This window comes from Petromyzon marinus, unplaced genomic scaffold, assembly GCF_048934315.1.
Source record: "Petromyzon marinus isolate PM22_M1 ecotype Great Lakes invasive population unplaced genomic scaffold, UKy_Petmar_22M1.pri1.0 PM_Scaffold_23, whole genome shotgun sequence".
NCBI lineage: Eukaryota > Metazoa > Chordata > Hyperoartia > Petromyzontiformes > Petromyzontidae > Petromyzon > Petromyzon marinus.
The window spans coordinates 152,733-296,911 of NW_027423202.1; the positions used below are offsets into that span (position 1 = coordinate 152,733).

The 144,179-nt window shown below is 45.5% G+C and overlaps 2 protein-coding genes and 1 long non-coding RNA gene across 3 annotated transcripts; 1 reads left to right on the plus strand and 2 right to left on the minus strand.

Annotated features, from left to right (window-relative positions):
* Window positions 1-4,779: 4,779 nt before the first annotated feature.
* Window positions 4,780-37,559, plus strand: LOC142922954 (uncharacterized). The gene is made up of 3 exons (XM_076063895.1): window positions 4,780-7,345; window positions 19,421-19,661; window positions 33,533-37,559. The coding sequence occupies exons 1-2, from the start codon at window positions 6,490-6,492 to the stop codon at window positions 19,438-19,440; spliced, it is 876 nt and encodes a 291-aa protein (XP_075920010.1). The 5' UTR covers window positions 4,780-6,489; the 3' UTR covers window positions 19,441-19,661; window positions 33,533-37,559.
* LOC142922955 (uncharacterized) lies at window positions 18,980-21,585 on the minus strand. Its single transcript, XR_012940443.1, has 2 exons — window positions 21,518-21,585; window positions 18,980-19,610 (listed from the first exon to the last, which is right to left on the minus strand). It is a non-coding gene; the product is annotated as an uncharacterized LOC142922955 (long non-coding RNA).
* Window positions 37,560-62,901: 25,342 nt separating the features above from the next.
* LOC142922961 (interferon-induced very large GTPase 1-like) lies at window positions 62,902-73,838 on the minus strand. The gene has a single exon (XM_076063901.1). It carries the CDS (start codon window positions 71,691-71,693, stop codon window positions 66,705-66,707), a length of 4,989 nt encoding a protein of 1,662 aa, XP_075920016.1. The 5' UTR covers window positions 71,694-73,838; the 3' UTR covers window positions 62,902-66,704.
* Between the last annotated feature and the right edge of the window lie 70,341 nt (window positions 73,839-144,179).

Genomic DNA, 144,179 nt, shown 5'->3' on the forward strand with positions numbered 1-144,179 from the left:
TTCAAATTTAGCAATCATTGGAAAGATGTTCTAAATCATACCAAACATTAAACAAATTTTCAATGATACAGTATCTTTATCCAAGTAGTGACATACCAAACTTTCACAGCAGCTTATTTCCCGTCAAAACAACGTTTGTAAACTCCCCTCCCCCAAGTGTTAGGTGCTCTATCAGTACTTTATGCTAATTCCTTTGTCAAAGCATTTGGTTTCCTCCCACACAGCTTAAAGGACGCGACCTGGCTTGACTTTCTTAATTCCTACGCTGTCTTCGTGACAGCACAGTCCCTTCACCTGATGAAGGCCACTTGTGTTGTGGCTGAAACGTCGTGATTTTTGTTGTTTAATTTTTTCGTACGTGACTTTACCGAATAGAACCAAAGAGTATGGATCCTTGCAGTCACGAAAGCTTCAAATCTAGGATAGCGTGGTGGATTCCTCTTGGCGACATCCATACCGGAAATCTTAAAATTTGATTCGATTGAGCGTGATCAGGATAGCAGAGAATAAATTCCACACACCTGTGAAGATGTGGCGCAGCCTGAGTGAGGCCGAGTAAATCATGCACCTGGCGCAGCCTGAGTGAGGCCTGACTGATCATGCACCTGGCGTAGCCTGAGTGAGGCCTAGTTAATCGTGCACGTGGCGCAGCCTGAGTGAGGCCTCGCTGATCGTGCACCTGGTGCAGCCTGATTGAGGCCGAGTTAATCATACACGTGGTGCAGCCTGAGGCCTAATTAATCGTGCACATGGCGCAGCCTGAGTGAGGCCTAGTAAATTGTGCACGTGAAACTGCCTGAGTGAGGCCTAGCTAATCGTGCACCTTGTCGCAGCCTGAGTGAGGCCTAGTAAATCATACACAAGGCGCAGCCAGCGTGAGGCTTAGTGGGTCATACACGTGGCACGGCCTGAGTGAGGCCTGGTTGTGCACATGACACTGCCTGGGTGAGGCCTGGCGGGTCGTGCACCTGGCGCAGCCTGAGAGAGGCCTGGTTAATCATGCACAAGGCGCAGCCTGAGTGAGGCCTGGTTGACAGTGCACCTGGTGCAGCCTGAGTGAGGCCTAGTAAATCGTGCACCTGGCGCAGCCTGAGTGAGGCCTAGTTAAAAGTGCGACGGACCCCAAGCTGTGTTCCTGCCAAGGCAACATTGCGACGGACCCCAAGCTGTGTTCCTGGAAAACTTCACGGAGATCATCAATACGGCCAAGGGTCGTGAATGAAGAGTCCCCTGTGTGGGCTTCAGTGGGGCCGTCTGGTCGGGCAGCAGAGACATGAGAGGCCAAGAAACGACATTCCAGTCGTGGGCTGAGCTCAAGGAGGGCTAGCTCAAGCACCATCCTGCGGCGGGGAAAGGAGGTGGTGCAAGCGGTTCAGCCGGACCCACAACAGCCAAAAATCTGCTTTCCCTGTCTGGGGGGGGGGGGGGGCGCTGTTCAACCTTAGCACATGGGCGAGAAGCCATGCATGTGTGACGAGTGCGGCAAGACGTTTTTCTCGCGCTTGGCCTACAAGTATATATTTTTTTATTTTCCGCTTGTGTGTTAATCTGTGTTTACCCCGGATATTTTAGAGATGGCAATTCTCCTGTTGTGTATCCTACTGCTGTCCCTCCCGGCCATATCTAGTGCCACACTCAACTCTACAAACAGCTACCCTCGTTACTTTGCATCCATGCTTGTTGCTCGATTTGCCACTACACCTGCTAATGAAACAGCTCATAGACACTTCTACACTCCATCATTGTATCCTTTTAAACCCTATCTTTGACCCATTACTTCACCAGCACTCCTTCCAAACTTTATTCTGCTCTTATAAATAACACCATCTGCGAGCTACTGCTATTCGTCTAAGGTTCGCCGCTCTTCATCCTTTCACAGAAAATACTTGTGGAAACTATTAATTCTACTTTTCTTATTTCTGGGTGGTATTGAGCTTCATCCTGGCCCAATTGAAAATAACTCGTATAATTCTGTAGATTTTTCTGGCAGGAAAGTTGTTGGTGTTCTACATGTCAACATCAGAGAGCTTGTGATTAAATTAAGTCAACTAAAACTAGAAGTGGCAAATCTTGACCCGGACATTTTTTGCCTAACAGAAAAAATGTTCACTACTGCCGTCAATGACTTGCAGATTGCGATTGACAACTACAACCTTTTTCGGCTTGACTGAGGATCTAAAGGAGGTAGAATTGCCATCTATGTTCGTAATACTATTGCATGTTCACTAGCTCACTCCTTGTTTAAAAAAAATGTTGCTTTGAAGGTCTGGCTCTCAAAATAACTCTCCCAAATGATCAACAGATTTTGATAGTGTGCTGCTATCGACCGCCTAGTGGGAAGGATATTGAAGCTGCATCTCTACTGAGAGAGCTTTTTGGAATTGGCTAAACCCGCCAGTCGTGGCCACAAATTTTGCAGATGAATTTAATCTTTTTCGATTAATAAATGTCCCCACAAGACCCAACCTAAAAAATCCGGGACAGTCATCTCTGCTTGACGTCCTATTGACAAATGCCCCTCACAATTTCACACTGACTGGTGTTCTGGGTAATAACCTTAGTGATCACTCCTTAATTTTTGGGGTGAGATCATCAGCAAGACCCAAAGCCCCCCCTTAATTGGTTGAGAAGCACTCTATGAGACACTTCAGCACTCAGGCATGTACTAATAATGTGCTTCACTCGGATATTGACAAGGTCTGTGATATCCCCAACTTGACTACGGCTTGGGAGACCTTCAGGTACATGTTTCTCCAAATTCTTAACAAACATGCTCCGTTGGTTAGATTTAAAACTAAAGGCAACCGCCCACCATGGTTTGATCCTTTCATTACAAAGCTCATGAAAACTAGGGACAAGGCTTCGGCATGTGCTCAGAAAAGTAATTTGGTCAATGACTGGCTAGAACACAGGATTTTAAGGAATAGATGCGTTAAAAAAAATACGGCATACAAAAATGCCTACTTTTCCTCTACTCTCCTGGAATCACATGGAAATGCCAGGAATTTCTGTAAAACAATCAAATGTATCGAAAAGGCATCCAAAACAGACAATCTGCCCGCTGAGCTTAACCGAAATGGGGATATTTTTTCAGATCCCAAAAAAATAGTTGACAATTTTAACCTTCATTTTTCTGAAGCTGGTAATCTTTTTGATAATGTATTGGGAGTTATCCCTGCTCATGCAAATTCCTACACCTCTGTCCAAACATTAAACGAATTTAGTTTCCAGCCAATCCACGAAAGTAATGTTCTGAAACAACTGTCCTACCTCAAAGGGTCCTTCTCTACCGGAGCAGATAGTATTCCCGTCTTTGCTCTAACTGTTGGTCACCTAATATACAAACCTATAGCCCATATTTTCAACCTGTCCATCAAAGGAGCATTAGTTCCTCTAGAATGGAAACATTCCTATGTCCGTCCACTTAACAAAGGGGGCCCTAAAGATGATCCAAATAACTACCGACCTATCTCAATTTTGTCCCCGTTGATGAAAATTTTTGAAAAATGATTGACCTACCAAATTAGCAATTTCCTGTCCACCAACAATCTACTACATATAAAACAATCTGGGTTCCAAAAAAAATACAGTACCACATCTGCTGCATTAGACTCTCTGAATCACATTTACAGTAGCCTTGATAATACTCAGTACTGTGCCTGTCTTTTTCTAGACCTGTCCAAAGCTTTTGATACAGCAGACCACAACACCCTGCTTTGTAAACTAAGTTGCCTCGGTTTTTCCGAAAACGCAGTAAAATGGTTACAAAATTACCCCTTTTCTCGCACCCAAACTGTATTCACAGATGGTTGGAGGTCAAAGAGTGTTAAGATAAAAAAGGGGTTCCACAGGGTTCCATCCTCGGCCCCCTTTTGTTCTCTCTTTATGTCAATAACTTGGGCACTGACCTGGATTATTCCAGGGTAAATATTTTTGCAGATGACACGATACTGATTACTGCTGGCCGCTCTCCAGATGACGTGATTGCTAAGCTACAGGGTGATTTCATCAAAATACAACATCAGCTAGTTGCTCTTAAACTAGTCCTGAATACCTCCAAAACCAAGGTGCTATGCTTCTCACCAGGACTAAAGCAGGAAGTTATTTTTTCCCAATTACATTCCTTAAATAATTATCAAATGGAGCAAGTCAAGATCTATAAGTACTGTATTTTGGGGTCATCCTGGATTCAAAACTGAATATTGAAGATCACATTGATTATATTAGTAAAAAGACCAAAATAAAATTTGGTTTTCTGTATCAACACAAGCACTGCTTCCCCCCAATGTTCCGTTTGGGTTTGATAAAGCTACCATACTGCCTGTACTTGACTACTGTGACATCGTGTATAAATCATCCCAAAGTACTGTACTGAAGAAGCTTGATTCCATCTATCACTCGGTTTTAAGATTTACATTGAACTGCCCATATAGGACTCACCACTGTGATCTCTACATTGGATCAAACTTAACATATCTTAATGTTTGACGGCTTGTGCACCAGATCTTATTTATTCATGATGTACTTACAAAAAAATCTGCCGACTACCTGCTGGATCTCCTCTCTGTTTCAAAGAACAAATTTGACCTCAGGTCTTCGCTCATTTACCAGCTTCACATTCCCAATTGCCGTAAAAAACTGGAGGAAGGGCCTTTGCTATTCATGCCCCCAGGGGCTGGAATGCTATTGCCAATTAACTGCAACTTGAATCGCTACCAATGAGATCTTCTCTCAAAACTGCTCTAGAGGAGTTGTACACCCCTAGCTGCCACTGCTATTCATTGGTGTAAAATAAAATGTTTCGCTCCGGATGACGCTGCAAAGTATTATCTGTATTTTGATTTAGCGTGCTGATCTTAAAGGTGCATTGAAAATTTTGATACTCCGACTGATGTTTCTGTTGTTCATGCAGCCAGCTATGGCTCTAGGATTTGGTGTTACATGTTATTTATGTAGTTTATTGTAAAAATTCGGTCACAGTCCCTGTGATCACTCTTACGTTGCAATTATGGCTTTATTTTTTTTATAGATTTCGAATAGTTTTTTGGTTCGGACATGTTTGTTTGTTGTAGTACGGAGTTAGACTGATGGCCTTAATCTAAGTTTTCTTTTGGTTGTTATTGTTGTTGTTTGACTTATATCCCACTGGGATTTTTTGCACACAACATTGGTGTACGGTGCTTTTTTCAGGAATATTTTGCTATTTTTTCATGGATTTTCTGTTTGCACAGTCACATAGTCACTTTAAGATGTTTTCTTGTTCGTGTTTTTGTTTGTTGTAGTTGCACCCGATTTAAGAGCCGAATGGCTCACAGGGCTATACCAAAATAAATAAACTGAAAACTGACTTCACGACATATATCAGGAAATCGATTCCGGTGTATTGATTCCTCTTGGCGAGATCCATACCCACAATGTCAATATTAAATTTCGTTTTAAAGCTTTCATGACTGCAGGATTCATCTTCTTGGTTCTTTCGGTAAATACACCTAGAATGGAAATAAAATAATAATAAAAATAAAACGTAATAACATTCTCACGACGTTTTGGCCACAACACAAGTAGCCTTCCTCAGGTGAAGAAACAGAACTGTCGGGAAGACAGCGCTTCAGTGAACACTGCCAAGCTTGGCAGCATCTTTTAAGCTGGGTGGGAGGAGCAGAGCGCCTTGACGAAGGAGTTTACATATCAACAGAAGAATTTAGCATTGAAGTAGCTGTGTTAATGTGTTGGATTAGCAGGATGTTAAAGTCAGAAATTAGCATGTAACTGGAAGATTAGCATAATATTAGTGTGAGGGATTAGCATGTAACTATGTCTGAAAAAGTGGCGGTTTCTTTTTTCTTTTCAACGTTAGCACCACGGAAAGCGACGAGCTTTGTTCAGACGGACGAGTCCATCTATGCTCGGAACGGAGGAGAAAGAGAAACAGCCACGATGCGCTGCTCTGTCCTGTGTTGTATTACAACTGTAGAGGAGTAAAATGGGGACGTGACGTCATGTGTGCCGTCTAGTGCGATGACATCACGGAACGTGGCGTCATGCGCGCTGGGCGGCTCGATGACGTCATGTCTCCTCTAGTATTTAAAGGGGCCCCGTGACGAAAGCGGGGTCACTGTGGGAACGGGTAGAGTGAGAAGGGTGGAGAGGGAACCAGGGGTAGAGAGGGATCGACGAAGAGTCAGGAGTGAAGCCGGTGGTAGCCGTAGGAGGTGCTGCTCTTCCCGGTCGGTGGGGTTGGCAAGTGCCCCCATCCGACTCGAGGGAGAGAGACTGGAGCTAGCCGGGCTGGACCAGGACTTAGTGTAGGACCCCTAACCCCTGGGAAGTTGTCACACCCTTTGTGTTATTGTAATATACTTAATAAACCTTTGGCGAAAGCCCTTACCTTCAAGCCGTCTCCGAGTCGTCGTCAGTTGCTCCTCAACAACTGGTTTCAGAAGTGGGATCCTCAACAACTGGTGTCAGAGTGTCTGCGCTGCCGCCACCATGTCAACATCGGGAGCGGCGCGCAAGAACCCACTGACGGGACGATCGGAGGATGAAGACGGCGTGGAGGAGGTTTCGGCAGTGACCCCGGAGTCCGGGGCCCCGGTGACGGCCTCCGAGAAGAAGAATGGGACGGAGCAGGAGGAGAAGGCGTCCGGGGGTGCCAGCGCTCCGCCGCCGGGCGTGGGGAGCGCGTTCGCGGGGCAGCTGGAGCTGCTCACGCAGGCGATGGCGCAGCTCGGCGCCCGAATCAACATGGAGAAGGCGTCCGGGGGTGCCAGCGGGCCACCGCCAGGGGCGGGGAGCGCGTTCGCGGAGCTGCTGGAGCCGCTCACACGGGCGATGGAGCAGCTCTGCGCACAAGGCAACGTGGTGAAGGCGTCTGGGAGTGCCAGCACGCCGCCGCCAGGCGCGGGGAGCGCATTTGCGAGGCAGCTGGAGCTGCTCGCGTGGCCGATGGCACAGCTCTGCGCCCAGATCTGCGCCCAGATCGAGGAGGTGGAGGCAAAGGTGCGCGCGCTCGACACGCATTTTGGATGGGAGCGGCGGATTCCCGCCAACCTGCTTCCCGCTAATTTCAAGATTGGCGCCATGTTCCCGACGGGGGCGCCGCGGGAGGCGGCCGCCATTTTGGCTGCGACGCCGCTGGCGGCGGCCATGTTGGTTGGGGCACGGCAGGCGGCCGCCATTTTGGCTGCGACGCCACAAGCGTCCGCCATTGTTGATGCGACGCCGCATGTCGGCGCCATGGGCGCTGCGGCGCCGCTCTCCACCGTGGGTGCCGCCAAGCACGCGAGGTCTGCCGGCGGTGACGCCGCAGCTCTGCACCACGCTGCGCCCGCCGGAGGGGGCCCAGGTACGGCCGCGGCTCCGCCCCTCGCTGTGCCTGCGGGTTTTGCCGTGCGCGCCGGCTGCTCCGCGGCCCCTCTCCGCAGCCGCGCCTGGGGTGTGGGCCGCCGACGCTGCCGCGGCTCTGCACCTCGCAGTGCAGCGCATTGCCGTGCCGACGCCACGGCTGCGCATCTCGCCGCGGGGTGGGCAGCAGGAGCCGCCGCTCGGGCCGGCGCGCACCTGGGGCCTCCAGCCCTCATCGCCAAATTGTCGGTTTATGTGTTGTCGGGGCTGCCCAAGTGTCGGTTGTGTTACGTTTGGGCTGCCAAATTGTCGTTACCGAGTGATGTGGGCTTCGTAAATTTGACTTTATTGTTGTTGGGCTGCCCTGGTGTTGTGTTTGGTTCTGGGGGCGGTCCGTCTTCGTAGCCACTTCCATGGGGTTGTCAGTTGTAACCACTACCGAAAACAGTCGCTTATGCACGCGCCCGCCGAACAGCACACCCGTAAACAGCCACGTAGGCACGCGCACGCTAAGCGCTCCGCCCCGATGTAAACAACCATGCGTGCGCGCGACCACCAAGCACTCTTTACTCTCGTATCCGCCGCAAACAGCCGCGTATGCGCACGAGCGCAAAACAGTACTGTATACACTCGTACCGGTATGCGAACACCAAACACTCCGTCTCCCTCCTCGCACTCACAGCGACGACGACACAGCTTTATCCTCTATTAGCGGTTTTATTCCCCGCGAGTATCCCGCTAACTACGAGTGTCTGTGCGAGTCAGCAGGCCCTCCTAACCTATTCCTCGAGGAGCCCAGATTCAGCTTATCCTGCCTATAGCTTCGCTTTCTACCCTCTATTTAATAGCCCAAACTTACCTCTCCTCTACTTACGATTGCTTCCACTCTGCTGCACTGAACGCTGTAGAAAGGCGATACTGTGAGTCGTCTCCGGAGAGGGTTGAGTCTAGCTGCGCTGGGCTCGTCGCACGGACGTCTCGAACGGCTGACCCTCCTGCCCCGTGGACCGCGATGATTTTGCAGAAGAAGACTTTTTTTACTGTCCCCCTCACCTCCTTTTTATCCTACCTATCACCAAACATATTGCACGGACCCTACACATCATCGCTCGTGCCTTTTCATATTCGAGTCTATTAGCTTACCTATAACAAAAGGCACTCCGATGCTTTCGCACCTATGCTGCCCGGCCAAATCAGAGGTCGCGTTATTTGTATCTCATTGTCATCGAGTCCATAATGCCATTCATAATAAAGGCGCACTGTGGTTCTCACACCCCAGCTGGCCCTGTCCATTCAGATGTTGGATATTCTTATCCCTTTGTTATCTAGATCCCTGATCCTAACAAAGGAATTCCGTCCTGTGACCTTATCTAGCACAAAAGGCATTCAGATGCTTCCGCCCCGCGTCGTCCTGCTCATTCAAAGGCCTGAATGCTCCTATCCTGTTGTCATTTGGATCCGTGAGCCCACCTATAATCAGGGGCATTCAGTTCCCATTTCCATCTATAGTAACAGGCATCTCGTGGTTCACACGCCCCGTGGTGTCTTTACGGCCTCCGCCGCGACTACGTGATTTTAATATCAGGTCACGGTGCCGCGGTTCGTGTCAGCTACGGGGGGAGATATCGCCCAAATTCCCGACCATTGGAAACCATGAAACTTAATCCAATTAGGGGCTTCTGGAAAAAACCTATCGGCCAGGTGATCTCCCCTTCCGGCTCTACGTGGGGTGTGTGTGCATTCGTGCGGGGGTTTGGGGGTGCGAGGCGCAGTGCGCCGCGTCGGCGTTGTCACCCCCCGGGGATGGTGTCGCGGCGGTGGGCACGGTCCCCGACAGAGCTACTCCGCCGTGGTGGCACCGCACAGCCCCCCGAGGTGCCTGTCCCCGTACCGGGTTGACTAGAGCACCTCGCCTGGGTAGCCCCTACGAGGTAGCGCCGCAGGGTCCGCGGGACGGCCCTCGTGGCTGGTCTTGGCGTTGGCGGCCCCGTCTCTCGGGGTTCCGGCGGCGGTCTCCTCCTCCACTCCAGTGGCTCTCTCCGGTCCTGGGTACCTGCGGGCTGGGAGACAAACTCGGGGGAGGTGGGGTTCAGGGGTCGTCGTCCCCGTCTCCCCTGGCTTGGGTCGGGACCCTCTGGGGCCCGGGGCCCCGTGGGGCCCATATACAGCACGAGGCCCCCGCGTATGGGGGGTGTGTGGACCCTGGGGTTTCGGGGTCCTTGAACGGTGGGGTTCTCCCTCGCTGGGGTCGCCCTCCATGGTTTCAGTCGCCGGACATTGACTACCATCTCCCGGCCCCTCTCTCCCCCTTGAATCAGTACCGTCCAGGGGGAGATCTGTCGACCCAATATCCAGGGTCCCCGAGCGCTCCGCTCCTGCCGCTGGTGTGCGGTCTCGCCTTGCGGGTAGGCCCGGACCCTAGCTTCTCATAGGATCTCCATCAGGTGCTCCATGGGGTGGCTCCCTTCCTCCCGTTGCGGCGGAGGGACACCGAACAGCAGATCTGTAGACAGGCCAGACTCGCGACCAAACATCATTAGGAACAGGGTCTGTCCCGTGGATGTGTGTACCGTGGTGGCATAGGCGAACAGAGCATAGTTGAGGTGTTCGTCCCAGTCCTGTTGATTCGCGGCCGCCATGCGTATAAGGTTCCCGGCTAGGGTCTGGTTCATCCTCTCTACCATCCCATTTGCCTGGGGGTGATTCGCCGTAGTTTGGTCCTTCTGGATCCCGAACTCCCGGCACAGCGCCTGGAATAGCTCTGCCTCGAACTCACTACCTTGGTCAGTAATGACTCATTCGGGGATCCCGTGCTTAAGTACGTAGTGTTCTACGAACGCTCGGGCCACTACGAGGGCTGTCTTATCGGGGATGGCCACCGCTACAGGATAGCGTGTGAAGTACTCCACCGCTACGAGAATATACCGGTTGCCCCGGTGGGATCGCGGAAATGATCCCTGCAGGTCGATCCCAACTGGCTGGTTCATCCAGCTGACGCGGAACGGTCTCAGGAGTACCTGACACGCCCTGCACCCAGGCGGCCACGTCTTGAGCCAACTTGGGCCAGAGATACTGGTGACGCAGGGTTTCCCTAGTGCACCGTTCCCCGTCATGGCCCCCGAGCGGGTGGTCGTGTACCAGCCTCAGCAGCTGGGGTCGTACCTGGGTGGGAACGCAGATGCATCCCGGCTGGCCGGCTTCGGTTAGTTCCCATACTACCCCGTTCTGCACACACAACCAGGCATACAAACCACTCCAGGGTCCCGGTAGGGCGTTCTTCTTCCCCCGAAAGGCCGTCTCCACCGCTGCCAGATCTGGATCCCGCAGCTGGGTCCGTCTCAGCTGCTCGTCGTCCAGGCCCGGGAAGGCGCAGCCGACGTCCTCCTGGATCCGATCGGGTGGGGTTGGGCGACCCGTCGGGCCCCGAGGTGTCGGCTCCATGCCTGTCGAGTGGTCCCCCGGGTCCCTGGTTCCCCCTGCCGGGGTCTCTGTTGTGCATACAGCACTGTCTCTCACAGGGGGGGGGGGGGGGGGGCGGGGTTAGTCTCGGTGAGCTCCGGGGGGCCCACCACCTGCCGGCAATGGCCCCCCGTGAAGCACGGGCAGACTTCCTCCACCCTTTTCTCGGCGCACACCGCGGGCCGCCTTGACAAGGCGTCCGCGTTTGCGTGCATACGCCCAGCTCGGTACTCTATTTGCAGGTTGTACTCCAGCAGCTGCGCCAGCCATCGGGCCATCTGCCCCCACGGTTCCTTGAATGTAAGGAGAAACTGCAGGGCATAATGGTCGGTGCACACCCGACATTTCCTGCCGTACAAATACGGTCGGAACTGTTTACACGCGAAGATCACGGCATACAGTTCTTGACAGGTCACGCAATAATTCAGCTCGGCTCCACTCAGGGTCCGACTGGCGTATGCAATGACCCGCTCCGTCCCACCCTGTACCTGTGACAGCACCGCGCCCAGCCCACTGCTGCAGGCGTCGGTGTCCAAGATAAAATCCGTGGTGAAATCGGGGAAAGCTAGGGTGGGGGTGTGGGTGAGGTGGTCTTTGAGGGTGGTGAAGGCCGTTTGGCAGGCCTCCGTCCATCGATAGGGGTTCTTAGGGGAGGTGAGTTGGGTGAGGGGGCGTGCAGTCTCGCTGAATCCCTTTACAACTCGACGATAATAGGTGGCGAGTCCCAAGAATGACCTGATCTCCATCAGATTCCTGGGCCTTGGCCATTCCACTATGGCGCGCACCTTTTCCAGATCGGTGCACACCCCCGCCTCGCTGACTCGGTGTCCGAGGTACCCTACCTTCCGCTGCGCAATGTAACACTTACGCGGCTTGAGCTTGAGATGGGCTGTTAGCAGTCGCTGTTACACCTCTCGCAACCTGGACCAGTGCTCGGACAGAGATCTGCTGAACACTATCACGTCGTCCAGGTAAATCAGGCACTGTTCCCACTGTAAACCCCGCATTACCAACTCCATCAACCGCTGGAACGACGCGGGCGCGTTAGTGAGTCCGAGCGGAAGCAGTCGAAACTCGAACAGCCCCATCGGGGTGGTAAATGCGGTTTTCGGCCGATCCTCCTCTGCCATCTCCACCTGCCAGTACCCGGACGCCAGATCGAGGGTGGAAAAATACCGTGCTCCTGCGAGGCTGTCAAAGGTGTCGTCGATGCGCGGTATGGGGAAGGCGTCGCCGAGGGTGACTGCGTTAAACTTTCGTTAATCAACGCAGAACCGGGTCGACCCGTCCTTTTTCGTCACTAGCACCACCGGGGCAGACCACGGGCTCATCGAGGGCTGGATTATGTTATCATCTAGCATATCCGCGACTGCCTCCTTGATCTGGGTCCGTTCAGGCGCGCCCACCCAGTATGCGGGGATTTTGATAGGTCGGGCTGCACCTGTGTCAATTGTGTGCTTAACAAGGTCTGTCCGACCTACATCCGAATCGTGCTCACTGAACACGTCGGCGTACTCCTGCAACAACCCGCGCAGCTGATCGGCCTCCCCCTTGGGTAAGTCCGCCCAAGGCACATGTAACGCGTCATGCAAGGGGGTGATCTCGGCTCGGGGAATCGGACCGACCCGCCAGGCCAGAACCTGGTTGTCCTCGGGGCGGCCAGGGTCTTCCGCCCAGAGTGCGAACACCGAGTCGTTAGAGTGGCGCATGTGCAGGGGGTGTATGGTGCCTACTGTGGTGCACCGTCGTCGCATCGCCGGGGTACTGTGTGGGTTAAACACCCAGCGTGGCTGACCCGACGACTCCGTACCGCTCTGCCAACTCCGGGTGAGGAGTTAGCATTACTTTGCCCGATGGTCGGTTTGTGGGGTCGGTGGAGGGTGTTGCCACTGGCACCAGCATCTCGGCAAATGGCCCGATTGTGACGGCCGACACCAGCATAGCGGCCACGGGTGTGAAGCGAGGGCGATTTGGCTTGGGTCCCAGGAACGGGATCCGCTCCCCACTGCCCTCCATGGTGGTGCATCGCTGGCGGGGCTGCACGTTGAGCCCCAGTTTCTCCAGGAGGTCCGTACCTGTAATACACTCGTGGCACAACACACTCGAGACGTAGAATTCCTGTGTGCACACCTGGTTTCCGAGACGGACCTCGAGGGAGATCCTTCCCAGCAACCCCATCCCGGCTCCGCTCGCTGTGTGCAGCACGCGATCTGGGGCCTGCAGGCGGCTCACGTCAACCCCGTGCACGCTGCAGTGCGCGGCGCTCACGAGTGAGGCTACGGCCCCCGTGTCCAGTAGGATCCGGGTGCGCTGCCCATTCACCTGTCCTTCCACCAACGACGTGGCCCCCGTGATTCCCGCCACCAGCTCCCGCAGCCAGTCGCCCGTGCTCACCATGTCCCTGGGTGTTGTGGTCGGAATCTGCATGGTGTCACTCGCTCACCATTATTATTATAATTGTCGTTCTGCAAAGGGACCGTGTTGACTGCACCCCTAGGTGGTCCACTCTCTAGGGGGCGTTGGCGTTTATCCGTGGCGCGTTTCTAGCGCGGGCGATCTGAGGACAGTCCCTTACGAGGTGCCCTTGACAGTCGCACAGGTAATATGCTCGGGGAAGGGCGGCGGCCCCGTAGGAGCCTCCCCGCCCGCTCCCTATTTCCCCTCCCGTTTACCGCTGCCCAGACTCCGCCTCTAGTCGGGCTACCCTCCCGGCCAGCCCTCCCACCTCGGTCTGAACCGTCTCCACTGTAGTCTGCAGCACAGTCATGTGTGCCCGTACTTGGGTTACCTTGTTGTCCACTTGGGTTATTCTCTCACCCACTTGGGTTACCTTGTTGTCCACTTGGATTATTCTTTCACCTACTTAGGTTACCTTGTTGAGATGCTTACAGTTCATGTCTGGCTGCCACCACGCCGTGCAAGTTAAGGATCGCTGGATTTTCTCTGCGGCCAGCTCCTCAATCACCTCAGTCGTGTACCCTGGGCGTGCGATCTTTGTTAGCTCGCGCACATCCTCGGCATAATCGCGCAGGTCCTCGCCGGGTTGGCGATGGCGTGCCTCTAAGGCCGCTTTTGCCTCCTCATTGCGCGTACCGAAACGCAGATCAAGTCGGCGAATCAGCTCCTCTAGCTGTGTCTGCGCGCTTGTGGGTAGGGCTTCCAAAAAATCGGCTGCCCGCCCATCCAGATTCATATTAAGTTGACGTAACGCCTGCGCGTCCGTCCACCGAGGATGTTGCGGGCAAACGCTTTCCACGAAGGGGTACCCCGGCCTGTGAATATATGCCTTATTTTCGCGTGGGGTAACGCGGGGGTTAGTACTGCTTCTGACGCCAAACTTTGGGGGCAAATGTCCCAAGCCATCACCGAATTGTCGGGGCCGTTGGCTCCCGACTCCCCCGCCACATTGATCCCACTACCCCTCGGCTGCTCTGTGGGGTTTGGGCTAGCGACCTCCACTACCCCGCCCTCCTGTGCTGCTGACCACGTCTGCATGTTTTAACCGATGGGTAGGGCGCGTCGCTTTACACTAGCGGTGCGCTGCGAGGCGGTGTACCGCGAGGAGCGCGTTCGCCCGTAAAAACTCACTCCCGCCCGTGAACAGACTTGCGCGGTGCGTGTCTCCCTCCCACCCCCGCTGCACGTGCACCGGTAATAACAAACGCGCCTCTACCCCCTGCCCATCCCAGTACACCAATCGCACGCGAGGGGGTTGGGGTCGACGGATGGGCGGGCGGGACGTTTGCCGTGCGCGCGCCGCCGATTGAGGAGGGTCGGCTGGCTTTGAGTTAAAGAGCCTGTTCGAACAGTCGCGCGAATACGTGCGCGCTCGGCGCTTTAGCTCGCTGCTTCTCGATTAGCAATCGCGCAGGCACGCGACCACAACACCGTCGCACAGGCACACGAGCGCTAAACACCACCGTGAACAGCCGCATAGGCACGCGCACGCTAAGCGCTCCACCCCAATGTAAACAACCTGTGGGTGCGCGCGACCACCAAGCACTCTTCACTCTCGTTTCCGCCGCAAACAGCCGCGTATGCGCACGAGCGCAAAACAGTACTGTACACACTCATACCGGTATGCGAACACCAAACACTCCGTCTCCCTCCTCGCACTCACAGCGACCACGACACATCTTTATCCTCTATTAGCGGTTTTATTCCTCGCGAGTATCCCGCTAACTACGAGTGTCTGTGCGAGTCAGCAGGCCCTCCTAACCTATAACTCGAGGAGCCCAGATTCAGCTTATCTTGCCTATAGCTCCGCTTTCTACCCTCTATTCAATAGCCCAAACTTACCTCTCCTCTATTTACGATTGCTTCCACTCTGTTGCGCTGAACGCTGTAGAAAGGCGATACTGTAAGTCGTCTCCGGAGAGGGTTGAGTCTAGCTGCGCTTGGCTCGTCGCACGGACGTCTCGAACGGCTGACCCTCCTGCCCCGTGGACCGTGATGATTTTGCAGAAGAAGGCTTTTTTTACTGTCCCCCTCACCTCCTTTTTATCCTACCTGTCACCAAACATATTGCACGGACCCTACACATCATCGCCCGTGCCTTTTCATATTCGAGTCTATTAGCTTACTGATAACAAAAGGCACTCTGATGCTTTCGAAACCTATGCTGCCCGGGCCAATCGGAGGTCACGTTATTTTTATCTCATTGTCATCGAGTCCCTAATCCCATTCATAATAAAGGCGCACTGTGGTTCTCACACCCCAGGTGGCCCAGTCCATTCAGATGTTGGATATTCTTACCCCTTTATTATCTAGATCCCTGATCCTAACAAAGGCATTCTGTCCTGTGACCTTATCTAGCACAAAAGGCATTCAGATGCTTCCGCCCCTCGTCGCCCTTCTCATTCAAAGGCCTGAATGCTCCTATCCTGTTGTCATTTGGATCCGTGAGCTCACCTATAATCAGGGGCATTCAGTTCCTAATTCCATCTATAACAACAGGCATCTCGTGGTTCACACGTCCCGTGCCGCGTGTGTAATTTCGTCCGTGGTGGCTTTACGGCCTACGCCGCGACTACGTGATTTTAATATCAGGTCACGGCGCTGCGGTTCGTGTCAGCTACGGGAGGAGATCGGCCAAATTTCCGGCCGTAGGAAACCATGAAACTTAATCCCATTAGGGACTTCTGGAAAAAAACCTATCGGCCAGGTGATCTCCCCTTCCGGTGTTCGTGCGGGGGGGGGGGGGGGAGGGGTGGGTGCGGTAAAGTGCGCTACGTCGGCGTTGTCACACCCCAGGGGTGGTGTCGCGGTGGTGGGCACGGTCCCCAACGGAGCTACTCCGCCGTGGTGGCACCACATAATTCCTGCAGTCACGAAAGCTTCGAATCTAATTTCACCCACATCATCACCAACATCATCACCCACATCATAATCTTCATCTACATCATCATCGACATCATCACCAACATCATTATTATCCACATCATAATCATAATTTACATCATCATCGACATCAGTATCATCCACATCATCATGACCACCCACATCATCTTCAGCCACATCAGCATCCTCCACATAAACCTCATCCACATAACCATCATCCACATCACCATGACCAACCACCATCGTCTTCGGCCACATCACGATGTGTTTATCTTTGTGTCTGTGTTTTTCTATTCCTCGTGACCGTGTCCCTGTCACTGTTTCTGTGTCTCAGTGTTTCTATGTTTTTGTGTTTACGTATCTCTGTTTTTCTGTATGTCTCTTTGCCACTGTGACTGTGTTTCTGTGTCTCTGTGTGTTTTTGTGTCTTCATGATTCTGTGTCGCTGTGTTTATTTCTGTGTCTGTGTCTCTCTCTTGCACTGAGTGTTCTGCACTCTTTTAATGTCAGGGAAGCCGTCCCCTCCTTATCTAATGACGTCATTAACCAATGAACTGGTCACTTTTTTGCAATGACCCTTCTCCATGTCATCAATAATAGCGTAGCATGTGAGGCTTTGACTGAATTAAAATATGCAATAGGCACAATAGGCGACGTTTTGGGAAATGGTCTTCCTTTCTTCTTCATACCACATTCACAGAGAAGCCAGGAGAGAGGCAGATTGGATGCTAAGAGCTGCAGGCATGCATTGGTTTACACCATGGGCCTGGGGCCCGATGAGAATCACATTTCACACGAGTTTCAACGTTCAGGTTCTCATCAGCGGCAGAGTCAGGCTCGATTGAGCCTGATGAAGGTGAATCTGCTGCTGATGAGACAATGAAAGTCAAAACCGGTCCAGAGTATTGCTGGAACTGAACAAATGGTTCAAGCAAGCCTGACTCTTGATGAGACACTGAATGTTAAAACCGGTCCAGAGTTTTACTTGTAAGAACAAATGGTTAAAGTGAGCCAGAGAGGCCCTCTGATGCTTTGTCTTCATCGGCCTTGATAGCAAGCCGAGTGTTACAGAGTATCAGAGGAGGTGGGAGTGTGCGTATTTGCTTTTTCGGAGTTGGTGGGATGCTAAGTTTACCAAACTAAAGTGAGCATCCAACGCCCTGCATGAACATAAAGGGCCGGTTGACTCTGCCCACGTATGTATGTTGAACTTCTTTCGCAGCATACGTAGCCAACCTTACTACTCGGAGGTCCACGTGTGTACATTAAAGCCATCACCATCTTAACCACACGTTCAGGGTGGTGCATGAGGTCTCGAGGCTTCATTTTCGCATTGTGTAGATGATAGAGGTTATTGGGAGACACCTGGGGCCTAAAGGTGCGGTAGAGGGAATGGACACTGTTTGACCAGAGGAAAAAATGCACCAAGTAGTGTGTGTAAACACAACATAGCGGTAGACAAGTCGAGAGGCTGAGTTGATTGATTGCAAGGGCCCTTAATCAGACCATACCGAAAGTGACTCATCGGGGCCACTGCGCATCAGTGTCCACACCGAGTGGAACCGTTCTATGCATGACAAGGAGGCACAAGTCCCACCGTGGGTTTCAAGGGGGAGTCGGTGAAGCCAAGACCCAGACCCCTCCCCGTCCCCTCCCCCGCTATGAACTTCGAGTTGCATGACATACAGACGAGTTTGAGACGATGTTACGAATATTGTATTTTTATTACGTCTATTAAACCAACAATGATACTTGTATAACTATGAATAAAATTAATCTTAACTGTTAACAGGTGGCCTTGGTACTTGCCCTTTTTGGCTTCATCTGTGATATCACCAGGCCACCTCAGCTCTCAAATGCTGGTTCAGCTATGCCCTTCCATGTCCTGGAAACCGTGGCGAGGTCATCCTCTGAGGACTGCCCGGATGAAAACCAGGATGGCAGGGCCCAGCGTAGGGCTAACTACACTAATGGGCTAGTCCCATGTGTGTGGTGTGTGTAGTGTGTATGTGTGTACAGTCAGTTCTGCTATAAAGCATGTTTTCATCACGCAAATATTGTATTAAGGAACACATTATTTTTATAACGCGGATGAGAATTGGATGAACGCGATTGAGTGAATAGAACTATGCCGTGCGAGTTGGAATAAGCGGTTGTATGGCTGCCTCGGCATAAGATCACGCAAGGCGAATCTAGATGCTACCCATGCACCTTGGTCATTGTTCAGCCTGCATACGCATCTCGCGTGTTATCGTGGACTGTGTTTTACTCTATACAGTATTGCTGTATTCGTCTCGCTTTATCATGCAACTTTGTAGTGCAATATTAATGAATTAACCATGTTTCTTCTAATATTATGTGTTTATCATGTTGTTAGTAACTTTATTTGTTAATATACATTTTTTAAACATTATAAAGTACGTTTTATGGGTGTAAAAGGGGTAACTTTTGATGCTATGGAAACAAATTAAGCCTTTAACATGTTTTTCCTATACTTGCCTAATGACCAAATTATAGTCGACCCTTCTGCATCGCGACTTTCCCCATTGCGGTTTCAATATATTGCGGGGTCGTTATAAGAAATAAAATGGGAATTTTTGGGGAGTTTTTGGGAGTTTTGCGAAAGCCACCGATGACACGCAAAGGTCAGCAGACAACACAAAAAGTTTAGGGACTCATAAATCCATTAAATATATGTACAGTACTGTATAATATTAATCTATTGTATCTTTCAACACCATAAATATACACTTTATTTTTTAAAGTTACATTTTGTAAAAAGTTAAGTTTGCTAAAAGAACGCAAAAGCCAGCAGACGACACGCAAAGGCTGAACATGTAGAGATAATTTAAAAAGTTTAGTAACTGGAGGTGCTTGCTTCGCTCACCAAGGGGACCAAAACATTTAACTTGTTTTTTTCAGATCGCGGGGCCTGCACCTCTAACCCCCGCGATGTGGAAGGGTCGACTCTACTTGTTAAATTACCAGCTTACTTAATGACCGTATTCATGGAACCAATTACCGTCGTTAAGAGGGGTTTTATTCTATATGTGTAGGGGTAAAAAAACTCAGGAGATGGGATCTGATATTGATGCTAGCACCGGAAGTTGCTCATGTATTCGCTTAGGCGAGCGTGTGTGTATACGGTGTGTGGAATGTGTACGCGCCCAGGATGAGCATTACGGTCGCATGCGGTGCATTTCTTAAAGCCACGGAAGAATGAGCATATGGCCCTGTATGCTCGAACCAGACGTGACTTCTTCTTCTCTTTCTGCAGGGGTTCACCCCACTCTCTAGTCTCCTCCTTGGCGGATGCCTCCGAGTGGATTGATGTGTCCACAACAGGGACACACTGACTCGGCACTTCCTCATCCCTCGGCACTTCCTCATCCCTCGGAATTTCCTCATCCCTCAGCCAGCTGTGCGCCAGTGCCTCTGCTGGTGTCATCCGCAGAGCTGGATCCCATCTGTTGAGGCACACAGAAATATGTGGCACACGTGGCAAGGGTGATAATGATGTAAGTATTTACGTGAACTTTTTTCTCTTACTGTGTCCATTAACTTACGTGTGTATGTTCAACTTATTTCGCACCATACATAGCCAACCGTGCCAATTGCAGGTACGGGTGAAGGACAACAAACTACATTCAATCATGAGTTTAAAAAAACGTAGTTTTCAATCTATATTTAAAAGTTAATTGCCCCAGTGGTGTTGTGGTTAATTTGTGGTTCATTTGTGGTAAGCACTTTGTGTGTATTGAGTGTGATGTATTCGTTTAGCAAGTGTAATCCAATGCAGCTCCGTGAACACTGGACGGACATGGTTGGATCTTGCAAAGAATATTGTACATGCTGCAGCTTCCTAATGCTTTTTGCAGACGTCCCGTAGACTAGTGAGTTGCAATAATCTAACGTATACGCCACGATGTTGGCTATGTCATGACTCAATAGTGGCTGATTGTGTCATAGAGCCCTGATTAAAAAAAAATTGCAGGACCTGACTATATAAAAAAGGGAGAAGCATAAATCCTCCACTATTGGTGATGACTGGCAGATGAACCTTCTGTTCTCCCCACTGTGCCACCTTGATGTATTTTTCCCCCTGGTGGTCCGCTCATTGTGAACATCGCTCCACTACCCTCAATTGTTGTTGGAGGGTCAATGCTTACAACTGTCCAGTAGCCTCAAGGTACGTGTAGCCTGGCGTTGCCCAGTGGCATCCTTCACCGAGCCCCCTCCACATACATGATATACATATATCGATATATGTTCCTTTTAAGGGCTTTCATGTAAGAGTATGTGAGTCTATTGGTTTCTATAAGTGTATAGACCATGTGAGTGTATGAGTCTGGGTCTTTATATGTGTATGGACCACGTCAGTGCATGTGAGTCTATTTGTCTATGTATTTGTAAATGTATGGCTGATGTAAGTGTATGCAAGTTTGTGGGTCTCTATGTAAGTGTGTGGACATTAAGGGCCTTCATGATGGTGGGCAATCTCAGGTAAAGCTATGTGGCCTGAAGTCAGAGCCATTCCCTGTTTACCTTGGGGTGCGAACGGGATGTCCTCTGCCTCCCACATTATTTAACATCTTTTTCGACCACGTAGTCTGTGGATATTGGTATGGACCATGTGAGTGTATGACAGTATATGGGTCTCTCTTTACGTGTGTAGTGTTATAACGCGGGCTGCTGACGGGGAAGCGGCAGAGGCAGCAGGGGGCAGTACACACATCAGCAGAGGGAGATCTAAAGGGAAGCCCAGGAAGAAATCGATCTGGAAGCCTGAGAACCTGCTAGTAGGTTCGAGAAAGAGGGCGTGGCAAGGGCGGGGCGAGGCCACGCCAGGGGAATAAAAGGGGGCCCGGGACGGGAACTCGCGGCTGTTGCTGGAAGTGGATCCCCTCGCCGTGTCACCGTTCGTCACCTTCGTCGGTTCCGTCTCCGACCACCTTAGACGCCGCAAGCTAGACAGCCTGCAGACTGTTCCAGCTAGGTAGTACCTTCAAGAACATGGATGTGTGACTAGTGCGTAGGCACGCGGGGCACATGTGGTTTCCTGACGTGTGGAATAAGGAAGGTCCCTTAAGAACCCTGTCTCCGACTGAGTCACTACACGTGCATCGGCCATGTAAGTACGTGAGTCTGTGGGTCTCTATGCAAGTGCATGTTTTTACATGCAAGACTATGGACAATGGTGTTTAATGGGAGATATGGCTTGGAAGATGAAGAATGATCAGAATAGAGGGTGGAGCTAGTGATCAAAGAGGAGCTTTCGCCAGTGATGTTAAACTATTAAACTCTTTTCTTTTTACCAGGTGACTGAATGGGAAAACCTCTCGGTGGTATGGTGGGAGCGGGGGGGTGTTCTTACTCCAGGCAGCGGCTAATGAAGTCATGGAACTCCGAGTCCTGGCTCCCGAGTGCCAAGTAGAGGGGGTGACTGCCTGGGACCCTGCTTTGTCCGGACATCAAAGGCATCCCCGAACCATCTGCGGGAACGATGCAGACCAGTTAAAACATCACAACAAACCACAGCACCCTTGTACACCCACAGCGTAGAAACAAAATCTTTTAGTGCTCTGACATAGATCAGTGGAAGTGCTTTGACCGCATGTTGCAGAAGTTCATGGTTCAAATTCTGCAAGCCGCCCTGGTTATTACTTCAGTATTAACCATATGATGCTTTGCGCTGTTTGATTTAAAATGGGACATTACAGACCTTGTGAAGTAATAAAATTACCGTGCTGGCGTTATGCCCGCTACTGTGAAATGACTGCAGTTGGTGTCTGTGAAACACAGCAGGCACCTTCCTTTGTGATAGCTTTGCATTCTAAGAATGATAGCGCAAATACCAAGTGCAATCAATATTTATTAACTATGATAAATCCTTGAGGTAAACAAAGAAGAGCTATTTTAACTGTGATTGAATCTCTTTCAAGCAAAACATTATTTTTTACCAGGTAAAGCCCACTGAACTATTGCCTCTTCTTCAGAGGCGACCAGGCAAAGGGGAGAAGATATGTTCCCGCAATGTACAGCAGCCAGGGTGGGGATCCACGCGACGACCTTCTACATTGCAGGTGAGGGAGGAAACGTCTCCTCGCCTCTGCAGCTTCCCAAAAACGTCCGATCTGATTGCTAAACGTGGTTTTGAGCATTGCCCTTCACATTACAGATGATTCTACTAAAATAATGATTACTAGTCACAACTGGCATCTCTTTAATCGCTTGCACTTCATGGTACTTTCATTTGCTTGCCTGTGTCAGGTGGTGGAGAGCCTTAATGACACAAATTTGGGCAGATCACCATGAGGTCTAACCCTTCCCCAAAAAAGCATTATGAATTATATTGACTGCAAAAAAACGTGTGGAAGTAGTTAACTATACAAAGTAATGCCCCACTAAACTCTTAACAGACCCAGCTCCGCCTCAAACTTAATGCGGTTCCCCCGCTCGCCCCTTCACTCACCAAAGTACTTGTTTCTCCCAGGCGCGCCATCAATCAAATTCTGAGGAGGCATCCCGAGGGTCTACACACAATTTACAAAGAGACAATGATCACCCATACAGTATTGACACACTTGGGTGGCATGTTTTGTCTATGAGCACCTACTGATGATGGCACAGCACCCAAGGCCACACCGCAGTAGCTATTTTACAAATCACTCTAGGTATTGATTTAATGCTTAGTCGATATTTGAGAGGCCAAGGACTGGTCCAACATTCAACACCACATGGTCAGGGCGCTAACCACTCAGCTACCACTCCCGATGGTTCTCGCATGCAGGCACACGGCAGTGTTATTGGCATGGCCCAGCAAAACCGCGTACGCAGCACGTTGCAGAAGTTCACCGATCAATCCCAGTGACTGCCCTGGTCTTTCCTGCTGTATTAAACCACAAAATACTATGCACCATCTGCCTCATTCACAGCGGAGGTTATGGGTCCCGTGGCTTCATTTGAAATTGCTTATATGGTTGTGACAATTGTCTTCATTACAAGCAGTTGAGATGAAACAACAATAATTTGCGCGATAAATGCTTGTTCATCTGACAATTCAAATTGTTTACAGGTGGTTTTAGGGTTACATTTGGCCAATCCGTGGCCTCACGCAATAATCTATCACGAGTCATAACACCAGCTCTAAAAATCTATGCGTTCTGCTCATGGTTACCTTGACGGGTCTACGCCTGAGTAATTGCTTCTGTCACGCGGTTGTATGCAACTCAGTAGCTTGTGTGTGGACAACCCTGCAACCAGTCGCGAGCACTTGTATGCCTCTTTCTCACAGAAGAGACGACTTAAGTGGTCTGCTCAGGGAATTGTAAGGAACTATTTCCTGTCGCATGTTCTATTGGTCATACCAATTTTGAATATTATGTTAATACCCTTGATGTGGAAATACTCGCTGAGAAGTGAACGTGGTTAGAAGCAATGACTGAGTTGGGCGATTTCAAGAGCAAATTGGTCGTGAAATTGATGCCAATAACGGAATTGTCAGTGTTACTGCTGTGTGGGCAATACCTCCATATAACACGGGAGCTGGTCGAGTTTGTTGATGGCCGGAAAGAGGATGCGTCCGGTAGCCAACTCGGCCACTGTACAACCCAGTCCCCACATGTCAACCGGGAAAGATGACATGTGGCCCAGGTACGCCTCTGGGGCAAGGTACGCGTGGGAACAAAAATTCTGTGAACCTGTGAATTACAAAAGACAAACATCACCAATATAGCCTTTAACAGCAACACACAGGCACAAAAAACAAGTATAAAAACACATGTACTCACCTATAGGTCTAGACACATGCACACACACAGGCGCAGAGATGCAAACACGTGTATATACACACACCCACACAAAACGTCCCCATATAGCCTTTAACAAATTTCTATGGAATTTTCTTTTAGCGAGAACCTAATGAAGGCCTGAACAACACACACGAGGATGGGTGGCCAGCACCACGCTCATCCACCTTTGTCTCCTAAAGTGGTGGTGCCTAGGCACCGCACATGGTACTCATTTATGGCTGAGTCGACCTAGGGGAGGCCCAGGACTGGTTCAGATATTCATGAACGCGTATTTTACTCCAGTCACCAGGATTGTAGTGCTGTCGACTAACCCCAACACTACGGCTCCTCACTGCATAAACAAAGAAAAGTTCCCCCATGTAGCCTTAGACATTGTTGGGGTAAGTGCAATTAGTGCCAACCTATGAAGTCTGGAACGACACTTGAAGGGGGTGGGTGGCCTGCACCGTGCCTGGCCGCCTTTGTCTCCTGAGTGGCATTGTATACACACCACACCAGGTACTCATTTGAGACTGAGTCTGCCTAGGGGAGGCCCATGACCGGTTCAGAAAACCGCCACTCGAACCTGGGTCGCCAGTTTCGTAGTGCAGTGTGCTAACCACTACACTACTGCTCCTCAAACTGCATAAACACACATTCTCACACTCAGCCACACACTCACGACTCACGTTGGCGTCCCACCAAAATGCTGTTTTCAAAACTGGAACGACACTTGAAGGGGGTGGGTGGCCTGCACCGTGCATGGCCGCCTTTGTCTCCTGAGTGGCATTGTATACACACCACACCAGGTACTCATTTGAGACTGAGTCTGCCTAGGGGAGGCCCATGACCGGTTCAGAAAACCGCCACTCGAACCTGGGTCGCCAGTTTCGTAGTGCAGTGTGCTAACCACTACACTACTGCTCCTCAAACTGCATAAACACACATTCTCACACTCAGCCACACACTCACGACTCACGTTGGCGTCCCACCAAAAAGCTGTTTTCAAAACTCATCATCCGGATGGTCCCTGCCCCAGGCTCTTTAATCGACATGTTCCTCTAGACGATGGGCAGCAGAAGATATTCACATTCAGAGGTTATGATAATAATGTCAACTTGTAATACGCCAATGCCATGCAGTATTCACTCTATCTGGAAGAGCGAGAACCACTCTGAGGCACGAGGAGAGGCCACAGATGATGTTTCACACCATTGGTGTGATCCACCAACCTGCGGCTCTACAGTGCTGAATTACAGGCATGCACAACTATTCAGCCTGCAAAACATTGATCATGTAGCAAAATTACCATAATATTAAAAGGGGAATTGGAGATGACATGCTTTTGCCAAGGTTATTCAAAGTGACTCAAGAGAATGTTTTCTGACGGCTGCCAATGGGGTGCCAATTCAAATGTATTTAGATGAAATGATGCCAATCGATAATCTCATGTAGAGCACTCTTGGATACCCGGCGTAAAAGAGGGCGCTCTTATCATACCTGAATAACGATTGTTACAAGAGGGCCGAACGGAGCTTGCAGCTGTGAGTTTGAGTTAGGCAGAAGCATGCACATGCATGAAGTTGGTAACGTATTCTCATGCGCATGAGCAGCATGAAAACAGGTGGGCAGCTGTCAGGTTAAAGCACAGCTGCTTATTTGCAAAGCCTCCTTTTACTTGCACTGGTTTGTGTCTCCATGATTTGGGCAATGCTTTGTTTCGACGTGTCTGGTTTTCTCTTGTGCGAGTCCCTAATAGCAAAAAACCTTTAAACTTAAGTTTCACCCATACATAACCCTCTGTACAACAGTTATGACCCGCAGCTATTGACAGTTGGACAGAGTGGCTGCATTAACGCTTTGATCAATGGGTCTAGGTTTTATGAAGATGAGCCCCAAACGGGAACTCAAATTAATGCTGCACTTGCACTGAACGTGGTCTCCACTCACCGGCTTGATGTCCCCATGCACGATTCCCTTTGCATGGAGTTGAATGAGGAATTTGAGAATGGACTTGGTGAACAGTTTCACCATTGTCATCTCCATGTGCTGGGGTGCCGTGCAATCAACGGCACTTAACAGACGTCTTCTGTTAAAGAGACAACAACACAAAGTCAGTGCCATCCTGTAAAGGGCTGAGTCAACAATAACAATGATCAACAATTATTATACTCGTTTATCATATGGAAGCCTCACTAAATGTAAACACTTTCTCCAGAGGGTCCCGCCAAGTTCTCCTGTCGGGGTGACATTGTTCCTATGTGTAATCCCAACTGAGTCATTTTAAGGTATTTTCTCAGAATTGGAAAATTTGTCGGATGCCAGTTAAATTGTGTGCGAGTGTTTTGCTATTGGAGGAATCCGGAGAATGCAGAGGAATTCCATGCAGAACAAGGGGAGAACAAACTCCACACAGACACTTATCCGAGTCAGCAATCGAACCCAACCTCTTGGTATGATGCACGAGTGTTACCACTGCCGCCACACTGCCGGTTGTTGGCGTGGCTGTAGAAAAATTAGCAAGTCTGGAGGAGAAAATGGAGTGGAGCAGCCAGCTTTGCATGTCTCTGTTGAGCTGCTCAGACAGCGGGGTACGTACTTCGGTATGAGCTGCATGACGAGGCAGTTGTGACCCCTGAAGGTGAAAAAGTCGAGGATTCTGACAACGTTGACATCATCATTAGCCCAGCCCTGAAGTTGGCGCAAGATGTGGTACTCCATCCACTGGCTGTGGTCTTCCTCGGCACTGCACAGCGGAAATCCACAGCTTCATATTAATTACAAGAAGTGACCCTGGCAACACGCAGTATGTCGCTCGCTCTAAAAGACAGTTGTCCTTCATCACACCTGCGATTAATACAGTGGGCTACGTACGGCGCGAAAGAAGTTAAACATAAATCCAGAGAAAACCCGCACATATGAGCACCATAACACTACCCACATAAAGATGGAATTGATTTACTGTCCTGCCTTCTCCATGCAAGCCATTGTGAAGTCTTACCTGAATGACTGTCTCCACATCTTCACAGCCACTCGGGTGTTGGTCTTGTGGTCACGGCATTTGAAGATCTGGCTGTAAGGTCCGACCACCTTCTTCAGCACCTCATACCGGAAATTGAGGTGCTCATGCTCGACCTGCGGAGCAATCACATCAACTAAGTATACTGATCCAGTCACTGCTCATTCAGTCACTGAGTATGGATGCAATATTTTGTGTGGCATGTGTAAGAGTGATTGTGTGAATGTGTCAGGTATGTTGGCCGGATGTTCTGCAGATGATCATGGTGTTTGCCAGTGTGCAGACTTTGTATGTTCTCCACGTGTTACGTGCCCTGAGGAGAGTCGTACCGAGACATAATGGTTGTAGACATCATCGTAGCCATGGTTCTGGGTGCCAAAGCCTTTGTTATGGACGCCGAAATACCAGACGTTATTCACGGTGAGGACCTCGCTTCTCTCGGTGGGGGTCAGGAAATCCCCAAAGAGCTTCAAGATTTCTGCAAACATGAGAACAATGATGATTAACACTGTACTATTGTTATAATATTGTTTTGTTAAATACGTTTTCGTTTCTTTAATTTGTTCATTAAGCAATGTAGTGGGTTTTTTTTCCATTGGATTGTTAACCAATTCCGTATTCCTATAACATGTGAAGAACAGACTAATGACAAATTTGGTATCACCACCTATGTAACCGCGCTTTTGACATGAAGACTTGTTTAACATCCAAACGATCGCAGGACACCCATGAAACATAACCTGGCTGCTTATTGGGCCCTTCCTGCTGAAATGATTATAAAATGTATGATGCTTGTTTACCCAAGAAAGCTCCACTGAGTGCCTGAACTGCATATAATCACCAACACTATATTTTTTTGCATTGGGATGTTTTACTAATTTTCCTTCGCTGTGGGAGGAAACTGAAGAGCCTGGAGGAATCCCATGTAGAGCAGGGGGAGATTATCCCGACTCCAAAGAGAAATGCACGAGGAGTGTTCCTGCTGTGCCACCCTGCCTCGCAACATTTTTATTCCAAAACCATTCACATGCTTGATTTTGTTTTCAACTATGGCCACCATGACGTCCCCCACCATGACGTCCCCCACCATGACTTCTCTAATCATATCTATCACCTCGTGGGGTTTTACTACTGGCGATGGCAACGCCGTCCGATGTGGGCAGCGCACTCCATTGCACGTCGCTCCTGGAGCCCACCTTCTCTTCAGCCTTGGCCATCTACACACACAGACAAAGATGCAGGTCTCCCGGTATAACCTTTAGCAATCTGTTGAGGAAAGTGCAGTAAGTGAGCAATGAGCCAAAATCGCTGAGGGCCTGGGTTCCACAGTGAGGAAGGCCAGGCTTTGGAAATATGGGGCGAAGTTGCTATGTGGTCCAGCCATTGGGAACTCCCAGTGGCAGTTGTCCCTGTGCATTAGTCTACCAGTGGACTAGTAGTCTACCAGTGGAATATTAGTCTACCAGTGGACCATGAGTCGACCAGTAGACTATTAGTCTGGATGCAGGAAGTTGTGGGTACGATGCCGACCCTGTGTGACTGATAGTGAGCGTGAAAGTATTAAGTGATTATGAGAGAGTGAGAGTTTGTAAGTATAAGAGTGAGTGGGAGAGTGCGTGAGTTTTAGAGTTAGTGAGATAGTGAGATAAAGTGTGAAAGTGCATGAGTTTGAGAGTGAGATAGTGTGAAGGTGAGTATCAGAGTTAGTGAGTGAGCATGAGTTATTGATAATAAATGTGAGTGAGTTTGAGAGTTAGTGAGTGTGAGATTCAGTGTGTGAGGGGGTGTGAGTGTGAGAGTGAGTGTGAAAGTTAGTTTGAGATTGATGTTGTGAGAGTGCATGGTAAAGTGAGAGAGTTAGTGTCAGAGTGAATGTGTGTGAACGTGGGTGAGAGAGTTACAGTGAGTGTGATAGTAAGTGAGTGTGTGCGAGTGAGACAGATTGAGTGAGTGAGAATGAGAGAATGAGTGTGAGTGAGTGTGAATGAATGTGAAAATGAGTGGGGGAGTTAATGAGAGTGAGTGGGAGCATGATAAAGTGAGCAATAGAGTGAGTGTGAGTTAGTGAGTGTGAAAGTTAATGCTTGTAAGAGTTATTGAGCGGGAGAGTAAGAGTGTGAGAGTGAGTTAGAGTGAGAGAATGAGTTGGAGAGTGCGAGAGTGTCTCTGAGTGAGATTCAGTGAGAGACAGTGTAAGTGAGATAGTGTGAATGAGTTTGAGAGTTAGTGTGAAAGTGAATGTGAGAGAGTGTGAGCAGGAGAGTAAAAGTGCGTGTGAGAGTGCATGTGAGTGAGCGAGTGAGACAATGAGTATGAGCAAGATAGTGAATGTGATCATGAGAGTGAATGCTTGTGAGTTATTGAGTGGGAGCGTAAGAGAGTGAGTGTGATAGTGAGTTACTGTGAGAGTGAGTGGGAGAGTGAGAGAGTGCATGTGAGAGAGAATGAGTACGTTAGTGAATGTGAGAGTATGTGAGAGTGATACAGTGAGTGTGAGACAGAGGTTGAGAGTGAAACAGCGAGTCGGACAGTGTGTGAGTGAGCGTGAGTCTCACCGTGCCCCCTCCTCCTCGTCTCCACTCCCCGTAAAGAATCGCAACAAGAGCTCGGCAACTTGCGCTGCTACTGCTGCTACCTTCTCTGCACGTCTCACTACACGGAAGTCACGTGTGCAGTGACGTCACTCACCTCCACGGCTATGGCCACGCCCCTATCTCTCCTCCCCACTCAACGAGTGGCCACATGACCGCCCAACGGTTCGTGCCGTGAGTGTAAGACTTGAGTGAGAAAGTTTGTGAATGTGAGTGTTAGAGTTAGTGTGAGAGTGAGTTTGAGTGAGAGAGTGTGAGAGTTAGTGAGTGTTTTAGTGAAAGAGTGTTAGTGAGAGAGACAGTGAATGTTAGAGTGCCTTTAAGAGTGTGTGAGTGAGTTAGTGAGTGGGTGAGTGTGAGATGGAGTCTCACCGTGCCTCCTCCTCGTTTCCAATCCCCGTAAAGAATAGTAACAGGAGCTCAGCTCTTTGTGCTGCTACTGCTGCTACCTTCTCTGCACGTCTCACTACACGGAAGTCACGTGTGCAGTGACGTCACTCTCCTCTACGCCCCTCTGTTTCCGGTGCGTCAGACGCTCAGACCCCTCCCACTCAACGAGTGGCCACGTGACCCCCCAACGATTCGTTGCGTGACTGGTGAGTTAGACTTGAGTGAAAAAGTTTGTGAATGTGTCAGAGTGAGTGGGACAGTATGAGTGAGTGAGTGTAAAAGTTAGTGAGTGTTATAGTGAAAGAGTGTACATGAGAGAGTGAGAGATTGAGAGTGAGTGTGATGCTGAGTGTGAAAGTGAGTGAGAGTTTGAGTGAGACAGTGAGTGTGAGTAGATAGGGAGTGTGAGAACGAGAGTGAGTATGCAAGTGAGTGGGAGAGATAATGTGAGAGAGAAAGTGTGAGAATGCATGAGATTGAGATAGTGTGAAGGTGAGTATCAGAGTTAGTGAGTGAGCATGAGTGATTGAGACTAAATGGGAGTCAGTTTGAGAGTTAGTGTGAGATCAGTGTGTGAGGGGATGTGAGTGTGAGAGTGAGTGTGAAAGTGTGAGATTGATGTTGTGAGAGTGCATGGGAGAGTGAGAGAGTTGGTGTCAGAGTGAATGTGTGTGAACGTGAGTGAGAGAGTTACAGTGAGTGTGATAGTAAGTGAGTGCGAATGAGACAGATTGATTGAGTGAGAATGAAAGAGTGAGTGTGAGTGAGTGTGAATGAATGTGAGAATAAGTGAGTGGGGGATTTAATGAGAGTGAGTGGGAGAGTAATAAAGCGAGTGAGAGAGTGAGTGCGAGTTAGTGAGTGTGAGAGTGAGTGCGAGTTAGTGAGTGTGAAAGTGAATGCATGTAAGAGTTATTGAGCGGGAGAGTAAGAGTGTGAGAGTGAGTTAGAGCGAGAGAATGAGTTGGAGAGTGCGAAAGTGGCTGTGAGTGAGATTCAGTGAGAGACAGTGTAAGTGAGATAGTGTGAATGAGTTTAAGAGTTAGTGTCGAAGTGAATGTGAGAGAGAGTGAGCAGGAGAGCAAAAGTGTGTGTGAGAGTGCATGTGAGTGAGCGAGTGAGACAATGAGTATGAGTAAGATAGTGAATGTGAGCGTGAGATTGAATGCTTGTGAGTTATTGAGCGGGAACGTAAGAGAGTGAGTGTGATAGTGAGTTAGTGCGATAGTGAGAGTGCATGTGAGAATGAGTAAATTAGTGAATGTGACAGTATGTGAGAGTGATACAGTGTGAGACAGAGTTTGAGAGTGAAACAGCGAGTCTGAAAGTGTGTGAGTGAGCGTGAGTCTCACTGTGCACCCTCCTCCTCGTCTGCACTCCCCGTAAAGAATAGCAACAAGAGCTCGGCTCTTTGTGCTGCTAGTGCTGCTACCTTCTCTGCACGTCTCACTACACTGGAGTCACGTGTGCAGTGACGTCACTCACCTCCACGGCTATGGCCACGCCCCTCTGTCTCTGTTGCGTCAGACCCTCAGACCCCTCCCACTCAACGAGTGGCCACGTTTCCCCCCAACCATTCGTGGTGTAAGTGGTGAGTGAGACTTGAGTGAAAAAGTTTGTGAATGTGATTGTCAGAGTGAGTGGGAGAGTGAGTATCAGTGAGAGTGAGTGTGTGTAAGAGTTAGTGAGTGTTATATTGAACAGTGTGCGTGAGAGATCGAGAGTGAGTGTGATGTTGAGTGTGAAAGTGAATCAGAGATTGAGTGAGACAGTAAGTGTGAGTAGATAGTGAGTGTGAGAATGAGAGTGAGACAGTGAGTATGCGAGTGAGTGGGAGAGATAATGTGAGTGTGAGAGTGAGTGAAAGAGTGATTTAGAGAGAGATTTAGTATGCGAGTGAATGTGATGGTGAGGGTGAAAGTGGGAGAGATAATGTGAGGGACAGAGTGAGACAGTGAACGTGAGAATGAAATGTAGAGTGTGAAAGTGCGTGTGACAGAGTTGGAAATTGCATAAAGTTGAAAAGAATGGGGGGTTGAGATGAGGGACAACCAGGAGAGTTCCGTTCACGAGTTCTGTGTGGAGGGTTTGGGAATCTGTAGTGCAGTGACGTGAGGTGAGGTCAATGGCTGGTGAGGCACTGGCTAGTGTCAGGGCCTGATTCAGACACTGAGGGGGGCATGGCCTTACGGAGGGGGCGTGGCCTCACTGAGCGGGCGTGTCCTAACTGAGGGGGGCGTGTTAGATACGTCCCCGTCACTGAGGCAGATGTGATAGCTGCCTCCCCTGGTGCTTTTTCATTGCAGTTTCATGACGAGACCAGCGAGCCTAGATATCTTCATACATATACGTGAAATAAGTTACATGAAGGCGAGAACATGAAATGAAGGGGTCTACAACCATTACATTGGTGACATACTGAGATTGTAACAGGCACGCGCTTATTGTCTGAGCTCAATCCAGTTACTGAGGGGTTGCGCAATCAGAGGGGAGGCTGAGCTCGTCGCTGCCTCACCTCTCTTCTCTTCTTGTATTTGCAGTGGAGCTTCGCAAATTTGGAGATTTTTTTATTTACTAGATTATTCTTTTTTTTTACTTTTCAAAACCGCTATTTACATTGGATTATGACAGGTGAGGCTCTGCCTCCCTGCCTTCCCTGACCGCACGTCCCTGCTGTAGAGAGGGTTTGGGGCATCTGTCTTGGGGGTTCCGTGTGGGGGGTTTGGGGGTTCTGTATTGGGGGTTTGGGGGTTTTGTGTGTGGGGTTTGGGGGTTTTGTGTGCGAGTTTGAGGTTCCACTCACAAGGGAACAGGGTGTGATGATACAAACTCTCACATGGAGACTAATAGACTCATAAAGAGACTCACAGACTCGCATAGTTCCCATAGAGGTTCACAACTGTGTGGTGGACACTCTAGTCAGTGGTTCTGCTATGGCACGCCAAAATGTCGACCAATCTCCACTGTGAAGGTGGCAGTGGGTGGCTCTGCCACGAGGTGTGCCGCCGATTAGAGCTACTGCCAACCCTCGCATTCACAGCATAAATTCAATCCTGGAGAGGTGCTTAAGTGGGCTTGGCGATTGTCACGTTTCTTTTTCGGAGATCTCGGTGTTGCACTGAAGACGAACTTCAACACAGACACAGCTCCTCTCTAGGAGCTAGCTGTACCCATAACATGTAGCTCTGTCAACTGCAAAACCAGGGAGAATAGTCATACACACGCATGTATCCTGCAACACTTTCCAACATGTGAGTCACTAAATCCAACCTTTCACACCGAGTAATTCATGTCCCTCCCGCTCACAGCATGCCAGTCCCCCCTTCCAACCACAAAGGCCCCCCTGGAGACAGGGAAAATTCTGTTCGTGATCACCTAAAAAGGTCGATAGGGGACAGGGTGGGTGGCCAGCACCACGCTCAGCCGCCTTTTTCTCGACAGGGCTGATGCTTTACACACCACACCAGGTACTAATTTAAGAATGAGTCAACCTAGGGAAGGCACAGGTCCGGCTCAGATATCGGAGTATCAGGTCGCCGGGTTTGTAGCGCAGCGCGCTAACCACTGCACCACCATCTTCCCCCCACCGCTTCCAACAGGCACCGACATGCTGATGATGGGGGTGAACGGACCCCGCATGCCATGAAGCACACGGGCAACGTCATCTACAACGTCACCTACACGGTGACGGAGATGGGCAACTCCATCATCATCGTCAAGTGGGGCGATGATTGCATCCCCGGCAGCCTCTTCCGCATCACCGTGTCGGGAAGCTACGGCTAGGGTTCACCATGACAACAATGATACGGTGATGATGATAGTGTGACTACGGTATGGCGATGATGGTACTGTAACAAAGATACGGCAATGATTATACCATGGCAATGATAAAGCGATGGTGATAGCATGATGACAATACGGCGATGATGATACTGTGACAATATGGCGATAAGGTAATAACGTTGATGATACCGTGACGACGATATGGCGATGATACTGTGAAAACAATACAGAGCTGATCATAGCGCCATGACAATATGGTGATGATGTTACCGTGATGACGATCCAGCTATGATGTACCGTGATGACGAGATGGCGATGACACCGTGACAATTATATGGCAATGATACCATGACAATGGAATGGTAATGATGATGAAACCGTGACGACGATACCGTGATGATGAAAACCGTAACAATACAGCAATGATGATATCATGATGACGATACGGCGATGATGATACCATGACAAAGATACGGCAATGATGATACCATGATAACGATAAGCAGTGAAACCGTGACAACAATACGGCGATGATACCGTGACAACGATACGGCGATGATGATACCGTGACAGTGATACGGCAATGATATCATGATAACGATACAGCAGTGATACCGTGACAACAATTTCGGCGATGATGATACCATGATAACGATACAGCAGTGATACCATGACAATGATACGGCGATGATGAGAGTGATGTTTTATATATGCCTTTTCCAATAATTTATATTAAGAGTGATATTGCCTATTTTTAATGTAATAGATTTCCTTATATATAGATTCAGCGAGTTCCAAACAAAAAAAAATAATGCAGTGACAGATACCTGTGAACTCCTCTCTTGAGGCAACAAAAGGCCAAAATGAAACCCCCCTCTCACGCTAGAATGATTACACTTAGGGGCATTTGAGAGCATCTGTGTCCACAGGCCATGAGATTGTTCAGGCCTTGATGTGACATAGGAAATTACTTCAATAAATTAGAACAGACAGACACACACACGTACACCGGCCAAATGGTCACTCACAAGGACAATTGTTCCATCGTTAGAGAAAACCGACCAATCACAGGCCGAGGAGCAAAATCAAAGGAGTTCCGGTCCCTTGTGAGAAGACGAGCCGAGGCAAAACATTTCGACTACAACAAAAAAGCCAAGCCATACAAATCAGTCTTGCAATGACAAGCTCCGGGGTATGGTCCTCGAAATCAACCATGGGTGTCGAGTCTTGCAGAGGAGAGGGGCGATGTGTTGCTAAGTGTTGAGTTCGGCGCTGACAGAGTATCTCTGACAGTTTTATTCTACATTCATTCTCATGTTATGAGTCGATTGCAGAGTCAAGGACTGCGAGAAGTTGTATTGTCCTAAGCTATAAGAGTTGTGAGAAGCTAAGAGGTGTGCAAATACATTTGATGAGTTTTGGAGAGTGAGTGAGGAGCAGTGACAAGCAGCTCAAAGCAGAAGCCCTCCTGGATAAAGAGGGGGGGCACACGGGTGGTTGCGCAAGCCAGCTGTTATTCACAGGACCAGCAGAGCAGCGGCTAACCACTAACCACGAGTGTGCTGACTCGGACCCCAGAAACACAGCAGAGATAGTATGTGGACAACTCAAACCATACTGCCAATAGTGGAGCCAGGATTTTCAGGTAGGGGGAAACAATCCAGCACTGAAAAATGATAGGCGTTGTTAGTAACGACTTGTCCCTTACTTTTTATTCGACGTGTGTGCGGCGATGGCGCAGCCATCGATCGAGGGTCGAATTAGAACCTGTGTGATCAGCATCACACTCGCTGAAGGTGAATGCCTTCAGGGAAGTCGTGTACTGTATACGCAACTGCGCACAATTCTGAGTCAATTATAACTTCTTTGCCGTTATTGCCAATTATGGACTCAAACTATTGCCCTATCATCTCAGAGCCCCTGCACGCAATAATATGCTACACAATGCTATTGGGGGTGGCAAAATGTCGATTTATTACTAATAAACCCCAATGATCCGATCGAAAATAGGGATTTCGATTGGATCATTGGGGGGCACGGGCCACCACACCCCCATCCCCCCCCACTGGCTCCGCCAGTGCATAGTGCCCACTATAATTATTAGACCTCATGGTGACTGCCCTCCAACACACATACAATGCGCATTTCGGTACGAAAAAGATTGTTCCAAGAGCTTTTTTTGCTTCTAAAAGGGTTACCATTCCAAGGCGGTGAGTTAATTAGCTGGTCATGAAAAGCATTGTCCTGTCCCTTGAGTTGCATGAACACGGTCATTTAGAAGTATTTGTCATTCGTTTTATTTTCATCACTTAATTTTACAAATTAATTTATTGATGTCACACTAAACATTTATAAGCATCTACGTCATGAATCTACACACTCGCATGAATATTATTTTTTGAGATATTTCTTTTAATTTCAAAATCATTGCAATGAATTCATTGATGTCCACTAACCATTTGATAAGCATCTATTAGCCAAACCTAAACACGCGCATGTACACTATTGTTTCGGGATATTAATTTGAATTGCATAATCTTACCAATTGGGCACATGTTTCTTGAGCATGGTTCCGTATGAATATTGTCATTTTTAAGGACTTTTCTATCGTTGTGTATTGTCGCGCTACTACGAGGAGTTAGCCTGTTGTTTTGTTGCTCAGTTTAACAACCTAACCATTGGGGTTTCATTTACGGATATATGAGTAGTGGTAATTCCGATCATTAGTGTGTTCGCATATTAGAGAGTTTTTAAAAAAAATATATATTCAAGTTGCTTAACACAGAAGAGTCTGAGTGGTTCCTTCCTAAGTTCATGCATCATTATCTTAATTATAAGGACTATATCCTGCGGCGAGATCTGAATCCTGAGACCGGACATAATTACACTAAAATCATAACCAGTAAATGTTTAAGCGAGAATCATAATCAGGAAAAGTGCAAGCGAGAATCATTGCATTATCACGATTGGCAATACACCCCTCGACAACAAAGCTAAGCATCACACACACCGTCACACATACACGATACGCCACTAGATGACGAATCCGAGCATCACATCACACACACACATCAATCATTAATAACCATAGACACAGAATACACCCCTAGATCACGAAGCCAAGCCAATAATAATAATACACATAACCACACGCACACATATTGATCCTTATACAAACTAACACACACATTAATAATACTCCGATACAAGCACACACACATAGATGATATGCATACATTTCCACGTAATATTTTACACACATTTAGCCACACATACGATTGATCACATTACACTTACACTCAAATAATTTGACACACACGTTTGATTATTTTATTAATTTTGCCTAATTTTCACAATTACATACATTGGGATAATTGTATACATTGGCATAATTAAATACTTAACATGTTTCATTTAATTATTTTTCATAATTGAGTTTTTTTGGGTTAGATCGCGTAAATATATGTGTCGTTAAAACCCGCCACCACCCGACACAGCCAACTCGTAAGGGTTGTCACGTAAACAGGACATGCCTCTTTGCCACCAGAACAGCCACAGGTGTGTTGGAGAGCCAAGACACAACATTTACAATCTGAGTACGACGTTTCGCCAGTAATTACAACTAGCTTCATCAGGCGACAGCCAGATTTGTGGAGAAGTCTTACTGTTTCGTTCCCTATATAGAGGCGTAGATGTGTTGACCACCCTTCTGTGCTCTTGCACAATGTGGGGAAGGGTGATTACTGAGGCAACGTACATTATGCATGTGCATTATGCGAGGCCTTTGAACTTGTCCTTCCTGTCTATTGTGTTTATTAAAATAGCCCTACCAACGATACTCCCGATTGAAGTACGCTGCCCTTTGTTTTGTTTTTACAAACATCTGGCAAGTTTATCAGTATTCTGAGAAGTGAAATTAAACATGTTAAAGAAGCGCTGCAAATGAACGGTTAAAATGGCTATTTGCGAAAAAGTAATACTACTGTACAGCCCATGGCCAATCCACTGCTGCATGAAGGCCTCCCCAGCATTGGGGTTGTTTAACCACATGCCACCACGGGTGCTCGGTGCGGGTCGGTAAAGGTAGCGGGCAACAAGCCCTGACATCGCTCGCCATTGTTTATTGTTGTGGCCATGGCCAGGAATTGAACTCATGTGTGCCCGGTTCGTAGAGCAGTGTGGTGCCTAGCCATCTTTGCCACTGCTGCTGCACTCTTTGGCTGTTTACTTAATTACTCACATTCGTGAATAATGACTTTATTCCATTCATAAAGTGCGCTCTTGCTACCGTGTGCATTTAGTCGTACAGTACACTCGGTAGTAAACACGTGTCTGTATGTACGGTCAGTTTCTTTCACACCGTACGTAGCCAACTGCTAATCAGAGTTGCGGGGTAAAGACAACAAACTAAACAGAAACATCTGGTCTAAAGAAATTAGTTTTTAATTTATCTTTAAAAGTGTATAGCTGCAGTGGCTTTCTAATACAGGAATGAAGAGCGTTCCCAGACATCCGCAGCTCGTCTAAAAGTGCCGCATGATACAGTGACCGTCTTTAAATTTTGATTTAAAGCTTTCGTGACTGCAGTAATTCATATTCTTAGCTCTTTCGGTAAAGTCACGTTGAAGGGAAATAATAAAATAAGAAATATATATATAAAACAATAAAAAATTATCACGACGTTTCGACCATAACACAAACGGTCGTCATCAGGCGTGTCGGTTTGGATTAATTTATTTATTTTTAAACGGTGTATTTTTTTTTTTATAAAAAACGTCAGCGCCACGTGCAGCGATTTGGCAGTTTATTTAGAAGGACTAGTCCATCTATGTTCTGAAAAAAGGAGGGGGGAGACGAAAAATTAATGTATGCTGTCTGAAAGCCACTGTAAGTGTGAACAATCAATTAAGACCTGAAATGGTTTATCAAATCTTTCCAATGATTGCTAAGCCAGAATCCATCTTCTTGGTTGAAATTGTCTCTGTGCTTGTATATGTGGATAGCCTCATGAACGAATCTCTCATGGTAGCCAGATGGCTTACAAAGAACCTCTGTCTTGGAAAAGTCAATGTCATGTGAGCCTACTGAATTATAACAATGATCTGCCACGGCCGAGGTGTTGGTCCTACCGTGTTTAAGGGCTGCTTTGTGTCCACAAATGCGGTCCGAGACATGGCGTTTGGTTTCTCCAATGTAACTACTACCACAGAGGCAACTTAGTTTGTAGACACCAGGGTAATGTATGTCCGGAATCACATCTTTTACAGACGGAACCAGATCACGGATTTTATGTAATGTGTTGAAACGGACCTGGATCTTGTGTTTATTCAAGATTTTGGAGATCTTTTTTGTGATCCCCGCAATGTAGGGTAAAGTGATGGTTTTGAAAGGCTCTTCAAGAGGGTCCTTCTTCATGGTTTGAGTGATAGCTTTGCGTATTGTGTAGTTGGAATAACCATTAGCCTTAAGAGTTTGGTGTACGTGCTTGAGTTCACTGCTTATGTGTTCCTGGTCGGATATGCATTGGGCTCTATGATGAGAGAATTCTTCTGTGATGGATGGTGGTGGGAATCCGGTTTCAGATAAGCATCCGTATGGGTAGCTTTCCTGTAGACACAGAGACTCATTGAACCATCAGGTCTCTTTTTTATTAGGACATCCAAAAAAGGTAGCTTGCCATCTTTTTCGACTTCCATGGTAAATATGATGGCTGGGTGTATGGAATTGATTTGGTCGAAGAATTGGTCTAGAGCAGGCCGGCCATGTGGCCAGATGACAAAAGTGTCATCCACGTACCTCTTCCATAAGGTTGGGCACAGAGTGGCAGTCTGGATGGCGTCAGTCTCAAATTTCTCCATGAAAATGTTAGCTATAACCGGAGATAGGGGGGAGCCCATTGGGGTGCCCTCAGTTTGTTTGTAGAAATTTCCATTCCAAGTGAAGTATGTATTGGTTAAACAGTGTCTCACCAGGAGGGGTACCTCAGTGTCTAGTCCTTGATGAACCAAGTCTTCAATGATTGCGATGGTGTTAGGCACAGGAACCTTGGTGAATAAGGAAACTACATCAAAACTGACAAGCAGGTCGTCTGGGGACAGGGAAATACCCTTGATTGTCGATACCAGGTGAGTAGAATTTTGTACCGGAGAGGTGGTTTTTCCAGTGAAAGGACGCAGGATTTCAGACAAAAAACGAGCCAGTTTGTAGGTGGGGGTGTTGATAGTAGAGACGATGGGACGAAGGGGTGTATCTAAGTGACCGTCTTTGTTCGATAGTTAGCCAAAACTGCTGAAAGGACCGCATTTTTTTTATCGTTTATGCTCAGCTAGGTATTGTGGTACATTTGTGGCAAGCACCTTGTGTGTAATGAGTGCGACATTCTAGTGTATTCGTTGGGAAACCGGACGCCAATTCTGCTCTGCGAGCACTGGACGGACATGGCACAATCTTGTAAAGAATGTTGTACATGCTGCAACTTGGTAATGCATTTACCAGACGTCCCGTAGGTGATGGAATAGTGATCTGTTCTCAACCCTGCAAGGTGACCCCTGTAATAGTGAAGGCATTACACTTGATCTGCAGTTGCACTGTGCCAGTAGATGTATCATTAACTATGCAATGGGTTTTCAATCCGTTTCCATAAAAATGCAGGATTTGCCATTAAATAACTTTTCTTGGATTTAAGGTACTAAGGTGTTGCTCTTGTGCAGTCTTCTGCAATAGTCATTGCATCGAGATTAAGGCATGGCTCTCTCAATAGCTGTAGCGATGGAGTAATGATCTTCCACATTTTAGGTTTGCTAAATCTAATGACTGATAAAACAGTATATAATAAAATGACCCCTGAGTGTGGGACAATCATTGAAAGTTGAACTGCAAAACTCTGGAGTGTTAATTTAATTAATGCAGTCCCACCATCATCCTGCACAGAAATCCTCTCATCAAAATGCTCAGACATCGGGCTAAGAAAGTGTCAAATGGTGACAGTCGAGGAATTGAAATTAACCATGTTAACGAAGCTCTGCAATTGAACGGTTACAATGATACACAAATCAACAGGGCACTGAATGGCAAATCAAATTAAAAACATGCCCGTTGAAACTGACCAAGTAATTAAAACTATTAAAATACCGTACATTGCAGGAGTAATTGATAAACTAGCCAGATGGTTGTAGAAAAAAAAGCATCTGAATCATATTTAGCATAATATATATAATATGTAAATTAATATCTTGTACAACAGATGTATTACCGATGCTGTCAACAGAAGGTGTGTACCGGATTAATTTGCACGTCTGGCAAATACTATGTTGGACAAAAAGGACAAATGATCAGCACGAGAGTACAAGATCACCAAAAAAATATTAAATACTCCCAAATACAACTGTCGGCAGTGGCAGAACACGCCTACCAAGAAGAAGAAGCGAGGAGAGAGATGTGAATTTGGTCGACGAAGACGTGGAGTGGAGAATACACGCACGGTAAAGACATCAATATCATCCACATTATCATCATACTCTTTGATTCTTTCGATAAAGTCACATGGAAATAAATAAATTATTCCTACGTGACTTTACTGAAAGAAACAAGTCATGAAAGTTTAGAATCTAATTTCATCCACATCATCTACATCATCAAAATCATCACCCACATCATAATCATCATCTACATCATCATCGACATCACCACCAACATCATTATTATCCACATCATAATCATCTACATCATCATCAGTATCATCCACATCATCATGACCACCCACATCATCTTCAGCCACATCAGCATCATCCACGTAACCATCATCCACATCACCATGACCAACCACCATCGTCTTTTTGCCACATCACCATCGTCTTCGGCCACATCACCATCGTCCGCATCATCAGCATCGTCCACATCATGATCTACATCATGCACATGATAATGATCATCATCATCTGCATCCACATCATCATCAGGGGGCTTTAGAGTGGACGCGTCCCGGCCAGAAGGGGCGATGACTGATGGCCAAGAACGGCGAGGGGAGTGGCGACCAAGCGAACGGAGCGCGTCTGGGATGCGTGGATTGTTACATCGCGGGCTTGTGGAAGGGGGCGACGGCTTCGGGGAAGCCCTCATCCAGGCAGTGGATTCATTACGCGTGACCCCCCGGCGAGGGATGGTCAAACAGCCACCAAAACATTGTGGTGAGACATTCATCTAGCAGTAGATTGAACAAGCCATGTGGATGTTCATGCATGGGGTGCTTAATGTAAGTGTCCGTGTCACATCAGCAATTGCAACCATATTCTTACAAACATCTGACCATCTTGTTAAACAGGTTTTGCATTATCACCATAGTACTGTGTTGCATATATGACACATTGAATCAAATTACAAAGTATTTGAATGCTATAAATTTCCAAATGAAAAGCCACTTCGTTGAGCTATCATTTGTGGCCAGGTCGCTTTGAAAAATAACTCTTTAGCTCGGTGTGCCTTACCTGGTACGAATCTTGACTTAAAGCTTTCATGACTGCAGGAATTCATATTCTTTGGGTCTTTCAGAAAAGCCACGTAGATAGAAAAAATAAAAAAAAAACTAATAACAATATCACGACGTTTCGATCGCAACAGGTAAAATTCTAAACCCTCACAATGGCCACCCCACACAGCTCCGTAGTACCTCTCCCACATTGGCATTAACTACCCCGCCCATATTATTGGTTCTTTCGGTAAAGTCACGTTGAAGGGAAACAATAAAATAAATACAAAACAATAAAATTATCAGGACGTTTCGACTGCAACACAAGCAGTCATCATCAGGTGTGAAAACCAACGGCAAGAACATTTGATGATGACTGTGTTGCAGTGGAAACGTCGTGAGAATTTTATTGTTTTATATATGTTTTATATATATTTTATTATTTTATTGTTTCCCTTCAACGTGACTTTACCGAAAGAACCAATTCACTGCAGTCACGAAAGCTTTAAATCAAAATTTATCCCGCCCATCTCTAAACCATTTGTAAACAGTTCTGTGATTGGTGTAGCCCTACTGCAGGTGACGGAGACCTCCCCTACATTAACAGCTACCCCGCCCATCACTAAACCTTTACAAACAGCTCTGTGATTGGTGTAGATCTGAAGTTGACGGAGACCTCCCCTACATTAACATTAGCTACCCCGCCCATCTCTGAACCTTTACAAACAGCTCTGTGATTGGTGTAGAGCTGCAGTTGACGGGAGACCTCCCCATCATTAACATTAGTTACCCCGCCCATCTCTAAACCTTTACAAACAGCTCTGTGATTGGTGTAGAGCTGCAGTTGACGGGAGACCTCCCCCACATTAACATTAGCTACCCCGCCCATCTCTAAACCTTTACAAACAGCTCTGTGATTGGTGTAGAGCTGCAGTTGACGAGAGACCTGCCCAACATTAACATTAGCTACCCCGCCCATCTCTAAACCTTTACAAACAGCTCTGTGATTGGTGTAGAGCTGCAGTTGACGAGAGACCTCCCCTACATTAACATTAGCTACCCCGCCCATCTCTAAACCTTTACAAACAGCTCTGTGATTGGTGTAGAGCTGCAGTTGACGGGAGACCTCCCCTACATTAACATTAGCTACCCCGCCCATCTCTAAACCTTTACAAACAGCTCTGTGATTGGTGTAGAGCTGCTGTTGACGAGAGACCTCCCCTACATTAACATTAGCTACCCCGCCCATCTCTAAACCTTTACAAACAGCTCTGTGATTGGTGTAGAGCTGCAGTTGACGAGAGACCTCCCCAACATTAACATTAGCTACCCCGCCCATCTATAAACTATTTGTAAACAGCTCTGTGATTGGTGTAGAGCTGCAGTTGATGGGAGACCTCCCCCACATTAACATTAGCTACCCCGCCCATCTCCAAACCATTTGTAAACAGCTCTGTGGTTGGTGTAGACGTACTGGAGGTGTCGGAGACCTCTCCATTAGCTACCCCGCCCATCTCTAAACTTTTACAAACAGCCTGCCTCGGCAGATTCCCCCCTCTTTTTTTCATATGAAGACGATTGCTTGTGTTGCGATCGAAACGTCGTGATATTGTTATTATTTTGATTATTTTTTTCTATCTACGTGGCTTTACCGATAGACCCAAAGAATATGAATTACCTGGTACAATACAAAATAGTTGATAATGCAGCAACTGTAGGCGCAGCCCTGCAATTGCTTGCTCACTCCACTGCTGGTGGGACGACCTACTTAGAGTAGAGAGCGCTCCTCTAGAGGCTATCTTGTCAAAATCTTACACCGTGGCCAGATCGTCTTAAACTGTTTAAACATTTATTTATATTTTACCAGACAAGGCCCACTGGGCTATATAGCTCTTTCTTCGAAGCGACTTGGCCACAAATGATAGCTCAGCAAAGTGGCTGACTGCGTGGAAAGGTATAGCAGCCAAATACTCTAAACGCATGTTTCTACATGTGGAGGGGGAACTGGAGGATCCGGAGAAAAATTCACATGACCACGGTGAGAGGGAGACATGCAAACTTCAAATATACAGCAGGCTTCATGAAGTTTGGGATCAATCCCACGACCTCCTGTACACCAGGCAAGGTAGTTAACATCTCGGCACACCAGTGTGGGGTAAGAGGCGGGAGTACCCCACACTTTACTCCACTGCACCTGGCACATTGCTGGGTGGTCAGAGGCGGTGGAGGGGGGAGATGTAATAAACGTGCCCCATTGTTTCAACTGCCGCTGTCAGTGAGTTACCTCTTATTATTATTACTAATCCCAGCCTACTCACTAGTTATGTACACTGTAATGCTCTGTGTGTAAAGTTCAAGGTTTTCAGGAGTTTGTAACTGAAATGTGCATTCATCTGTTAATTGGAGAAACATTTCCCTGGATTAAGAATATTTTATATAATCTTATTATTAAGCAGCACTGTAGTATTCGATTGTGATATTTCATATACAGTACCTGTTATTTTCAACCACTTTATACTTTAACATAAATGCATTAGAGTATTATGTATTTATTATTGTTATTATCATGTTTATTCATCCAGGAGATCCTGTCAAAGTATCAAGACTCGTGTCAGGAGGGTCCTGCCAAGTAAGGGGCGATGTTGCTGTTGTGTGATCCCGGGTGAGTGTTCTGCAGCTGATTTTTCAGTATTGAAATGATGTTTGACCCATACTATTTACACTCACACACTCACTCTTACTCACGTAAACACTCTCACTTACTTGCACACTCAATAACACACTCACTGAGCATACTCACTAACATACTCATTAGCACATCGCTAACGCACTCACTAGCGCACTCGCACTCACTTGCACACTCACACTGCATAACTGGCAGTTTTGCCTGGATGTTTCAAACTCAACACACACTCAGACTCACAAACACACGAACACATACACGCAAATACCAACACACGCAAAAAGACGAAGACAAACACACATGAACCAGACTCACACAAACAAAAACAAGCACTAAATCTTGATTTAAAGCTTTCGTGACTACAGGAATTTATATTCTTGGGTCTTTCGGTAAAGAAAATATTAGTTTTTCTTTGAACCTATCTACGTGAATTTACCGATAGACCCAAGAATATAAAACAAGTACTCACTGACACAAACACACGAAGAAAAAGACTCCCATATAGCCCTAACATGTTTTGGGGCAAGTGCTGTTCATGAGCAGCACCAATGAGGGCCGGCACGGTGCAGAAGGAGGTGTGTGGGTAACACCAAGCCCGGCCGCCTTTGTCTTCCCCAGGACGATGTTTACATTTTGCACCAGGTCCTCATTCGAGATTATTGTTGGCCTAGGGGATGCCCAGGACCGGTTTAAATATTCAACACTTTTATCGATCATGAGCAGGAATAAAACTCCTACTTACTGTGCAAAACAGAGGGAGATCATACGAGCTCCACTCACTCACTCTATAGAACAGGGGGAGATCAGACAAATTGACTCACTATAACACTTCATACCATGGGGAGAACATACACACTCCACTCACTCTGCAAAACAGTGGGAGATCATTCAAACTCCACTCACTCACACTACAGACCAGGGGAGATCATACAAGCTATACTCAAACTCTCACTTTATAGAATATGGGGAAGTCATACAAACTTCACTCACTCAATCACATTCTGCATTACTGGGGGAAAACTTCCAAACGCCACTCACACTACAGAACAGGGAGACATACTAACTCCACTCACTCTCACTGTTGAACAAGGGGAGATCATACACACTGCACTCACTGCAGAACAGGGGGAGAACATGCAAACTCCACTCACTCACACTCCAGAGACATCATACAAACTCCACTCACTCAGGCTTTTCTGAACAGGGATGAAATGTACAAACTCCACTCACTCTCTAGAACAAGGGGAGTTCATGAAAACTCCACTCACTAACTCTTTACCTGGGGGAGAACATACAAACTCCACTCACTCACATTCTGCAGAACAAGGGGAAAACATACAAACTCCACTCACTCATACAAATTCCATTCTCACTATATTCTTGGTTCTTTCGGTAAAGTCACGTAGAAGGGAAACAATAAAATAATCAAAAAATAAAACAATAAAATTCTCACGACGTTTCGACTGCAACACAAGCAATCATCATCAGGTGTGAAAACCACAACAAGAAAATTTGAAAAAAGTGGCGGTTATTTTTAACTTTAGCACCACGGAGAGAGATTTGACAGTTTGTTTAGATGGACAAGTCCATCTATGTTCAGAAAAGAGGACGGGGGAGACGAAAAATAATGGATGCGGTCTGAAAGCCACCTTAAACGTGATCAATCAATTAAGACCCGAAATGGTTTATCAGATCCTTCCAATGATTGCTAAGCCAGAATCCATCTTCTCGGTTCAAATTGTCTCTGTGTTTGTATATGTGGATAGCGGTTTAAACACGTAGGCTTTTGCGACCAATATTATTCATAATTCCGGGAGCAAGCGAGGGCTTTACCATTCTGGCGAATTGCCCGATGATGCTGGATGTAATTACCATCGAAACGTCGTACTCAAACTGTAAATGTTGTGGATTCACTCTTCAACACACCGGTGGGCTAAAGTAGTGAACTATTTGTCTTTTGTCAACGTGACACTTTTTTGCTGATTGGCCATGTCGGGTGGTGGAGGGTTACGACACATATATAACGCGATCTAACCCAAAAACCTTTATTATGAATATGTGGATAGCCTCATGAACGAATCTCTCATGGTAGCCAGATGGTTTGCAAAGAACCTCTGTCTTGGAGACGTCAATGTCATGTGAACCTACTGAATTATAACAGTGATCTGCCACGGCCGAGGTGTTGGTCCTACCGTGTTTCAGGTCTGCTTTGTGTTCACGAATGCGGTCCGAGACATGTCGTTTGGTTTTTCCAATGTAACTACTACCACAGAGGCAACTTAGTTTGTAGACGCCAGGGTACTGTATGTCCGGAATCACATATTTTACAGATGGAACCAGATCACAGATTTTAAGTAATGTGTTGAATCGGACCTGGATCTTGTGTTTGTTCAAGATTTTGGAGATCTTTTTTGTGATCCCCGCAATGTAGGGTAAAGTGATAGTTTTAAAAGGCTCCTCAAGAGGGTCCTTCTTCATGGTTGGAGTGATAGCTTTGCGTATTGTGTAGTTGGAATAACCATTAGCCTTAAGAGTTTGGTGTACGTGCTTGAGTTCACTGGCTATATGTTCCTGGTCGGATATGCATTGGGCTCTATGATACAGAGTCTTGATGAGGGAATTCTTCTGGGATGGATAGTGGTGGGAATCCGGTTTCAGGTAAGCATCCGTATGGGTAGCTTTCCTGTAGACCAGGGGTCTCAAACTCAACTTACCTGGGGGCTGCTGGAGGTAGAGTCTGGGCGGGGCTGGGCCGCATCAAGTATTAAAAAAAAGTACAACTGATCCAATCTTCTCAATCTTTATTAATAACGGTTCAGAACGTGAACGGTTCTTCAGAACATAGGCTTCTCTTACCTACTCCTTGCTGCCAGAGACCTGGCAGCGCTTCCTCTTCTTACACAGCTGAGCCACATTTGGCTTGAGGGAGGAAGCAATTGAGACCCTCAGTATTGCTTGAAGATGCTCATCAATAACTTTGGACCTGTACTTTGACTTATTAAAGTTCATGGTGAAGAAGAGCTTTTCACACAGATATGTGCTCCCAAAAAGGCACATGGTCCGCTTGAACATCCTGGAAAGCTCAGGGAAGGTGGGGGGCAATTCTCTCAAAAATTGTCCAAGCTTGTCTGCTTTTGCACTCACCTCCCTGAACTTGGCCTTGAGTTCAGAATTGCAATGCAGGTCAATTAACTCCATTTGAAGCACAGGAGGGGCATCTTGCACATCGAAGGAGAAGGGGTCTGCAAAAATTTGAAAAGTGGCTCTGTGTGTCTTGAAGTCTGCAAACCTGTGATCAAATTCCTCCTGTAGCTTTACAATGGCATCAGCATACTTCTCACCACTGAATGGTGTGCCCGCATCCATGAGTGCCTTGCCTGCTGGGAAATGGCAGAGGTTTGTCTGAGAGAGCTGGGCTTTCCATAACACAAGTTTTGTGGAGAATGCTCTGACTTTGTTGTCATAGGCAGCACTGACAAGCTGCCCCTGGCCTTGTAACTTCTTGTTCAGTACATTCAGCTCCTGTGTGATGTCAACAAGAAAAGCTAAGTCCATGAGCCATTTGGGATCACTTAGCACAGGAACAGCCATCCCATCCTTCTCCATGAAGGCTTTCACTTCTGCTCTCAACTCAAAAAACCTCTTCAAGACGTTTCCCCTGCTGAGCCAACGTACCTCGGTGAAGTAGAGCACATCCTCATATGCTGACTCTATTTCCTCTAAAAAGGCGCGAAACTGCTGATGCTTTAAGCCCCTGGATCTGATATGGTTGATGCATTTCACAATGACAGACATCACATTGTCAAACTTCATGCATTTGCTGCAAAGGGCCTGCTGATGGATAATGCAGTGCAGAGCAATGGCCTCCTCCACACCCTCCTCTTCCAGTTTTCTTTGAACAATTGCCACCAGTCCATTTCTCCTCCCTGTCATCGATGGCGCTCCGTCGGTTGTTATTCCAGGAGACCTCTTCCATGGTAAACCGGCATCCACAATGGCATCACACAGCTGGCGGAATATCACCTGAGTGGTGGTCTGGCCATGCATTGGATTCACTGTGAGCAACTCCTCTGTCACTTCAAAATTGTCGTCAACAACACGGACATACATTGCGAGCTGCGCAGTGTCAGTGATGTCTGTGCTCTCATCAAGAGCGACTGAGTATGCACGGAAATGTTTGGCTTTCTCACGCAGTTGATCGTATATGTTACCTGACAGGTCAGAAATGCGCTCTGCCACTGTGTTGGCTGAAAGGCTGATGTTGCTAAACTGACCCTTCTTTTCCGGGCAGACTATACTTTCAGCCTATAACATGCACGTTTTGATGAACTCGCTGTCTTTGAATGGCTTTCCTGCCTTAGCAATCATCTCACTCACCACGTAGCTAGCTTCGACTGCTGCATCACTGTCTTTGCTTGCTTTCTTGAAAAAATCATGTTTCCTCAGTAGACATGTTTTAAGATTGGCGACCTGGTCCTTTCATCTCCCTGGTATTTTGCATACTCCTCAGTATGTCTAGTTAAGTAATGACATCTGATGTTGTATTCCTTGTGCACCACAACTTTCTCTGTGCATATAAGACACGTCGGGGTGCCCTTGTTCTCAACAAAAACATATTCCGTCTCCCACTTTTCCTGAAATTGTCTGTGCTCTTCGCCAACCTTTCTCTTCACGGCAGACTTTGAGAAAGACATGACTGGGGCTGGGTGACAAAAAAAACCCAAAACACATTTAATAATAATAGAAAAAAAGTTAATAAAAAACGACCATAATTTCCGGACTATAAGCCGCTACTTTTTTACACGCTTTGAACACTGCGGCTTAAACAATGATGCGGCTAATTTATGTTTTTTTTACACAAGCTTCATGCAGCCAAAACATTTACCGTCACTTCAGACCAATTAAATTACCGAACAGGCCACAGTGGACCAATCAAATGCACTCACACTAAATTCTTCAGATCAGTTCCTGGTTGGCTACTGTTCAGAAAAAAACATTTACAGTATGTATTTGTGTATGTTACCGGTACTATTTAATTAAAAGTAAAAAAAAAAACATCTTTCTGTGTAAATATCCCATTTCCTAAATCCTCTGTACCTTGCACTGGGTGACAGGATATATTTTCCTTCCACTTGGTGTCACTCCGGAATCACGTTTCAACCAAGTGACTAACGTTGCTAATTCGCGTTGGCTAACTTGTCAACAAACACCGGAAGCTGTCACGAGCCTGAACTATGGTAAAAATTAAAAATAAAATAAAATTTTTTATGTCAATTAGGGAGCCACAAAATATCGTTCTGCGGGCCGCAATTGATCCGCGGGCCGCGAGTTTGAGACCCCTGCTGTAGACAGAGTGGCTCATTGAACCATCAGGTCTCTTTTTTATTAGGACATACAAAAAAGGTAGCTTGCCATCTTTTTCGACTTCCATGGTAAATCTGATGGCTGGGTGTATGGAATTGATGTGGTCGAAGAATTGGTCTAGAGCAGGCCGGCCAAGTGTCATCCACGTACCTCTTCCATAAGGTTGTGCGCAGAGTGGCAGTCTGGATGGCGTCAGTCTCAAATTTCTCCGAAAGAACCAAGAATATGAATCCCTGCAGTCACGAAAGCTTTAAATCCATTCTCACTGTAGAACAACAGAAAATTATACAAACTGCACTCACTCTAATTCTTTATAACACGGTTAGAACATACAAACTCTGCAGGGATCCATACTCTTTGGTTCTTTCGGTAAAGTCACGTAGGTATAAAACAACAATGTTTGTTTTATACCTACGTGCAGTACCGAAAGAACCAAAGAGTCTGCTCATTCACTCTCACTACAGAACAAGGGGAGATCATACAAACTTCACTCACTAACTCTTTATACCAGAGGGAGAACGTACAAACTTAACTCACACACTCTTACTACAGAACAGGGGGAAATCATACAAACTCCACTCAATCATATTCTGCAGAATGGGGAGAGAACATGTAAATCCACGAACTCACACTACAGAAAAGGGAGGCATCATACAAACTCCACTCACGCTATTCGGAATGGGGGGGGGGGGATGTACAAAATCCACTCACTCACACTTTGCAGAACAGGGGGAGAACATATAAACGCCACTCACTCACACTACGTAACAAGGGGAGAGCATAAAAACTCCACTTATTCACTGACACTGGAGAACAGGCTAAGAACATACAAACTGAACTCACTCACTGTAGAACAAGGGGTGATCATGCAAACGCCACTCACTATAACACTTTATAACGGGGGGAGATCATACAAACCCCGCTCACTCACTGTAGAACAACGGAAAATTATACAAACTGCACTCACTCGAAATCTTTATAACACGATTAGAACATACAAACTCCGCTCATTCACTCTCACTACAGAACAAGGGGAGATCATACAAACTTCACTTACTAACTCTTTATACCAATGGGAGAACATACAAACTCCACTAACTCACACTGCAGAACAGGGGTAGAACATGCATACTCCACTCACTCTTACTCTTAAGAACAGGGAGAGATCATGTAAACTCCACTCACTCGCTCACTCACACTACAAGCAAGGGGAGATCATACAAATTCCACTCACTCTTATCATATGCTGCAGAAGGGGAGAGAACATGCAAGCTCCAATCACTCACACGACAGAACAAGGAGACATCATAGAAACTCCACTCACTCACGCTACATAACAGGGGAGAACATACACACTCCACTCACAGAACATGGGGAGATCATGCAAACTCCACTCACTATAAAACTTAATAACAGGGGGAGATCATACAAACTCCACTCATTTTCACTGTAGAACAAGGGAAAATCATACAAACCACACTCACTCTAACTCTTTATAACATGGAGAGAACATGCAAACTCTGCTCATTCACTCTCACTACAGAACAGGGGGAAATAATTCAAACTCCACTCAATCTCACTGGAGAACAAGGGAAGAACATACGAACTACACTCACTAAGTTGAACAAGTGGAGATCATGCAAACTCCACTCACTTACTCTTTATAACAGGGGGAGAACATACATACTCCACTCACTATAACACTTTATAACGGGGGGAGATCATACAAACTCCACTCACTTTCACTGTGGAACAACCGAAAATCATACAAAATACACTCACTCTAACTCTTAAAAACATGGAGAGAACATACAAACTCTCACTACAGAACAAGGGGAGAACATGCAAACTCCACTCACTCACACTACGTAACAGGGGGAAATAATACAAACTCCACTCACTCACTCTGTAGAACAAGGGGAGATCATGCAAACTCCACTCACTCAATCATATTCTGCAGAATGGGGAGATAACATGTAAATCTACGAACTCACACTACAGAACAGGGAGGCATCATACAAACTACACTCACGCTATTCGGAACGGGGGTGAATTGTCCAAAATCCACTCACAGTTTGCAGAACAAGGGGAGATCATGTAAACTCCACTCACTGTAGAACAAAGGAAGATCATACAAACTTCACTTACTCACTGACACTGGAGAACATGGAGAGAACATACAACAAACTCCGTTCATTCACTCTCACTCCGTAATAGGGGGAAATCATACAAACTTCACTCAATCTCACTGAAGAACAGGGGAAGAACATACAGACTCCACTCACTCACACTGCAGAACAGGGTGAAATAATACAAACGCCCCTCACTTTATATAACATGGGGAAAACATACCAACCCACTCGCTCACATTCTGCATAACATGCGGAGAACATACAAACTCCACTCACCCTGTAGAACAAGGGGGGATCATGCAAACTCCACTAACTAACCCTTTATAACATCGGGAGAATGCACATACTCCACTCACTCACTCTTACTCTTTAGAACGGGGAGATTATATACACTCCACTCACTCACTCTGTAAAACAAGTGATGATCATACAAATTTCACTCACTCGCACACTACGGAACAGGCGGAGATCATACAGTTTCCACTCACATTCTGCAGAACAGCGGGGAACATACAAACTCCACTCACTAAATCATATTCTGCACTACTGGGGTAAAACTTGCAAACTCCACTAACACTACAGAACAGGGAGACATCATACAAACTCCACTCACTTACTCTCACTGTAGAACAAGGGGAGATCATACAAACTACACTCACTGTATAACACGGGGACAATATATGAACTCCACTATTACTATGTGGAACAGGGGGAGATCATACAAACTAACTTACACACTCTTACTACAGAACAGGCGGAAATCATACAAACTCCACTCACACTTTACAGAACAGGGGGAGAACATATAAACTCCACTCACTCACACTACATAACAAGGGGAGAGCATACAAACTCCGCTTACTCACTGACACTGGAGAACAGGGGAAGAACATAAAAACTGCACTCACTCTGTAGAACAAGGGGAGATCATGCAAACTCCACTCACTATACCACTTTATAACAGGGGGAGAACATACCAACTCCACTCGCTCAAATTCTGCAGAACATGGAGAGATCACCCAAACGCCACTCACTCTTTATAACAGGAGGAGAACATACATACTCCACCCACTCACCATGGGACTTCCTTTGCCAGTACCAAAATATGAAAATAGGTTTTTCCATTTTTTTCTAGCAACAAAACAGGGGTTAAGTTGTTAAACACCGAAGCAAAAGGTTTATGTTTGGTGTTTAACAAGCTATTATCATATTTTGGTACTGGCAAAGGAGGTCCCATGATGTAGCTGCTCCCCCGAGCTCTCATTGTCCTGAGTGCATTGGGGGAACACCTATTCTTATAGAATCGGATTGTGAGAGTGAATGTACTGGCTGTCTTTACATTCTAAAGAATGTGTGGTGTACTGTGTGTGTATACGCTGGTGTGAACTGTGCATACATTGTGTAAACGCTCATATACAGTGTGCTGTGTGTACACTGTATACAGGTGTGTTTCGCTTAACGAGCGTTCTCTTGACGATATTTCCCTACAACGAGCAATTTGAGTGTAACCCAATTTGTTCACAAAATTTGCAAATGTTCGCGTCGCGAGCGGAGGAGATTCTCAAGGATCCTGATCCTGCATACCGATCGATCAAATGCGTCCCGCGGCGGCAGGGGGTGCTATGGTGCAATAGAAACGACTGCGATAGAATCGCCGATCTTGTCGATGTTAGTTTGACACATCGTAGTCGGCTTTCGCGACTGATATTCATAACTAGCAGTAACCCGCGGAAGTTCCTTGAGAATGTCATGATGAGGATCAGATCGCTACTTATCAGTAAACGCTTACAATTTAACACGCATACACATTTAGACAAAGATCCCCTGCCTCGCCTTAACTGTTAGCGAGTAGCACCTATGAAGGCCGGCACTACAAACGAGGGTGGGTGGTCAGCACCACGCCTGACCGCCTTTGTTTCGCCAGTGGCGATGTTTACACACCGCATCAGGTACTTATTTAAGGTTGAGTCGACCTTGGGGAGGCCCAAGATCGGTTTAGATCATCGTCACTGGTGGTGGCCGTGTGCGGGAAGGGAACTCAGCTCGGCAGGTTTTTAACGCACTATATCGCTAATCGCTACAGCGCCACGCCTGACGCAAAATAAAACAAAGATCCCCCGTATAGCCTGTAATAGACTATTGGGGCAAGTGCAGTTAGCGAACACCGGATGAAGGCCGGCACGGCACACGACATGGTGGGTGGCCTGCACCACGCCTGACCGCCTTTGTCTACCTTGTGGTGATGTTTCCACACCACACTCGGTACTCATTTTAGGCTGAGTCGACCTCGGGGAGGCCCAGGACTGGTTTAGATAATCGTCACTTCGGTTGCGCATGAGTGGGAATCGAACTCGGGTCGCCAGGTTCGTAGCGCAACGTAGGGCTAACCGCTACACTACCGTATCCACAACATACACGCACGTGCGTACACACACACTCTTAACAAACACACTCCCAACACACACACTCCCAACACACACACACTCACTCACAACACACACACTCAACACACACACTCTCAAAACACGCACTCTCAACACACGCACTCCCAAAACACGCACTCTCAACACACACTCTCAACACACACACTCAACTCACACACTCTCAGCACACACTCTCAACACACACACTCCCAAAACACACTCTCAACACACACTCTCAACACACTCTCCTAACACGCACTCTCAACACACGCACTCTCAACACACACACTCTCAACACACGCACTCTCAACACACACACACTCTCAACACACACTTTCAACACGCACACACACTCTCCGTGGTGATTTTAAGACTCATTACAGCTGGCGAAGGATTGCTCCACCAAACCAAATAGTTCGGCAGTTCATTTCGCCAATGCAAGTAGGGTTCATTTTGTGCAATGAGTGTGTCAACTTACGATCAGTTGAACCAATGAACGATCCTCAGGAACAGAACCCGTGCGTAAAGCGGGGAATGACTGTAAAGTGTTATGACGGTGAGCTGCAAATAATGTTGCATTTTGCAGCACAGGATGATTAATTATTGCATGGACAGGGTGTCTCACCTGTGCGATGGTGCTAATTTAAATTATCTTCTGGAGTCCCATTGCACACGCTGATTTGTTGCAGTGCGTGGCGTCACCGCGAACAACCCAGTCAACCAGAGGGCAGAGTGTTACAGGAACAATGCCCCCAAGCGTATTATGAGATATGATTAAGATTTTTGGGTCAGATCATGTACATATAAATGTGTCGTAACCCGCCACCACCAACCAATAAGATTTGTCACGTAAACAAAACGTGCCAATTAGTTTCTATGTCAGGCCATCGGTGTGTGGCAGAGTAAATCTCCAACATTTACAACATGTTGATTTGAAGCTTTCGTGACTGCAGGAATCCATACTTTTTGGTTATTTCGGTAAAGTCACGTAGGTATAAAATAAAAAAAATGGTGTTTCGATCGCAACAACAAGCAATCGTCTTCAGGTGAGAGAGAGAGAAACAAGCTGCTGTGACGAGATATTATATAGGTCCGAGAGGGGGAAGGAGGGGGGTTACCGCAATGGGAAAATGCGGAAGAGAGAGAGGTGATCCTATTGCCACGCAAGCAATCGTCTTAGGTGAGAGGGAGAAAAAGCAGCTGAGACATCAAATTTAGCAAACTTAGGAATGCGATGCAACTCAGAGAGTCGGCTAACACAACAGTTAACACTTTACCTGGTTGATCACGTCCTCCCAATAATACATATCTTAGTTGGGTTGGTTCTGTTGATTTGTAAGCGAATGTGGTTCGTAGTATAGTTTGCATATTTACTTATTTTTGATAGCGTGGCGCCATGCAGCACTTCTTTTATAGCTGCCTGCTTTGTTATTGACGTTGCTTTTACGTCCAGGCTGAAGCCTGGTTTTTTGTAGTTTACACAGCGCCTTAACCAATGAATGTAATGGTGGGGATAGGGTAAATGAAATATATGATGGGAAGTATTGGGCAAATCTTTGATGCGTGAATTTGGTGAAATCCAAATTATTGACAGTAAATTATGATACTCTTTGTTTTTTTCGGTAAAGTCACGTAGAAATAAGACGTAAAATAACATAATACTATACTAATACTATACAACGTTTCGATTGCAACACAATCAATCTTCATCAGGTACAGAAAAGCTAAATTTAAGAGAGAGAGGAAACACATAACCGCAGATATATATACAGACACCCAAATAGAGGGAATTAACAGATACACAAGGGGATACAAAGACGGAGGAGCACACTAAATCAAAGAGGGTTTAGCAAAATTTAGAAACTATATAAAGCAACACAGACGGTTGGTCAAAACACAATTAACGCATGGTCTGGTTGAATATGTTATTTCAAAGATTGCTAAATTATAAGTTAAGTGTGAAATCCAAGAGAGTGCTGGAAAACAGACTGCATACACATATATCGACATCCAAGCATCACGGGTTAGCACAGAGACATATGGGGAGACACGCACACAAATCTAGTAAATTATGAATTGATTGAATGAATGGGGGAATGAGTGATAGCCATGTCATGATAATTTTGTCAAGAGAATCTGCAGAGACCCATCGCGGCTCTCAGGCCACGCGGTGTTCCCAGCCCACAGCGAGGAGGCGGTGGAGGTTCAGCCGCCCAAGATGTCTTTCTCTAGCGTACAGTACTATATACATGTATAGTATTGTATACGCTATATTCTTTCTTTTTATTTCATTCTATACATTTACCATACAATATGTATTTAACACGAGAAAATATTAATCAGTTTACATTCAAAATGCTTAATGTTTAATGTCTGGGTTTATCCCATGAAAGGAAATGAGAGGGGTGTCATTTTACGAACCATGAACCAATCCCGAGTGTTCCCATTGTCGTTGAGTTTGCCTATCGCGGATTTACCGATAGCAGATATTTTTTAAGAACATAAGCTCTGCGATAGACAAGGCTTTGCTGTTCGCGGTGTTGCCACCAAGCCATAACTCTGGGTACAAAGGTCAAAGTTCCTGCCTGATTAAACAAAAATGGGAGTCTATAATGTAGACTGTAGCCTGGTTCTTAACCTGAGTGAGTGGTATTGGCGAGTACCTATGATGACTGACACAACACACCAGGGGTTGGGTGGCTAGCACCACGCCTGGCAGCCTTTGTCTTCCCAATAATAATGTTTACGCACCACAACAGGTCGTCATTTGAGGCTAAGTTGACCAAGAGGAGGTCCAGGGCTGGCTCATTAAGGAGCTGCATCTCTCGGTTGACTTTACCTGGTACAATAAAAATAGTTTAGTTCATGGATTTATGATGCCATAAATCCAAGAGAAAGATAACTAAGGAGATGGAGCGATTAAATCAGTTCGTGTAGAGCTGCTTGGTGGATTATTACAATGCAAGTGTTGTGAGAGTTGGCCCCAAATCAAATAGGTCTACATCCGGCAGCAAATTAAGCATGTCCGATTATTAATTAAACTAAGAGCATACACTGATTTTTAATTTATGAAGAGTCTACAGCAGGGGTGGGCAAATTTTTTGACTTGCGGGCCACAATGAGTTCTAAAATTTGACAGAGGGGCCGGGCCACTCCCGGTCAAAGTGCGCCATCTAATGGGGAAATGGGGGCATTACAGGAGAAAGGTAAAATTTAATTTAATAATAACAATATTTGGACAAGTTCGACGGGCCGGATTAAAAAGCCCAATGGGCCGTATACGGCCCGGGGGCCGTACTTTGCTCATGCCTGCTCTACAGACATGAAATGCCTCAATCGTGGCATGATGTCTCAATCTTCCCTCTATTTAAACGTTGCAACAGAATGTTAAACTAGTATTGCATGCGCGGTTATATTCTTCACGAAGATGACTGGAAAAGAAAAAAATGAATAAATAGATGCCAACCAACAAGTTGAAATGTTGTATACAACACAGTTAACAGGTTCACAATGGGTGTCTACCACGTTTACTGTACTGAAATACATGGAAGGCTTCGCAATTAGGACTGAACTAGGCTGAGTTGTTCGTGAGGGCAACAAGTAAAATACATTTGGCGATGAAGGGGAAAACTGCCAAGTAAAATATTACACGAGACTGTAAAGGGTCGTCATTTATTGTTGATGTAAAACACCAATAAACTCAACGAGCTTCCCCCATTTTTGTTTTATCAGCCAGGAACTTTGACCTTTGTACCCAGAGTTATGGGTTGGTGGAAACACCGCGAACAGCAAAGCATTGCCTGTCGCGGAGGTTACGTTCTTTAAAAATATACCTGCTATCGGTAAATCCGCGATAGGCAAAGTCAACGACAATGGGAACACTCGCAATTGGTTCATGGTTCGTAAAACGACACCCCTCTCATTTCCTTTCATGGGATCAACCCAGACATTAAACATTAAGTATTTTGAATGTAAACTCTGATTAATATTTTCTCGTGTTAAATACATATTGTATGGTAAATGTATAGAATGAAATAAAAAGGAATATAGCGTCTGTACACTAGAGAAAGAAAAATCGTGGGCGGCTGAACCTCCACCGCCTCCTCGCTGTGGGCTGGGAACACCGCGTGGCCTGAGAGCCGCGATGGGTCTCTGCAGATTCTCATGACAAAATTCTCATGACATGGCTATCACTCATTCCCACATTCATTCATTTAATTCATCATAATTTACTGTCAATTATTTGGATTTTACCAAATTCACGCATCAAAGATTTGCCCAATGCTTCCCATCATATATTGAATTTACCTTATTTCCATAATTGCATTCATTGGTTAAGGCGCCGTATAGACTATGTAAAAGCAGGCTTGAGCCTGGACGTAAAAGCAATGTCAATAACAGAGCAGGCAGTTATAAACTAAGTGCTGCATGGCCCCATGCTATCAAAAATAAGTAAATATGCAAACTATACCACGAACCACATTCGTTTACAAATCGACAGAACCAACCCAACTAAGATATGTATCATTGGGAGGACGTGATCAACCAGGTAAAGTGTTAACTTTTGTGTTAGCCGACTCTCTGAGTTGAATTGCATTTCTAAGTTTGCTAAATTTGATGTCTCAGCTTCTTTTTCTCCCTCTCACCTAAGACGATTGGATCACCTCACTCTCTTCCGCACGTTCCCTCTTTGGATTTCACCCCCACCCTCTTGCCCGTTGCGGCAACCCCCCTCCCTCCGCCTCTTGGACCTATATAATATCTCGTCACAGCAGCTTGTTTCTCTCTCACCTGAAGACGATTGCTTGCTGTTGCGATCGAAAGGTCGTGATTTATTTTATTTTATACCTACGTGACTTTACCGAAAGAACCAAAGAGTATTTACAACATGAGTAATCGTGTCACCTTCTGCGTTGGAGAGTGGTCCATACTTCTGTGTTATCCCGACTCGACTACTGCAACGCCTTACTGGTTGAGATACCGAGCAAAGTACTTGGCAGACTCCAGCTTGTTCAGAATGCAGCTGCGCAAGTGCTTACACGTGAGCACATCACACCAGTCCTCTTATTTCTTCATTGGCTACCAGTCAAATTCCAAGTAGATTTTAATATATTGCTATTAACCTATATGGCTTTAAAAGACTCACCCCACATTACTTGCAGGAACTAATGAATGTATATATTCCATTAATATCCTGAAGATCTTCTGATCTCCAACTGCTTGGCACTCCCAGGTCTGGGTTGCGCTCTTTTGGTGATCGGGCTTTTGTTATCATGGCACCCAAATTATGGAAAACTTTGCCACTTGAAGTCTGGAAATCAGAGTTGGTTGAAATATTTAAGTCTGCTTTGAAAACCCATCTCTTTAAAGTGGCCTTCCCTCTTTCGTTTGGTCGGTTGCCCTGGTTCTGTTTTTGTTTCCTGATCCTAGTATGGAATGCACATTATGCATTGAATTATTATTATTTATAGCATTGTCGATTCCTCTTGGCGAGATCCATACCGGCAATGTTAATATTCGATTTGATTGAGCATGATCAGGATAGCAGAGTATAAATTCCACACACGTATTAAGACTTCACTCCATATATCAGGAAATCGATTCCGGTTTATAGCCCGTCTGTTATTGTTTCTTCTTGGCGAGATCCATATCCACAATGTTAAAATTCGATTCCAATACGGCAAATAGAAGTCGAAGAGAATCGATTCTGCCTACCTTTAGTGACGTCATTATATATTATAGCAGTGAAGTGAATCGATTCTGGTTAATAGCGTGGTCGTTGTCCATTCCTCTTTGGGAAATCGATACCCACATTTTTAATATTTGATACGATTGAGTGTGATCGGGATATCAGAGAATTGATTGCACACACCTGTGATGACGTCAGTACATATATCAGGGAATCGATTCCGTTTTTTTAGCATGGTTGTTATCGATTCCCAGTACTGTGGGCGCACCATTCGCAGGACAAAGGGTGAGGGGTGGATGCGATGCCAGTTTGGCAGGAAAAGGGATGGTCTCAGATGGGCTGGACCATAGTGATGGACACTTGCTATTGGGACCGGGTCAGAAATGGTGGAGGACGTGGAAAAGTACCGACTAGATATAGCCGGTCTCACTTCCACACACAGCATTGGCACTGGAACAAACTTCTTGATCGGGGTGGCCTCCTATTCCGGAGTGACCACTGGTGAGAGGACCCGAGCGGGTGTAAGGATACTCACAAGCCCCCAGCTGGGTGCTGTTCAGTTGGAGTTTGCCCGAGTGGATGAGAGTGTCCCCTCAATGAGACTTCGGGTCTCAGAAAGGAAAACTCTGATTGTTGTCTGTGCTTATGCGCCAAGCAGCGGTTCATAGTATTCGGCCTTTTTGGAGATGGTGGGTGCACTGCTAGACAGAGTGCCGTCTACCGGTTCCACAGTCTTACTGGGCGACTTCAATGCTCACGTGGGAAATTATGGCGATACCTGGAGAGGCATGATTGTGAGGAATGCCCCCCCTGATCTGAACCCGAATGGTGAGATGTTATTGGAATTCTGCTCTAGTCGAGTGTGAAGCAGCTGAGATGAGGATCAGTACCTCCAAATCTGGGTCATGGTTCACTCACGGGATACGGTGGACTTTTCTCCCCAGGGAAGGGGGGAACAGCTGCCCTCAGTGGAGAAGTTGAGTGATGGTGAGTGGGAGCGTGATATTGGCAGGCGGATTGGTGTGGCGCCCGCTGTGTTGCGGGCACTGTACCATTTTGTGGTAGTGAAGTGGTTTACAGGTCGATCTACATTCCCACTCTAACCTATGGTCATGAGTAAGTAAGTAAGAAGTAAGTAAGAGCATTTGATATTGTGCAGTCTTATGAGTCCAGTCCATCACGAATGTGCATTGATCACACATTGAAGTAGGCTCTCTGAAACAACACTGTTTTGAGTCTGTTGCAGAACTGGCTCAGACTCAGCGATGGATCCGGAACATGATCCTTGGGTAATTGGTTTCTCACCAGGGTTGCCAGGTTCACTCTCCGTGATTGGGTAAGGAGCTCGGTGATCGGGTAAGGAGCTCGGTAATCTGGGAGAGCCTCAGAGTCAAGCTGCTGCTCCTCCGGATTAACAGGAGCCAGTTGAGGTGGTTCGGGCACCTGGTTAGGATGCCCTCCGATAGACTCCCTATCGGAGTCCCGCCAGCATGTCCCCGGACACGCTGGCGGGACTGTCGAGCTAGAGTACGTGTCTAGTAGTATATAGTAATGTAGTGTATTGTGTAGCGTCTAGTATAGTAGTGTATAATAGTGTATTGTATTGCATATAAGTGTAGTGTATAGCAGTGTGTAGTGTAGTGTATAGCAGTGTATAGTGTAGAGTACAGTGTAGTGTATAGTGGTGCATGATAGTGTAGTGTATAGTAGTGCTGGAGTCCATTGCCAGGGAAAAGGAGGTCTGGACTACCCTACGCAACATGCTGCCGCCATGACCCTCACCAGGACTAGCGGATTGAGAAACGAACGAACGAATACAAATTGACCCTGCTTATGCCTCCAATGAGTCGTTAATACTCGGCAGGGGATAAATACCATCAAAAGTCACCTGATTTAGGTGGCTAAGAACTAAGCAAAACCTCAGTGAACCATCGGGCTTCTTCACAACAACCACCAGTGGGCCTTAGTGGCTGGTAGAGGGAGAGGTAAAATCTACTCCTTGAAGAATTGTTCTAATAAATACACAATCCTTGATTTAGACTTACAAGTAATGCGGATTCTTAAACCTGATGCTGTGGATTATTTAAAAAGCAAGGCAATTGAGCTCGAAGAACTATGCAAATAGAATACAACTCTCTTTGGAACCTTTTTTTTCCAAAACAGAACCCAACGTTCCCCACATTCCTTGGCATATCTTCACTATTTTGATCGTAAATTTTGATTTAAAGCTTTCGTGACTGCAGTAATTCATATTCTTAGTTTTTTCGGTAAAGTCACGTTGAACGTGACTTTACCGAAAAAACTAAGAATATTTTGATCGTCTCATTTTTTACATTTTTTCAATTGTCCCTTGGTGTGTTTTGTATTTCGTGTTTGTCTTGTTCACCACTTTGAAATGCTGCTTTCATTAAAACACAAAATATGTTAATATTTGTATGCTTATAAATGTATTGATTAAAACCGATAGTTATGGCCCCAATAAAACATTGAATTGTGACTTTGAAAACATATTATGTTAAACTTATATGTTTTGTATCTATTTGCACAACCACTATATCATGTTCATGCTCCGAAACATACAAACAGGTATTAATTCATAAAATAACTGACCTCTTCAGCATTATACAATCAAGATTAGCTAAACAAAAAAAATGCGACATCCAAACAATCCTTAGTTCATTGGTTGTTGCAATACCAACCATATTATTGAAATCAGATTCTTATTGCCACAAAATATAAGATGCACAGATGGCAAATATCATATGGCAGATAGCAAAGCACTATGCCAACACTCCACTTCGTAAATATGACGTAAAGATGTACATATATATTCCTGTATTGTATTCAGATAGTATCATCTTACTCTATGTATATATAAAGTTGCATGCGATCGAAAATAACTCAAATTCCAGAACACCTCCCAATTGCTCACGCACCTTATCTACAATGACCAAATTGACAATAGATGTAATTAACTTAAAGTTGTTAATGAAGTAAAATATGAAGCTTCGTGTAAAATAATTATATCAAAAGTCAACAATTTATGTTGTCTTTGGAAGCGGTTGGCAGTTGTAGAACTTGATCTTTCCACTCGTCCACCCTTCTGAAGCATTTGTCAGCAATGATGCCACTTTTATTAGTTGCTTTTATGAATCCATCTCTGTCGTCTTGTTCATCGCCTTCCATGTCCCTTCAAAGTGACGTCTTCCTGCCGCCTGTATTGCCAACAATGCCCAGAGGATGAATCTGTTGTTCTACTTATTTATCTCAGCCTATTCGTTGATATTTAATAGAACTCTGCATTTGTCGTTTTCTTGATCCAGCTTCCACTCATTTACATTTGAAAGTTGTTTGCTTTTGTCCATTGATATTGATCGTGTTACACTTAATATGCAGTTTTTTCCATCTTCATGCTATGCAAATTGTGGTGTTAAAAATAATGTAGACTTTGCAATAACTGACAATGGATCTGGAAGAGAGGAAGATGAGTAGGCAGCGTGGACAATATTTGCTCCTATGCTTATCTGAAAATCACCTAAAACATTATAATGTTCAAGTCATACAGCCTATTGACTTCGATGCATCAAACCTAGAAATGTTATTAATTGTATGCAAAACTGTTACTATTTCTTCACATTTACCAACCTGTATGATTATATGTCCACGTATGAAAATGTTGGTATCGTCATTATCATAAGTTACTGGACGTTTGGCTTAAAAATGCAATAGCACTGCTATAAATACTCATTTTTATATATATATAAAACAGATTTTTCGTGACAATGGCCCTTTTTCATAGCACATAAACAGAGGCCAGAGATATAGAGTGGATAAGAGTTGAAGATTACGAATGTGAGTATTGTTTACTTAACTTGTAATGTCGTAGGTGTGGCCAGTGATGTATCAACCGATTCCACCTTTATCAGTCTCTTGTGATCTACATGTATGCCTTTGATATTTACGTCTAAGGCACGATGTTGATCATTGGCCACCCTCTCTTAACTTCGACTGTGCCCTAGAAAATGTGGTTAAAAAGTTCCTCTGGGCTTCGACAGATATTTCACAGTATGCTGCCAACCTTACTGTGACTTGGATACTTTGTATCATGACATAATTATTCGAATAAAAGTTCCAAAATCAATAGGGTCACAATGCACATCTCTCCAATATCTTTACCTCAACATGAACATTAAACAAATATTTTTTCACATCCCATTAGCGACACGACATTTTGGAAGCACATCATTTCAGCAACATTGATATTGGAGGGAGTCATTGGCTGTCTGTTTGTGTTACTCAGTTTAACACGGAGGTTTTCGCGACCAATATCATCCATAAATAGAGGTTTTTGGGTTAGAGCGTGTAAGTGTGTGTTACTGTTTGCAAATAAGTTGCTAAATAGTTATGTTGCTGATTGTATTGACTGGTTCCATTTGATGAGTTTCCTAACAGTCTCAAGAGCTTTCTTCTGTTTCTGTCGAGAAAAAATAGTTTTTCAGTTCTGACAGGATTGTTTAGTGGATGATTGATCATTGTATCGTCTTCTCCATCAGGTCTCTTGGATTTCAAATTCTATGACTAGTCACTTTGGTACATGCCCCCCTTAGTCACTCATTGCTGTTTAAACTCCCAAGCCTTGTTAATAACATATTTTGGCCCTTTATTGTGATATTACATGAAATCATCCGTAACTTAATGTAGCACTAACATTAGTCATGGCGCAAACCTTATTGAAATCATTGCTTAATATTCTACCTTTATCTGTCGGCTGTAGAGTTTGTCCAAGTCATATCTCGCTCTCGTGCTCTTTTCCCTGAAATTCTTTCTGAGTTTGATTGTGACCATCATCATGATTAAGCCACCGTCATCACTTCCAATGTCTGCCCCAGAGAAATATCCACTCTTTTTATTTGACCAAAAATGGTTTGACATTCGTGTATCGTCAGTCCAGTAGTGAAATGCACCACAACATGAGTGCTACGTTGATCTTCTTGATTATTTGTGGGGGTGAATGGTGTTGATCAGTACAATGTTGTTTAATTTTGTAAATTCTAAGAGCCTTGTAAACCCCGCTAATTTTTGTGTCTCATTTGGTGCCTTTCCAGTCATTGGAAGCATTTGTTGCGATTATAGAATTACAGTACCCTGAGGTTTGCTGAAATTGTGTTGTATTTACTCACATGTGTTATTGTTGGGTCTGAACGTATAATTGGAGAGCAAACGAGTTAATTGTGCGTAATGGTGATATCATTATTTTAATGGAAAAAATAGCATTCAGCAAGACAGAATTGCTGCTGCAAAGGGAAATAAGCAGCAAAGAAGAAGTTACTGGTAAAGATGTTTCAACATTTACTTAAATGTTACATTTGGCAGATATCCATGCTGAGAACGGAATACTTGATAATATTGGAACCTTTTCAGCTTTGGATTTGACTTCAACTGGCCATATGCTATCCCATGGAAATATAGTATTATGCTCATGATGAAGCAATTTTGGATGAACATAAAAGTCTGAACAGAACGATCGTGAGAGGCAAAATACCTGTCTTGGGCATTCATGAGAGGGGATGGGCAGGTGATTAAAGCTCTAGAAGAGAGCACCCAGGGGAGAAGGTTCTGCATCATGAAATAGGGGTCCGACACCAACATGAAGAAAGTGCAAGGCTGGTGAGTATTTGTGGGAACTAGAAGCACAAATTTACTATTAAAACATGCAATATTGATTTTAGATTTCAATTACAAATGTTAAAGTAGAAACACAATTAAATATTAAGCACGCAGTTAGCTGATGTGTAATTTACCATTTTCATTGACATTTCTATTCTTAATTTTGGATTTACATTTGAAGTGCATCACAAACAAAATGCACGTTTAAACAAAACAAGGGTATAGAGGAATAAACACATTGTAAATGATTGTAGATATTTCTTTATGGATTACTTAAAAAGATGCATATATTTATTTTGCGCGAAAATATTCACGTCTAAGGCAGATGATCAGTTTACTATAACATCCACAATGTCTCAAGTTAAATGTATGTCCATATGCATGCATGTAACGACCGTTAAATGACATGCCATTTTAGAGATGTTCCTGTTTGATGATGAATTTTGTTCGTTATTATTAATAACATAAAAATGAAAATCTTTCAGACTTTGAAACAGAGCCACATATTCATAAGTTCATCTGTGACATAGGATGCTCATTTGTAGTTTTATTAACCTACAGTTTCTCTAAATCCTCAATAACATCATGTTCTTTAATACATTCCCAATCTGATGGAATTTTTCCAGCGCTGCAAATTTTAGGTTATAGCGCTTTTCTAAGTTTGACTTGAACTTGCAGACAAACCATTTCCAATATGGCTGTGTGGTTAAGTCTGGTGTTATGCTCCAACAAGCATAATTTGGCCCGGCTGTACGATAATCCTTCCATGGTATTTTTCTGTTTGGAAACACTATTCTGCAGTTACTGGCAACTAAACTAGTGCAGATGTCGGTGACAAAGTGATCAGTTTCATGCCAATGTCCTCCACGTACTGCCCTGGGGCGGTGAATGGGAACACTGTGGTCTCCTTCATGATTGGACATCGTGTTTGTGCAGATGGCTTTACAGAATGGGCACTGCACCCAGCACCCACATAGCTGCCGAAATAGTATTTCGTGAGGTTCGTTCTGAACGTTTTGTAAATAATTTAAGCATGCTGAAGAAAATTTATCTTTTAAGCCTTGAACCACGGTTTTTAGTCCGTTTGTTAATTCTTCTTTAAGAAATTCAATATCCGTTATTTCTTTGTAGTCGCCTTTGTCCAAAGTTTGTCTTGGGAGCTTGATGGCGTCATCAAGCTGTGTGCAAAATGCATCCAACCATGAAGATGCATCATACTCGTTTTCTTGTACGATTTCAGTTGCTTTATTAATTGCACGAGTAATTGCAGCTGTGGAATCCCCAAGACTTGACTTTAACATCTCATAAATTATTTCATTATCGTTTTCCTTGCAATACTCTTCTACACATTCCGTAATGTATTTCTCAAAGTGGTGTTTTGGATGGTGAATATATTCATCAAATGCATTAAAATCTTTCTTCTTCGCTAAATCTATGAGAATGTAGTTTTCTAATTTTGATCGATTTCCGTTGAATGCCGGAAATGTGGACTTCATCCTGCCTGCAATGTCAACACAAACTTTATCATAAACTGCCTGTTGAATGGATGTTTTCAGTTTGTTACACAAAAAATCCACAAAAATAGCTGTGGATGTTGAGCCTTGGCAGCGAATTTTGAAGCTGTTGAAGTATTCTTCTTTTTTACTGACGAAGTATACTAATGGGTCATTTTCCCTCTGGAAATTCTCATGCATTTTCTGAAATCGCCCTGTAACCGCTGCCAATATGTGGACAGATAAATTAATTTTGAACTTATCTGTGAGCATAAATCTTTTATTGGATTGTGAAAATTCTTGTATTTCTGAATTAATTACCTCTAAAATTTCATATATGTAGGATGAATTGAAATTCGTTTTATGTTTCTCTTGGGTGGTAATGCATCTATTGACATTGAATTTTACGTCAGTAATTAATTTTTTAATTGACTCCATATCCTCATCTTTGAAATGGTGACTCCGACTTCCAAGCCATTTCGTGCCCATCATAATGTGTTCGTTTTGATTAACGTAAAATTCTGTCCCTATGTGATAGTGACATATCGCTGTTTGTAGGTGTTTAATTTGATTCGCATTAACTTCGTAAAGAAGGTTTTCAATTTGTGTTTTTACATCAAGTGTTGCAGGGCTGGTCATACTGTCTTTTATCACTTTAATCCACTCCTGCCAGATTTTATCAAAATCCCTGTCCCATTGTCCGTCATTTACATTTTTGTCTCTCAATTTTGAAGCCAAATCCTTGCTCTTTCTAATAAGCTGATCTTCGTAACTTGATCTCTGTAGATCGAGATTTCGTTTTTTGTCTTTTTGAGCCATCAGGGCTGTGTAGTTTTTGTAAGCATCAGACAATAGCTCTTCTTTCACTGTTTCAAATCCTTTTTCAAATTTAACTTTCCATTGAACCAACATTTCCGCATCATCTGCGCTATTGAAATGTTCTTCAATTTTATTTTTAATATCCTGATAGTTTGACAAAATTCTTAGTTCAATCTGTGATCGTGTCATAGCATCTGTATTGTTATCAATACTGTTATAGAGTTTGTTTTCCTGCTGAAGAACATCACTCCTGAGTTCCCAAGTCCATTTTCCATACATTTCTTCCAGTTTGGTATAAGCTGCAATCTCTAATGTGTTCTTAAAGCTGAAAACGAAGTTTTCTGCAAGCAAAGCCGTCCATAGATCCTTAATGCGTGCTTTGAATTCTGATATCTTCAAGACGTTGACTGTTTTTTCTTTTTTCGCATTTCTAAGTAACATTTCTTTAAGGTCTTTAATATTTTGGCAGTAGCTTGGATTTGGCGGAGCCATCGGAGGGTCTCCCTCCCAAAGATGAGCAAAGTAACGGATCTGAGAGTTCACGTCAAACCTGATAACCGCATCAAATGATTCAACAGCGCACTGCTCCTGGGCTGCAGCCATGCGGGTCATCTCATCAAGTTTCTCCTGAAAGCGTCTCCTTCCCTCCATGTTCTTATTGTGAGCAGTCACATCCCCTACGTTTTGATGGACAAACACACAGCTCGGTGATAACTTGACCTGCCTCATTCTCAGAAATGCCTGCACAGCAATTTGTAGAATGTCTTGCATTTCAGAAGGGTTCTCTCCAAAAATGTTGATCACGGTCATGTTTCCCAGCCCAATCACAAACGTTGCCAGCTCATTGTCATGACTATGTGTTGCATTTGACAGCTCTACAGAACGTAGTCCTTCTGTGTCGACTATCAGCACAAAGTCATATCCCAGCTGTTTACTGAACTCTGCCTCCACCTTCACTAACTGCATGTAGGCTCCTTGGGTGCATCTCCCACTACCAACAGGAAACTGGAGACCAAACATGGCATTAAGTAGCGTGGACTTTCCACTGCTCTGTATTCCCAGTATTGAGATTACAAACAGCCTCACGTTTCCAATTTCATTAATGATTCCATCCAAGATTGAGCTAATCCAAATGAGAGGGACATGTGCAGCATCACCATCCATGAGTTCAAGGGGAAATCCAGAGATCATCATTTCTGCTGCGATCTTTGACAAAGTAGCTGGGAGTTTTTCAACTGATGGCGTTGTCTGTGAAGCTTCGTAGATCTGACCAACTTCCCTAAAAACGTGATAAATTCCAAAGGAAGAGGCATCAAGTTCTTCTGATATTTTATCCAACTCTGATTGTTTTGCAGCAATGGTAGTCGTGTTAGAACCTTGTTTTTTCAATTGTATTATTGCTGTCCAGACCTGATGATAAGTGAGATTAAGTTGTGATAAGCGATCTGCAGACATATTTTCTAAGTATATGCGTAGCCAATGCATAAAGTATGTTTTTACTGTGCATGACTTCTTGGTCAAAATTATGATCAATGATCTCATAAAATCGTTAAGAGGAAATGCTTTTTCAAGCTGTTCTTTCCTAATGAGTGTTTTTTCCATTGAAATATCACTTTTGTGTTCCTCAACACTTAGGCCCCCCTTTACCTTCATGCGAGTCAATTCTTTGTCTTTCTTGCACCACGACTGCCACAATTTTCCTTGAAGAGGCAAAAATATCTCCTTTATGGAACACAGCGGCTTGTTACTTATAAGACTCAGCAAAACTTTCGCCATATCCTTGCCCTCTAAACATTGTTTATCATCTTCATCAACAATGAAGCCATACTGTCTTGCAATATCTGAGCAAGCTTCGATATTAATATTTCTTTTTGAATTGTCAAAATATAATTTTATTATTGACGTCAATTCATCAATTAACTCAGCCTCATTTCGATTCCCGACAGCAATTTTCGCGTTTGTTCCAGATACTCCACTGGAAACTCTCTTATTGTCAGCACAGAGGCAAACTAGCGGCTTTGGGGAACTCAAACATTCGTCTAAGATGCGTTTACCTTCTTCATTGCGATCACCATCTGACAGTAATATCACATTTATAGACGATATCTCATGTAAAAATTGCACCTGTGTTTTGTGTTCTCTTGCATCTCCGTGGAGATTAGTGAATGCTATGCAGTCATTAAATACATCATCGTCCTTGCCACCTGGAAGATACCAAGCGATCTCTGCAACTCCTTTCATTAGTTGACCATTCCTGCTGCTGCCTCGGCAGTGCCTATGAAAGAAAACTTCATGCTTTTGCTTGCCGAGCAGATAATTCATTATCTGAGATTTTGATGTGGGTGATTCACCAAATCTTACGAAGGACACGAGTGCAGTGTTGGCATCACTGATTGCACAGTTTTTAGATTTCCATTTTGTGGTAGATGCATCACGGCATTTCCAGCTTTTTTTAATCTGTCTGAATGACCAGATAGGGAATTCTATTTCTGAACAACAAGGATTTGGAACTAATAGCGGAAGTGCGAACTGGATGAATGAAAGTTTGGTGAAAATGTACTGCCTTACAAAATTGTCTCCACAATGGAATATTGCCATTTGTAAATCCATAGGGTGAATGTGGGTTTCAGTGTTTGTACTAGGCCTATCCCTGTTATTTATTATGTCATCATCATTCTTATCATCAGAAAATAAGTTATCACTATTAGGGCTTTTATTTGTATACGTGGACTGAGATAAGTTGTTTAATTTACCTTTGTTTAGATTGTTACACTGAAAACTAACACATCTTGCTCGATAGTCAATCATCATCAGTTTTTGCAGATAAGAAAGAGCAAGTTCTTGTTCTGTGCATCGATCAGGGTTAGTTTGAATTGGAGACCTGTTGACAACACATACATCACTTGTGTGTAATTTCTTAGGGTAGTAGTTTATCAGTGCGAGTCTTTCAAGCAGATTCAATAACTCTTCATTATTTTTTCGTGGTTGAATAGATGGTTTATTTTGTAATTCTTCTTGCCTTAAAGTTCCAACGATAATGGATTCCAGCATCATATCAAGTTTATTCCAGTCAGTTGGCCTTATTTCACTGCATTTAATCACATGGGAAACTTCAGCACACATTGTTGCTTCGATCTGGGATCTCATGAAATCGAACTGTTTTTGCTTTTCGGCAGGAGTTCGTGCATTAGACAAACCTGTCCGGAACACGTATGCCTGAGCTCTGGATTTGTCTTGTTCCATCAGTCTTGAGTACTCTCCGTAAGCGGACTCTAGTGCACGTTGAAGATGATCAATGTTGTCGTAATTCAGGGGATGCTGAAATCGTTTTTCTTTTACACAGTAGCCAACAGCAGAAGCTACTGAAATGATGAGTAGCTCTTGTTCGATGAGTTTTGTTGTTCTCAGTGATTGGCATAATGAATTAAATGAATGTGTGATTTCTTTGTTTTTTTCATGTATTTCTGAATAAGTTGGTGAAAAGTCAACTTTTAAATGTTCTTATGCTTTTGTTAAGATGTTCACAAGATCTTTAAATTCAGATAAATGATTAGGGACTCTTTCATACTCATTCAGCCACTGCATAATGGAGGCGAATTGTGGAAAGCTGTTAACTTCACAACTGTTTGGCTCCATAATAGAGCGCATAAGCTTTTTGATTTTCACCGTTTTGGCAGGTGCTGTAACAAGATTTGACAAAAATGATTGAAAGGCTGGGTGAGACAAACAGGTGTTTATCCAAATTAAATTGCTTTTCGTTTCATCATTTAACGTCTGTTTCAAATCAAGTATCTTTTCTAAATTATATTCCATGTCGGATTCTTGCCACTGTTTAATATCTTGCATCACTGACCTGGCTTTAGCATTAGCAGAGACCAATTTATCCTCAAGACCAAAATTTGGATTTTGGTTTGTCAAAAGTGTGTATGCCTCCTTGAGCCTGCTAGCTATCAAGGTATTTTTAAAGTAATCCTTGTGGTTAAACGTGACAGTGTCCCACACTGGAACCAATGATGTGCCTAGATCAATGACAGTCCACGTCTTGGTGTTCGAGACAATGTCAGTTTTCCATTGTTGAAAAGAACAAATGCCAGGTGATCCACCTATTGTACCTACGGAAATTGTCACCTTACTAAGAGGTGTAGCATTGTATTTTTCGGAAAATTCCGTTGTAAATTCGGATGCCATCATGCTATCACCACCACCACCACAGCCACTGCTGTTGTAGGCAGAAGTGGAATACCTTTCCACTGCCTCCGATAGCATATTTCTTTCTTCCTTTTCCTCATCTGAGCTGATGCCCTCTGCTGATGCTTTCCACTTAAATATCCCACCAAAGTGGACAGGGCCTGTATGGGCATGAGAGCCAAAGTTCTCAAAAAAACTTCCTAACCTGCTGCTTAGCACGCGCGTTTTAAAAGACTCATTGACGTTTTTTAAAGTGTTTTCAATGCTTTGTAATTCCTCCAACGCCTCATCAGACAGCTTGAGTTGATCAAAGTTCAGACTTCCTGAGGCAAGTGGTAAGTACAGGTATTTGACGCTATGAATGCAGGTATCCGTGGGATTTTTTTGTTACTTTTTTTCAGTGTGTAATGCCTTGCTATGCCACGAGGTGATTTCTTCATTCAAGGCCTGTAAGAAACCTTCTTCTGTCGTTATGGTATTGAATCCCAATTTTTCCACTGCTGTCTCAAATATGTTTTCCTCTTCAGAGGATGAAAACTCTTGTTGCTTTATCATCGGTTGATGTACTGGCCCAGCAAGATCAAACGACATTGGGATGTTTAGGAGTTTGCCTCTTTTCTTTAACATATCGTTTATTTGACCAGTTCGATACACCCCCTCGAAAACAAGTCCTTTAGATGCATATTGTAAAAGACTTATATGTGATATTGTTCCACGTAAAGTTGAAATGTCTGATAAATCTAACTGCTTTAGATAAGTGTTTGCCATATCAGTGGAATGGTTGCCATCACGCAATGGGTTTTCTTTTGCTCCTTTCAATTCCATTCGCTGCTCTGTCTCAGTCTCTATGTTAGAATTATCACTGCGAGTTAATATTTTCTGATGGATTTGTTCTGGATGCTGCTTTGTTGGTGTATCTTGCTCCTGTTTATTTCCAATTGGCTCACATTGTTGTGATTGTTTTAAAATAACTTCATTGCCAGACATTTTCATTAACTTACACAATGCCTTTTTCTCCCATGAATGCCGGCAATGTGGTTCTATGATTTCAAATTCCTCAGGGCCACAATATTGCAATGCTTGTACATTGGTGATACCCAAAATATCTCGTAGTTTTGTAATCCAAAAAGTTTTATTAAGACCTAAGTCTGTAAGTACTTTGGCAAGCTCATCTTGAGCTTTAATGTCGTGGTCCTCCTCTTCAGATATAGCCTTGAATACACACATAGACCGTCCTTAATTAGTAATACAACATTTAACAATAATACAAATCAATTTATAATTCAGTTGAATATTTAATGTTGTTTTAATCATGAGCATAACAAATATTCAGACGAATAACCGAATTTCATCACCTATTTTAATGTCAAACATCTGTGATAAATATTAAATTAAGTATTTCCAAATACCTACCACGCTTATCTACTTTTTAAATAATAAAAATGAAATAAATATACAATTTTAATATTTAAACAATTGATTGAGTCATTGCAGGTTGAAATTTGGAATATAACAGCACGAAATTAATTCCTTCAACGGGCCCAATATTCTCAAGAGACTAATGGGAAGTGTTTTAACTTACCATGCTATAACAAGCAGCACTTCAGCCATGGCACCATAGCTAATGGATCAATCCTGCCCATCTCCTGTGCTCAAGCTCCACACATGGTTCTCATGCCACATGAGAACGTTTTTGTCTGCATGTCATTTCCCAATGCAAATGTTGATAAAAGTCGGTCTTTAGCCAATACTACACCGGCCCCCCTAGAGGCAGTAGTAAGGGATGTACTGGGGTGGGGCCAACGTCATGTATTGAAAAAAGTGGTGCGGCGCTTGGAGTTTACAGATGGGGGATATTATGAGGTATGGTCTTAGAGATCGTGTGTCTACTGTGCAATTGCAGGATCTGGCAGAGGTTAAAAGTGGTGGTACTAAGGTGTGGTGGTAGAAAGAGCTGAGCTAAGAACACACACGCATACCCTGTGCGCTCCTGCGCGAGAGAAGGGTGGCTCTAGGCATTGCTCAAAGCTACAATTACACTGGAGTCAGTCGATCACATAGGGATAATGTGTTGGGCATCATATTACATTATCCCAATGTTATATTGTACATTACATTATCCCTATGCGATAATGTAATGCAAAGTACATTAGCCATTGCAGTGACTGCTGAGGTGGTAATGGCCATTGCTTTTTCGTGGCTTGTATACATTGATTACCATCACATTACCAACCATGACTGTTATTATTCATGTGCCGTCACTTGTGCTGGATTTGAGAGCTCGGCCCTTTAGGCCTTGCCTAATGCAGGTGGTGAGGCGATGTTTAGGTTGGTAGATGGCAGCACCATTTATTCTGTAACTTGCTATCCGCGTGCTGACACAGAATTATATACTCTTCGTTGAATAAAAAAAATGTGTACGTCTGCTTTTAGGCTCATCATAACTACTGTATCATATGAAAAATTACATCTTTTGACTGCAGTCTCCCTAATTCTGTATTAAGTGTTTTTTTTCGAATGCGTAATCCACTTCGAAGCTGTGAATAGCAATCTTTATATGCATAAAATACTTGACAACGAAAATAAATATCTATTCCTGACTATTAAATACAATTTAAATTATTTGTTTACTACAATTGCATAATTAAACATGCCATTTACATGACAGAGACATTCTAATCGTGATGCCAACGGCAACCTACATGTTCACAATGCAAGTTCCAGAGTTGACAGTCTCATGGACTCACCTCTTGCTTGCTCGGAGCACAAAGGAGGCTGGAACTCTCTTCCTGACCTTCTTTATCGACAGACAAGTGTCAGGGTGAGGTGGAGTTGCATTGTGTCCAGCTTGAAAAGAAAAGAAAATCAAACACGTGATTAATTATTTTCACCGTACACTACACAGCAACCACAATTTCAGATAGCTGTGAACTATGCATGGGTTTACTGACTCGCATAGACTTTCATTTAAGGGTTTTTACAACAACATACACATTTATACAGCATCTAAATATCAGTTAATCTGAACAAAACCATTAAAACCAGACGAATCCCAAAATCATGGTGGGAGGTGTGGGTCATTGCAATACTCAAACCCGCCAAGCCAACCGATGACCTGGGAAGCTATGGGCCAATATTACTCATGTGAACGACCTACAGACTCCTAGAACGCATCATCCTCCGGAGGATCAACCCCTTCTTCGAATCGGTGATCCCTGAAGAACAAGCGGGATGTGTGGACTTGTCATTGGCCGAAAAAACAGCCTAGATTAAGGACTTGATGTGGAAGCTCACAAGGACCATTCCTTGCCTCGAAACAATCCTTGTGATATGGATGATGCTGATCAATACCTAACTGCGTGTCTATATGGGCAACAAAGCTAGTTCATCTTGGTTCCTTATTGTATATACAGACGACCCTTCTCCATCACGACTTTCTACATCGCGGTTTTGATATATCGCGGGGTCGGCAAGAGAAATAAAATGGGAATTTTTTGGGGAAGTTTTTGGGAGTTTTTCAAAAGCCGCATACGACACACGAAGGCCAGCAGATGACACACACAACGTTTAGTACTGCACAAATGCTTCAAATATATGTGTAGTGACATCGGGAATGTCACCGTAGCATGCGATGTTCTTACGTTGCGGACAGCACCGGGTGGGTTCACAGAGAAGGCCCCAGGTGGGGTGGGGGGGGGGCTAGGGGGTGATCACGTGTCCAGGGAGAGCTCTCGAGGGGGATTGAGAGAGGAGCTAGAATGCTCGAGAAAGTGGGCGGGGCCGAGGGTGGAGCCGACCCCAATCCGGGAGGATATAAGGTGGGTCCCTGAGAGGGACCAGAGTCACTTCGTTCTACAAGCTGGAAGCTCTACGTCTACATGCTGGAAGCTCTACGTCTACATGCTGGAAGCTCTACGTCTACACGCTTGGAAGCTATACGTCTACACGCTGGAAGCTCTACGTCTACACGCTGGAAGCTCTACGTCTACACGCTGGAAGCTCTATGTCTACACGCTGGAAGCTCTACGTCTACACGCTGGAAGCTCTACGTCTACATGCTGGAAGCTCTACGTCCTACGAGGCATCAACATGTGGCCGGGGACCCGAGTGAGGGTCCGACCCTTCGTAGCTATAACTCTTACGTATAGAGTAGTTAGCTGGGTGGTCACCACCCCAGGCTGTATCTGGTAAAGGGGCAGTTACCTCTTTGTATATACTGTTATGATAAACGTGTTGCCTCTGAAGAATAAAGTCTGTGACTTAGTTGGACTCACAACATGTGTATGATATGAATGTATTTTATTATTTTAATACCATAAATATACACCATTTTTTTACATTACATTTTGTAAAAAGTTACTTTGCACGTTGGTTGGGAGGATGCCAAGCGTATTTACGGTAGCCTCTCGCGTGATATCTCACAGCATCCCACCCCCGAACCCCCCGGGCTGGAAGTGCTCGCTTCGCTCGCCAAGGGGACCAAGGGGACCAAAAATTTTACTCGGTTTTTCCAGATCGAGGGGGCCTGCACCCCTAACCCCCACGATGTGAAAGGGTCGATTTCAAATCGAAATCGCTATTTGAAACAATGCGATTAGCAAATCACAAAGGCTACGATTTTTTCGATTTGAAAAGTCCTATTACTTTCATCTTCTTTGGTTCTTTCGGTAAAGTCACGTAGAATAATAATAAAATAATAAATTGATAAAATAAAATAACACAATAATATTCTCACGACGTTTCGGCCACAACACAAGCGGCCTTCATCAGGTGAAGGGGGCGAGACTGTCTGGTAGGACAGCGCTGGAGTGAAAGAGCCACGTTCAGATACGGCCTTTAAGCTGTGTGAGAGGAACAAAGCGCCTTGACAAAGGAATTAGCATATAATTTAGCATTGAAATGGCTGAATGATTAGCTTGTGACTGGTCACAGAAATAGCTATGTTAAAAGTTAAAGCATACACACCCGCAGAGGCACCCATTGTTAAAGGGATTAGCATAGAATTTAGCATTGAAATAGCTAAGTTAAGGCATACACATCTTGACAATTCTATTTTACATTGGAATTGTTTTATTTTTTATTATTCTAACTTTATAAATGTAACTTAACAATTGTTCTATGTTTGTTCTATTTCAATTAAAACACTTTAATAAATACATGATGGAAGCAATTAATCTTTTAAGTTCTCATCCTTGCATTAGAAGATATAGAGCATTTTGTTTTTTGATTTAAAGCTTTCGTGACTGCAGTAATTCATATTCTTAGTTTTTTCGGTAAAGTCACGTTGAAGAGAAACAACAAAATAATAAAATATATAAAACAATAAAAAATTCTCACAACCTTTCGACCATAACTCAAACGGTCGTCTTCAGGTGTGTTGGTTCGCATAAATTTATTTTTAAACGGCGCATTTATTTATTTATAAAAAACGTTAGCGCCACGCGCAACGATTTGGCAGTTTATTTAGGACTAGTCCATCTATATTCTGAAAAGAGGAGGGGGGATACGAAATTTTTTATAATGTATGCTGTCTGAAAGCTACTGTAAGCGTGAACAATCAATTAAGACCTGAAATGGTTTATCAAATCTTTCCAATGATTGCTAAGATAGAATCCATCTTCTCGGTTGAAATTGTCTCTGTGCTTGTATATGTGGATAGCCTCATGAACGAATCTCTCATGGAAGCCAGATGGCTTACAAAGAACCTCTGTCTTGGAAAAGTCAATGGCATGTGAGCCTACTGAATTAGAACAATGATCTGCCACGGCCGAGGTGTTGGTCCTACCGTGTTTAAGGTCTGCTTTGTGTTCACGAATGCGGTCCGAGACATGGCGTTTGGTTTCTCCAATGTAACTACTACCACAGAGGCAACTTAGTTTGTAGGCACCAGGGTATTGTATGTCCGGAATCACATCTTTTACAGACGGAACCAGATCACGGATTTTATGTAATGTGTTGAAACGGACCTGGATCTTGTGTTTATTCAAGATTTTGGAGATCTTTTTTGTGATCCCAGCAATGTAGGGTAAAGTGATGGTTTTGAAAGGCTCCTCAAGAGGGTTCTTCTTCATGGTTTGAGTGATAGCTTTGCGGATTGTATAGTCGGAGTAACCATTAGCCCTAAGAGCTTGGTGTACGTGCTTAAGTTCACTGCTTATGTGTTCCTGGTCGGATATGCATTGGGCTCTATGATACAGAGTCTTGATGAGATAATTCTTCTGTGGTGGATGGTGGTGGGAATCCGGTTTCAGATAAGCATCCGTATGGGTAGCTTTCCTGTAGACAGAGTGGCTCATTGAACCATCAGGTCTCTTTTTAATTAGGACATCCAAAAAAGGTATCTTGCCATCTATTTCGACTTCCATGGTAAATCTGATGGCTGGGTGTATGGAATTGATGTGGTCGAAGAATTGGTCTAGAGCAGGCCGGCCATGTGGCCAGATGACAAAAGTGTCATCCACGTACCTCTTTCATAAGGTTGGGCGCAGAGTGGCAGTCTGGATGGCGTCAGTCTCAAATTTCTCCATGAAAATGTTAGCTATAACTGGACAAAGGGGGGAGCCCATTGGGGTGCCCTCAGTTTGTTTGTAGAAAGTTCCATTCCAAGTAAAGTATGTATTGGTTAAACAGTGTCTCACCAGGGGGGTACCTCAGTGTTTAATCCTTGATGAACCAAGTCTTCAATGATTGCAATGGTGTCAGGTACAGGAACCTTGGTGAATAAGGAAACTACATCAAAACTGACAAGCAGGTCGTCTGGGGACAGGGAAATACCCTTGATTGTCGATACCAGGTGAGTAGAATTTTGTACCGCAGAGGTGGTCTTTCCAGTGAAAGGACGCAGGATTTCAGACAAAAAACGAGCATGTTTGTAGGTGGGGGAGCCGATAGTAGAGACTATGGGACGAAGGGGTGTATCTACTTTATGTATTTTTGGTAAGCCGTATAATCTTGGTGGCCTGGCAGCAGAAGGTTTCAACGAAAACTGTTTAGATTGATCAATTAATGTGGTTGAATCAGAAATTATTTTGTTGGTTTGTGTGACGAGGCTGTTGGTGGGATCTCTTTTTATTTTTGTATAACTACCATCGTCGAGTAATTCTTTAATGTTGTTGTTGTATTCTATTTTATCCATGATGACAGTAGCATTGCCTTTGTCAGCTGAGAGGACTACAATATCATTCCTCTTTTTTAATTTATATAATTCAAAACGCTCATCTTTGCTGAGGTTGCTAGCTGGCATCTTAGCGTTTTTGAGGGTTGCAGCGATTTCAGATCTTGCTACGTCTGCAGCGATGTGACCCAGGCCCCTGAGAGCAACGTCTACTTGGGCAATTGTATCATTAACTGGTATGTGTTTAGGTGTGACTGCAAAGTTTAGACCTTTAGCTAAAACGGATTTCAGACCATCGGAAATATAACTGTTACTGCGATTAATTACGACTTCATTAACGTCTAACTTTTTGTTGTGTGGGTCCGGTCTTTTGTTGAAGAGGAGGTTAAATTTGGAAATCAGGTTTTCCTTACATTTGGTCGACATAGTAGCAGCTGAAGAGGCAGTCATATTGTCTACATGTTCCCAATCCGATGTGGACATTGTTGCCGTCAATGATAAGTGTGATTTGTAGAGTGTCTTGTCTAACTGATCTAGTTCGGTGCGTATAAGTCTGATTTTTTCTGAGATAAGAGCTAAGCTAGTTTTGAAAAGAATTCGTTTCGCATTAGAAGAAGTTACAGCAGCAGAGGTCAGTGTAAATGCAATTGGTATTACCCCAGAGTCGCGGCATCTCTTCAGGAAGGTGAGAGACTCGATCAGCTGAGCTTTCTTATCCCGGAGTTTGTTGAAGGATCTTAAAGTTATGTGAAAACCCTCCCCGTAGAGGCGATTAAATTTTGATTTAAAGCTTTCGTGACTGCAGTAATTCATATTCTTAGTTTTTTCGGTAAAGTCACGTTGAAGAGAAACAACAAAATAATAATATATATATAAAACAATAAAAAATTCTCACGACGTTTCGACCATAACTCAAACGGTCGTCTTCAGGTGTGTTGGTTCGCATAAATTTATTTTTAAACGGCGCATTTATTTATTTATAAAAAACGTTAGCGCCACGCGCAACGATTTGGCAGTTTATTTAGGACTAGTCCATCTATATTCTGAAAAGAGGAGGGGGGAGACGAAATTTTTTATAATGTATGCTGTCTGAAAGCCACTGTAAGCGTGAACAATCAATTAAGATCTGAAATGGTTTATCAAATCTTTCCAATGATAGCTAAGATAGAATCCATCTTCTCGGTTGAAATTGTCTCTGTGCTTGTATATGTGGATAGCCTCATGAACGAATCTCTCATGGAAGCCAGATGGCTTACAAAGAACCTCTGTCTTGGAAAAGTCAATGGCATGTGAGCCTACTGAATTAGAACAATGATCTGCCACGGCCGAGGTGTTGGTCCTACCGTGTTTAAGGTCTGCTTTGTGTTCACGAATGCGGTCCGAGACATGGCGTTTGGTTTCTCCAATGTAACTACTACCACAGAGGCAACTTAGTTTGTAGGCACCAGGGTATTGTATGTCCGGAATCACATCTTTTACAGACGGAACCAGATCACGGATTTTATGTAATGTGTTGAAACGGACCTGGATCTTGTGTTTATTCAAGATTTTGGAGATCTTTTTTGTGATCCCAGCAATGTAGGGTAAAGTGATGGTTTTGAAAGGCTCCTCAAGAGGGTTCTTCTTCATGGTTGGAGTGATAGCTTTGCGGATTGTGTAGTCGGAGTAACCATTAGCCTTAAGAGCTTGGTGTATGTGCTTGAGTTCACTGACTATGTGTTCCTGGTCGGATATGCATTGGGCTCTAGGGTGCAGAGTCTTGATGAGGGAATTCTTCTGGGATGGATGGTGGTGGAAATCCGGTTTCAGGTAAGCATCCATATGGGTAGCTTTCCTGTAGACAGAGTGGCTCATTGAACCATCGGGTCTCTTTTTACTGTGGTTTTCATGCCTGATGATGATTGCTTGTGTTGCAGTCGAAACGTTGTGAGAATTTTATTGTTTTATATTATTATTTTATTGTTTTTCTTCTCCGTGACTTTACCGAAAGGACCAAGAATATGAATCCCTGCAGTCACGATAGCTTTAAATCAAAATCATGGTATTAAACATTAACTTTGGTGATATGATATGTTGTTAAGTGACAATACAGCACATAGTCAGGGGGTTGTGAATACGACTAGTTACATGTTCTATTAACATCCACTTATCAATACATGAGTGCCATGAGATCTGGGTTAAGCATATAAAGTTGATAATGATGTATGGAAGTTTTATAGTGAAGTATTGAACCAAAGGATAATTCAGAAAATATACGTAATCTCCACGACAAAAATAACATGTCATCCAGGGGTATAACCAGAGCCTGCCAACCGCCTTTGTCTTCCCAGTGACTGTCATTGCTTGCTGCAGCAGGAATTAATTTTAAGGATGAGTCGACCTAACGAGGAAAGCCGTTTCACAATAAACATGGCTACAGACACACAACACGTAGGGGAAATTGAGTGGGTCTGTGCTCACACATATCGTGGGATGACCTCCGAAGAAAGGAGTTTGATAAGGGTTATGACATCAAGCGCCAGGATGTCTGCGGAGAACCAGGAATGATCTCAGGCTGACCCGATGGATGCACCACGTGTGCAAAGGTGGGAGGAGAATGTCGGGCCATAATGTATATTAGGTTATTAATCGCATGAGCTAGAAATCCTATATATACAGCACACAATCATATTAGTCGGTTCTGCACTGGCAGACTGCGGGGCTTGCCCTCGTGACTGGCAACAGAGCTTTATTCCTGCTGAGGCACACGGTGTCGCTAGAAGGCTTATCTTACGTTTTTTTCGTTTGTTTTTGGGCCGCTTTCCGAGCCAAGGACTGCGCCTGTAGTGTTGTAATTAGTTGTGATAGAAATGTTTTAATAAGAGCACCCTAGTGGTGGTCGTCTTATACAGCCCTTTTTATGCCACTGTTGTGCGATGGAATTTTCCGTATGATACTGCACATTCATTGGAAAGGGCCTGAAGTGCAACACATACAGGTTTCCCTCGCTTTGTGGTTGTAGATGTGGTCCAAGAAAAAGGGCACACAAACCTAAACCACACAGGACAGCTTACCTGCCAAACAGTACACACACAATGGTGTCCCACGTCGGATCACGAAGCTGTATATGAGTGAATTTAAATAGCATATAGAGAATTTTGGGTAGAAATGCATTCGTCCAATATACATATTACACAAACCGGACCCGCATAAAGTGAAAACCCTGTACTGACTCGCGGCAACCTTAGTCTACACAGCGTCACTTGTATGTACAATTCTTTGTACACATACACACCTCTCCATGCTCCCTTGCATACTTTGGTGGTTAGATTGTGTCCTGTGTTTAAACTTAAGCATTATTTGTTCACCACAAGTGTACGTGGTTAATGCAGACATGATGCCTTGCAAAGGATGCAGTTAGATGTTTTAACATCTTAACACCTCTTTTATTGCCAGAACGGATAAAATCTCTTCTTTTTCCCTGAGTTTTTGTTCTATATTTTTCGTTAATGACCATATCTCCGAGCAATGTCATTGAAGGTAGCATGCACTGTTATTGGCATATCAGTAGATAATGCGTTTGATAAATGAAGACTATTAAGGGAGTTGCTAATGTTGTGTTTGGGCTATGGATAGTATTATAAACCAACATCAAGGTTAGCATAAGTGCAAGTGTTCAGGCAAGATTCATGTCTGACATATTTTCAAAACTTTTTTTTTGCCTAGATTGTAATAACCTATATTTCACTATTGTGGTGTTTGCATGCAGTCCAAAATTACAGGGCCATTTGTTCAACATATTTAACATCACTAACCCATAAGACATTAACATGCATTTTAATATGGTATTCTTTTTTAAACGTAGCCTGTTAAAATATCTGATATACAATAGCGATCATGTATTGACCACACATAGTCTATACAATGTACGTTCTCACATCTATGCCGTATATAATTTACCTATAACTGATTTCAATAGTTTTAGCCTATTACTGGCCAATGTGCAGCCGACTTGCATCTCTTATAATACTTACGATGTTCAGGTGATGGAGAGTCGTAGGGCGCAAGTAATTCGCTCCGTCTCTTCTGCTCTGCATTCACCCCGGCTTTATATTCAGATTGACAAAAAGGTGGAGCTTCCCAGACTCCACCCAGTGCTTGATAATAACGAATGCGTGTTTTCCTGTGTGTGAGAGACAACGCGTGTGTGGACGTGAAAGAAAGATTGTGAGCGTATGCCCTTTGAGTTGTTAAATACTGCATGTTACCTAGGCAGTGAGGATAGCGTATGAATAAATAGTCTATCGAGGAGTCGGACAATGAGATATAATTTCCAAATTATACTAAGGCTCTCAAAGCACTAAAACTTAAATCATACACTAACTTGTTATACATATATGTGGAGCATCATGGGCGAAAGGACAAATAAGCAGAACTGCATTCTTTATCCACGTATATAGAAAAATAGTTTAGTCCATCGACCGTTTATTTTCCAGGCGAACATCAATCACTAAGCGGCATTTGTAAGCAGTCAAACTACAGACTCGTCTCGATGTGCTAATCATATCCAGTATTTCTGATTTTCTTTCGTCTCAAATCTATATTTTCATGAGATTTTCTTGCTTAGAAAGCATCCCGCTGTTTCAGAAGAAAGCAAGACAGCCAACACCACATTTAGAGTCTGAAAGGGCACTTTGCCCGGCACAGGCGCCGTGGTGACGTCGCCGTCACTGTGTGGCGAATGACTGATATTGGTATTGGTGTGTGCGGAGCGGTAGTGTAGCGGTGAGCGCACTGCGCTACAAAGGTGGCGACCCGAGTTCGATTTTTGCTCACGGCTAACATCAGTGCCTGGGTGTGGTGTGTAAACATCGCCACTGGGGAGACATAGGGGGCCGGGTGTGGTGTTGGCCACCCACTCCCTCGTGTGCCGTGCCGGCCTTCATAGGCGCTGCTCACTAACATCACTTGCCCCTATAGCCTGTTAAGGCTACACGGGGGATCATTGTCGTCGCGGTGTGTGTCTCTGTGTGTGTCTCTGTCTGTGTGTGGGTATCTCTGTCTGTGTGTGCTTGGGTATCTCTGTCTGTGTGTCTGTGTGTGTGTGTGTGGGTATCTCTGTGTGTGTCTGTGTGGGTGTCTACAATTGTGGTAACTCATTGCCCCCCTTTTGACTAGTATCAGGACTCAAGGTATTATGGAAATAAAAGTGTTTTATGTTACTTTATTTCATGATTTATTTGATTTAATATACAGTATTTTATTGTGTTACATGTAAAAGTACCATATTCTTAATTGTGAGTTGAACAGTGCTTCCCGTTCTGTTGAACCTTAGCATATTTCTTAACACTGACCATATGGTCATTTAAATACAGTGGATTGTGTCCCGACACACGAACCGTGCGAGTTATGGACTGGTCTCAGGAATGAATGTGGTTCGTAACCCGAGGACTGCCCGTATTCCTTCATGACTTATTAAAAACATACAATTATTTCCTAAACAGCAGCATCCCTGCTTCCACCCCTGATTATCATGGTTGGCTTCATACGGTGAAAAATATTTTCAACATTAATAAAATAAGTCTGTACCACAGTCTGTCAATCAGTATCAAATATTCCTGAACGCTTTGTTTATAATATTGAAAAAATATCAGTCCTTTTATAAAATGTTATTTTTTAAAGTTTATACAAATGGATGCCACCATGCATGCATACCAGTTTTCCATTTGTTATTTGCTGAAGTGGTAGCGAATGTATGTATGGATGTGCGTGTGCTGTCTCAGAACTCGTGGTTTGTCCCGAATCATGTTAAAATGTTCTTGACATTTGCCATGCCATTATTTTTTATAGCTGTTTTGTTAAGATTGCGTAAAAATATTCCACTCCTCCAGTCTTGCCTTTACAATACATTCCTCCTTGTAATCACGTGTCAACATGTTTTACCCTGGCCGCTGTTAAACAATCCAGTTTTTTTTTCCATTTTTGCTTGCATTGTGACTTTCATAGAATCTTAAATATGCCAGTGCCTTCCATCAAATGTCTCTCAGATTGTAGTCTTTTCCCTTACAGGTGCATTTTATCATACACTCTTGTACGTAAGTAGGCAGATGTTGCTCATTTTAAAGTGTTTTGTTCGCATATGTGATCACCTGCATTTGTACATTTGATTTAATTTTCATTGTTACATTTTCTCGTAAAACCCTTTTGAGATGTGTGTAAGCATCGAACTACTTACTTTGAAAGTAAAAACGCGTTAATCTTCACACGTATATACATTGGGATTTATAATGTTTGACTCTAGACAAACAGTCATTGCAGTTTCCCTGATGTGCGTATTCGGCTGTATGACAGCATATCGTGAATGACTGAAAACTTTACTCACACCGGCTTCCTTTAACTCATCATCGTTTAAACTTTTCTGAAAACTTGAGCAACCTTTTGTACCCTTTAATTTTGTCAAAGTACGTGTAAAATATATGCAAATTATGCATTTTGTTAACGGAATTGTGCATTTTGAGCTAGGAATAATTTCAAGTGGTGGAGGGAGGGAAGGGAGTCGATCCTAAGTTGAGAAGCAAAGGCATCCCAGGAACATGGGGCGGCAGGGTGAAAAGAGGTCACAAACTCTACTTTGAATCGCTCGGATTACAGTAAGAATATGGATGCACATCTGATGCTGTGACTGTTTCAAGAGGTCCTGTAGATATTGGGCGGATTTGTTTAAAAGCGCTTTCAGAATGAAGACTGCCCTGTGGCAGTGTTTTAGGATGTCAAGGATGGTCAAATTCCAAGTGATATAGAGTTTGCTATGATGAGTTCTTTTGTAGGAATGAAGGACAGAGTGGAGGGCAAACCGTTTAAAACCATTGCTAACTGCCTTCACCCGTCCCTAGCGCACGCGTCACTCCGCCAAGAGGAAGTCAGCAGTGGCCTTTACGATGCAGGTGGGGGAGGGACGCGCGCCACGGAGGGCGCAAGTCCACCACCGCAGTTCACCTCACCAGCATTTGTGTCGCCAGGGCACCGACATTTGATTTTTGAGAATTAACTTTAAAGCATTATTCAACAGTTGTAGATAATCAAAGGGCTGTTGTAGCCCTAGTTGTAAATCGTTAAACTTGTTTCGCACCATATGTAGCCAACCACACTCATCAGAGGCTCGGGGGAAGGACAACAAACTGAACACAAAGCAGTTCTTAAGAAATTTGCTTCCCATCTTGATTTAAAATTGCATAGTTCCAGTAGCTTCCTCATGTCGGACGGAAGAGCGTTCCTGATGGACAAAGACGTGCTCCTGAACGCATACGATGCATCTTCTTTGGTTCTTTCGGTAAAGTCACGTAGAATGAGAATAAAATAATAAATTGATAAAATAAAATAACACAATAATATTCTCACGACGTTTCGGCCACAACACAAGCGGCCTTCATCAGGTGAAGGGACGAGACTGACTGTCTGGTAGGACAGCGCTGTCCTACCAGACAGTCTCGTCCCTTCACCTGATGAAGGCCGCTTGTGTTGTGGCCGAAACGTCGTGAGAATATTATTGTGTTATTTTATTTTATCAATTTATTATTTTATTCTCATTCTACGTGACTTTACCGAAAGAACCAAAGAAGATGAATCATTGCAGTCACGAAAGCTTTAAATCGAAAGCATACGATGCAGTGACCGTCTTTGTTCGATGGTCAGTCAAAATCCACTGCAAGGATGAGCAGAGTTCACGTGATGGTTCATGATCTTTGACGAGATCAGAAAGGTTTCGTTGCACATTTGTGGAAATAATTTTGTGTGTAATGGCATCAAACTTTTAATGCATTCGTTTGGCAACCGAAAGCCAATGGAGCTGGGTGAGCACTGGATGGACGTGGTGTGATCTTGCAGTACCCGTCATGACATGTTCCAACGAATTTTGTACAGGCTGCAGCTTTTCATGTTTTTGCCATCGTCTCGTAGAGTATAGTTGTAATTATCAAACCTTATCGCTACGATACTAAACGCCACCGTGTTGGCTATGCCATGACTCAATGGTAGTCGAATGAGTTGTAGAGCCATGGAATTAAACTTGCAGGACTTGACTATATATCGTACGTGGAGATCATACAACATATTTTGTATCGAGAAAGGTGCCGAGGCTCTTTAGATTAGTAGACAACTGAATCCTGACGTCTGCAACCACCACACCTGGTCCGCCCAAAATCTGTTTTAACCTGAGCCTGAATGCAGCAGCGGGAAATAAGCATATTGATGTCACTTGATGACATCGACGATCGGAGAGACTTCTGTTAAAAATAGGAAGGACCTGAGGACATACCCCAATGGTGCTCCAACCGGATTGGTACTGACCTTTTCAAGTTAAATGTAAAAAATAACGAATTCACTTCTCCAAAAAGACCACACTCAGCCAAGACTGTAGATTAAGTGTGGAAATGCTCACGTCTTACATTGCACTGCTAGACAGTGTGCAAAATCTTCCCATTATATTTAAACCTGAACAAATTTTTCCCATATCTTAATTCTGCTGGGCCCTATATCTCCACCTGAGTAAAATTTCCCACATCCAATATTCCTTGCCAGATCTGTCACTCAAGACCTTCCCCCATGTTGTCATCACATTTGGACTGATCTACTGCAACTCTAGCCTCTAGAGTTTGCACTAATCCATAATCTCAGGGCTCCCAATAATATTAAAACATAATGACAATTTATAGAGTGCCTTTACATGAGCTATCTGAACAAGCAACAAACAAATTAATCACGAGTCGTTCGGCAATTGAAGTGAGAAATATATGTAGCATTTATAACTTTAGAAAGGTGAGTTTTTGAGTGGGATATTGAATGATGACAGCTTGAAAATGCAGTGGCAGACTGTTTCAAGCCGACAAGAGCAAAGGTGTGGTCTCTAAACACTATGGACTGCATTCATAGCGAATGCCTTCAAGGCACTTGTCCATTTCAGAATCTATAAAAGTCACAATGACGTACGGGCGAATGGATGACACCAGATTACGAGACCGCACGCACGCACACACACACAATCACATGCATTTCTTTCAGGGGCGAGGCCAGGAGTTTTAAAGATGATTTATGAAGATTGTGAGGGTATGCCCTTTGAGTTGTTGAACATAGCATGTTGCCTCAGCAGTGAGGATAGCTTATGAAGGAGTCTATCGAGGAGTCGGACAATGAGATATAATTTCCAAATTATACTAAGGCTCTCAAAGCACTAAAACTTAAATCATACACTAACTTGTTTTGCATATATGTGGAGCATCATGGGCGAAAGGACAAATAAGCAAGAACTCCATTCTTTATCCAAATATAATTAGAAAAATAGTATAGTCCATCGACCGTTTATTTTTCCAGGCGAACATCAATCACCAAGCAGCATTTGTAAGCAGTCAAACTACAGACTGGTCTCGAAGTGCTAATCATATCCAGCATTTCTGATTTTATTTTTGTCTCAAATCTATATTTTCGTGAGATTTTCTTGCTTGGAAAGCATCCCACTGTTTGAGAAGAAAGCAAGACAGCCAACCATACATTTAGAGCCTCAAAGTGCACCTAGCCTGGCACAGGCGCCGTGGTGACGTCATGGCGGCTCATCGTCAAATGAGTACCTGGTGTGGTGTGTAAACATCGCCACTGGGGAGACAAAGGCAGTCGGACGTGGCGCTGGCTACTCACCTCCTCGTGTGCCGTGCCGGCCTTCATCGGCTCTACTTACTAACAGCACTTGCCCCTATAGTCTGTTAAGGCTACACGGGGGATCATTGTCGTCGTGGTGTGTGTGTCTCTGTCTGTGTGTGGGTGTCTGCAATTGTGGTAACTCATTGCCCCTCTTCTGACGAGCATCAGGACTCAAGGTTCATGAAAATAAAGTGTTTTTTTCCAATAATGCCACTTTATTTAATGTTTTATTTTATTTAATATACAGTAGTTTTATAGCGATTTAAAGCTTTCGTGACTGCAATGATTCATCTTCTTTGGTTCTTTCGGTAAAGTCACGTAGAATGATAATAAAATAATAAATTGATAAAATAAAATAACACAATAATATTCTCACGACGTTTCGGCCACAACACAAGCGGCCTTCATCAGGTGAAGGGGGCGAGACTGTCTGGTAGGACAGCGCTGGAGTGAAAGAGCCACGTTCAGATACGGCCTTTAAGCTGTGTGAGAGGAACAAAGCGCCTTGACAAAGGAATTAGCATAGAATTTAGCATTGAAATGGCTGAATGATTAGCTTGTGACTGGTCACAGAAATAGCTATGTTAAAAGTTAAAGCATACACACCCGCAGAGGCACCCATTGTTAAAGGCATTAGCATAGAATTTAGCATTGAAATAGCTAAGTTAAGGCATACACATCCGCAGAGGCACCCCTTGACAATGGAATTAGCATAGAATTTAGCATTGAGATAGCTGAGTGGTTAGCTTGTACCTGCTGCAGAAATAGAGCTTGTACCTGCTGCAGAAATAGCTACGTTAAAGTCAGAGCATACACATTCACCGAGGCCCTTAGTACAAATAAAACAGGAGAATTTAGCATTGAAATAACTAGGCGAATCCAGCATTGAAACAACTGAGTGATTAGCTAGTGACTGGTCACAGAAATGACTACACATCTGAGCTATTCACAGTACTATATAGTGAACCAATAAAAACTAAAATATAAATTACCTTCATGTTATCAATAAACTCTATATTCTCCAATCAGCTAAGCTACCAACAATAAGTCGTTATATATCACAATGCTATATGGCGAAAAAATGGGTGGATTCTTACCCTCAAATTTAGCATCACGGATAGCTACGGGCCCCGTTCAGACGGACGAGTTCGTCCATGGTCGGAACAGAGGAGGGGGAGAGAGACAGCTGCGAGGCCCTAGTATGCTCCATGTTATAAAACTATACCATTAACCGTGGTGTGAGAGGTATTAAGAGGCAATGCTGGCGAAAGAGCTGCGGTCTGAAGGTCATCGTAAAAATACAATTAATTAAGAACAGAAATGATTTAAAACATCTTTCCAGTAGTTACTAAGCCTGAATCCATCTTCTCGGTTGAAATTGTCTCTGTACTTGTATATGTGAATGGCCTCATGAACGAATCTCTCATGGTAGCCGGTTGGTTTGCAAAGAACCTCCGACTTGGAGAAGTCAATGTCATGTGAGCCCACTGAATTATAACAGTGATCTGCCACGGCAGAGGAGTTCGTCCTACCGTGTTTGAAGTCTGCTTTGTGTTCGCGGATGCAGTCCGAGATATGTCTTTTGGTTTCTCCAATGTAGCTACTACCACAGAGGCACTTTAGTTTGTAAACGCCCGGGTACTGTATGTCTGGAACAGCATCTTTTACAGATGGAACTAAATCACGGATTTTATGTACTGTGTTGAATCGGACCTGGATCTTGTGTTTGTTCAGGATTTTGGAGATCTTTTTAGTGACCCCTGCAATGTAGGGTAAGGTGATGGTTTTGAGTGGCTCCACAAGAGGATCCTTCTTCATGACTGGAGTGATGGCTTTGCGGATTGTGTAGTCGGAGTAGCCATTAGCCCTGAGAGCCTGGTGTACGTGCTTGAGTTCACTGGTAATGTGTTCCTGGTCGGAAATGCATTGGGCTCTATGGTATAGAGTCTTGATGAGGGAGTTCTTCTGGGATGGATGGTGGTGGGAATCCGGTTTCAAGTAAGCATCTGTATGGGTAGTTTTCCTGTAGACAGAGTGGCTCATTGAACCATCATGTCTTCTTTTAATTAAGACATCCAAAAAGGGTAGTTTGCCATCTTTTTCGACCTCCATGGTAAATCTGATGGCTGGGTGTATGGAATTGATGTGGTCGCGGAATTGGTCTAGAGTAGGCTGGCCATGTGGCCAGATGACAAAGGTGTCATCAACGTACCTCTTCCATAAGGTCGGGCGTAGAGTGGCAGTCTGGATGGCGTCAGTTTCAAATTTTTCCATGAATACGTTGGCTACAACCGGAGATAGGGGGGAGCCCATTGGGGTGCCCTCAGTTTGTTTGTAGAAAGTTCCATTCCAGGTGAAGTAAGTGTTGGTTAAGCAATGTCTCACCAGGGGGGGTACATCAGTATGCAGTCCTTGATGAACCAGGTCTTCAATGATAGCGATGGTGTCAGGTACCGGGACTTTGGTGAACAAGGACACCACATCAAAACTGACAAGCAGGTCGTTTGGGGACAGGGAAATGCCTTTGATTGTCGAAACCAGGTGAGAAGAATTTAGTACCGCAGAGGTGTTTTTTCCAGTGAAAGGTCGCAGTATATCAGCAAGAAAACGTGCCAGTTTGTAGGTGGGGGAGCTGATAGTAGAGACGATGGGACGAAGGGGTGTATCTTCTTTGTGTATCTTTGGAAGGCCATATAATATTGGTGGTCTGGCAGCAGAGGGCTTCAACGAGAACTGTTTGATCTCATCAATTAATGCTGTTGAATCAGAGATGATTTTGTTCGTTTTGGTGACCAGGCTGTTGGTGGGATCTCTTTTTTATTTTTGTGTAGCTGCCATCGTTGAGTAGTTCTTGAATTTTGTTGTTATATTCTGTTTTGTCCAGGATGACAGTGGCATTGCCTTTGTCGGCTGAGAGGACGACAATATCATTCCTATTTTTTAATTGAGATAATTCAAAACGTTCGTCTTTGCTGATGTTGCTGGGTGGCAACTTAGCGTTTTGGGGGTTGCAGCGATTTCAGATCTTGCTACGTCTGCAGAGATGTGACTCAAGCCCTTGAGTGCAACGTCGACATGGGCAATGATATCATTAACCGGTAAGTATCTCGGTGTGACAGCAAAGTTTAGACCTTTAGCTAAAACGGATTTCAGACCATCAGAAATGGAACTGTTACTGCGATTAATTACGACTTTGTTGACGTCTATCTTTTCGGTGTGTGGATCCGATTTTTTGCTGGAGAGGTGATTGAATTTGGAAATCAAATTGTCCCTACATTTGTTCGACATAGTGGCAGCCGAAGAGGTAGTCATATTGTCTACATGTTCCCAATCCGATGTAGACATTGTTGCTGTCAATTTTAAGTGTGATTTGTAGAGTGTCTTGGCTAACTGATCGAGTTCGTTGCGTGTAAGTCTGATTTTTTCCGAGATAAGAGCGAAGCTAGTTCTAGCTAGAATTCGTTTTGCATTGAGAGAAGTTGCAACAGCAGAGGTTAGTGTAAATGCGGTTGGTATTACCTTAGAGTCGCGGCATCTCTTCAGAAAGGTGAGAGACTCGATTAGTTGAGCCTTCTTATCCCGAAGTCTGTTGAATGATCTTAAGGATGTGTGGAATCCCTCCCCGTAGAGGCGGTTAAATTTCGATTTAAAGCTTTCGTGACTGCAATGATTCATCTTCTTTGGTTCTTTCGGTAAAGTCACGTAGAATGATAATAAAATAATAAATTGATAAAATAAAATAACACAATAATATTCTCACGACGTTTCGGCCACAACACAAGCGGCCTTCATCAGGTGAAGGGGGCGAGACTGTCTGGTAGGACAGCGCTGGAGTGAAAGAGCCACGTTCAGATACGGCCTTTAAGCTGTGTGAGAGGAACAAAGCGCCTTGACAAAGGAATTAGCATAGAATTTAGCATTGAAATGGCTGAATGATTAGCTTGTGACTGGTCACAGAAATAGCTATGTTAAAAGTTAAAGCATACACACCCGCAGAGGCACCCATTGTTAAAGGCATTAGCATAGAATTTAGCATTGAAATAGCTAAGTTAAGGCATACACATCCGCAGAGGCACCCCTTGACAATGGAATTAGCATAGAATTTAGCATTGAGATAGCTGAGTGGTTAGCTTGTACCTGCTGCAGAAATAGAGCTTGTACCTGCTACAGAAATAGCTACGTTAAAGTCAGAGCATACACATTCACCGAGGCCCTTAGTACAAATAAAACAGGAGAATTTAGCATTGAAATAACTAGGCGAATCCAGCATTGAAACAACTGAGTGATTAGCTAGTGACTGGTCACAGAAATGACTACACATCTGAGCTATTCACAATACTATATAGTGAACCAATAAAAACTAAAATATAAATTACCTTCATGTTATCAATAAACTCTATATTCTCCAATCAGCTAAGCTACCAACAATAAGTCGTTATATATCACAATGCTATATGGCGAAAAAATGGGTGGATTCTTACCCTCAAATTTAGCATCACGGATAGCTACGGGCCCCGTTCAGACGGACGAGTTCGTCCATGGTCGGAACAGAGGAGGGGGAGAGAGACAGCTGCGAGGCCCTAGTATGCTCCATGTTATAAAACTATACCATTAACCGTGGTGTGAGAGGTATTAAGAGGCAATGCTGGCGAAAGAGCTGCGGTCTGAAGGTCATCGTAAAAATACAATTAATTAAGAACAGAAATGATTTAAAACATCTTTCCAGTAGTTACTAAGCCTGAATCCATCTTCTCGGTTGAAATTGTCTCTGTACTTGTATATGTGAATGGCCTCATGAACGAATCTCTCATGGTAGCCGGTTGGTTTGCAAAGAACCTCCGACTTGGAGAAGTCAATGTCATGTGAGCCCACTGAATTATAACAGTGATCTGCCACGGCAGAGGAGTTCGTCCTACCGTGTTTCAAGTCTGCTTTGTGTTCGCGGATGCGGTCCGAGATATGTCTTTTGGTTTCTCCAATGTAGCTACTACCACAGAGGCACTTTAGTTTGTAAACGCCCGGGTACTGTATGTCTGGAACAGCATCTTTTACAGATGGAACTAAATCACGGATTTTATGTACTGTGTTGAATCGGACCTGGATCTTGTGTTTGTTCAGGATTTTGGAGATCTTTTTAGTGACCCCTGCAATGTAGGGTAAGGTGATGGTTTTGAGTGGCTCCACAAGAGGATCCTTCTTCATGACTGGAGTGATGGCTTTGCGGATTGTGTAGTCGGAGTAGCCATTAGCCCTGAGAGCCTGGTGTACGTGCTTGAGTTCACTGGTAATGTGTTCCTGGTCGGAAATGCATTGGGCTCTATGGTATAGAGTCTTGATGAGGGAGTTCTTCTGGGATGGATGGTGGTGGGAATCCGGTTTCAAGTAAGCATCTGTATGGGTAGTTTTCCTGTAGACAGAGTGGCTCATTGAACCATCATGTCTTCTTTTAATTAAGACATCCAAAAAGGGTAGTTTGCCATCTTTTTCGACCTCCATGGTAAATCTTATGGCTGGGTGTATGGAATTGATGTGGTCGCGGAATTGGTCTAGAGTAGGCTGGCCATGTGGCCAGATGACAAAGGTGTCATCAACGTACCTCTTCCATAAGGTCGGGCGTAGAGTGGCAGTCTGGATGGCGTCAGTTTCAAATTTTTCCATGAATACGTTGGCTACAACCGGAGATAGGGGGGAGCCCATTGGGGTGCCCTCAGTTTGTTTGTAGAAAGTTCCATTCCAGGTGAAGTAAGTGTTGGTTAAGCAATGTCTCACCAGGGGGGGTACATCAGTATGCAGTCCTTGATGAACCAGGTCTTCAATGATAGCGATGGTGTCAGGTACCGGGACTTTGGTGAACAAGGACACCACATCAAAACTGACAAGCAGGTCGTTTGGGGACAGGGAAATGCCTTTGATTGTCGAAACCAGGTGAGAAGAATTTAGTACCGCAGAGGTGTTTTTTCCAGTGAAAGGTCGCAGTATATCAGCAAGAAAACGTGCCAGTTTGTAGGTGGGGGAGCTGATAGTAGAGACGATGGGACGAAGGGGTGTATCTTCTTTGTGTATCTTTGGAAGGCCATATAATCTTGGTGGTCTGGCAGCAGAGGGCTTCAACGAGAACTGTTTGATCTCATCAATTAATGCTGTTGAATCAGAGATGATTTTGTTCGTTTTGGTGACCAGGCTGTTGGTGGGATCTCTTTTTATTTTTGTGTAGCTGCCATCGTTGAGTAGTTCTTGAATTTTGTTGTTATATTCTGTTTTGTCCAGGATGACAGTGGCATTGCCTTTGTCGGCTGAGAGGACGACAATATCATTCCTATTTTTTAATTGAGATAATTCAAAACGTTCGTCTTTGCTGATGTTGCTGGGTGGCAACTTAGCGTTTTGGGGGTTGCAGCGATTTCAGATCTTGCTACGTCTGCAGAGATGTGACTCAAGCCCTTGAGTGCAACGTCGACATGGGCAATGATATCATTAACCGGTAAGTATCTCGGTGTGACAGCAAAGTTTAGACCTTTAGCTAAAACGGATTTCAGACCATCAGAAATGGAACTGTTACTGCGATTAATTACGACTTTGTTGACGTCTATCTTTTCGGTGTGTGGATCCGATTTTTTGCTGGAGAGGTGATTGAATTTGGAAATCAAATTGTCCCTACATTTGTTCGACATAGTGGCAGCCGAAGAGGTAGTCATATTGTCTACATGTTCCCAATCCGATGTAGACATTGTTGCTGTCAATTTTAAGTGTGATTTGTAGAGTGTCTTGGCTAACTGATCGAGTTCGGTGCGTGTAAGTCTGATTTTTTCCGAGATAAGAGCGAAGCTAGTTCTAGCTAGAATTCGTTTTGCATTGAGAGAAGTTGCAACAGCAGAGGTTAGTGTAAATGCGGTTGGTATTACCTTAGAGTCGCGGCATCTCTTCAGAAAGGTGAGAGACTCGATTAGTTGAGCCTTCTTATCCCGAAGTCTGTTGAATGATCTTAAGGATGTGTGGAATCCCTCCCCGTAGAGGCGGTTAAATTTCGATTTAAAGCTTTCGTGACTGCAATGATTCATCTTCTTTGGTTCTTTCGGTAAAGTCACGTAGAATGATAATAAAATAATAAATTGACAAAATAAAATAACACAATAATATTCTCACGACGTTTCGGCCACAACACAAGCGGCCTTCATCAGGTGAAGGGGGCGAGACTGTCTGGTAGGACAGCGCTGGAGTGAAAGAGCCACGTTCAGATACGGCCTTTAAGCTGTGTGAGAGGAACAAAGCGCCTTGACAAAGGAATTAGCATAGAATTTAGCATTGAAATGGCTGAATGATTAGCTTGTGACTGGTCACAGAAATAGCTATGTTAAAAGTTAAAGCATACACATCCGCAGAGGCACCCATTGTTAAAGGCATTAGCATAGAATTTAGCATTGAAATAGCTAAGTTAAGGCATACACATCCGCAGAGGCACCCCTTGACAATGGAATTAGCATAGAATTTAGCATTGAGATAGCTGAGTGGTTAGCTTGTACCTGCTGCAGAAATAGAGCTTGTACCTGCTGCAGAAATAGCTACGTTAAAGTCAGAGCATACACATTCACCGAGGCCCTTAGTACAAATAAGACAGGAGAATTTAGCATTGAAATAACTAGGCGAATCCAGCATTGAAACAACTGAGTGATTAGCTAGTGACTGGTCACAGAAATGACTACACATCTGAGCTATTCACAGTACTATATAGTGAACCAATAAAAACTAAAATATAAATTACCTTCATGTTATCAATAAACTCTATATTCTCCAATCAGCTAAGCTACCAACAATAAGTCGTTATATATCACAATGCTATATGGCGAAAAAATGGGTGGATTCTTACCCTCAAATTTAGCAGCACGGATAGCTACGGGCCCCGTTCAGACGGACGAGTTCGTCCATGGTCGGAACAGAGGAGGGGGAGAGAGACAGCTGCGAGGCCCTAGTATGCTCCATGTTATAAAACTATACCATTAACCGTGGTGTGAGAGGTATTAAGAGGCAATGCTGGCGAAAGAGCTGCGGTCTGAAGGTCATCGTAAAAATACAATTAATTAAGAACAGAAATGATTTAAAAAATCTTTCCAGTGGTTACTAAGCCTGAATCCATCTTCTCGGTTGAAATTGTCTCTGTGCTTGTATATGTGAATGGCCTCATGAACGAATCTCTCATGGTAGCCGGTTGGTTTGCAAAGAACCTCCGACTTGGAGAAGTCAATGTCATGTGAGCCCACTGAATTATAACAGTGATCTGCCACGGCAGAGGAGTTCGTCCTACCGTGTTTCAAGTCTGCTTTGTGTTCGCGGATGCGGTCCGAGATATGTCTTTTGGTTTCTCCAATGTAGCTACTACCACAGAGGCACTTTAGTTTGTAAACGCCCGGGTACTGTATGTCTGGAACAGCATCTTTTACAGATGGAACTAAATCACGGATTTTATGTACTGTGTTGAATCGGACCTGGATCTTGTGTTTGTTCAGGATTTTGGAGATCTTTTTAGTGACCCCTGCAATGTAAGGTAAGGTGATGGTTTTGAGTGGCTCCACAAGAGGATCCTTCTTCATGACTGGAGTGATGGCTTTGCGGATTGTGTAGTCGGAGTAGCCATTAGCCCTGAGAGCCTGGTGTACGTGCTTGAGTTCACTGGTAATGTGTTCCAGGTCGGAAATGCATTGGGCTCTATGGTATAGAGTCTTGATGAGGGAGTTCTTCTGGGATGGATGGTGGTGGGAATCCGGTTTCAAGTAAGCATCTGTATTGGTAGCTTTCCTGTAGACAGAGTGGCTCATTGAACCATCATGTCTTCTTTTAATTAAGACATCCAAAAAGGGGTAGTTTGCCATCTTTTTCGACCTCCATGGTAAATCTGATGGCTGGGTGTATGGAATTGATGTGGTCGCGGAATTGGTCTAGAGCAGGCTGGCCATGTGGCCAGATGACAAAGGTGTCATCAACGTACCTCTTCCATAAGGTCGGGCGTAGAGTGGCAGTCTGGATGGCGTCAGTTTCAAATTTTTCCATGAATACGTTGGCTACAACCGGAGATAGGGGGGAGCCCATTGGGGTGCCCTCAGTTTGTTTGTAGAAAGTTCCATTCCAGGTGAAGTAAGTGTTGGTTAAGCAATGTCTCACCAGGGGGGGTACATCAGTATGCAGTCCTTGATGAACCAGGTCTTCAATGATAGCGATGGTGTCAGGTACCGAGACTTTGGTGAACAAGGACACCACATCAAAACTGACAAGCAGGTCGTTTGGGGACAGGGAAATGCCTTTGATTGTCGAAACCAGGTGAGAAGAATTTAGTACCGCAGAGGTGTTTTTTCCAGTGAAAGGTCGCAGTATATCAGCAAGAAAACGTGCCAGTTTTGTAGCTGGGGGAGCTGATAGTAGAGACGATGGGACGAAGGGGTGTATCTTCTTTGTGTATCTTTGGAAGGCCATATAATCTTGTTGGTCTGGCAGCAGAGGGCTTCAACAAGAACTGTTTGATCTCATCAATTAATGCTGTTGAATCAGAGATGATTTTGTTCGTTTTGGTGACCAGGCTGTTGGTGGGATCTCTTTTTATTTTTGTGTAGCTGCTGGGTGGCAACTTAGCGTTTTGGGGGTTGCAGCGATTTCAGATCTTGCTACGTCTGCAGAGATGTGACTCAAGCCCTTGAGTGCAACGTCGACATGGGCAATGATATCATTAACCGGTAAGTGTCTCGGTGTGACAGCAAAGTTTAGACCTTTAGCTAAAACGGATTTCAGACCATCAGAAATGGAACTGTTACTGCGATTAATTACGACTTTGTTGACGTCTATCTTTTCGGTGTGTGGATCCGATTTTTTGCTGGAGAGGTGATTGAATTTGGAAATCAAATTGTCCCTACATTTGTTCGACATAGTGGCAGCCGAAGAGGTAGTCATATTGTCTACATGTTCCCAATCCGATGTAGACATTGTTGCTGTCAATTTTAAGTGTGATTTGTAGAGTGTCTTGTCTAACTGATCGAGTTCGGTGCGTGTAAGTCTGATTTCTTCCGAGATAAGAGCGAAGCTAGCTCTAGCTAGAATTCGTTTTGCATTGAGAGAAGTTGCAACAGCAGAGGTTAGTGTAAATGCGGTTGGTATTACCTTAGAGTCGCGGCATCTCTTCAGAAAGGTGAGAGACTCGATTAGTTGAGCCTTCTTATCCCGAAGTCTGTTGAATGATCTTAAGGATGTGTGGAATCCCTCCCCGTAGAGGCGGTTAAATTTCGATTTAAAGCTTCCGTGACTACAATGATTCATCTTCTTTGGTTCTTTCGGTAAAGTCACGTAGAATGATAATAAAATAATAAATTGATAAAATAAAATAACACAATAATATTCTCACGACGTTTCGGCCACAACACAAGCGGCCTTCATCAGGTGAAGGGGGCGAGACTGTCTGGTAGGACAGCGCTGGAGTGAAAGAGCCACGTTCAGATACGGCCTTTAAGCTGTGTGAGAGGAACAAAGCGCCTTGACAAAGGAATTAGCATAGAATTTAGCATTGAAATGGCTGAATGATTAGCTTGTGACTGGTCACAGAAATAGCTATGTTAAAAGTTAAAGCATACACACCCGCAGAGGCACCCATTGTTAAAGGCATTAGCATAGAATTTAGCATTGAAATAGCTAAGTTAAGGCATACACATCCGCAGAGGCACCCCTTGACAATGGAATTAGCATAGAATTTAGCATTGAGATAGCTGAGTGGTTAGCTTGTACCTGCTGCAGAAATAGAGCTTGTACCTGCTACAGAAATAGCTACGTTAAAGTCAGAGCATACACATTCACCGAGGCCCTTAGTACAAATAAAACAGGAGAATTTAGCATTGAAATAACTAGGCGAATCCAGCATTGAAACAACTGAGTGATTAGCTAGTGACTGGTCACAGAAATGACTACACATCTGAGCTATTCACAATACTATATAGTGAACCAATAAAAACTAAAATATAAATTACCTTCATGTTATCAATAAACTCTATATTCTCCAATCAGCTAAGCTACCAACAATAAGTCGTTATATATCACAATGCTATATGGCGAAAAAATGGGTGGATTCTTACCCTCAAATTTAGCATCACGGATAGCTACGGGCCCCGTTCAGACGGACGAGTTCGTCCATGGTCGGAACAGAGGAGGGGGAGAGAGACAGCTGCGAGGCCCTAGTATGCTCCATGTTATAAAACTATACCATTAACCGTGGTGTGAGAGGTATTAAGAGGCAATGCTGGCGAAAGAGCTGCGGTCTGAAGGTCATCGTAAAAATACAATTAATTAAGAACAGAAATGATTTAAAACATCTTTCCAGTAGTTACTAAGCCTGAATCCATCTTCTCGGTTGAAATTGTCTCTGTACTTGTATATGTGAATGGCCTCATGAACGAATCTCTCATGGTAGCCGGTTGGTTTGCAAAGAACCTCCGACTTGGAGAAGTCAATGTCATGTGAGCCCACTGAATTATAACAGTGATCTGCCACGGCAGAGGAGTTCGTCCTACCGTGTTTCAAGTCTGCTTTGTGTTCGCGGATGCGGTCCGAGATATGTCTTTTGGTTTCTCCAATGTAGCTACTACCACAGAGGCACTTTAGTTTGTAAACGCCCGGGTACTGTATGTCTGGAACAGCATCTTTTACAGATGGAACTAAATCACGGATTTTATGTACTGTGTTGAATCGGACCTGGATCTTGTGTTTGTTCAGGATTTTGGAGATCTTTTTAGTGACCCCTGCAATGTAGGGTAAGGTGATGGTTTTGAGTGGCTCCACAAGAGGATCCTTCTTCATGACTGGAGTGATGGCTTTGCGGATTGTGTAGTCGGAGTAGCCATTAGCCCTGAGAGCCTGGTGTACGTGCTTGAGTTCACTGGTAATGTGTTCCTGGTCGGAAATGCATTGGGCTCTATGGTATAGAGTCTTGATGAGGGAGTTCTTCTGGGATGGATGGTGGTGGGAATCCGGTTTCAAGTAAGCATCTGTATGGGTAGTTTTCCTGTAGACAGAGTGGCTCATTGAACCATCATGTCTTCTTTTAATTAAGACATCCAAAAAGGGTAGTTTGCCATCTTTTTCGACCTCCATGGTAAATCTTATGGCTGGGTGTATGGAATTGATGTGGTCGCGGAATTGGTCTAGAGTAGGCTGGCCATGTGGCCAGATGACAAAGGTGTCATCAACGTACCTCTTCCATAAGGTCGGGCGTAGAGTGGCAGTCTGGATGGCGTCAGTTTCAAATTTTTCCATGAATACGTTGGCTACAACCGGAGATAGGGGGGAGCCCATTGGGGTGCCCTCAGTTTGTTTGTAGAAAGTTCCATTCCAGGTGAAGTAAGTGTTGGTTAAGCAATGTCTCACCAGGGGGGGTACATCAGTATGCAGTCCTTGATGAACCAGGTCTTCAATGATAGCGATGGTGTCAGGTACCGGGACTTTGGTGAACAAGGACACCACATCAAAACTGACAAGCAGGTCGTTTGGGGACAGGGAAATGCCTTTGATTGTCGAAACCAGGTGAGAAGAATTTAGTACCGCAGAGGTGTTTTTTCCAGTGAAAGGTCGCAGTATATCAGCAAGAAAACGTGCCAGTTTGTAGGTGGGGGAGCTGATAGTAGAGACGATGGGACGAAGGGGTGTATCTTCTTTGTGTATCTTTGGAAGGCCATATAATCTTGGTGGTCTGGCAGCAGAGGGCTTCAACGAGAACTGTTTGATCTCATCAATTAATGCTGTTGAATCAGAGATGATTTTGTTCGTTTTGGTGACCAGGCTGTTGGTGGGATCTCTTTTTATTTTTGTGTAGCTGCCATCGTTGAGTAGTTCTTGAATTTTGTTGTTATATTCTGTTTTGTCCAGGATGACAGTGGCATTGCCTTTGTCGGCTGAGAGGACGACAATATCATTCCTATTTTTTAATTGAGATAATTCAAAACGTTCGTCTTTGCTGATGTTGCTGGGTGGCAACTTAGCGTTTTGGGGGTTGCAGCGATTTCAGATCTTGCTACGTCTGCAGAGATGTGACTCAAGCCCTTGAGTGCAACGTCGACATGGGCAATGATATCATTAACCGGTAAGTATCTCGGTGTGACAGCAAAGTTTAGACCTTTAGCTAAAACGGATTTCAGACCATCAGAAATGGAACTGTTACTGCGATTAATTACGACTTTGTTGACGTCTATCTTTTCGGTGTGTGGATCCGATTTTTTGCTGGAGAGGTGATTGAATTTGGAAATCAAATTGTCCCTACATTTGTTCGACATAGTGGCAGCCGAAGAGGTAGTCATATTGTCTACATGTTCCCAATCCGATGTAGACATTGTTGCTGTCAATTTTAAGTGTGATTTGTAGAGTGTCTTGGCTAACTGATCGAGTTCGGTGCGTGTAAGTCTGATTTTTTCCGAGATAAGAGCGAAGCTAGTTCTAGCTAGAATTCGTTTTGCATTGAGAGAAGTTGCAACAGCAGAGGTTAGTGTAAATGCGGTTGGTATTACCTTAGAGTCGCGGCATCTCTTCAGAAAGGTGAGAGACTCGATTAGTTGAGCCTTCTTATCCCGAAGTCTGTTGAATGATCTTAAGGATGTGTGGAATCCCTCCCCGTAGAGGCGGTTAAATTTCGATTTAAAGCTTTCGTGACTGCAATGATTCATCTTCTTTGGTTCTTTCGGTAAAGTCACGTAGAATGATAATAAAATAATAAATTGACAAAATAAAATAACACAATAATATTCTCACGACGTTTCGGCCACAACACAAGCGGCCTTCATCAGGTGAAGGGGGCGAGACTGTCTGGTAGGACAGCGCTGGAGTGAAAGAGCCACGTTCAGATACGGCCTTTAAGCTGTGTGAGAGGAACAAAGCGCCTTGACAAAGGAATTAGCATAGAATTTAGCATTGAAATGGCTGAATGATTAGCTTGTGACTGGTCACAGAAATAGCTATGTTAAAAGTTAAAGCATACACATCCGCAGAGGCACCCATTGTTAAAGGCATTAGCATAGAATTTAGCATTGAAATAGCTAAGTTAAGGCATACACATCCGCAGAGGCACCCCTTGACAATGGAATTAGCATAGAATTTAGCATTGAGATAGCTGAGTGGTTAGCTTGTACCTGCTGCAGAAATAGAGCTTGTACCTGCTGCAGAAATAGCTACGTTAAAGTCAGAGCATACACATTCACCGAGGCCCTTAGTACAAATAAGACAGGAGAATTTAGCATTGAAATAACTAGGCGAATCCAGCATTGAAACAACTGAGTGATTAGCTAGTGACTGGTCACAGAAATGACTACACATCTGAGCTATTCACAGTACTATATAGTGAACCAATAAAAACTAAAATATAAATTACCTTCATGTTATCAATAAACTCTATATTCTCCAATCAGCTAAGCTACCAACAATAAGTCGTTATATATCACAATGCTATATGGCGAAAAAATGGGTGGATTCTTACCCTCAAATTTAGCAGCACGGATAGCTACGGGCCCCGTTCAGACGGACGAGTTCGTCCATGGTCGGAACAGAGGAGGGGGAGAGAGACAGCTGCGAGGCCCTAGTATGCTCCATGTTATAAAACTATACCATTAACCGTGGTGTGAGAGGTATTAAGAGGCAATGCTGGCGAAAGAGCTGCGGTCTGAAGGTCATCGTAAAAATACAATTAATTAAGAACAGAAATGATTTAAAAAATCTTTCCAGTGGTTACTAAGCCTGAATCCATCTTCTCGGTTGAAATTGTCTCTGTGCTTGTATATGTGAATGGCCTCATGAACGAATCTCTCATGGTAGCCGGTTGGTTTGCAAAGAACCTCCGACTTGGAGAAGTCAATGTCATGTGAGCCCACTGAATTATAACAGTGATCTGCCACGGCAGAGGAGTTCGTCCTACCGTGTTTCAAGTCTGCTTTGTGTTCGCGGATGCGGTCCGAGATATGTCTTTTGGTTTCTCCAATGTAGCTACTACCACAGAGGCACTTTAGTTTGTAAACGCCCGGGTACTGTATGTCTGGAACAGCATCTTTTACAGATGGAACTAAATCACGGATTTTATGTACTGTGTTGAATCGGACCTGGATCTTGTGTTTGTTCAGGATTTTGGAGATCTTTTTAGTGACCCCTGCAATGTAAGGTAAGGTGATGGTTTTGAGTGGCTCCACAAGAGGATCCTTCTTCATGACTGGAGTGATGGCTTTGCGGATTGTGTAGTCGGAGTAGCCATTAGCCCTGAGAGCCTGGTGTACGTGCTTGAGTTCACTGGTAATGTGTTCCAGGTCGGAAATGCATTGGGCTCTATGGTATAGAGTCTTGATGAGGGAGTTCTTCTGGGATGGATGGTGGTGGGAATCCGGTTTCAAGTAAGCATCTGTATTGGTAGCTTTCCTGTAGACAGAGTGGCTCATTGAACCATCATGTCTTCTTTTAATTAAGACATCCAAAAAGGGGTAGTTTGCCATCTTTTTCGACCTCCATGGTAAATCTGATGGCTGGGTGTATGGAATTGATGTGGTCGCGGAATTGGTCTAGAGCAGGCTGGCCATGTGGCCAGATGACAAAGGTGTCATCAACGTACCTCTTCCATAAGGTCGGGCGTAGAGTGGCAGTCTGGATGGCGTCAGTTTCAAATTTTTCCATGAATACGTTGGCTACAACCGGAGATAGGGGGGAGCCCATTGGGGTGCCCTCAGTTTGTTTGTAGAAAGTTCCATTCCAGGTGAAGTAAGTGTTGGTTAAGCAATGTCTCACCAGGGGGGGTACATCAGTATGCAGTCCTTGATGAACCAGGTCTTCAATGATAGCGATGGTGTCAGGTACCGAGACTTTGGTGAACAAGGACACCACATCAAAACTGACAAGCAGGTCGTTTGGGGACAGGGAAATGCCTTTGATTGTCGAAACCAGGTGAGAAGAATTTAGTACCGCAGAGGTGTTTTTTCCAGTGAAAGGTCGCAGTATATCAGCAAGAAAACGTGCCAGTTTTGTAGCTGGGGGAGCTGATAGTAGAGACGATGGGACGAAGGGGTGTATCTTCTTTGTGTATCTTTGGAAGGCCATATAATCTTGTTGGTCTGGCAGCAGAGGGCTTCAACAAGAACTGTTTGATCTCATCAATTAATGCTGTTGAATCAGAGATGATTTTGTTCGTTTTGGTGACCAGGCTGTTGGTGGGATCTCTTTTTATTTTTGTGTAGCTGCTGGGTGGCAACTTAGCGTTTTGGGGGTTGCAGCGATTTCAGATCTTGCTACGTCTGCAGAGATGTGACTCAAGCCCTTGAGTGCAACGTCGACATGGGCAATGATATCATTAACCGGTAAGTGTCTCGGTGTGACAGCAAAGTTTAGACCTTTAGCTAAAACGGATTTCAGACCATCAGAAATGGAACTGTTACTGCGATTAATTACGACTTTGTTGACGTCTATCTTTTCGGTGTGTGGATCCGATTTTTTTGCTGGAGAGGTGATTGAATTTGGAAATCAAATTGTCCCTACATTTGTTCGACATAGTGGCAGCCGAAGAGGTAGTCATATTGTCTACATGTTCCCAATCCGATGTAGACATTGTTGCTGTCAATTTTAAGTGTGATTTGTAGAGTGTCTTGTCTAACTGATCGAGTTCGGTGCGTGTAAGTCTGATTTCTTCCGAGATAAGAGCGAAGCTAGCTCTAGCTAGAATTCGTTTTGCATTGAGAGAAGTTGCAACAGCAGAGGTTAGTGTAAATGCGGTTGGTATTACCTTAGAGTCGCGGCATCTCTTCAGAAAGGTGAGAGACTCGATTAGTTGAGCCTTCTTATCCCGAAGTCTGTTGAATGATCTTAAGGATGTGTGGAATCCCTCCCCGTAGAGGCGGTTAAATTTCGATTTAAAGCTTCCGTGACTACAATGATTCATCTTCTTTGGTTCTTTCGGTAAAGTCACGTAGAATGATAATAAAATAATAAATTGATAAAATAAAATAACACAATAATATTCTCACGACGTTTCGGCCACAACACAAGCGGCCTTCATCAGGTGAAGGGGGCGAGACTGTCTGGTAGGACAGCGCTGGAGTGAAAGAGCCACGTTCAGATACGGCCTTTAAGCTGTGTGAGAGGAACAAAGCGCCTTGACAAAGGAATTAGCATAGAATTTAGCATTGAAATGGCTGAATGATTAGCTTGTGACTGGTCACAGAAATAGCTATGTTAAAAGTTAAAGCATACACACCCGCAGAGGCACCCATTGTTAAAGGCATTAGCATAGAATTTAGCATCGAGATAGCTGAGTGGTTAGCTTGTACCTGCTGCAGAAATAGAGCTTGTACCTGCTGCAGAAATAGCTACGTTAAAGTCAGAGCATACACATTCACCGAGGCCCTTAGTACAAATAAGACAGGAGAATTTAGCATTGAAATAACTAGGCGAATCCAGCATTGAAACAACTGAGTGATTAGCTAGTGACTGGTCACAGAAATGACTACACCACCATCCATCCCAGAAGAACTCCCTCATCAAGACTCTATACCATAGAGCCCAATGCATTTCCGACCAGGAACACATTACCAGTGAACTCAAGCTCGTACACCAGGCTCTCAGGGCTAATGGCTACTCCGACTACACAATCCGCAAAGCCATCACTCCAGTCATGAAGAAGGATCCTCTTGTGGAGCCACTCAAAACCATCACCTTACCCTACATTGCAGGGGTCACTAAAAAGATCTCCAAAATCCTGAACAAACACAAGATCCAGGTCCGATTCAACACAGTACATAAAATCCGTGATTTAGTTTCATTTGTAAAAGATGCTGTTCCAGACATACAGTACCCGGGCGTTTACAAACTAAAGTGCCTCTGTGGTAGTAGCTACATTGGAGAAACCAAAAGACATATCTCGGACCGCATCCGCGAACACAAAGCAGACTTGAAACACGGTAGGACGAACTCCTCTGCCGTGGCAGATCACTGTTATAATTCAGTGGGCTCACATGACATTGACTTCTCCAAGTCGGAGGTTCTTTGCAAACCAACCGGCTACCATGAGAGATTCGTTCATGAGGCCATTCACATATACAAGCACAGAGACAATTTCAACCGAGAAGATGGATTCAGGCTTAGTAACCACTGGAAAGATGTTTTAAATCATTTCTGTTCTTAATTAATTGTATTTTCACGATGACCTTCAGACCGCAGCTCTTTCGCCAGCATTGCCTCTTAATACCTCTCACACCACGGTTAATGGTATAGTTTTATAACATGGAGCATACTAGGGCCTCGCAGCTGTCTCTCTCCCCCTCCTCTGTTCCGACCATGGACAAACTCGTCCGTATGAATGGGGCCCGTAGCTATCCGTGGTGCTAAATTTGAGGGTAAGAATCCACCCATTTTTTCGCCATATAGCATTGTGATATATAACGACTTATTGTTGGTAGCTTAGCTGATTGGAGAATATAGAGTTTATTGATAACATGAAGGTAATTTATATTTTAGTTTTTATTGGTTCACTATATAGTACTGTGAATAGCTCAGATGTGTAGTCATTTCTGTGACCAGTCACTAGCTAATCACTCAGTTGTTTCAATGCTGGATTCGCCTAGTTATTTCAATGCTAAATTCTCCTGTTTTATTTGTACTAAGGGCCTCGGTGAATGTGTATGCTCTGACTTTAACGTAGCTATTTCTGCAGCAGGTACAAGCTCTATTTCTGCAGCAGGTACAAGCTAACCACTCAGCTATCTCAATGCTAAATTCTATGCTAATTCCATTGTCAAGGGGTGCCTCTGCGGATGTGTATGCCTTAACTTAGCTATTTCAATGCTAAATTCTATGCTAATGCCTTTAACAATGGGTGCCTCTGCGGGTGTGTATGCTTTAACTTTTAACATAGCTATTTTTGTGACCAGTCACAAGCTAATCATTCAGCCATTTCAATGCTAAATTCTATGCTAATTCCTTTGTCAAGGCGCTTTGTTCCTCTCACACAGCTTAAAGGCTGTATCTGAACGTGGCTCTTTCACTCCAGCACTGTCCTACCAGACAGTCTCGCCCCCTTCACCTGATGAAGGCCGCTTGTGTTGTGGCCGAAACGTCGTGAGAATATTATTGTGTTATTTTATTTTATCAATTTATTATTTTATTATCATTCTACGTGACTTTACCGAAAGAACCAAAGAAGATGAATCATTGCAGTCACGAAAGCTTTAAATCGAAATTTAACCGCCTCTACGGGGAGGGATTCCACACATCCTTAAGATCATTCAACAGACTTCGGGATAAGAAGGCTCAACTAATCGAGTCTCTCACCTTTCTGAAGAGATGCCGCGACTCTAAGGTAATACCAATCGCATTTACACTAACCTCTGCTGTTGCAACTTCTCTCAATGCAAAACGAATTCTAGCTAGAACTAGCTTTGCTCTTATCTCGGAAAAAATCAGACTTACACGCACCAAACTCGATCAGTTAGACAAGACACTCTACAAACCACACTTAAAATTGACAGCAACAATGTCTACATCGGATTGGGAACATGTAGACAATATGACTACCTCTTCGGCTGCCACTATGTCGAACAAATGTAGGGACAATTTGATTTCCAAATTCAATCACCTCTCCAGCAAAAAATCGGATCTACACACCGAAAAGATAGACGTCAACAAAGTCGTAATTAATCGCAGTAACAGTTCCATTTCTGATGGTCTGAAATCCGTTTTAGCTAAAGGTCTAAACTTTGCTGTCACACCGAGACACTTACCGGTTAATGATATCATTGCCCATGTCGACGTTGCACTCAAGGGCTTGAGTCACATCTCTGCAGACGTAGCAAGATCTGAAATCGCTGCAACCCCCAAAACGCTAAGTTGCCACCCAGCAACATCAGCAAAGACGAACGTTTTGAATTATCTCAATTAAAAAATAGGAATGATATTGTCGTCCTCTCAGCCGACAAAGGCAATGCCACTGTCATCATGGACAAAACAGAATATAACAACAAAATTCAAGAATTACTCAACGATGGCAGCTACACAAAAATAAAGATATCCCACCAACAGCCTGGTCACCAAAACGAACAAAATCATCTCTGATTCAACAGCATTAATTGATGAGATCAAACAGTTCTCGTTGAAGCCCTCTGCTGCCAGACCACCAAGATTATATGGCCTTCCAAAGATACACAAAGAAGATACACCCCTTCGTCCCATCGTCTCTACTATCAGCTCCCCCACCTACAAACTGGCACGTTTTCTTGCTGATATACTGCGACCTTTCACTGGAAAAAACACCTCTGCGGTACTAAATTCTTCTCACCTGGTTTCGACAATCAAAGGCATTTCCCTGTCCCCAAACGACCTGCTTGTCAGTTTTGATGTGGTGTCCTTGTTCACCAAAGTCCCGGTACCTGACACCATCGCTATCATTGAAGACCTGGTTCATCAAGGACTGCATACTGATGTGCCCCCCCTGGTGAGACATTGCTAACCAACACATACTTCACCTGGAATGGAACTTTCTACAAACAAACTGAGGGCACCCCAATGGGCTCCCCCCTATCTCCGGTTGTAGCCAACGTATTCATGGAAAAATTTGAAACTGACGCCATCCAGACTGCCACTCTACGCCCGACCTTATGGAAGAGGTACGTTGATGACACCTTTGTCATCTGGCCACATGGCCAGCCTGCTCTAGACCAATTCCGCGACCACATCAATTCCATACACCCAGCCATCAGATTTACCATGGAGGTCGAAAAAGATGGCAAACTACCCTTTTTGGATGTCTTAATTAAAAGAAGACATGATGGTTCAATGAGCCACTCTGTCTACAGGAAAGCTACCCATACAGATGCTTACTTGAAACCGGATTCCCACCACCATCCATCCCAGAAGAACTCCCTCATCAAGACTCTATACCATAGAGCCCAATGCATTTCCGACCAGGAACACATTACCAGTGAACTCAAGCTCGTACACCAGGCTCTCAGGGCTAATGGATACTCCGACTACACAATCCGCAAAGCCATCACTCCAGTCATGAAGAAGGATCCTCTTGTGGAGCCACTCAAAACCATCACCTTACCCTACATTGCAGGGGTCACTAAAAAGATCTCCAAAATCCTGAACAAACACAAGATCCAGGTCCGATTCAACACAGTACATAAAATCCGTGATTTAGTTCCATTTGTAAAAGATGCTGTTCCAGACATACAGTACCCGGGCGTTTACAAACTAAAGTGCCTCTGTGGTAGTAGCTACATTGGAGAAACCAAAAGACATATCTCGGACCGCATCCGCGAACACAAAGCAGACTTGAAACACGGTAGGACGAACTCCTCTGCCGTGGCAGATCACTGTTATAATTCAGTGGGCTCACATGACATTGACTTCTCCAAGTCGGAGGTTCTTTGCAAACCAACCGGCTACCATGAGAGATTCGTTCATGAGGCCATTCACATATACAAGCACAGAGACAATTTCAACCGAGAAGATGGATTCAGGCTTAGTAACCACTGGAAAGATGTTTTAAATCATTTCTGTTCTTAATTAATTGTATTTTTACGATGACCTTCAGACTGCAGCTCTTTCGCCAGCATTGCCTCTTAATACCTCTCACACCACGGTTAATTGTATAGTTTTATAACATGGAGCATACTAGGGCCTCGCAGCTGTCTCTCTCCCCCTCCTTTGTTCCGACCATGGACGAACTCGTCCATCTGAACGGGGCCCGTAGCTATCCGTGGTGCTAAATTTGAGGGTAAGAATCCACCCATTTTTTCGCCATATAGCATTGTGATATATAACGACTTATTGTTGGTAGCTTAGCTGATTGGAGAATATAGAGTTTATTGATAACATGAAGGTAATTTATATTTTAGTTTTTATTGGTTCACTATATAGTACTGTGAATAGCTCAGATGTGTAGTCATTTCTGTGACCAGTCACTAGCTAATCACTCAGTTGTTTCAATGCTAGATTCGCCTAGTTATTTCAATGCTAAATTCTCCTGTTTTATTTGTACTAAGGGCCTCGGTGAATGTGTATGCTCTGACTTTAACGTAGCTATTTCTGCAGCAGGTACAAGCTCTATTTCTGCAGCAGGTACAAGCTAACCACTCAGCTATCTCAATGCTAAATTCTATGCTAATTCCATTGTCAAGGGGTGCCTCTGCGGATGTGTATGCCTTAACTTAGCTATTTCAATGCTAAATTCTATGCTAATGCCTTTAACAATGGGTGCCTCTGCGGGTGTGTATGCTTTAACTTTTAACATAGCTATTTCTGTGACCAGTCACAAGCTAATCATTCAGCCATTTCAATGCTAAATTCTATGCTAATTCCTTTGTCAAGGTGCTTTGTTCCTCTCACACAGCTTAAAGGCCGTATCTGAACGTGGCTCTTTCACTCCAGCGCTGTCCTACCAGACAGTCTCGCCCCCTTCACCTGATGAAGGCCGCTTGTGTTGTGGCCGAAACGTCGTGAGAATATTATTGTGTTATTTTATTTTATCAATTTATTATTTTATTATCATTCTACGTGACTTTACCGAAAGAACCAAAGAAGATAGTTTTATAGCGTTACATGTAAAAGTACCATATTCTTAATTGTGAGTTGGATAGTGCTTCCCTTTCTGTTGAACCTTAGCATATTTCTTAACACTGACCATATTTAAATACAATGGATTATTGTGTTTCGATTCACGAACCGTTCAAGTTATGGATGGGTCTCAAGAATGAATGATGTTCGTAACCCGAGGACTGCCCGTATTCCTTCATGACTGATTAAAAACATACAATTATCTCCTAAAGAGGAGCGTCCCTGCTTCCACCCCTGATTATCATGGTTGGCTACATACGGTGCAAAAAAATGTCAACATTAATAAAATAAGTCTGTACCACAGCCTGTCAATCAGAATCTGCATATGTGCGGCAATTGGGGGTATTTATGTTCAAATATTTCTGAACGCTTGGTTTATAATATTGAAAAAATATCAGTCCTACTTTTATACAATGTTGTTTTTGTTAAGTCTATACAAATGGGTGCCACCATGCATGCATACCAGTTTTCTATTTTGTTATCATTTGCTAAAGTAGTAACGAATGGATGGATGTGCGTGTGCTGTCTCAGATCTCGTGGTTTGTCCCGAATCACGTTAAATTGTTGTTGAGATTTGCCATGCTTATAATCTACAATGCCATTATTATTTTTTTAAAGCTGTTTTGTTAAGATTGCGTAAATAGATTCCACACTCCAGTCTTGCCTTTACAATACATTCCTCCTTGTAATCACGTGTCAACATGTTCTACCCTGGCCGCTGTGAAACAATCCAGATTTTTTTCCCTTTTTGCTTGCATTGTGACTTTCATACAATCTTAAATATGCCAGTGCCTTCCATCAAATGTAGACTTTTGCCTGACAGGTTAATTTTATCATGCACACTTGTACATAAGTCGGCAGATGTTGCTCATTTTTAAGTGTTTTGTTAGCATATGTGATCACCTGCATATGTACATTTGATTTAATTTTCATTGTTACATTTTCTCGAAAAACCTTTTTGAGATGTGTGTAAGCATCAAACTACTTTTAAAGATACATCGGCCTTTGAGTTTCGAGAGACAATTCGGTTGCACCTTACGAGGTCAGCTGTAGGTTTTGCAGCGTCTATAATGACTTAGTAGGCCAATCCTTGAGTTACAATCCTTGCCACAGCAATTGTGAGTGAAGGCGGTGGCAGCTCCAGAGGTGTTTGTTGCTTTTTCTTTACGTCGCTCTCTCTTGGTCTGCCAAGCAGTGTCTTTTCTCCTTGCCTCTCCTGAGGCCTGTTTTCATAGCCTGCTGCCAGCTGAGTCGGTCGACGGCAGTTTTTTCCCAGTCATTTGGGTTGATGTCGCAGCTCTTCATGTCCCGTTTACAGACATCTTTGAAGTGCAGGACTGGGCGACCAGTGACCCGTGTGCCTGATGCCAGCTCGCCATACAAGACATCCTTGGGTATTCTGCCATCCTGCATGTGGCGCGCGTGTCCAAGCCATCTCAGGCGCCTATGACTGAGTAGAGAGTACATGCTGGGAATATTGGCCAAGTTGAGGACTGAGGTGTTGGCAATGCAATCTTGCCATCTGATACCGAGGATGCGTCTTGAGACATCGGAGGTGGAATGTGTTTAGTCGATGTTCTTGATGGGCGTATGTTGTCCAGAACTCAGACCCATAGAGGAGGGTGCTAAGGACGGAGGCCCGATACACTTTTACTTTGGTGTTGAGCGTTCGAGATTTGTTCTCCCACATTCTTTTGGTCAACCTGAACATAGCTGTAGACGCCTTCCCAATGCGCTTGTCAATCTCTGTGACAAGGGACAAATTGCAGGTGATGGTGGAACCCAAGTGAGTGAAGTCCTGAACGACTTCCAGGGTGTAGCTGCCAATGTTTATGGAAGTGGTGTCTTTGACATCCTGGCCCATGACATTGGTCTTTTTCAGACTGATTGTCAAGTTAAAGTTGTTGCAGGCATTGGCAAGGTGGTCCATGTGTATCTGCAGACATTGTTCTGTGTGAGCTGTTAGTGCGGCATCATCGGCAAATAGGAGTTCTCTGATGAGGACTCTGCGAACTATGGTTTTGGATCTGAGACGGCCAAGATTGAACAGTTTGCCATCAGTTCTTGTATGAAGAAAGACTCCCTCTTGTGCTGTCCCAAAGGCATGTGTGAGCATAAGTGAGAAAAAGATCTTCTTTGGTTCTTTCGGTAAAGTCACGTAGAATGAGAATAAAATAATAAATTGATAAAATAAAATAACACAATAATATTCTCACGACGTTTCGGCCACAACACAAGCGGCCTTCATCAGGTGAAGGGACGAGACTGTCTGGTAGGACAGCGCTGGAGTGAAAGAGCCACGTTCAGATCACGACCTTTAAGCTGTGTGAGAGGAAACAAAGCGCCTTGACAAAGGAATTAGCATATAATTTAGCATTGAAATGGCTGAGTGATTAGCTTGTGACTGGTCACAGAAATAGCTATGTTAAAAGTAAAAGCATACACATCCGCAGAGGCACCCCTTGATAAAGGAATTAGCATAGAATTTAGCATTGAAATCGCTAAGTTAAAGCATACACATCCGCAGAGGCACCCCTTGACAAAGGAATTAGCATAGAATTTAGCATTGAAATAGCTGAGTGATTAGCTTGTAACTGGTCACAGAAATAGCTACGTTAAAGTCAGAGCATACACATTCACCGAGGCACTTAGTACAAATCAAACAGGATAATTTAGCATTGAAATAACTAGGTGAATTTAGCATTGAAATAACTGAGTGATTAGCTAGTGACTGGTCACAGAAATGACTATGTTGAAGTCAAGGCCTACACATCTGAGCTATTCACAGTACTATATAGTGAACCAATAAAAAACTAAAATATAAATTACCTTAATGTTATCAATAAACTATATATTCTCCAATCAGCTAAGCTACCAACAATAAGTCGTTATATATCACAATGCTATATGGCGAAAAAATGGGTGGATTCTTACCCTCAACTTTAGCACCACGGATAGCTACGGGCCCGTTCAGACGGACGAGTTCATCCATGGTCGGAACAGAGGAGGGGGAGAGAGACAGCTGCGAGGCGCTATTATACTCCATGTTGTAAACCATACCATTAACCGTGGTGTGAGAGGTATTAAGAGTCAATGCTGGCGAAAGAGCTGCGGTCTGAAGGTCATCGTAAAATACAATTAATTAAGAACAGAAATGGTTTAAAACATCTTTCCAATGGTTACTAAGCCAGAATCCATCTCGGTTGAAATTGTCTCTGTGCTTGTATATGTGAATGGCCTCATGAACGAATCTCTCATGGTAGCCGGTTGGTTTTCAAAGAACCTCCGTCTTGGAGAAGTCAATGTCATGTGAGCCCACTGAATTATGACAGTGATCTGCCACGGCAGAGGAGTTCGTCCTACCGTGTTTCAAGTCTGCTTTATGTTCGCGGATGCGGTCCGAGATATGTCGTTTGGTTTCTCCAATGTAGCTACTACCACAGAGGCACTTTAGTTTGTAAACGCCCGGGTACTGTATGTCTGGAACAGCATCTTTTACAGATGGAACTAAATCACTGATTTTATGTACTGTGTTGAATTGGACCTGGATCTTGTGTTTATTCAGGATTTTGGAGATATTTTTAGTGACCCCTGCAATGTAGGGTAAGGTGATGGTTTTGACTGGCTCCACAAGAGGATCCTTCTTCATGACTGGAGTGATGGCTTTGCGGATTGTGTAGTCGGAGTAACCATTAGCCCTGAGAGCCTGGTGTACGTGCTTGAGTTCACTCGTAATGTGTTCCTGGTCGGAAATGCATTGGGCTCTATGGTATAGAGTCTTGATGAGGGAGTTCTTCTGGGATGGATGGTGGTGGGAATCCGGTTTCAAGTAAGCATGTGTATGGGTAGCTTTCCTGTAGACAGAGTGGCTCATTGAACCATCATGTTTCCTTTTAATTAAGACATCAAAAAAGGGTAGTTTGCCATCTTTTTCGACCTCCATGGTAAATCTGATGGCTGGGTGTATGGAATTGATGTGGTCGCGGAATTGGTCTAGAGCAGGCTGGCCATGTGGCCAGATGACAAAGGTGTCATCAACGTACCTCTTCCATAAGGTCGTGCATAGAGTGGCAGTCTGGATGGCGTCAGTTTCAAAATTTTCCATGAATACGTTGGCTACAACCGGAGATAGGGGGGAGCCCATTGGGGTGCCCTCAGTTTGTTTGTATAAAGTTCCATTCCAGGTGAAGTATGTGTTGGTTAAGCAATGTCTCAACAGGGGGGGTACATCAGTATGCAGTCCTTGATGAACCAGGTCTTCAATGATAGCGATGATGTCAGGTACCGGGACTTTGGTGAACAAGGACACCACATCAACACTGACAAGCAGGTCGTCTGGGGACAGGGAAATGCCTTTGATTGTCGATACCAGGTGAGTAGAATTTAGTACCGCAGAGGTGGTTTCTCCAGTGAAAGGTCGCAGTATATCAGCAAGAAAACGTGCCAGTTTGTAGGTGGGGGAGTTGATAGTAGAGACGATGGGACGAAGGGGTGTTTCTTCTTTGTGTATCTTTGGAAGGCCATAAAATCTTGGTGGTCTGGCAGCAGAGGGTTTCAACGAGAACTGTTTGATCTCATCAATTAATGCTGTTGAATCAGAGATGATTTTGTTCGTTTTGGTGACCAGGCTGTTGGTGGGATCTCTTTTTATTTTTGTATAGCTGCCATCGTTGAGTAGTTCTTGAATTTTGTTGTTATATTCTGTTTTGTCCATGATGACAGTGGCATTGCCCTTGTCGGCTGAGAGGACGACAATATCATCCCTCTTTTTTAATTGAGATAATTCAAAACGTTCGTCTTTGCTGATGTTGCTGGGTGGCAACTTAGCGTTTTTGAGGGTTGCAGTGATTTCAGATCTTGCTACGTCTGCAGAGATGTGACTCAAGCCCTTGAGTGCAACGTCGACATGGGCAATGATATCATTAACTGGTAAGTGTCTCGGTGTGACAGCAAAGTTTAGACCTTTAGCTAAAACGGATTTCAGACCATCAGAAATGGAACTGTTACTGCGATTAATTACGACTTTGTTGACGGCTATCTTTTCGGTGTGTGGATCTGATTTTTTGCTGGAGAGGTGATTGAATTTGGAAATCAAATTGTCCCTACATTTGGTCGACATAGTGTTTATGTCTTCCGGTAGTCATGGAAGTGTGTCTCCCTGTGTCTCTCTCACTGTCTCATTGTCTATCTCGCTTTGTCTCTATCTCCTATCCGTTTCTATATTTCTGTCTGTCTCTCGTTTGAGACTACATCCTCAGTTGCAACTACAACACCAAACTGCGCTCCGCCACACACCACCACACTACACACCACACTACACCACACTACACCACAATACCACACCACTACAGGAATACGTTGGACCACTCCATCACGACTACACCGCGGTTGTGCACCTCCCCACTCACCACACCGCTAAACCACAACATTAGCAATGGTGACGTGAGCCAACAGCATTTGCCCCAACAGTCTGTTAAGGCTATACGAGGGATCTTTCTCAGTCGTGTGTGTCTGTGTGTGTTCGGAGCGGTAGTGTAGTGGATAGCGCAAGGTGCTACGAACCCGGCGACGGGAGTTCGATCCTGGGCCTCCCATAGGTCGACTCAGCCTCACATGTGTACCTGGTGTGGTGTGTACTAAACATCGCCACTGGGGAGACAAAGGCGACTGGGCGTAATGTTGGCCACTCACCGGCCTTCAGAGGTGCTCGCTAACAGCTCTTGCTCTAACAGTCTGCTAAAGGCTATATGGGGACTCTTAGTCTTTGTGATTGTATTTATGTATTTATGTATGTGTGTGTGTTTCTTCTTTTTGGGGAGGAGTAGTGTAGTGGTTAGCACACTCTGCTACAAACTCAGACACCTGAGTTCGGGTTCCAGTTCGGAATCAGAATATTTATTTAGACTGGAGGAATATGATGACCTATGAAGATATTTTTCACAGATGTCCAGTCGGGGCAGGTCAGAAAGTCACAACAACAAACAATACAAACACGATAGGAGTGGCGGTCATGTCACAACGGCGCTTGTGCCTGGTTAGGTCCACTTTGAGGCCACATGAAGTGTCGAAGGCTTGCTGGTAGGAGCTCACGGGACAGAATCAGGTGCCATGGGTTGTACTGTTGTGCCAGGCTAGGTGCAGGAGGAGCTCAGAACAGACCCAGGTAACTTGAGTTGGCTGGGATGACTCCGTCTGAGATGGGGCGCCACATATGCTGACTACCTCGCCTGCTATACAGGAGGTTGTGGGTTCCATCCTGACTCTGACGAAGTATGTTTATTTGGAGTGTGTTAGTGTGGATTTTTTCCGGATCCTATCATTGCCTCCACATTTAGAAACATGCGATATAGGTATTTGGTTGCGATACATTTCTACATGATAAGCCACTTCATTGTGTTATCATTAGTGGCCAGGTCGCTTCTGAAAAGAGCTATATAGGTCAAGAGGCCTTACCTGGTAGAAAAAAATAGTTTAGTTGTATATACTGGTAGATGTGTGACACATACTCCACACGCTCATGCACAGTGCACATTCTGACACCCTTATTGCCGCTCGCATCTCGCCGTCCTCTCGTTGGGGAGATTGGGGGGGGAGCGTGGGGCGTGAGTTCGGCTGTGCGGGAAGAAGAGGTATGGAGAGGGGGGTTTTGTAACCTCTGTTGTGAAAACCTCTCGTTCATGCCATTTATTGATTTGTTCATTTCTATTTTTGGTTGATATTTTTCGTCCTTCATGTGACGAACTACGTGTAATTATTGTACAGCGGTGTGACAAGCAGTTGGTGTGAATGATGCAATGGACAGGGTGTCCCATAAGTCTGGAATCGTAGGAAAAACAGAGCTCTGTGTTTTTGGCTCGCGGTCTGGATGCCATCTGTTAAATTCAACAGCGACCTCCCTCAGACTCCCGATTTCCTATGAGTATAATTATCTTGACTCGTTCTTCCTTACTCAGAGACACCTTGGGCCTGCAGAAACAAAAACATATGAATAAGTCAGTTTTCCCTATGATTCCAGACTCATGGCCACCCTGTATATACAACATAATTATTTTGCGTTGAGGTTAAATTGAAGGATAAAGAGTGCACATACTCACACGAGATAAGTAATATTTAAAAACACTTCTTTTAAACACACTTTTATGAAATGTACTAGTAATGGAAGAACTCCACGACTCCAGGAAGTGAGCCCGAAGCTTGCCATAACGTAAGGGACCATGGTCAATTACAGCCAACGTCAGTTGACCGTTGACTTCGAAGTGCGGGCCTCCCAAAGCGCCGGGCCCGGGGCGGTCTTCCCGATTTGCTGTACCCTAAGGATGGCTCAGTCTCTACCTACCGACTGAGCGACCGATTCTCAGAGTGGAAGGAAGAACTCCCTCCCCGTCTCTCCTTCCCGCTCTCCGCCCTCATCAGGCAGGCGGCACGGGCCAGGCTGGCGCTGTCATTTGTCCTGGGGCAGAGTCCCGATTCCACGTGGAGGTGCGTGCGCACCAGAGACTCTTCACGTTCAGTCGGGGCTACGGAAGTGGTATCCACGAGAGTTAACTTGTCAAGTGCAATGTGATGGTGGCACTGTGCGTTGTCTTGGCATGGTTTGTAATTATTCTTGCCAATGTTATTGTTGTTGTTATTGCTGTTATTGTTGTTTTGCTGCTTTTGCTCATTATTACATTAGATTTTGATATTAAAGCTTTTGTGACTGCAGGGATTCATATTCTTGGTTCTGTCGGTAAAGTCACGTAGACTTTACACGTGACTTTACCGAAAGAACCAAGAATATTACATTAGATGTTGACAAATCTGTAAAAATGTATGTGCTAGCGCAATTTGTACTGCCATGCTAACTATATTTATTTTGAATTAGTTAACTTGAATCTCCCTTACTCTGGTATAATTTATTGTATTGTTGCAACTCACTGACTGCCCGAACCCCTCCTGAATATCTGTGAACATGAGCTTCATAGCTCACCGTATTCCTCCTCCAATGATAAACACAGTCTGATTGTAAGAGTGAATGTACTGGCTGTCTTTACACTCTATGGTGTACTGTGTGTATACTGTGCGATGTACTGTGTGTACTGAGTAAGGCGGGAACTGATCGTAAAGTGTTATGACGGTGAGCTGCAAATAATGTTGCATTTTGCAGCACAGGGTGTCTCCCTTTTTTATTATTGGAAGTTTGTATCACGTTTACACGTCATCCTTCATATGCGAGGTAACGCTCAGCAAGCAGTTAGCCAGCCAGCCTTTGCGATGATGCTATGTGAAATTATGTTCAGGAGTCCCGTTGCACAGGCTGCTTTGTTGCAGTGCGTGGCGTCACCGAGACAAACCAATCAACCAGCTGGCAGAGCGTTACAGGAAAAAAACGCCCCGTGGCGTATTATGAGATAAGATAAAGGTTTTTGGGTCAGATCGTGTAAATATAAATGTGTCGTAACCCGCCACCACCCGACTCTGCTAACCAGTAAGGTTTGTCACGTAAACAAAATGTGTCAATTAGTTTCTATGTCAGTCCACCGGTGTGTTGGAGAGTAAATCCACAACATTTACAATGAGTAATTGCGGGGGCTGATGCTCCCCTCCTCCTCTCCCCCTTCCTCCTCTCCTCCCCGCCGGGCTGCCGCCAATCGAGTGATCGGCCCCCCTGCACCAGCGTCCTCTCTGTGGGACATGGCTAGTGGCTGGCTGTCCACCGCCTCGGGTTATCCCACACACTTCCCACGTAAACCACCATTAATCCCGAGGTGGCTACTTGCACGTGCATACCCGTACAGGTGTACACTGCTTGCCCCGACTCGCGCCAAAATAATAGCCGTATGACTAACCCACCACTCACGTTGCGGTGGCTGCGTGCACGCGCGTGTCTGCTCGTGTGGCTCGCTACTGCTCGCGCTAAAAATCTATAGGTTTGCAAAGGACCTTGGTATCGGAGAACACTATATCATGATCACCCACAGCGTTGGAACAGTGGTCAGCCACGGCAGAAGAATTCGTTCTGCCGTGTTTCAAATCTGATTTGTGCTCGCGAATAGGTTATCATCAGAGATTTGTCCACAATGCAATTCAGATTTACAGACACAATTTCAACCGAAAAAAGATGGTTTCAAATTTAGCAATCATTGGAAAGATGTTCTAAATCATACCAAACATTAAACAAATTTTCAATGGTACAGTATATTTATCCAAGTAGTGACATACCAAACTTTCACAGCAGCTTATTTCCCGTCAAAACAACGTTTGTAAACTCCCCTCCCCCTCCCCCAAGTGTTAGGTGCTCTATCAGTACTTTATGCTAATTACTTTGTCAAAGCATTTGGTTTCCTCCCACACAGCTTAAAGGACGCGACCTGGCTTGACTTTCTTAATTCCTACGCTGTCTTCGTGACAGCACGGTCCCTTCACCTGATGAAGGCCACTTGTGTTGTGGCTGAAACGTCGTGATTTTTGTTGTTTAATTTTTTCCTACGTGACTTTACCGAATAGAACCAAAGAGTATGGATCCTTGCAGTCACGAAAGCTTCAAATCTAGGATAGCGTGGTGGATTCCTCTTGGCGACATCCATACCGGAAATCTTAAAATTTGATTCGATTGAGCGTGATCAGGATAGCAGAGAATAAATTCCACACACCTGTGAAGATGTGGCGCAGCCTGAGTGAGGCCGAGTAAATCATGCACCTGGCGCAGCCTGAGTGAGGCCTGGCTGATCATGCACCTGGCGTAGCCTGAGTGAGGCCTAGTTAATCGTTCACGTGGCGCAGCCTGAGTGAGGCCTAGCTGATCGTGCACCTGGTGCAGCCTGATTGAGGCCGAGTTAATCATACACGTGGTGCAGCCTGAGGCCTAATTAATCGTGCACATGGCGCAGCCTGAGTGAGGCCTAGTAAATTGTGCACGTGAAACTGCCTGAGTGAGGCCTAGCTAATCGTGCACCTTGTCGCAGCCTGAGTGAGGCCTATTAAATCATACACAAGGCGCAGCCAGCGTGAGGCTTAGTGGGTCATACACGTGGCGCGGCCTGAGTGAGGCCTGGTTGTGCACATGACACTGCCTGGGTGAGGCCTGGTGGGTCGTGCACCTGGCGCAGCCTGAGAGAGGCCTGGTTAATCATGCACAAGGCGCAGCCTGAGTGAGGCCTGGTTGACAGTGCACCTGGTGCAGCCTGAGTGAGGCCTAGTAAATCGTGCACCTGGCGCAGCCTGAGTGAGGCCTAGTTAAAAGTGCGACGGACCCCAAGCTGTGTTCCTGCCAAGGCAACATTGCGACGGACCCCAAGCTGTGTTCCTGGAAAACTTCACGGAGATCATCAATACGGCCAAGGGTCGTGAATGAAGAGTCCCCTGTGTGGGCTTCAGTGGGGCCGTCTGGTCGGGCAGCAGAGACATGAGAGGCCAAGAAACGACATTCCAGTCGTGGGCTGAGCTCAAGGAGGGCTAGCTCGAGCACCATCCTGCGGCGGGGAAAGGAGGTGGTGCAAGCGGTTCAGCCGGACCCACAACAGCCAAAAATCTGCTTTCCCTGTCTGGGGGGGGGGGGGGGGGGGGGGCGCTGTTCAACCTTAGCACATGGGCGAGAAGCCGTGCATGTGTGACGAGTGCGGCAATACGTTTTTCTCGCGCTTGGCCTACAAGTATATATTTTTTATTTTCCGCTTGTGTGTTAATCTGTGTTTACCCCGGATATTTTAGAGATGGCAATTCTCCTGTTGTGTATCCTACTGCTGTCCCTCCCGGCCATATCTAGTGCCACACTCAACTCTACAAACAGCTACCCTCGTTACTTTGCATCCATACATGTTGCTCGATTTGCCACTACACCTGCTAATGAAACAGCTCATAGACACTTCTACACTCCATCATTGTATCCTTTTAAACCCTATCTTTGTCCCATTACTTCACCAGCACTCCTTCCAAACTTTATTCTGCTCTTATAAATAACACCATCTGCGAGTTACTGCGATTCGTCTAAGGTTCGCCGCTCTTCATCCTTTCACAGAAAATACTTGTGGAAACTATTAATTCTACTTTTCTTATTTCTGGGTGGTATTGAGCTTCATCCTGGCCCAATTGAAAATAACTCGTATAATTCTGTAGATTTTTCTGGCAGGAAAGTTGTTGGTGTTCTACATGTCAACATCAGAGAGCTTGTGATTAAATTAAGTCAACTAAAACTAGAAGTGGCAAATCTTGACCCGGACATTTTTTGCCTAACAGAAAAAAATTTCACTCCTGCCGTCAATGACTTGCAGATTGCGATTGACAACTACAACCTTTTTCGGCTTGACTGAGGATCTAAAGGAGGTAGAATTGCCATCTATGTTCGTAATACTATTGCATGTTCACTAGCTCACTCCTTGTTTAAAAAAATGTTGCTTTGAAGGTCTGGCTCTCAAAATAACTCTCCCAAATGATTAAGAGATTTTGATAGTGTGCTGCTATCGACCGCCTAGTGGGAAGGATATTGAAGCTGCATCTCTACTGAGAGAGCTTTTTGGGGGGCCTCCTTGAAGGTATAATATTTTTAGTGGGTTATTTAAATTGGAATTGGCTAAACCCGCCAGTCGTGGCCACAAATTTTGCAGATGAATTTAATCTTTTTCGATTAATAAATGTCCCCACAAGACCCAACCTAAAAAATCCGGGACAGTCATCTCTGCTTGACGTCCTATTGACAAATGCCCCTCACAATTTCACACTGACTGGTGTTCTGGGTAATAACCTTAGTGATCACTCCTTAATTTTTGGGGTGAGATCATCAGCAAGACCCAAAGCCCCCCCTTAATTGGTTGAGAAGCACTCTATGAGACACTTCAGCACTCAGGCATGTACTAATAATGTGCTTCACTCGGATATTGACAAGGTCTGTGATATCCCCAACTTGACTACGGCTTGGGAGACCTTCAGGTACATGTTTCTCCAAATTCTTAACAAACATGCTCCGTTGGTTAGATTTAAAACTAAAGGCAACCGCCCACCATGGTTTGATCCTTTCATTACAAAGCTCATGAAAACTAGGGACAAGGCTTCGGCATGTGCTCAGAAAAGTAATTTGGTCAATGACTGGCTAGAACACAGGATTTTAAGGAATAGATGCGTTAAAAAAAATACGGCATGCAAAAATGCCTACTTTTCCTCTACTCTCCTGGAATCACATGGAAATGCCAGGAATTTCTGGAAAACAATCAAATGTATCGAAAAGGCATCCAAAACAGACAATCTGCCCGCTGAGCTTAACCGAAATGGGGATATTTTTTCAGATCCCAAAAAAATAGTTGACAATTTTAACCTTCATTTTTCTGAAGCTGGTAATCTTTTTGATAATGTATTGGGAGTTATCCCTGCTCATGCAAATTCCTACACCTCTGTCCAAACATTAAACGAATTTAGTTTCCAGCCAATCCACGAAAGTAATGTTCTGAAACAACCGTCCTACCTCAAAGGGTCCTTCTCTACCGGAGCAGATAGTATTCCCGTCTTTGCTCTAACTGTTGGTCACCTAATATACAAACCTATAGCCCATATTTTCAACCTGTCCATCAAAGAAGCATCAGTTCCTCTAGAATGGAAACATTCCTATGTCCGTCCACTTCACAAAGGGGGCCCTAAAGATGATCCAAATAACTATCGACCTATCTCAATTTTGTCCCCGTTGATGAACATTTTGAAAAATGATTGACCTACCAAATTAGCAATTTCCTGTCCACCAACAATCTACTACATATAAAACAATCTGGGTTCCAAAAAAAATACAGCACCACATCTGCTGCATTAGACTCTCTGAATCACATTTACATTAGCCTTGATAATACTCAGTACTGTGCCTGTCTTTTTCTAGACCTGTCCAAAGCTTTTGATACAGCAGACCACAACACCCTTGCTTTGTAAACTAAGTTGCCTCGGTTTTTCCGAAAACGCAGTAAAATGGTTACAAAATTACCCCTTTTCTCGCACCCAAACTGTATTCACAGATGGTTGGAGGTCAAAGAGTGTTAAGATAAAAAAGGGGTTCCACAGGGTTCCATCCTCGGCCCCCTTTTGTTCTCTCTTTATGTCAATAACTTGGGCACTGACCTGGATTATTCCAGGGTAAATCTTTTTGCAGATGACACGATACTGATTACTGCTGGCCGCTCTCCAGATGACGTGATTGCTAAGCTACAGGGTGATTTCATCAAAATACAACATCAGCTAGTTGCTCTTAAACTAGTCCTGAATACCTCCAAAACCAAGGTGCTATGCTTCTCACCAGGACTAAAGCAGGAAGTTATTTTTTCCCAATTACATTCCTTAAATAATTATCAAATAGAGCAAGTCAAGATCTATAAGTACTGTATTTTGGGGTCATCCTGGATTCAAAACTGAATATTGAAGATCACATTGATTATTTTGGTAAAAAGACCAAAATAAAAATTGGTTTTCTGTATCAACACAAGCACTGCTTCCCCCCAATGTTCCGTTTGGGTTTGATAAAGCTACCATACTGCCTGTACTTGGCTACTGTGACATCGTGTATAAATCATCCCAAAGTACTGTACTGAAGAAGCTTGATTCCATCTATCACTCGGTTTTAAGATTTACATTGAACTGCCCATATAGGACTCACCACTGTGATCTCTACATTGGATCAAACTTAACATATCTTAATGTTTGACGGCTTGTGCACCAGATCTTATTTATTCATGATGTACTTACAAAAAAATCCGCCGACTACCTGCTGGATCTCCTCTCTGTTTCAAAGAACAAATTTGACCTCAGGTCTTCGCTCATTTACCAGCTTCACATTCCCAATTGCCGTAAAAAACTGGAGGAAGGGCCTTTGCTATTGATGCCCCCAGGGGCTGGAATGCTATTGCCAATTAACTGCAACTTGAATCGCTACCAATGAGATCTTCTCTCAAAACTGCTCTAGAAGAGTTGTACACCCCTAGCTGCCACTGCTATTCATTGGCGTAAAATAAAATGTTTCGCTCCGGATGACGCTGCAAAGTATTATCTGTATTTTGATTTAGCGTGCTGATCTTAAAGCTGCATTGAAAAAATTGATACTTCGACTGATGTTTCTGTTGTTCATGCAGCCAGCTATGGCTCTAGGATTTGGTGTTACATGTTATTTATGTAGTTTATTGTAAAAATTCGGTCACAGTCCCTGTGATCACTGTTACGTTGCAATTATGGCTTTATTTTTTTTATAGATTTCGAATAGTTTTTTGGTTCGGACATGTTTGTTTGTTGTAGTACGGAGTTAGACTGATGGCCTTAATCTAAGTTTTCTTTTGGTTGTTATTGTTGTTGTTTGACTTATATCCCACTGGGATTTTTTGCACACAACATTGGTGTACGGTGCTTTTTTCAGGAATATTTTGCTATTTTTTCATGGATTTTCTGTTTGCACAGTCACATAGTCACTTTAAGATGTTTTCTTGTTCGTGTTTTTGTTTGTTGTAGTTGCACCCGATTTAAGAGCCGAATGGCTCACAGGGCTATACAAAATAAATAAACTGAAAACTGACTTCACGACATATATCAGGAAATCGATTCCGGTGTATTGATTCCTCTTGGCGAGATCCATACCCACAATGTCAATATTAAATTTCGTTTTAAAGCTTTCATGACTGCAGGATTCATCTTCTTGGTTCTTTCGGTAAATACACGTAGAATGGAAATAAAATAATAATAAAAATAAAACGTAATAAAATTCTCACGACGTTTTGGCCACAACACAAGTAGCCTTCCTCAGGTGAAGAAACAGAACTGTCGGGAAGACAGCGCTTCAGTGAACACTGCCAAGCTTGGCAGCATCTTTTAAGCTGGGTGGGAGGAGCAGAGCGCCTTGACGAATGAGTTTACATATCAACAGAAGAATTTAGCATTGAAGTAGCTGTGTTAATGTGTTGGATTAGCAGGATGTTAAAGTCAGAAATTAGCATGTAACTGGAAGATTAGCATAATATTAGTGTGAGGGATTAGCATGTAACTATGTCTGAAAAAGTGGCGGTTTCTTTTTTCTTTTCAACGTTAGCACCACGGAAAGCGACGAGCTTTGTTCAGACGGACGAGTCCATCTATGCTCGGAACGGAGGAGGGGGGAGAGAGAGAAACAGCCACGATGCGCTGCTCTGTCCTGTGCTGTATTACAACTGTAGAGGAGTAAAATGGGGACGTGACGTCATGTGTGCCGTCTAGTGCGATGACGTCACGGAACGTGGCGTCATGCGCGCTGGGCGGCTCGATGACGTCATGTCTCTAGTATTTAAAGGGGCCCCGTGACGAAAGCGGGGTCACTGTGGGAACGGGTAGAGTGAGAAGGGTGGAGAGGGAACCAGGGGTAGAGAGGGATCGACGAAGAGTCAGGAGTGAAGCCGGTGGTAGCCGTAGGAGGTGCTGCTCTTCCCGGTCGGTGGGGTTGGCAAGTGCCCCCATCCGACTCGAGGGAGAGAGACTGGAGCTAGCCGGGCTGGACCAGGACTTAGTGTAGGACCCCTAACCCCTGGGAAGTTGTCACACCCTTTGTGTTATTGTAATATACTTAATAAACCTTTGGCGAAAGCCCTTACCTTCAAGCCGTCTTCGAGTCGTCGTCAGTTGCTCCTCAACAACTGGTTTCAGAAGTGGGATCCTCAACAACTGGTGTCAGAGTGTCTGCGCTGCCGCCACCATGTCAACATCGGGAGCGGCGCGCAAGAACCCACTGACGGGACGATCGGAGGATGAAGACGGCGTGGAGGAGGTTTCGGCAGTGACCCCGGAGTCCGGGGCCCCGGTGACGGCCCCCGAGAAGAAGAATGGGACGGTGCGGGAGGAGAAGGCGTCCGGGGGTGCCAGCGCTCCGCCGCCGGGCGTGTGGAGCGCGTTCGCGGGGCAGCTGGAGCTGCTCACGCAGGCGATGGCGCAGCTCGGCGCCCGAATCAACATGGAGAAGGCGTCCGGGGGTGCCAGCGGGCCACCGCCAGGGGCGGGGAGCGCGTTCGCGGAGCTGCTGGAGCCGCTCACACGGGCGATGGAGCAGCTCTGCGCACAAGGCAACGTGCTGAAGGCGTCTGGGAGTGCCAGCGCGCCGCCGCCAGGCGCGGGGAGCGCATTTGCGAGGCAGCTGGAGCTGCTCGCGTGGCCGATGGCACAGCTCTGCGCCCAGATCTGCGCCCAGATCGAGGAGGTGGAGGCAAAGGTGCGCGCGCTCGACACGCATTTTGGATGGGAGCGGCGGATTCCCGCCAACCTGCTTCCCACTAATTTCAAGATTGGCGCCATGTTCCCGACGGGGGCTCCGCGGGAGGCGGCCGCCATTTTGGCTGCGACGCCGCTGGCGGCGGCCATATTGGTTGGGGCACGGCAGGCGGCCGCCATTTTGGCTGCGACGCCACAAGCGTCCGCCATTGTTGATGCGACGCCGCATGTCGGCGCCATGGGCGCTGCGGCGCCGCTCTCCACCGTGGGTGCAGCCAAGCACGCGAGGTCTGCCGGCGGCGACGCCGCAGCTCTGCACCACGCTGCGCCCGCCGGAGGGGGCCCAGGTACGGCCGCGGCTCCGCCCCTCGCTGTGCCTGCGGGTTTTGCCGCGCGCGCCGCCGCGGCTCCGCATGTCGCGGCGGTCGCGCGATGGGCCGCCGGCTGCGCCGCGGCCCCTCTCCGCAGCCGCGCCTGGGGTGTGGGCCGCCGACGCTGCCGCGGCTCTGCACCTCGCAGTGCAGCGCATTGCCGTGCCGACGCCACGGCTGCGCATCTCGCCGCGGGGTGGGCAGCAGGAGCCGCCGCTCGGGCCGGCGCGCACCTGGGGCCTCCAGCCCTCATCGCCAAATTGTCGGTTTATGTGTTGTCGGGGCTGCCCAAGTGTCGGTTGTGTTACGTTTGGGCTGCCAAATTGTCGTTACCGAGTGATGTGGGCTTCGTAAATTTGACTTTATTGTTGTTGGGCTGCCCTGGTGTTGTGTTTGGTTCTGGGGGCGGTCCGTCTTCGTAGCCACTTCCATGGGGTTGTCAGTTGTAACCACTACCGAAAACAGTCGCTTATGCACGCGCCCGCCGAACAGCACACCCATAAACAGCCGCGTAGGCACGCGCACGAGCGCAAAACAGTACTGTATACACTCGTACCGGTATGCGAACACCAAACACTCCGTTTCCCTCCTCGCACTCACAGCGACGACGACACAGCTTTATCCTCTATTAGCGGTTTTATTCCCCGCGAGTATCCCGCTAACTACGAGTGTCTGTGCGAGTCAGCAGGCCCTCCTAACCTATTCCTCGAGGAGCCCAGATTCAGCTTATCCTGCCTATAGCTTCGCTTTCTACCCTCTATTCAATAGCCCAAACTTACCTCTCCTCTACTTACGATTGCTTCCACTCTGCTGCACTGAACGCTGTAGAAAGGCGATACTGTGAGTCGTCTCCGGAGAGGGTTGAGTCTAGCTGCGCTGGGCTCGTCGCACGGACGTCTCGAACGGCTGACCCTCCTGCCCCGTGGACCGCGATGATTTTGCAGAAGAAGACTTTTTTTACTGTCCCCCTCACCTCCTTTTTATCCTACCTATTACCAAACATATTGCACGGACCCTACACATCATCGCTCGTGCCTTTTCATATTCGAGTCTATTAGCTTACCTATAACAAAAGGCACTCCAATGCTTTCGCACCTATGCTGCCCGGCCAAATCAGAGGTCGCGTTATTTGTATCTCATTGTCATCGAGTCCATAATGCCATTCATAATAAAGGCGCACTGTGGTTCTCACACCCCAGCTGGCCCTGTCCATTCAGATGTTGGATATTCTTATCCCTTTGTTATCTAGATCCCTGATCCTAACAAAGGAATTCTGTCCTGTGACCTTATCTAACACAAAAGGCATTCAGATGCTTCCGCCCCACGTCGTCCTGCTCATTCAAAGGCCTGAATGCTCCTATCCTGTTGTCATTTGGATCCGTGAGCCCACCTATAATCAGGGGCATTCAGTTCCCATTTCCATCTATAACAACAGGCATCTCGTGGTTCACACGCCCCGTGGTGTCTTTACGGCCTCCGCCGCGACTACGTGATTTTAATATCAGGTCACGGTGCCGCGGTTCGTGTCAGCTACGGGGGGAGATATCGCCCAAATTCCCGACCATTGGAAACCATGAAACTTAATCCAATTAGGGGCTTCTGGAAAAAACCTATCGGCCAGGTGATCTCCCCTTCCGGCTCTACGTGGGGTGTGTGTGCATTCGTGCGGGGGTTTGGGGATGCGAGGCGCAGTGCGCCGCGTCGGCGTTGTCACCCCCCGCGGCTGGTGTCGCGGCGGTGGGCACGGTCCCCGACAGAGCTACTCCGCCGTGGTGGCACCACACAGCCCCCCGAGGTGCCAGTCCCCGTACCGGGTTGACTAGAGCACCTCGCCTGGGTAGCCCCTACGAGGTAGCGCTGCGGGGTCCGCGGGACGGCCCTCGTGGCTGGTCTTGGCGTTGGCGGCCCCGTCTCTCGGGGTTCCGGCGGCGGTCTCCTCCTCCACTCCAGTGGCTCTCTCCGGTCCTGGGTACCTGCGGGGTGGGAGACAAACTTGGGGGAGGTGGGGTTCAGGGGTCGTCGTCCCCGTCTCCCCTGGCTTGGGTCGGGACCCTCTGGGGCCCGGGGCCCCGTGGGGCCCATATACGGCACGAGGCCCCCGCGTATGGGGGGTGTGTGGACCCTGGGGTTTCGGGGTCCTTGAACGGTGGGGTTCTCCCTCGCTGGGGTCGCCCTCCATGGTTTCAGTCGCCGGACATTGACTACCATCTCCCGGCCCCTCTCTCCCCCTTGAATCAGTACCGTCCAGGGGGAGATCTGTCGCCCCAATATCCAGGGTCCCCGGGCGCTCCGCTCCTGCCGCTGGTGTGCGGTCTCGCCTTGCGGGTAGGCCCGGACCCTAGCTTCTCGTAGGATCTCCATCAGGTGCTCCATGGGGTGGCTCCCTTCCTCCCGTTGCGGCGGAGGGACACCGAACAGCAGATCTGTAGACAGGCCAGACTCGCGACCAAACATCATTAGGAACAGGGTCTGTCCCGTGGATGTGTGTACCGTGGTGGCATAGGCGAACAGAGCATAGTTGAGGTGTTCGTCCCAGTCCTGTTGATTCGCGGCCGCCATGCGTATAAGGTTCCCGGCTAGGGTCTGGTTCATCCTCTCTACCATCCCATTTTCCTGGGGGTGATACGCCGTAGTTTGGTCCTTCTGGATCCTGAACTCCCGGCACAGCGCCTGGAATAGCTCTGCCTCGAACTCACTACCTTGGTCAGTAATGACTCATTCGGGGATCCCGTGCTTAAGTACGTAGTGTTCTACGAACGCTCGGGCCACTACGAGGGCTGTCTTATCGGGGATGGCCACCGCTACGGGATAGCGTGTGAAGTACTCCACCGCTACGAGAATATACCGGTTGCCCCGGTGGGACCGCGGGAATGGTCCCTGCAGGTCGATCCCAACTGGCTGGTTCATCCAGCTGACGCAGAACGGTCTCAGGAGTACCTGACACGCCCTGCACCCAGGCGGCCACGTCTTGAGCCAACTTGGGCCAGAGATACTGGTGACGCAGGGTTTCCCTAGTGCACCGTTCCCCGTCATGGCCCCCGAGCGGGTGGTCGTGTACCAGCCTTAGCAGCTGGGGTCGCACCTGGGTGGGAACGCAGATGCATCCCGGCTGGCCGGCTTCGGTTAGTTCCCATACTACCCCGTTCTGCACACACAACCAGGCATACAAACCACTCCAGGGTCCTGGTAGGGCGTTCTTCTTCCCTCGTAAGGCCGTCTCCACCGCTACCAGATCTGGATCCCGCAGCTGTGTCCGTCTCAGCTGCTCGTCGTCCAGGCCCGGGAAGGCGCAGCTGACGTCCTCCTGGATCCGATCGGGTGGGGTTGGGCGACCCGTCGGGCCCCGGGGTGTCGGCTCCGTGCCTGTCGAGTGTTCCCCCGGGTCCCTGGTTCCCCCTGCCGGGGTCTCTGTTGCGCATACAGCACTGTCTCTCACGGGGGGGGGGGGGGGGGGTTAGTCTCGGTGAGCTCCGGGGGGCCCACCACCTGCCGGCAATGGCCCCCCGTGAAGCACGGGCAGACTTCCTCCACCCTTTTCTCGGCGCACACCGCGGGCCGCCTTGACAAGGCGTCCGCGTTTGCATGCGTACGGCCAGCTCGGTACTCTATTTGCAGGTTGTACTCCAGCAGCTGCGCCAGCCATCGGGCCATCTGCCTCCACGGTTCCTTGAATGTAAGGAGAAACTGCAGGGCATAATGGTCGGTGCACACCCGACATTTCCTGCCGTACAAATACGGTCGGAACTGTTTACACGCGAAGATCACGGCATACAGTTCTTGACAGGTCACGCAATAATTCAGCTCGGCTCCACTCAGGGTCCGACTGGCGTATGCAATGACCCGCTCCGTCCCACCCTGTACCTGTGACAGCACCGCGCCCAGCCCACTGCTGCAGGCGTCGGTGTCCAAGATAAAATCCGTGGTGAAATCGGGGAAAGCTAGGGTGGGGGTGTGGGTGAGGTGGTCTTTGAGGGTGGTGAAGGCCGTTTGGCAGCCCTCCGTCCATCGATAGGGGTTCTTAGGGGAGGTGAGTTGGGTGAGGGGGCGTGCAGTCTCGCTGAATCCCTTTACTAATCGACGATAATAGGTGGCGAGTCACAAGAATGACCTGATCTCCGTCAGATTCCTGGGCCTTGGCCATTCCACTACGGCACGCACCTTTTCCAGATCGGTGCACACCCCCGCCTCGCTAACTCGGTGTCCGAGGTACCCTACCTCCCGCTGCGCAATGTAACACTTACGCGGCTTGAGCTTGAGATGGGCTGTTAGCAGTCGCTGTTACACCTCTCGCAACCTGGACCAGTGCTCGGACAGAGATCTGCTGAACACTATCACGTCGTCCAGGTAAATCAGGCACTGTTCCCACTGTAAACCCCGCATTACCAACTCCATCAACCGCTGGAACGACGCGGGCGCGTTAGTGAGTCCGATCGGAAGCAGTCGAAACTCGAACAGCCCCATCGGGGTGGTAAATGCGGTTTTCGGCCGATCCTCCTCTGCCATCTCCACCTGCCAGTACCCGGACGCCAGATCGAGGGTGGAAAAATACCGTGCTCCTGCGAGGCTGTCAAATGTGTCATCGATGCGCGGTATGGGGAAGGCGTCGCCGAGGGTGACTGCGTTCAACTTTCGTTAATCAACGCAGAACCGGGTCGACCCGTCCGTTTTCGTCACTAGCACCACCGGGGCAGACCACAGGCTCATCGAGGGCTGGATTATGTTATCATCTAGCATATCCGCGACTGCCTCCTTGATCTGGGTCCGTTCAGGCGTGCCCACCCAGTATGCGGGGATTTTGATAGGTTGGGCTGCACCCGTGTCAATTGTGTGCTTAACAAGGTCTGTCCGACCTACATCCGAATCGTGCTCACTGAACACGTCGGCGTACTCCTGCAACAACCCGCGCAGCTGATCGGCCTCCCCCTTGGGTAAGTCCGCCCAAGGCACATGTAACGCGTCATGCAAGGGGATGATCTCGGCTCGGGGAATCGGACCGACCCGCCAGGCCAGAACCTGGTTTTCCCTCGGGGCAGCCAGGGTCTTCCGCCCAGAGTGCGAACACCGAGTCGTTAGAGTGGCGCATGTGCAGGGGGTTTATGGTGCCTACTGTGGTGCGCCGTCGTAGCATCGCCGGGGTACTGTGTGGGTTAAACACCCAGCGTGGCTGACCCGACGATTCCGTACTGCTCTGCCAACTCCGGGTGAGGAGTTAGCATTACTTTGCCCGATGGTCGGTTTGTGGGGTCGGTGGAGGGTGTTGCCACTGGCACCAGCATCTCGGCAAATGGCCCGATTGTGACGGCCGACACCAGCATAACGGCCACGGGTGTGAAGCGAGGGCGATTTGGCTTGGGTCCCAGGAACGGGATCCGCTCCCCACTGCCCTCCATGGTGGTGCATCGCTGGCGGGGCTGCACGTTGAGCCCCAGTTTCTCCAGGAGGTCCGTACCTGTAATACACTCGTGGCACAACACACTCGAGACGTAGAATTCCTGTGTGCACACCTGGTTTCCGAGACGGACCTCGAGGGAGATCCTTCCCAGCAACCCCATCCCGGCTCCGCTCGCTGTGTGCAGCACGCGATCTGGGGCCTGCAGGCGGCTCACGTCAACCCCGTGCACGCTGCAGTGCGCGGCGCTCACGAGTGAGGCTACGGCCCCCGTGTCCAGTAGGATCCGAGTGCGCTGCCCATTCACCTGTCCTTCCACCAACGACGTGGCCCCCGTGATTCCCGCCACCAGCTCCCGCAGCCAGTCGCCCGTGCTCACCATGTCCCTGGGTGTTGTGGTCGGAATCTGCATGGTGTCACTCGCTCACCATTATTATTATTGTCGTTCTGCAAAGGGACCGTGTTGACTGCACCCCTAGGTGGTCCACTCTCTAGGGGGCGTTGGCGTTTAACCGTGGCGCGTTTCTAGCGCGGGCGATCTGAGGACAGTCCCTTACGAGGTGCCCTTGACGGTCGCACAGGTAACATGCTCGGGGAAGGGCGGCGGCCCCGTAGGAGCCTCCCCGCCCGCTCCCTATTTCCCCTCCCGTATGCCGCTGCCCAGACTCCGCCTCTAGTCGGGCTACCCTCCCGGCCAGCCCTCCCACCTCGGTCTGAACCGTCTCCACTGTAGTCTGCAGCACAGTCATGTGTGCCCGTACTTGGGTTACCTTGTTGTCCACTTGGGTTATTCTCTCACCCACTTGGGTTACCTTGTTGTCCACTTGGATTATTCTTTCACCTACTTAGGTTACCTTGTTGAGATGCTTACAGTTCATGTCTGGCTGCCACCACGCCGTGCGAGTTAAGGATCGCTGGATTTTCTCTGCGGCCAGCTCCTCAATCACCTCAGTCGTGTACCCTGGGCGTGCGATCTTTGTTAGCTCGCGCACATCCTCGGCATAATCGCGCAGGTCCTCGCCGGGTTGGCGATGGCGTGCCTCTAAGGCCGCTTTTGCCTCCTCATTGCGCGTACCGAAACGCAGATCAAGTCGGCGAATCAGCTCCTCTAGCTGTGTCTGCGCGCTTGTGGGTAGGGCTTCCAAAAAATCGGCTGCCCGCCCATCCAGATTCATATTAAGTTGACGTAACGCCTGCGCGTCCGTCCACCGAGGATGTTGCGGGCAAACGCTTTCCACGAAGGGGTACCCCGGCCTGTGAATATATGCCTTATTTTCGCGTGGGGTAACGCGGGGGTTAGTACTGCTTCTGACGCCAAACTTTGGGGGCAAATGTCCCAAGCCATCACCGAATTGTCGGGGCCGTTGGCTCCCGACTCCCCCGCCACATTGATCCCACTACCCCTCGGCTGCTCTGTGGGGTTTGGGCTAGCGACCTCCACTACCCCGCCCTCCTGTGCTGCTGACCACGTCTGCATGTTTTAACCGATGGGTAGGGCACGTCGCTTTACACTAGCGGTGCGCTGCGAGGCGGTGTACCGCGAGGAGCGCGTTCGCCCATAAAAACTCACTCCCGCGCGTGAACAGACTTGCGCGGTGCGTGTCTCCCTCCCACCCCCGCTGCACGTGCACCGGTAATAACAAACGCGCCTCTACCCCCTGCCCATCCCAGTACACCAATCGCACGCGAGGGGGTTGGGGTCGACGGATGGGCGGGCGGGACGTTTGCCGTGCGCGCGCCGCCGATTGAGGAGGGTCGGCTGGCTCTGAGTTAAAGAGCCTGTTCGAACAGTCGCGCGAATACGTGCGCGCTCGGCGCTTTAGCTCGCTGCTTCTCGATTAGCAATCACGCAGGCACGCGACCACAACACCGTCGCACAGGCACACGAGCGCTAAACACTACCGTAAACAGCCGCATAGGCACGCGCACGCTAAGCGCTCCGCCCCAATGTAAACAACCTGTGGGTGCGCGCGACCACCAAGCACTCTTCACTCTCGTTTCGTCCGCAAACAGCCGCGTATGCGCACGAGCGCAAAACAGTACTGTACACACTCGTACCGGTATGCGAACACCAAACACTCCGTCTCCCTCCTCGCACTCACAGCGACCACGACACATCTTTATCCTCTATTAGCGGTTTTATTCCTCGCGAGTATCCCGCTAACTACGAGTGTCTGTGCGAGTCAGCAGGCCCTCCTAACCTATAACTCGAGGAGCCCAGATTCAGCTTATCTTGCCTATAGCTCCGCTTTCTACCCTCTATTCAATAGCCCAAACTTACCTCTCCTCTATTTACGATTGCTTCCACTCTGTTGCGCTGAACGCTGTAGAAAGGCGATACTGTAAGTCGTCTCCGGAGAGGGTTGAGTCTAGCTGCGCTTGGCTCGTCGCACGGACGTCTCGAACGGTTGACCCTCCTGCCCCGTGGACCGTGATGATTTTGCAGAAGAAGGCTTTTTTTACTGTCCTCCTCACCTCCTTTTTATCCTACCTGTCACCAAACATATTGCACGGACCCTACACATCATCGCCCGTGCGTTTTCATATTCGAGTCTATTAGCTTACTGATAACAAAAGGCACTCCCATGCTTTCGAAACCTATGCTGCCCAGGCCAATCGGAGGTCACGTTATTTTTATCTCCTTGTCATCGAGTCCCTAATTCCATTCATAATAAAGGCGCACTGTGGTTCTCACACCCCAGGTGGCCCAGTCCATTCAGATGTTGGATATTCTTACCCATTTATTATCTAGATCCCTGATCCTAACAAAGGCATTCCGTCCTGTGACCTTATCTAGCACAAAAGGCATTCAGATGCTTCCGCCCCTCGTCGCCCTTCTCATTCAAAGGCCTGAATGCTCCTATCCTGTTGTTATTTGGATCCGTGAGCTCACCTATAATCAGGGGCATTCAGTTCCTAATTCCATCTATAACAACAGGCATCTCGTGGTTCACACGTCCCGTGCCGCGTGTGTAATTTCGTCCGTGGTGGCTTTACGGCCTCCGCCGCGACTACGTGATTTTAATATCAGGTCACGGCGCTGCGGTTCGTGTCAGCTACGGGGGGAGATCGGCCAAATTTCCGGCCGTAGGAAACCATGAAACTTAATCCCATTAGGGACTTCTGGAAAAAAAAAATCGGCCAGGTGATCTCCCCTTCCGGCGTTCGTGCGGGGGAGGGGGGGGGAGGGGTGGGTGCGGCAAAGTGCGCTACGTCGGCGTTGTCACACCCCAGGGGTGGTGTCGCGGTGGTGGGCACGGTCCCCAACGGAGCTACTCCGCCGTGGTGGCACCACATAATTCCTGCAGTCACGAAAGCTTCGAATCTAATTTCACCCACATCATCACCAACATCATCACCCACATCATAATCTTCATCTACATCATCATCGACATCATCACCAACATCATTATTATCCACATCATAATCATAATCTACATCATCATCGACATCAGTATCATCCACATCATCATGACCACCCACATCATCTTCAGCCACATCAGCATTCTCCACATAACCCTCATCCACATAACCATCATCCACATCACCATGACCAACCACCATCGTCTTCGGCCACATCACGATGTGTTTCTCTATCTTTGTGTCTGTGTTTTTGTATTCCTCGTGACCGTGTCCCTGTCACTGTTTCTGTGTCTCAGTGTTTCTGTGTTTTTGTGTTTACGTATCTCTGTTTTTCTGTATTTCTCTTTGCCACTGTGACTGTGTTTCCGTGTCTCTGTGTGTTTTTGTGTCTTCATGATTCTGTGTCGCTGTGTTTATTTCTGTGTCTGTGTCTCTCTCTTGCACTGAGTGTTCTGCACTCTTTTCACGTCAGGGAAGCCGTCCCCTCCTTATCTAATGACGTCATCAACCAATGAACTGGTCACTTTTTTTGCAATGACCCTTCTCCATGTCATCAATAACAGCGTAGCATGTGAGGCTTTGACTGAATTAAAATATGCAGTAGGCACAATAGGCGACGTTTTGGGAAATGGTCTTCCTTTCTTCTTCATACCACATTCACAGAGAAGCCAGGAGAGAGGCAGATTGGATGCTAAGAGCTGCAGGCATGCATTGGTTTACACCATGGGCCTGGGTCCCGATGAGAATCACATTTCACACGAGTTTCAACGTTCAGGTTCTCATCAGCGGCAGAGTCAGGCTCGATTGAGCCTGATGAAGGTGAATCTGCTGCTGATGAGACAATGAAAGTCAAAACCGGTCCAGAGTATTGCTGGAACTGAACAAATGGTTCAAGCAAGCCTGACTCTTGATGAGACACTGAATGTTAAAACCGGTCCAGAGTTTTACTTGTAAGAACAAATGGTTAAAGTGAGCCAGAGAGGCCCTCTGATGCTTTGTCTTCATCGGCCTTGATAGCAAGCCGAGTGTTACAGAGTATCAGAGGAGGTGGGAGTGTGCGTATTTGCTTTTTCGGAGTTGGTGGGATGCTAAGTTTACCAAACTAAAGTGAGCATCCAACGCCCTGCATGAACATAAAGGGCCGGTTGACTCTGCCCACGTATGTATGTTGAACTTCTTTCGCAGTATACGTAGCCAACCTTACTAATCGAAAGTCCACGTGTGTACATTAAAGTCATCACCATCTTAACCACACGTTCAGGGCGGTGCATGAGGTCTCGAGGCTTAATTTTTGCAGTGTGTAGATGATAGAGCTTTTTGGGAGGCACCTGGGGCCCAAAGGTGCGGTAGAGGTAATGGACACTTTGACCAGAGGAAAAAACTGCACCACGTAATGTGTGTAAACACATCATAGCGGTAGTCAAGTCGACAGGCTGAGTTTATTGATTGCAAGGGCCCTTAATCAGACCATGCCGAAAGTGACTCATCGGGGCCACTGTGCATCAGCGTCCACACCGAGTGGAACCGTTCTATGCATGATGAGGCACAAGTCCCACCGTGGGTTTCAAGGGGGAGTCGGTGAAGTCAAGACCCAGACCCCTCCCCGTCCCCTCCCCCGCTCATGTGAACTCCGAGTTGCATGACATACAGACGAGTTTGAGACGATGTTACGAATATTGTATTTTTATTACGTCTTTTAAACCAACAATGGTACTTATATAACTATGAATAAAATTAATCTTAACTGTTAACAGGTGGCCTTGGTACTTGCCCTTTTTGGCTTCATCTGTGATATCACCAGGCCACCTCAGCTCTCAAATGCTGGTTCAGCTATGCCCTTCCATGTCCTGGAAACCGTGGCGAGGTCATCCTCTGAGGACTGCCCGGATGAAAACCAGGATGGCAGGGCCCAGCTTAGGGCTAACTACACTAATGGGCTAGTCCCATGTGTGTGGTGTGTGTAGTGTGTACAGTCAGTTCTGCTATAAAGCATGTTTTCATCACGCAAATATTGTATTAAGGAACACATTCTTTTTATGACGCGGATGAGAATTGGATAAACGCGATTGAGTGAATAGAACTATGCCGTGCGAGTTGGAATAAGCGGTTGTATGGCTGCCTCGGCATAAGATCACGCAAGGCGAATCTAGCTGCTACCCATGCACCTCAGTCATTGTTCAGCCTGCATACGCATCTCGGGTGTCATCGCGGACTGTGTTTTACTCTATACAATATTGCTGTATTCGTCTCGCTTTATCATGCAACTTTGTTGATTTTCTATTACAATGGAATATTAATGAATTAACCATGTTTCTTCTAATATTATGTGTTTATCATGTGGTTAGTAACTTTATTTGATAATATACATTTGTTAAACGTTATAAAGTATGTTTTATGGGTGGAAAAGGGGTAACTTTTGATGCTATGGAAACAAATTAAGCCTTTAACATGTTTTTTCTATACTTGCCTAATGACCAAATTATAGTCGACCCTTCTGCACCGCGACTTTCCCCATTGCGGTTTCAATATATTGCAGGGTCGTTATAAGAAATAAAATGGGAATTTTTGGGGAGTTTTTGGGAGTTTTGCGAAAGCCACAGATGACACGCGACGGTCAGCAGACGACACAAAAAGTTTAGGGACTCATAAATCCATAAAATATATGTACAGTACTGTATAATATTAATCTATTGTATCTTTCAATACCATAAATATACACAATTTATTTTTTAAAGTTACATTTTGTAAAAAGTTAAGTTTGCTAAAATAACTCAAAAGCCAGCAGACGACACGCAAAGGCTGAACATGTAGAGATAATTTGAAAAGTTTAGTAACTGGAGGTGCTTGCTTCGCTCACCAAAGGGACCAAAACATTTAACTTGGTTTTTCCAGATCGCGGGGCCTGCACCGCTAACCCCCGCGATGTGGAAGGGTCGACTGTACTTGTTTAATTACCAACTTACTTAATGACCGTATTCATGTAACCAATTACCGTCGTTAAGAGGGGTTTCATTCTACATGTGTGGGGGTAAAAAACTCAGGAGATGGGATCTGATATTGATGCTAGCACCGGAAGTTGCTCATGTATTCGCTTAGGCGAGCGTGTGTGTATACGGTGTGTGGAATGTGTATGCGCCCAGGATGAGCATTACGGTCGCATGCGGTGCATTTCTTAAAGCCACGGAAGAATGAGCATACGGCCCTGTATGCTCGAACCAGACGTGACTTCTTCTTCTCTTTCTGCAGGGGTTCACCCCACTGTCTAGTCTCCTCCTTGGCGGATGCCTCTGAGTGGATTGATGTGTCCACAACAGGGACACACTGACTCGGCACTTCCTCATCCCTCGGCACTTCCTCGTCCCTCGGAATTTCCTCATCCCTCAGCCAGCTGTGCGCCAGTGCCTCTGCTGGTGTCATCCGCAGAGCTGGATCCCATCTGTTGAGACACATAGAAATATATGGCACACGTGGCAAGGGTGATAATGATGTAAGTATTTACGTGCATTTTTTTTATCTTACTGTGTCCATTAACTTACGTGTGTATGTTCAACTTATTTCACACCATACATAGCCAACCGTGCCAATTGCAGGTACGGGTGAAGGACAACAAACTACATTCAATCATGAGTTTTAAAAAAGTAGTTTTCAATCTATATTTAAAAGTTAATTGCCCCAGTGGTGTTGTGGTTAATTTGTGGTTCATTTGTGGTAAGCACTTTGTGTGTATTGAGTGTGATGTATTCGTTTAGCAAGTGTAATCCAATGCAGCTCCGTGAACACTGGACGGACATGGTTGGATCTTGCAAAGAATATTGTACATGCTGCAGCTTCCTAATGCTTTTTGCAGACGTCCCGTAGACTAGTGAGTTGCAATAATCTAACCTATACGCCACGATGTTGGCTATGTCATGACTCAATAGTGGCTGATTGTGTCATAGAGCCCTGATTAAAAAAAAAATTGCAGGACCTGACTATATAAAAAAGGGAGAAGCATAAATCCTCCACTATTGGTGATGACTGGCAGATGAACTTTCTGTTCTCCCCACTGTGCCACCTTGATGTATTTTTCCCGCTGGTGGTCCGTCATTGTGAACATCGCTCCACCACCCTCAATTGTTGTTGGAGGGTCAATGCTTACAACTGTCCAGTAGCCTCAAGGTACGTGTAGCCTGGCGTTGCCCAGTGGCATCCTTCACCGAGCCCCCTCCACATACATGATATACATATATCGATATATGTTCCTTTTAAGGGCTTTCATGTAAGAGTATGTGAGTCTATTGGTTTCTATAAGTGTATAGACCATGTGAGTGTATGAGTCTGGGTCTTTATATGTGTATGGACACGTCAGTGCATGTGAGTCTATTTGTCTATGTATTTGTAAATGTATGGCTGATGTAAGTGTATGCAAGTTTGTGGGTCTCTATGTAAGTGTGTGGACATTAAGGGCCTTCATGATGGTGGGCAATCTCAGGTGAAGCTATGTGGCCAGAAGTCAGAGCCATTCCCTGTTTACCTTGGGGTGCGAACGGGATGTCCTCTGCCTCCCACATTATTTAATGTGGCTGATCGATGCCTGGGTGGGGTCGAGTAATGGCTCCCTATTGGTCAACCAAGTTATGTATGCTCATCTGGTGATTGCTGCTCACTCAGAGGCGAAGTTAGAAGCACAGATGTTGAACCTGGAGTGTACTACTGAGAGGTGTGGTCTTACCATCAGTTGCACCAAAACTAAGCACTTGCCTGGGTATTTTTTATCATCAAACATTCCACACCCTCAGCTCCCTGTTTGTCATGGAACAGTTGTGCAGAGAGTGGAGAGTTTCCCAAACCTGGCCAGTGTGCTTATGACCAGCTCTGGTTCGACAGCAGAGGTTTCACTCTGAATCAGCAGTATTTCGGCGTTTATTTATCGGCTGAGCAATGCTGTTTGGAAGCTACCTAGTTTGTCGCTCCATACGAAGCTTCAGATCTTCTCGGGCACAGTCATGCCCTCTCTTCTCGATGCTTGTGAAACGTGGACCCCTCTAAAGGAACATCTGTGCCTGTTAGGGACGTTTAGGCTGGCCTTCCTTCGATCCATCCTAGGTTTAACCAGGCTGGATTGTGTGAGGAACTCACACACTTCGGGGCTAATCGCGGATATTGGTATGGACCATGTGAGTGTATGACAGTATATGGGTCTCTCTTTACGTGTGTAGTGTAATAACGCGGGCTGCTGACGAGGAAGCGGCAGAGGCAGCAGGGGGCAGTACACACGTCAGCAGAGGGAGATCTAAAGGGAAGCCCAGGAATAAATCGATCTGGAAGCCTGAGAACCCGCTAGTAGGTTCGAGAAAGAGGGCGGTGCAAGGGCGGGGCGAGACCACGCCAGGGGAATAAAAGGGGGCCCGGGACCGGAGCTCGGGGCTGTTGCTGGAAGTGGATCCCCTCGCCGTGTCGCCGTTCGTCACCTTCTTCGGTGCCGTCTCCGACCACCTTAGACGCCGCAAGCTAGACAGCCTGCAGACTGTTCCAGCTAGGTAGTACCTTCAAGAACATGGATGTGTGACTAGTGCGTATGCACGCGGGGCACATGTGGTTTGCTGACGTGTGGAATAAGGAAGGTCCCTTAAGAACCCTGTCTCCGACTGAGTCACTACACGTGCATGGACCATGTAAGTATGTGAGTCTGTGGGTCTCTATGTCAGTGCTTTTTTTACATGCAAGACTATGGACAATGGTGTTTAATGGGAGACATGGCTTGGAAGATGAAGAATAATCAGAATAAAGGGTGGAGCTAGTGATCGTTCGCCAGTGATGTTAAACTATTAAACGCTTTTCTTTTTACCAGGTAACTGAATGGGAAAACCTCTCGGTGGTATGGTGGGGGCGGGGGTGTGTTCTTACTCCAGGCAGCGGCTAATGAAGTCGTGGAACTCCGAGTCCTGGCTCCCGAGTGCCAGGTAGAGGGGGTGACTGCCTGGGACCCTGCTTTGTCCGGACATCAAAGACATCCCCGAACCATCTGCAGGAATGATGCAGACCAGGTTAAACATCACAACAAACCACAGCACCCTGGTACACCCACAGCGCAGAAACAAAATCTTTTAGTGCTCTGACATAGATCAGTGGGAGTGCTTTGACCGCTTGTTGCAGAAGTTCATGGTTCAAATTCTGCAAGCCGCCCTGGTTATTACTTCAGTATTAACCATATGATGCTTTGCGCTGTTTGATTTAAAATGGGACATTACAGACCTTGTGAAGTAATAAAATTACTGTGCTGGCATTATGCCCGCTACTGTGAAATGACTGCAGTTGGTGTCTGTGAAACACAGCAGGCACCTTCCTTTGTGATAGCTTTGCATTCTAAGAATGATAGCGCAAATACCAAGTGCAATCAATAATTATTAACTATGATAAATCCTAGAGGTAAAGAAAGAAGAGCTATTTTAACTGTGATTTAATCTCTTTCAAACAAAACATTATTTTTTACCAGGTAAAGCCCACTGAACTATTGCCTCTTCTTCAGAGGCGACCAGGCAAAGGGGAGAGGATATGGTCCCGCAATGTACAGCAGCCAGGGTGGGGATCCACGCGACGACCTTCTACATTGCAGGTGAGGGAGGAAACGTCTCCTTGCATCTGCAGCTTCCCAAAAACGTCCGATCTGATTGCTAAACGTGGTTTTGAGCATTGCCCTTCACATTACAGATGATTCTACTAAAATAATGATTACTAGTCACAACTGGCGTCTCTTTAATCGCTTGCACTTCATGGTACTTTAATTTGCTTGCCTGTGTCAGGTGGTGGAGAGCCTTAATGACACAAATTTGGGCAGATCACCATGAGGCCTAACCCTTCCCCAAAAAAGCATTACGAATTATATTGACTGCAAAAACACG

Coding starts and splice junctions, on each gene's coding strand:
- LOC142922954 (XM_076063895.1), top strand. CDS start 6,490: ATGTCAACATCGGGAGCGGCGCGCAAGAACCCACTGACGGGACGATCG. Junction 7,346..19,420: donor GCCCGCCGGAGGGGGCCCAG/GTACGGCCGCGG, acceptor CTCTTTCTGCAG/GGGTTCACCCCACTCTCTAG.
- LOC142922961 (XM_076063901.1), bottom strand. CDS start 71,693: ATGGAACAAGACAAATCCAGAGCTCAGGCATACGTGTTCCGGACAGGT.